The following is a 112714-nucleotide window of genomic DNA, read 5'->3' on the forward strand; positions in this document are numbered from 1 at the left end:
TAACTGGCAGGCCAGTTTTTAGTACTGCAACTACAGCAACTACAACTACGGGGTTTCAAATGGTGACAGCACTTATAAACACTTGATGTCTCTTTTAATTAACACGGTCACACCTGCATTTGGTGTTGTTTTGGCCATTCTTGATTGGGGCTTTAAATAAATCAAGATGATGATGACCCTCAGAGCTTCCACAGTTTGCTTTGGGTTGGAGTAAAACCCTGGACTGTTTTAAGGTCCCTAAAGACCAGCTTTATGCGTAATATAAGGGTTGCAATATAAACCCATTCTAACCTTTAAGAGTATTTTTGTTGGAAAATAAACATGAGATTCTGAAATCAACTGTGGTTTTATTGTGATTGTTGAGTTATAAAACAGGAGGAATGTCTCACGTTCCTCTGCTTTGTGGGTATTTCTTTTATCATTCTTGGTAATCTGCTACATTGCTAGCTTTGAAAAATAAAACAATAAAAAGTCCTTGTGTTTTAAAATGTGTCATAATAATAATAATAATAATAATAATAATAAACAGCAGAATAAATAGGCCTGTAATTTTGAACAAGAGAAAAAAGAGAAACTCTATGACATCTGGCTCTATTTGAATGTATACTGATCCCTGATCAGCCATAACATTAGTACCAGCAGACAGGTGAAGTGGAAAACACTGATTATCTCAAGTGAAGTCAAGAGGCTTTTATTGTCATTCCCTATGAGTATAAGTACACAGTGAAGCGAAATGACATTCCTCCGGGACTATGGTGTAGACGTAAAATTAGACAAATACAATAAATACGATCAATACAACAGACATTAGACAGACAGTAAACAAACAGGACAGTGTTGTGCCAACACAGCACTACTGTATGTGAGGTATGCAATGTGCTATGACAAAGTTATACACAGTCAGCTTATACATGAACACAGCAGTTACTGAGGTCTATCTTCATCCATACTGGCATCTGTCAAAGGGGGGATATGTTACACAGCAAATGAATAGTCAGTTCTTGAAGGTGATGAAAGTGTTAAAAGCAGGGAAAATGGGCACGAATAAGGATCTGAGCCACTTTAACAAGAGCCGCATTGTGATGGCTAGACAACTGGGTCAGAACATCTCCAAAACATCAGGCTGGTCTTTTGTTTTGTTTTTTACCAAAAGTGGTTCAAGAAAGGACATCCAGCAAACCAGCGACAGGGTCATGGGCACCTAAGGCTAATTGGTATGATCCATGGAGACCTCACCTCAAAATTTACTGGACTTAAAGGATCTGCTGTTAGTGTCTCAGTGTGAGAGGTCTTGTGGAGTCCATGCCTTGAATGGTCAGATCTGTTGTGGACCTACTTAATATTAGGCAGGTGGTACTAATGCAATGGTTGATCTGTGTGTGTAGAACCCTTTTAAAAACTGATTCACTGGGGTTACAAGCTTACAGTGTCTCTGATCCCCACAGTGAAAAAGATCCCAACACTGATTTTTGGACGCTGCTGGTACCCCAGTTGAGTGTGGTATTTTACACCCCCCTTGTGGACAAATACAAGATGTACAAAGCATTGGTACATTGTCATACCAGGTCTCTGATTACGAATTCAATGCATTAAAAATCCATTATGGTTATGACTTATTTAAGAGGAAGATCCTATTTTAGAAGCATTGAAATCTGCTGGACATGGCTGAACATCCCACATTAATGTACCCTGTTGTACAGTTCTTTTGTTTACAGTCGTAGGGAGGTTGGGGAGCTTCATAAATGCCAAACAAAAGCCATTACAGTTTGACTTTCATAACATTTTTCAGAATCTGACAAAAGATAATTGGAGGATGGCCTTTAAAGAGCTGCATTTGAAACAACAAGCCCTGCAGTGATAAATGTCAGCTATAAATGACCTTTAAGTGATAAATTAAAGGCCCATATCAGTGAAAACAGTCAGTCTTGTGCACAGCTTGTTTTCTGCAGTTTATCTGTCCCCTTGGGAAAATCTCCACTGTGTAACAACCATGTCAAGATGGGAAATGCAAGCATAATTAGATAAAGATAAAGGAGCTTACAGAACAGAGGAGCGCTTAAAAGCCTGAATTATGCATCAGGCAAAATTGAGAATGGAGGCAAAAAGTCATTAGATTGTAATATCAAATTAATAACTGAGACGTGATGAATGTTGTCTAGAATGCACATTGAAGTGTATTCCATTTTCTAGTATATTTTGACAGCTGTGAAGGTATTCAAGAGGATTATCCTGGTGGTAGAGGAGGCAGATGGGTCCATACCCCCCAAGAGAGGTGATGTTCTGTCATCCATCTGGATCAGGCCAATGGCAGACGGTGGATGGCATAGCCCCTCTCCTCAATTTTCTTTACTTAACCAATCAGGGAACTACAACTCACAGGTCCCAGACTCTACGCTCCTTCCCAAACCTGTCTAGTTCAAAATAATCCTGGCGAAAGCTGTATGGCAGTTTGCTAATCCTGTCAGTGGGGTAGTATGGTCACCTGCTGCAGCCAGAAAGCCCCTCAACGTCAAACAAAGTATAGTAACAATGACCAAAATATGCTCTTTAAAAATCGTCACAAAAGGCTACTTTGTAGAAACGAATAAATCCATAATTTTCAGTTAAGACTAATGCGCATACAGCCATAACATTAGTACCACCTGAGTAGGTGCCCCTTGTGCCACCACAACAGGTCTTACCATTGAGGCATGGACTCCACAACACCTCTGAAGGTGTCCTGTGGTAGCTGGCACCAAGGCGTTAGCAGCAGAAGTCCTGTAAATTGTGAGCTGGGCCCTCCATGAATCACATCAATAAGCCTTAGGTGTCCATGACCTTCAAGAACTGACTGTTTACTTGTTGCCTAATATATCCACCACTTGACAAAAGCCACTGTAGATGAAGAAAAAGTATGTTTTTTGCATCAGCATATGTAACTATTTGTAGAAACCCATTCTAATCAGAGAATTTGGCTGATTTATGGTGCACACATTGCTTACAGAGGTTATCAATTGTGCGCACACACACACACACACACACACACACACACACACACACACACAGCTTGTATAATCTCCATAGAAATCAGGGAATAGAATGCAGCTGCATATGAACTTAAGGCCACTGCACCCAATGCTAAACATGGACTTGAGGGGTGTAATGGTGAGGCATTCAACCCAAGGAAAACTGTCCAAGCATGGTGGTGGTAGCATCATCCTCTGGGGCTGCTTCGCTGCCAGTGAAACTGCTACACCGCACAAAGTGGATGAAATAATGAAGAAGGAGGACCACCTTATTCAGCACAACCTCAAACCATCAGTGTAAATGACACTTGCCCTAAATACACATCAAGTGTCAAGTGGTTTTGAGACATTGTGGGCCAGTGCTGTTTGGGACAAAAGTATTGGGACACACCTGCTAAACACTGAATTCGGGTGCACTAAATCACTAAAGCACCAAGCCATGCAGTCTGCCTTTACAAATGTTTGAAATCAGAATGGGTTGTTCTGAAAAGTTACTGTAATAGGATGCCACTATTGCAGACCATGTAAGGTTACAGAGCAGGGTCAGGGCCGAGAGCTGAGGAGCACAGTGCATAAATGACAAGCTTGGTGCTTGCAGAGCTCTAAACCTGCTGTTAGAGCTGCAAACGGGGACCAACTCCATAGTAATGCCTATGGATTTAGAATGGAATCTCATTCAAGCTCCTGCAGGTGTGATTGTGTAGCTGTCAATGTCAATACATACCCATTTATAAAATGTTAAACCGAATCAACTTGAAGTCGCCATATGAATGAATTAATCAAGTGTGTCAGCCCCAGTTTGACGTCTGTCAATAAGCCAATAATTCTGTTTTTACACTGTTTACCCCAGCTGTGAATGTACTACTAAGTCAGTAACACAGTCCTCTTGTCTTCTCTTATTAGCCTTAATATATAGTGCCCATTCCCCAGACATGAAGTAAGCCTAGATTTGGGCTAAACTCCAGAGCCAGTGCTGAATCACCACTGTAAATCTTTCAGTCTTGGCTAAAGGTGCAAAAGGTTTTGTCACCGTACAGCGAAATGTGTCCTCCGCATTTAACCCATCTGGTAGTGAACACACACTCACACACACGTGTTAGGGGCAGTGAGTACACACACACACCCAGAGCGGTGGGCAGCCAACTCCAGTGCCCGGGGAGCAGAGAGGGTAAAGGGCCTTGCTCAAGGGCCCAACAGTGGCAGCTTGCCGAGCCCGGGAATCGAACCCACAACCCTGTTATCAATATCCCGGCGCTCTAACCGCTGAGCCACCACTGCCCCTATGGTCAGGTCTTGGAGAGTGGTCAGGTCAGGTCCTGGAGAGTCTGATGATTTCCCTCCTCTCATACAACTACTTGACCCGAAATGAATCAAGGAATTTATTGACTATTGGTGTGTCTGAATGACAAAATCCCCATACTTCCCATGACACCAGTCCTTCAGGACCATCGCCTGGGACCTCTGCTCTCTGCCTGCCTGATGCCTGAGACACCTTTTCTGACCATTTTCAGAGAGTTAGGCCTAAGGCAAAAATGGTCCACCAGAAGAAACCACTATTTCTTTTTTTTTTTTACCACTATTTTACCAGCATCAGCATAAAACCACAAAACATCAGCAGACACTCACACACAGGTTCACTGCTGGCTTTGGACTACTCTGAATTGCTCTATATGCAGCTAGCTACCTTAACCACTTAACTATCCAGCAATTTGGGACGTCAACAGATATGTGTCACCATTCAGAGACCAAAATCTGTGCAGCAATCTCTTTCTCGATCCAGCTACAGATCCAGGACTCGCTGTATTTGCATGCCAGGGACCCTGGAACCGTCCCAAATGCATTCATTAAAACACTGCGCACTAATTAGTATTCCACATCTTTTCAAATGCACTTAAATACGCGCTAAATATCGTTTGAGTCCGACTTTGCGAGCTAGCTGGTTAACATTTCGTGACCAGCGTCTTTCGTGACTGCCTGGAAAGGGGCAGCTGGTTTGCATTAACGCATGGTAGCCAGCTAGCTGGCACCACATATTAAAAGCTGGAGCGCCATAGCTGCCATAAGGTAAACAAGCTTGTTGGAAAATGGCTGCAATTCAATTTCATTTAGCCAGCCACCCTGCTGCTGCCTCCACGCCCTCGGTCATATATGAGCTAGCTAGCTAGCTACGTTTTTATTGCATCTCATGATTGTGTTGAAATACCACCAACCTATGGTATAAGGGCAACGTGTTGGTGTCAATTGCGTTGCTTGAGTGGTGTAGCTACATTTGTGTGCGAGTTCAATAATAAACAACAACACATTAATCGGGTTGCTTCGATTAAACGTGCTAGCTAGATAGCTATAGCTAGCAGATAGCTACTAGCGCCAGCTAGCAAGCAAGCAAGCAAGCTCACTCTGATGAGGACTGATTGGAGTGGATGTGGCGGTGATAGGGATGGGAAGAGAGGCAGAAATACTGGGGGAGAGAAAAACAACAACAACACAGCAACTATTTGTCCTATTCGGCTCCATACAGCTGCATTAGTTCCTGTTTAGTGGTGCTGCTGCAACCGCTGCTCTGAAAGGGGGAGTTAACCATTGAAAACTTAACTACTGCTATGCGAATCCTATCCTAACCCAGCCAGCTATAGCTATTTATCCAGGGATCTCTAAAGCTGCCCAGAATACCGTAGCTAGCTACAGCTGCTAGTGTTTGCTACGCAGTTGCATTTTTTTTGTTGTTGTTAAACTAGCCACTAGTCAACAGTTTATCAAATAAACAAGCAAACTCGAGTAGCTGCAGCGCTAGCAGCTGTCCTCCTGCTCGAAGACTGGGATTTGGTCGCAGCGTTTTGGACAAACCATGCCTGGAGGGAGTGCGAACAGGATGAACTCGATATGATTAATTTCGTTAGCCATCTTGTGCGCTAGCTAATACGTTAGATACATTAGCTATCAAGTCAGCAAACGTTACGGCCACCCTTCGAGCCACTTCCCTCTCCCCCATCAACAACGAACTGGTAGCTATATCTGCTACCCAGCTTAGAGCAGCCAAAGCTTTATGAAATGAAACCAACACGGGCGATTTGTGTCTGCAGGACTGTTCTGAAGATGTACGAGGACGCGAGGATCGCCCTGTAAGGTATCTAGCTATAGCAGGCTAAGTTGGAGCCAACTGTTGTTGTTGTTGTTGTTTTTTTTTTATTATATATATCCAGATTAACCTTTAACTTTAACTTGCCTTACTAATTTAAAGTCGTTTAACTTCGCAACGATACTCGTTGATACTCGACATGTCAAGCTGAAGCTCCCGAGAAGAGCTCGGGAGCTTCCTATTTAGCTATGCTATTTAACCTGAGCAACCTGGTCAACTGGACTCGCTTGTCAAAGTTGAAAATATACAAAGTGGCCGTGTGAAGAGTCTCTATTCTTGTTGGGGACGAGCTAAAGACATGGCTTAATAAGAAAAAGATGCACAAATCCTGTGCCCTTGGTGTGTGTGCGTGTGAGTTTAGGATCACTCGTTAGCTGCTGGCTGGCTGACTGGCTGGCTGGCTAGCGCTAGCGAGCTAACTAGCTAGCATAGCTACATTCCCCGAGTGCTAGTAGCGCTACGTGAAGCTCTCGGTGTTTTTTTTTTGTAGTCGAAGTTGACTAGTTTTAATGACCGTAAAGATCAGTTTGTGTCTGATCTGGCTGGAGTGTGCTTCACTTCCCTACGGATGGGTCAATCTAGCTAGCTTAGCTAGTAGCTAGCTAGCATCTATGCTAGCTAACGAATACACAGCGATGTCGCTAGCTCTAGCTAGCAAGCAAGCAAGCAAGCAAGCTGGAGGTGTCTTGTGTTGACAGTTGGAAAAGTTCAACAACTGTGGTGTTTGAGTATTACAGCTCTGCCGTTGTGGGGTTTACATCCTTTGCATTGGCCTGGCTGTGTATCGTGGTTGTTTGCTGTGCCGACAGCCCGTGTTTGGAGGAGTTTGCTAGCAGTGTAGTGACCCACATATCGGAATTAGCTCGCTAACGTTAACGATAGATATCTGCTAGATGTCTAACGTTATTAGCTATAGCTGGCTGCGTGCTTGCACTTTTGCTAATTGTCGAAACTGCACGAAAGGTGCAGCACACGTGAGTAGTAATCAAAAGCATCAAATTCGGAAGTAAATTAAGCTGTACTTTTAAAGGAAAATGGATCAGCAGTTTCCTAACGTTGGTATTTTTAGGGCTGGCACGTTCAGGTCCGGGAAGTACAAATCCGGTCCAGGATTTTGTTCCAACTGCCTGCGCAGCTCTGCGCTGCAGAGCTGCGCAGGCAGTTGGAACAAAATCCTGGACCGGATTTGTACTTCCCGGACCTGAACGTGCCGCCACTGGATATTTTGCTGGTAATTAACCTAACGTTGACAGCTGGCATTAACGTGTGGTCTCCATGCTATCCTAAATAACCTTCTCTTATACTATTACACCAACATCTCCTCGACATAAGAGTTTGCTGTAGTTTATGGGTCCTAAAGATTGTCGTTAGAGCTGATATGCATTGTAAACTTGTTAAAGCTGTTTTCATTTTTTGGTTAAAGAAAACTCACTTTTAAGGCATTAATAGATAAAACATAGGGTGTTTTATCAATAGATTCAGTTATTGGGATTTTCCTTGTGCAGTGACTGTCCTGGTTTCATGCCACCATTGCAGACTGCACTGCTGGTTTACTTTTATATGTGTGTGTGTGTATATATATATATATATATATATATATATATATATATATATATAGCTAACTTTTTAATTGTTTAATGCATTGCAATACACTCATTGCCCAGCCAGGCTCAAGGATCTCATTGCTATTTCTTTTTTTTTGATGTATATGTTTATGCATTGCTGCTGGGACACTCAAAAAGCTCCAGATCCCCCTTTGGAGCATTTCTGATGGTCCATTTATTATGATTTTGACTGTGTAAGGAACTACTGGCAGATTCACATGACGCCAAAAGTAAAATGTGGCAAAAATGGAGATGCAAGGTTTACTACCAGTAAAAAACGGTTTCAAATGTCTAGACAGTGCAGTTTCCCTCACACCAACGGCTTCTTGTCATGAGAGGAAACAGACATGTAAATCAAGGGATATGAAGCCAACAGTGCTTATCCTTACAAGCTATAATGACGGCAAACTCCAGTGTGCTTCCTTTGTGGTTTTATTTTTTCTCGCAGAAAATATATCCTAAAGCTTGTGGCGTAACGGTGTGCACCTGAGCTCTTGATATTATTAGTATTGTTATATTGGTGGTGGTAGTACTGGCAGCATTATTGTTAAAACCATGTATTATTCTATTTTTATACATTTACACATACATAATACATTAAATAAATAATTTAAAGACATCTAAATACCACTGGATTAATTAGCTAATTACATTTAGGAAGCAGTAATGACTGGCTGGAATCAGCTGTGTGCTCCAACGTCCACTAAGCCCTGCATTACTAAAAAGACAATGCACTTTTTTATTTTGTTATAAAGAAAATAAAAAATGCAACGTATTTAAAAGCCACACACGACAATATCTACTTTTAAACATTATTTGATTTTTTTTTTTTACCAGCAACGTTTACAAAATATAGACGCGGAACTGCCGAGCACCGCACTTGTTTCAGCCCGAAGCCGTTATGCATGTCGCAGGAAGCGGGCCGCTCGGAAGTTGTGTTTTCTTTGTGTATCTCCGTTTACGTGTGTTTTATATGAAATTAGCGGCGGTATGTGCGAATCATGTACGCGTTAAAAAGACCACAGTGATTTGCTGCAGCCGGTAAGCACCGTCTCAGGCTGTGCACGGTGGAGTACTGCTGCTGTTTGCTGGCCTTTTGTGCGCGGAGAGTTGGCTAAGCCCGGTCGGGCAGCTAGCGCGCTAACGTTAGCCGCAGTAATCTCGGATAGATCAGAGCCAGTTTAGGAGCAAACACACAAACCCACTAAGCCTTTGTTTACCGTGTTTACCGGAGATGTGCAGTCGCCCTTCTACACCAAGAGAATGAGCTGAGGGTGTGTGAATGCCTTTCCATGGTTTGTATTGTTGTCCTTTTGACTTTAACTCTTATTTTGGAGTAATTCTGTGTGCGGTTCTTCAGTGTGGAGGGGCTTGAACTTCCAGGGCAGCAAAAGCAGCAGGGTTTACACCTTTCTGTAGTCACTGAGCTGCTATATATTGCTGTTTTTTAAGGCTTTGGTAGAGTCTTGCAGGGGGTACTTTTGTAAAGCAGAAAGTTGTTTTTCTAATGAAGAGTTTACTGGGAACCTTTGTAGGTCGTTAGCAGACTGGCTAGCGACGTGGTGTGGTTAAAAATAGCGGTTGCCTCCAACTCTGTCACTTTTCCTAAATACACACATCACACTGTCATAAGATGCATGAATCAAAGGATCCATATTTTACTCTCTCTGTCTTCAGATCTCCTATAGCGAGATCATCTTCAGGAGAAGGAATGGACGAGCAGAAGTCAAACTGCGAAGAAAATGATTCAGAAACGGCAGGTGAGTGAGCAGTTCAGTGTTGTCTTGTGTTATTTACAGTCCCTTAGAGTAATGAAGAGATTGTCGTCCCCCCCTGTTTGCACGGGATTGCTTTTTACAGTTGGGCAATGTCATTTTACTACAGAACGTCTTAATCTACTTTTAATGGCAGTACTCTTAATGAATGTCTTGCACAAAATAAGAAATATCAGTAGAAACGACATAGATGGGAGTAATTCCTTGAGCTACACATCACTGTAAACCTCACCCCCCAAAATAATCAATGTAATGGTTCAGAACCTTTTTTCTAGAAGTATAAGAGACTAAACTCTCACTACAGCAACCAGAAGTATTTTGGGAAATCCCGTATGATACTTGAGGCTTTCTACATTTGCCACAGGCTTACACAACCTGCTTAGTTTGTGTCGTATGTTGTGGCTGTTTCAGTGCTTCCATACTGGGTTGTTTACCAACATGGGAATGGGAATTCACATTTGGTTAATATAACTTGACAGTGTTTACAGGTCGTTTTATAATATGTAATAGGCACTGGAATCTTTACTGGCGGGTTTTCTATGAAAATGATACACTGTGTGAGTTCAATTAAGAACCTGTGTCAGCAATGAGTGCACCTTAAAGTAGCCAAATGGATGGTGGGGTCTGGATATTTTTGGATATGAAGTGTGTCTATAGTGGCTTGCATACGTTGTTTGTGTGTTATCTTTTGTTAAATTTTACATTGTGCAGACTGTCAGATATGATTTTTACACTGCAACATATCAATGGTCTGTGTCGCAGTCATGTCTTGCACATGTTCATTAACCAATATTAGACATGTGCTTTACAGCTGATGATGGTGCCTCTTCAAAAGAGACTGTTCCTCCTCCAGGGGACTCGAATACCCCTAATGCTGCAGAGGACATCTCAGGCACTACTGTGGACACTTCCAGTGCACCAGCGTAAAGCCTTTCATTCAAATGCATGCTGAAACATTTTCTTTTGCATGTATTTCATCTTTGTAAAAGATGCTAACCATTGATTTATTTTGGGAATTTAGGGAGATTGTCAGGGCCTGTGCGCTCTGTAACTGTGTGGAGAGAAGTCTTCACGGACAGCGGGAGCTCAGGTGTTTCGGACCCTCTTCCCACCGTCCCCATCCAGAGGCCTCTACCTCCTCGCTGCCACCACCTGGAAATGATGACCTGTCTTCCATTGGCTTCTCTGAATCCACCAGTCTTGCGATTCTCTTTGACGACATGGGTATGTCCAAAAGCGATATATTCTTGAATTGAGTTTTAAGACAAAATGTGATTGCTTGTGAAACATGATCTCTGTTAATAATATAATATGATATATTGATACCATTTGATACAGGGAGATGCTGGGTTCACCACTGGTGTGCGGTATGGTCAGAAGGGGTGCAACAGGGCGAGGGTGAGGACCTGATAAATGTGGATGAGGCAGTCATCTCAGGGATACAGCAGGTATGTTAAACAGGCTGTTGGATCGAAAATGAAGATTTCAAATCATAAAATGTGAACCCTCTCCTAAGCCCTTTTTTCTGCTTTCCAGCTGTGCGATTATTGTAAAAGGATGGGTGCAACCATCAGGTGCCGTGCCAAGGGCTGCTCACGGTTCTACCACTTCCCTTGCTCGGCTGCGAGTGGATCGTTCCAGTCCATGAAGCAGTTGGCTCTCCTTTGTCCTGTGCACATAGACAAGGCAGAAGAGATAGGTAAGGAGCACTGCCAAAAAAAAAAAAAGAGATCTCACCACATTGGAAGATGTGTTTGTGTTATTTAAAATAACTGGGGGTGGGTTTGTGTTGTCCCACAGCTGGAGAGGAGGCACGCTGTGTGGTGTGTGACTCTGCAGGGGAGCTCTTAGGGTTGTTGTACTGTACAGGTTGTGGGCAACACTACCATGATGCCTGCCTGGAGATCAGTGCCACACCACTCCAGCGCTCTGGCTGGCAATGTCCAGAGTGCAAGGTGTGCCAAACCTGCAGGTAGGTTGAAGAGAGCCCATGAAAATTCAAACTTGATGATTTATACATTTGGATGACCTGTCTGTTTGGCTTGGCCTGTTATCTGTTTGAAAATATGTGTTTCGATTTCTAGGCAACCAGGGGAGGACTCTAAAATGCTGGTCTGTGACGCATGTGACAAGGGCTATCACACCTTTTGTCTGCAGCCAGCTATAGACTCTGTACCCCCTGACTCTTGGAAGTGCAGAGTAAGTTTTAGTTAGATGTAATCTTTCCATCCCTACAAAATAAGAAGGCATGTTGCAAGCAGTCAATGATAAAATATTTTTTGAAAGTGAAATTGTTCCATGACCAGTAAAAATGTAAACAATTATTTTTTTGTTAAAAAGCATGAATTTTTATTTTTAAAAGAGCAGCAGATATATACAAACATGGCCCTGGGATTAAATAGTCTACTTGCACATGGCTGATCAGTTTGCATATAGCGGAGTGAGCTGTCATTTAGCTGCAATCAAAAAAATAAATAGTTTGTAAATTGTGACTACTGGGATTTATCTCTCTCTCTCGCTCTCGCTCTCTCTCTCTCTCAAGCGGTGTCGTGTCTGTACTGACTGTGGGTCTCGAGGACTTACACTGCCAGACTCTGAGCAGTGGTTTGAGAGCTATTCAGTGTGCGAGAGCTGTCAGCGGCAGCGAACATCTGTGTGTGGGGTTTGCAGTAAAGTCACAGAGTCCATGGTCCCATTACAACGACGCTGCACTGTCTGCCACAGGTGAGTTTGTACCCTCCCTCACTTGGTAATGTTTTATTTATTCTTTGTTTGAATTCATATTAAGTAGTATTGATTCCATGCTTTTGTATGACTTTATACTCAGATAGAGCCTTAATTCTTTCTCCCTTGTATTGCTTTTAGTCTTCCATCTGTTCTCCAGAGGCATTTATTAAATTGGTCACAAAACTTATGTTTTCTTCTTGCAAGCTATTCTGTTTTAAACTTAACTTAAATTGAGTTCTCACACAAACCCAAAGTGCCTTTTCTTTTAAATTCCATTAAGTTAATAAAACATTATTGTAACTTACCAGTGGAATGACACATCTCACCACAGACCACTCAGTAGACTGGAGGATTTTAGTGCTTTTATTTATTTTATTTTTTTATAAATATTCTGCACTGTTCATCCCAATGTTAAAGGTAATATCCTGTTTCCTTCCCTGCCCAAGTTTACAGCACTGCGTAGTGAAATACAAAACAGGAAAAACGCAGCTCTTTTAAAGCAGTCCCACTGCTTTATTGCTAGAGGAAATAACTTTTGCGTCTGTTATCATAACACACAATGAATGGGTAGCATCGGTTTTGAGAGGACTGATACAAATGGACCTCAATATACATGATATTCGGACACCTACATATTACACCTACAGGAGCTTTAATGAGCTTCCATTCTAAATCCTTTGGCATTAATAATGGGTTGCAACTTTTGCTCCCCAGGGTTCTGGGAAGAATTTCTAAAAGATTGGAGTGTGTCTTTGGGATGTTTTGCCCATTCGTCCCGAAGAGCATTTCCGAGGTCAGACGCTGATGTTTGACGAGAGGGGCCTAGCTCGTAGTTTCCGTTCTAGTTCACCCCAAAAGTGTTTGATGGGGTTGAGGTCAGGGTTCTGACTCGACCTACCATGCCTTTACGAACCTTGCTTTGTTCACTTGGACATAGTAATGTGGAACAGAAAATGGTTTCCCCAATTGTTTTCACAAAGTTGGAAGCATACAGTTGTCCAAAATGTCTGAGTATGCTGAAGCATTAAGATTTCCCTTCCCTGGAACTTAAGGGCCCAAGCCAACCCCTGTAAACAAACAAACAAAAAAAGCCATAGCATTAATACTTTCTCCACCAAACATTACTGTTGGCCCAGGACAGTCAGGCAGGTAATAGTTCTTCTGGTATTTGCCAAACCCAGACTTGTACGCTGTGCTTGATGTAAGGCTTGCATGCAACTGCTCCTCCATTGAAACCCATGCCCAACCATGCTGTTCCAGACCTTGCTGGCATTAACATCAACACAAAAACAATGTGCTTAGACTTTACATGGTCTGCCACTTTGCCTGAGTTGCTATGGTTCCTAAATGCTTCTACTTTTCAATAATACCGCTTTCAGCTGATGGTGGAATATCTAGGCGGGACAAAATTTCACCACTTGACTTGATGCAATGGGGGTATCCTGTTACCATGTACCATATAACATGAAATTCAGTGAGCTCTTTAGAACCACCAGTTCTTTCACATTTTTTATAAAGGCAGACTGGATGGCTGGGTGCTTGATTTTATACAGTTGTGGCAATGGGACTTGGATTTAGTCATTAGTCATTTTTTTGTCTGTCTCCACAGATGGGTACACAGTGAGTGTTCCATGCTCTCTGAGCTTTCAGAAGAGAAATGCATCTGCAAGATCTGCAGAGAAACCGCTACTGATGTCACAGGGACCGAAATGTCATCCACGCAAGTGGATGAGAAGACCGACCTGGAGGAGCCCATGGACTTGGGTATGTTGTTCTTTCTGTTCACCATTTTTGGATTTGCTGTTGTGTTAATGCTGCTCTGTGTTAATGTTGTAAATTCCTGTGTTCTGGATTAGGAACAGAAGCTGAAGTTGAGGCAGGAGAGGCAGCAGAAGTAGATGAAAGCATTATGGAAGAGGGGCAGCAGCAAGAGGTCTGTTTGGACTCTACCGGTCTACAACTGGATAGTGAAGTCTCTACAGAGCAGCAGGCCCCTGCAGCTGAGGTTGCAGGTAATCTCAAAGACCAAAGCACAGCTTGTACCTTACATGAGATGTGCTCTTTGTGTCTACTTTGAAAAGTGCTAAACAACGACTTCGAAAGTGCTTCTTTTTTGCAGAAGTAGTCTGAATGGAAAATTAAAATCTTATTTTATAGGTGCTGAAGATGGAGCGATCGACGGTTGTAATGGATCTATTGCTGATGGGGCTGTTGGTATAGACAAAAAAGCTAAGGGCCCTCAGGAATCTCCGCAGGGCCTTGATGACCCTGTCACCGACACTATGTTGGAAGCCGAACCTCATGTAGCAGAGACCCGTGTAGAAGGTCATGTACAGTCTCAAGAGGAAGCCAGTCATCAGGCAGAGAAGGAGTTGAGCTGTACTGTGGATGTTACTGTAATAAAGCCCTCTTCAGTTTCCCCCTCCCCTTCTCCTATTTCTACCCCGACTGCTTCAGAGGAGGTGGACAATGTTGCAATGGACACAGAGAAGGCAGAGCCAGACGTGCTGAATGAGGAGGCATGTCACAGGACTTCTTCCCCTGCTCCTCAGGTGGAACTGCCCTTTGCCTCAGACACAGATGACAGAGGAGGTCAGTCTGAGGAAGAGGAGGAGGATGAGGAAGAGCATGGTGGAGAGGAGCTGTTGGAGGATTCTCTCTCTAAAGAAAACAGTCAAGCAGAAGGTGATCAGAAGCTTGAAGGCGAGGCGCTAGAAGCGAGTATCAAGTCAGAACTGTTCATCGACGAGACGTCCAACATAAGCCATGGTGACGAGAGTAGTAGTGGCTTCCTAGGCTCGCCAGCAGAGGCCGACTCCCAGATGCTTTCCGCAGACCTTAGTGTCATGCCAGCTTGCAGGCTGCGCTCTGATTCCTTGCTCACTGAGACTGATGACTCCTTACCCTTTGACCCCCTCAAGTCTGACGGAGAGAAGCTCAAGCGGAGGGGATCTCCAGGTCGCTCTAGAGTGAAGCATGTAGGTTTATTGAATTACGTTGTTCTCATATATCTACATAAAAACACTGGGGGATTATGATTACTTTATTGCTGGCTTTAATTTTTTGTGTCAGGGAAGAGGTGGTGGTGGCTTCCCAGGAAGGCGGCGGCCACGAGGTGGAGGCAGTGGTAGAGGTCGAGGGCGATCACGTCTCAAAGCCATGGCTTCTTGCATTGATGCGTTCTTGGTAAGTTTCACTCATTTTTTTGTTGTTTTTACTGCAATATATGTGTAAATGTTTGTGGACAACCCTTCTAAAGAATTCATTCAGCTATTTTAAGTTCACCCATTGCTGACACAGATGTGCAAATGCGTGCACACACAGCTTTACAAGTCCCCGTAGTGAAGTATTGCAAAAGCACACTCTGCAGCAGATAAATGTAAAGCTGTTGGCACCTTGCTTAATGCCAGGTGTGGGCTAGAGGGGTATAAAGCCCCCAGCATTGAGCTGTGGAGCAGTAAAACTGTGTTCTGTGGAATTATTGTGCTCCATCCAGTAAATTAGGGATGAGGGGGGTTGTGATCATCCAACATTCTGGCTCCACTGACTGTCTTGTCGCTGAATGCAATCAAATGCTCCAAAAACTAGTAGAAAGCCTTCTTCAGTGGACAGTAGCGAGAGTTACTCTAAAAGCAGGATACACTCTTGATTTCGGAAGAAACAATGACTGAGCAGGTGTCCTAAAACTACTGTCTATATAGTTTTTTTTCTCTGCTATTCTGGGATAGCTTTTAGTGAAACGGTGATGTGAGGATTTGACTGCATTCAGTCACAAGTGCATTAGTAAGATCGGGTTTTACATGTCTAACCCCAAAACATTTTGTAATTTTACAGCAAACCATGACAACAGACACTGGAATAAACAACGAGGACAATGAGGAAGCCGATGACACGATGCAGAATACGGTGGTGCTCTTCTCAAACACTGATAAATTTGTTTTGCTGCAGGTAAAAAAAAAAGTTTTTTTTTTTTTTTTTCTTCATCTTTTGATTTTGGTATATTGTCATACTTTGCCAGAATTAAATGTTTGATCTTTTTCATGCTTCCTAGGATATGTGTGTAGTGTGTGGCAGTTTTGGACGAGGTGTAGAGGGCCAGCTGTTGGCTTGTGCACAGTGTGCTCAATGTTATCATCCATACTGCGTGAACAGCAAGGTAAGCTTAGCCATTGCATTTGACTGCAGTTTACACTGAGACATTAAATCTGTTCTGTTTGTGGAGTTGTTCCTTATTTTTCATTTATATTTTTTTTCTGTAAAGATCACGAAGATGATGTTGAGGAAAGGATGGCGTTGTCTTGAGTGTATCGTGTGTGAGGTATGTGGGAAGGCCTCTGATCCTTCCCGATTGCTGCTGTGTGACGACTGTGATGTGAGCTATCACACCTACTGCTTGGATCCACCCTTACACACTGTACCCAAGGGAGGATGGAAGTGCAAATGGTATTTCACATCTTCCTTGATTGATTCACCCTGATCTTAGAAGCTACACTTCTCATTTATTTTTATTTGTGCACACATCTTGTCTGTTTCCGTATATATTGAGTGTTTTCTAGGGTGAGTTATTTTAGGCAGCATTCACACTATAACAGCAAGTGCGCATTGTGTCAGTGCCCAAGATTTTGAATACCTCTTAGCTGAATATTTTAAAGAATTTTTCAAGAAAGCATGAAAAACCAAAGTAAAGCTACACATTATTGATATTCTACAGCAGCAGGTTGCAAAAATATGCATACTGTTTTTGGCTGTGCATTTGAGCTCCATGCGGTGCACTGTGGATGCTTTAAGAGAACGATGTGGTAACAAGAGTCTTCTGTCTCTTGTAGGTGTGTGTGCTGCATGCACTGTGGGGCCAGCTCACCAGGGTTTCACTGCGAGTGGCAGAATAACTACAACCACTGTGGTCCCTGTGCCAGTCTGGTCACATGCCCTGTGTGTCGTGAGAACTTCATGGAAGAAGAGTTGCTCCTGCAGTGCCAGCACTGTGACCGGTGAGTTCAACTGCATAGCAGTTACACATTTGGACTCTCGTTTTAATAGATTACACTGTTTTGATCAAATTGAAGCTGTGCATCAGGACTGTGGAACTTCTGCTTTTGTGATGCAGATGGGTCCATGCTGTGTGTGAAAGTCTCTATACTGAAGACGAAGTGGAACAAGCATCTGATGAAGGTTTTGCCTGTACGGCTTGCACTCCATTTGTTCCCAGACCTGTTGGTAAGTGTATTGAACATAATCAAACAAGTATGTCCCTTCTGCTCCTGTTTATTCTTACCACCCACTTCTTGTTCTGTGTTGTCTGTCTAAATTTTTTCCTTCTCTTTTTCCAGTGGAATCTCCAATGATGTCAGTCTTCAAAATAAAAGAGCCTGGTACATTTTTTACAACGTTCTCCAAAATGTAATTTACCATATAAAACCATGTAATTGTAATGTAACTATTTATGAGCAACATTCTGATTTTATTTCTCCAGAGCCACAGTTCTACCGCCTAGAAGGTGTCTGGCTGACTGAGACGGGCATGTCTTTACTTCGAAGCATTTCTATGTCTCCATTGCATAAGCGAAGACAGCGCCGCTCTCGACCGGGAATGCTTTGTATTGAAGGAGCCCCTGATGGCTTGGAGCTCAAAGACGGCGAGGTTGAAGGAGAGGAAGGGAAAGGTCAGTGGTGTGAAAGTATACATTCTCATGAGTGAGAATTGCATGCAGGTACAGAAAGGGAGAAAGAACATTTGACCCACTACCGGTGACATGACTGGCTCTTGATTGATTTAATTACGGTTCAGTGATTGCATTCGATTACCTTTTCAAGCATCAGTGTTAATGTCATTTAATTAGCATTAAAAAAGCAGATACCTTAGCAGCGTTTAGTAGCCCATCATTGTCTGAAAAAAAAAATCCATTTTAATATTTATTTAAAATGTAAACACCAGTCAGTTTTCTATTTTTCTTGAACAAATCTCTACCAATACCAGTAATGAGATTCTTATTGTATAGATGTATCCCTGCAAATAAGTCACTTGCTGTATGTACACTATATGTCCTGATTTGACTAGTCCCTGTAGAGATGTACTGCTAATAGAATATCTCTGCAACCGATAAACATGAACCTATTGGCAGCATGCCCAATGCCAGGTGTGGGCTGGAAGGGTATAAAGCCCCCCAGCATTGAGCTGTTTAATGAGGGGCTCCATCCAGTACTTTAGGGGGATGAGTTGGGGAGTTGATGAGGTGGGGTGCTGGTCATCAAACATCCTAACCTCCTGATCCTTACAGCAGTGCTTCAAAATCTAGTAGAAAGCCTTCTTCCCTGGACAGTAGAGACAGTTACTCCAACAAAAGCTGGATTAACTCTTTAATTTTCGAACAAATTAGTCGGTGTCCTAAGACTTTTGTGCATAGTGTTTCTGCAAATGCATATACTCATTTGACTCAGGGTATTTCCTATGTTTTTTGAATGTTCTTTTTCTTGCAAATTAATCTGTTTTTATATCCTCAGGTTCTGAGTCAATGGAGTGTGACTCCAAACTGGAAGCTCCTGGAAGCCCAGATCGAGATGGAGGAATGGACAAAGACCCTGGGGCAGATGGAGCAGCAGAGGGCATGGCTGACTGTGAGGCTCTTAAAGGAGGAGCAGAGGAGACTGATGATGGAAAGAAGAGAAAGCGAAAACCATACAGACCAGGTAACTAGCCTCTTTCTGATTGTCACTTGGTTTACTTGTAGTATTTTTTTTTAGTTTGCACAGAAAAACAGGAGGACCTTTGTTCTGTTGTAGGAATTGGCGGGTTCATGGTCCGGCAGAGAAAATGTCACACACGGATGAGAAAGAGTTTAAACCTGCCTGGGTCTAGTGAAGGTGTGTCAGACGGACATACAACCGAGACAAAACTTGAGGAAGGCAAGTGAAATCAGAACCTGGCTGCTAATTGTAGGGGTATGTTCAGTCTGAACTGTAGTTAAACATGTTTTTTTGGTCTCCCCCCACAAGGCCCTCATCCTGACATGGATCCACCTGATATGAAGGCAGCAGAGGGAGAGGGTGAGCAAGCAAAAAAGCGGAGGGGGAGAAAGAAGAGCAAGTTGGAGGACATGTTTCCTGCATACCTACAGGAAGCTTTCTTTGGAAAAACGTTGCTTGACTTGAGTAAAAGGGCTGTTCTTGCCCCTTCGACACAGAGACCTTCTCAGGGCCTTCTCAGACCTCCTTTAACTGCTCCTGGGGCTCGACCTGCAGCTCCAGAATCGGGTTTGTTAAGGCTCTGTAATAATAATCAGTATTTTAAAGGTAATCTATTAAACTGTTCATTACCTCATCTTTATCTTTGATTTGTCACTCTGTTGTAGAGGTTGGAGACAGAGTGCCTGGAGTCTCGCTGCAGCTTAAGCAAGAGACTGATTGCCCAAAGCCACAAGGAGATATAAAACGTGGGTCTTTCAATTGTATAAGGTGCTCAATATGTGAAAACTTTTGACTTTTAGGGTTTATTGGAAGAAACTTCTTAAAATTTGCTGTGTTATGTTTCAGTGGCCTCTGGAGAAGTTGAGCAGCCAAAAGATCAGAATCAAGGTGATGTCACAGGCTCTGGCACACAGAAGAAAGAAGGTAACGTCTATTTATTTATTTGTTTATTATTTTCTTAAAGGTGCTGTTAAGCTGTAACTTTTTTTCCTCATAAAATATGGATGTGTTTTCCCCCAGGTCTTCCACAAGGGACAGAAAGTCAGGACTCTGAGCAGTTTTTCCAGAAGGTGCTTGGACCTTCAGAGGGTAGTTCTCTAAGTGGGACAGTTCAGGCTAGTCAAATCGGGAGTCAAGGGGAGTCAAATCGCGGTTTGCACCAAAGAAGCCTTCCAGGTATGACCATGCTGTATGCACACTTGCTAACTTTTATTTAACGCTAGTTCAGTTTTTATCCAGTTTAACCTGACCGTGGTGACATTTCCTTTACAGGTGCATCCTTGCCTGGCTCATTGCCCTCAGCTAATTTGATGGAGTCCTTTCCAGGACTTTCCCAGTCCCCATTTTTTGACCTGCGGTAAGACCTGGAAAACTGCAAACCGTTGATCAGATTTCTTAATTTGTCATTTTTATGTAACAGGTTTTTTTTTTTCCCCCTTCTGTTTACTTAGTGACCGAGGTGGCCTATTCAGTCCAGAGCAGGATGATGAAAGCCCTTGGGCAACACCATCTACCCCAGCCACTCCCTCCACTCCCCCAACTCCTACTGAACAGGAAGGTGATGGTCTCTCGTACAATCAGCGGAGTTTGCAGCGATGGGAGAAAGATGAGGAGCTTGGAAACCTATCCACAATTTCACCTGTGCTCTATGCTAATATTAATTTTCCCAACCTCAAGCAAGACTACCCAGGTTAGTAAAAAAAACAAACATTTTTTTAACAAAAAGATGTGATTGTAAGTAATTAAAAACAGTTTAAGCTGTTTTATTGAAAATGACTAATTTGGCAGACTAATTTATTTATTTGATAGATTGGGCTAGTCGCTGCAAGCAGATAATGAAAATCTGGAGGAAAGTATCAGCTGCTGATAAGGTTCCCTTTCTGGTAAGAGCTACACACATTGTTTTTACATATTGTTAAACAAATGTTTATAGTTATCTGATTCCTGTTTTTGTATTTATTTTTTTTTTTAATCCAGCAAAAGGCCAAAGATAATAGGGCAGCTCAGAGGATCAGCAAGGCACAGAAGGTATAAGTGTGCTTGTGTGTGTGCTTGTGTGTGTGTGTGTATATGAAATGAAATTATTGATGGCCAGTCTTTTTTCTTTACCAAATTCTTTTCTTCTCCACAGCAGGCAGAGAGTCAGGTGTTAAAGCCAGTTAAAACCGAGCCAGTTCGGGTAAAAGGAGAACGCCCCAGTTTGCACCTTCAAATTCCCCCACCCTCTGGATCTTTATCCACTCCCTCTCAGCCTAGTTCTGCTGAGAGTCCCTTTCCCTTTACTCCAGATACGGCATCATCAGCCTTTTTCCCAGATGGATCTGTGAAGGTTTCGGGCTCATCAAATGTTCAGAATGACCCCTTTTCCAAACCTCCATCTCAGTCCCCACAAGCGCAGTCACAGCCATCCACTCTGTACTCTCAGCCTTCTTCCAGCCCCCTGCAGGTCTCCTCAGGTTACCCCTTACCTGGCCCACAGGGCCCTCCTCAGGGACGGCCAGCCAGTCTTGGCTCCATTGATATGCAGACTGGGACACCTCGCAAGGCTCAGCATGTAGACCCATTCTTTAAACAGCAAGTCCTTCCATCCCAGCCCCAGCAGACATCTCAGGATCCTGCCAGCCTACCTGAGAGTCCTCGACCCAGAGGTAGTGGGATGGGAGACTCTCCTTTGTTCTCCCCACCCCACATGACTCACCATGGAGACCCATTTCGTGGCCAACAGGGAACTGGCCGACAAGAATATGCTTCATCTCCATCTCCCTCTGCTGCAGCCTCCTCACCAGCTGGAATGGGGCAAAACAGGACAGATATGAGTGCCCAGTCTCCGCGTGCCTCTATTGGCCGACTTGAGCTTGGCACTGGTTCTCCCGCAGGGATGCTTGACCCTGGAGATGGCTTGTTCAAAGCTCCTATGACACCACGCATGCATCAAGGGGATACTATTCCACATCCTGCTGGTGCCTCTCCCAGTCATCTTCCTGAGAACTATCGGCAATCTCCCTCTACGTTTTCTGATCCCTGTGGCCAGGCTCCTCTCACACCCCGGCCACAGTCAGCAGACGGTTCTTCTCCTTTGCCCCAGAGACTGCCTCTACCCCAACAAGAATGTTACTCAAAAGTGGCCTCTAGCCCTCAGTCACAAGGTAGTTCTCAGTCCCCTCTCACTCCAGGAGCACTCTCTAATGATGGACACTCTGTGCAGTCACCAGCTACCCCACGCTTTCAGTCCCCAGATCCTTATTCCCGGCCACCTTCGCGGCCCCAGTCCAGAGACCCTTTTACCTCACAGCACAAACCTTCTCGCCCGTCCTCTGCGGCCACAGAGGTTTCTTTTAGAGGCTCACCTCACCCTAGCCAGCAGCCTCCTTGTTCACCCTCTATAGGAGATCCACTCACTGGAAAACCTCCTGGACCTCCTGCTTTTAGTCGTAGCCCTAGCATGGGTACCCTTCAAATTGGCCAGCAACAGGCAATGGTCCAACAGCAAGTGGTAACTCCTCAACAAGCTCAGGTTCAACTCCAGCATCCACCATCCCAGCCACAAGCCATGGCTGGAGATTTAAATTCTAGAATAGTGTTACCATCTGTGAATCAAGATACAAGTGTTTCTGCGAGACCACCAGATGCACCACATCTACCAGGCATGCCAAGTGCTCAAGAACTTCCTGATCTATCTGCTGGCCAGGATCAAGCTCTCATTGGCCTTAGCCCATCAGAGCTTGAAAAACACAGACAGGTATAGGAACATCTCATATTGGTACGGAGTTGTTGGTGGCGTTTAACCAAGTTGGATAATCAGTATTTGGTTTCTTTTTTCATTGCAGAAACAAAGACTTAGAGAATTTTTGATCCGACAGAAAATGCAGAGGAACTCTAGAGAGAAGGAGGCAACTGCAGCCAGTAATAATGCTCCCAACTGGCAAGAAGGAGAAGTGTCCGTCTACCATCAAGACAAAACCCAGCGAGCACCACCTCCTTACCCACAGGTATTTTTAAAATGTTGCACAGGATGTAACTATACTTATACTTTTCAGTTTTTATTGTTGTACTGTGCCTTACTTTGTGATTTTGGGATGTGTTGCTGGTCTTTTAGTTGTTTACTGATTGTCCTGTCATGTTACATAGGATAGAGCAGCTATTGCTCAAGTACCTATCACTGGCAAGCTTCCTCTACCTATGGGAGCAGTGGATGAGAAACTGTGCCGGCCTCCTCCTCCTGGAACACCTGGTATAATGGATCCTAATGTAGTAAGGTAATTCGTGTTATCCCTTGACTATTGCATGTGCGTTCAGTGGTTATTTAAAAGCGCTAAACGATTAAAAATCAGTTGAAGCATAATTAATAACTGAGTGTATATATTTTTCCTTTAGGCAACCTGGCCCTACTATTCCTCAGGGGATGTATCGCCCACCTTTTCATACGCAGTGGCAAGGTCAGACAGCTGGTCCACGAAGGTTCCCCCAACCATCCATGTTGGAAATTGGGCCCAGGCACCACCTCAATGCTCCTATAAACAACCCACTTACAATGCAAGGGGTGCAAGGCATGCCTAATCCCCTTGTAGTGGCACAAGGTGCTGTAACAGAGACGATGCAACCCTGTGTGTCTGGCCCTCCACCACAGTTTATAGAATTAAAACATAATGCTAGACCACTGGCACCTCAGTTTTTGCCAAGGGCACCCCAGCCCCGCCCCCGTTTTTTTGTACCACAGCAGGAAGTAGCTGCTCCATTTGTGCCACCTTCTCTTGATTCACAGACGGAAGGTGGACAAGATCCCAGACTTGGGTTGCCACAACCTGGTATAGGCATGTTAATGCCTCAGCAAAGTAATGTTCCTCAACCTCAGTCCCAGCTACAGCCCCAGCAGATACCAGCTACACCATCAAATGCATCTAATTCCTCCCACACAACCACTCAGCAACAGGGTCCTCGGGCCAATACTGTAGGAGGGCAACAATCTGCAGAAGTAAGTGTTGACTTACCGGAGCCTGACCTTGAGGACCCTTTTGCTGCCAAAGACTTGGGAGATGCAGGAGCAGAAGCTGGGGTAGAGGATGAAGATGACCTTGCACTTGACTTGGATCCTGATAAAGGGGATGATGACTTGGGAAACCTTGATAACCTTGAAACAAATGACCCCCATTTGGATGATCTGCTTAATAGTGATGAATTTGACTTGCTTGCCTACACTGACCCCGAACTAGATCAGGGTGACCCTAAGGATGTATTTTCTGACCAGTTGCGACTTGTTGAAGCAGAAGGCGAAGGTTCGGGGCCTTCTGTCACTGCGAACATTAAGGTAGAAGAGAAACCTAAAATTAGTTTAATTGCCAAGGACTCACTTGTAGCTTCCACACAGTCATCTTCAAAAACTGAAGGCACCACATCTTCCAGTGTTTCTCATCCTCCTCTTAAGACGGAGTCTTCAGAAATAAGTGGACTTTCTTCTGTAAAACTAGAAGAGAAAGGCTTGGTTGAGCAACAGCAGTCAGCACAAACTGTGATTAAAGATGAGATGCGAGAAGCTGTCTCCTTGCTTCTTAGTGCAACGCCATCCAAGGCCTCAGCTCAGACAGAGAACTCACCTGCCTCACTGAACACTGTCCGCTTAGGAGGCGTGCCATTTCCTCTTCCTTCTCAAGCTGATCCTCTGTCATTCCCACCATCTACAACACATCCCGACCTGGGTGAGGATCCCCTCTGTCTGCCAGATGGTGGAGGCCAACACTCCCCTGCAGTTGATCTTGACAAAGTGGAGAGCACCTTGGAGGCAAGTGAACTGCCTTTATTGATTCAGGATCTCCTGGAACATGAAAAGAAAGAGCTTCAGAAACAGCAGCAGCAGCAGCAGCAGTTGAATGCTCTACAGGGAGGCTGTGGCAGTCATCTTCATAATCTTCAGAATCCACAACAACCTCCTGGTGGGGCGAACCAGGTTTTGATGCCCCATCATCGTCCACCTCCTCAGGGTCTTGTGGGTCAGCCTGGAATGGGGCCAAGGCCACCTCACATACTGTCACAACAGCAGAGGTTACTTGGTGCTGCAATGCCTCCACCTCCTCATGTAACAATGGGGCAGCCACAAGCTATAATGCGAGGTGGACAGCCAAGCAGCATTCACCCTGGTCTTAATCCACAGCAGCAAGCGCCACCACCTCAACACCTTGCAAAACAACAAACTCTCCCTAGCAACTTTTTTCCTGATAAAGGTATGTGTCTTAAAAGGTATGTGCACATTATACACAGGTTAAACCTTCTCTTTCTCATGTTCACGTCTTGCTTTATGTTCTTGCTTTATTTCCAGATCTGGATAAGTTTATGACCGATGACATCATGGACCCTATTGCCAAGGCAAAAATGGTGGCCCTAAAAGGCATAAAAAGGGTGTTGACTCAAGACCCAATGGGTGTGACTCCTGGAATTAACAGGTACATTTTCATAATTGTGCAAATAACTATGTTGCTGTTTTCAAGCACATCACTTTTTGAGACATTCATTTATTTATTTGAAATCTTTTTAGGCAACAAGTATCTCTCTTGGCTCAGAGGCTGGCCTCAGCCCCAGGAAGTGCAGACCCTCAGGCTCACCTCGGACCTGGATCATCTAAGGTCGGTGGCTTTTTCTTTTGATTCAGTGTTCAGTACTCTTAGTTTAAACAATTATGAAAACCTTTGAAACAATTTAATTTTTGTTTTCAGGATGGGGAAAGCAGCGACCAGGCTCAGGCACGACCTAATCCTCCTCAGTTTGTCCAAGGCATCATCAGTATGTTCTATTTCTATTGATTATTATGATTTTATTTGAGATAAGCATCTATTTATTTCTATATATTCAGGTGGCACATTTTATTTATTTATTTATTTTGATAACCATCATGCGTTCTCTCTGCACAATAGATGATGCTGAGCAGCACCAATATGAGGAATGGCTTGTCCACACCCAGCAGTTATTACAGATGCAGCTGAAGTTCTTGGAGGAGCAGATAGGAGCACATCGGAAGTCCCGCAAAGCGCTGTGTGCTAAGCAACGCACTGCTAAGAAAGCAGGGCGTGAATTTGCAGAAGCAGATGCTGAAAAGCTCAAACTGGTCACTGAAGAGCAAAGTAAGATCCAGAAACAGTTAGATCAGGTGAGAAAATATGCTATCTTCATACCAGTACATGCATAGTGTGTTTTTTTTTTTTTATTATTTTTTTTTATTTTATTTTATTTATTTATTTATTTTTATGTATCAGTCTTACAGGGTTTTTTTTCTCATTTATTTTTATCAACCAGGTACGTAAGCAGCAAAAGGAACATACCAATCTGATTGCCGAATACAGAAGTAAGCAGCAGCAGCATCAGCAAGGGTCCTCAATGTTAGCACCTGGTACTTCCAACCAAGGGCAACACATGCTTTCTAAGATACCTGGACAGATGATGATGGCCCAACAAGGGGGGCCTATGATCGGACCAGGGGGGTCAGTACCTGGAGGCATTCCTTCAGGTGGTATGCCTGTTAGAATGCCTCAAGTGCACCAGTTTCCTGGTGCCCAGCCTCCTCATCCTGGGGCACTTGGTGCTGTACCACCAGGCCCAACTGGTGGATTTTTTCCACAAGGTACTGGGGCACAAGTACCAGACCCAAGACTTCTTCAAGGACGACAGATGCAACAAAGGATGCAGATGGTTCAGAAACTGCAGCAGCAGCAGCAGTTTATGATTGGTCAGCAGCCCATGCCGCATCAGAGCCAGCAACCTGGTGTTATGAGTCAGCAAGCTGGGCCTATGGGTGGTCAGACGCCCCAAACGTTGATGAGCAATACATTAATGGGACAACAGCAGCCAAATCTACAGCCTGGATTAATATCCAACCAGCAACATCAGCAGGGCCTCATGCAGGTTTCGCAGGGCATGATGGGGAATCATTCAGTTGGACAGACCCAGCCGAATCTCATGGCTCAGCCAATGGCTCAGAATCAAAATGTGATAGCAGGCCAGCAAGTCATGCCTGGAAATCAAGCTGTGCAGCAGCTTCAAAGACCTTTGTTGGGTCAGCAGGGGCCTGGTGGACCACATGTTATTAGAGGCCCACAAACCCAACTTACACCTCAGCAGCAGAGCATTTTGGCACAGCGTATGCTTATTTCTCAGCAACAGCAAAATGCTGCAAAGAACCTTGCTCAGCTCCAACAGCAGCAATTACCGCAACAGAGACAACCCACACAAGTAGGTCCGCCAGATCCACAAAGGGCTCTGGGAACTTCTCCTTCGGCCAGCGTTCAAGGAAATGTTGAGAATTTGCAGCAGGTTGTTCCAGGTCTCTCTCAAGATGTCCAGAACTCTGTCCCTAAAGATGGAGGAATCCTTAGCCCTAAAACCCCACCCCAGCAAGGTGGTGGACCCCAAACACCAATCCAGATGCAGCAACAAGGACCAAGTGGAGATCTGCAGGGAGCAGTTGGGCAGCAACAACAATCAATTGCTTATTTAGCGCAACAGCAAGCAGCACAGCAACAGTCTGGACAAAATCATGGCCCGACACAGCAACATAGCTATGTAAACAGCCAACAGGCTGGAATACAACCTCAAGTGCAACAGCAACAACAGATGCAACTTGCTCTTCAGAGGCAGAATTCCCTTAATACAGAACATGTGAAACAGGAAGGTCAGCAAATGTGTTATGTGGCCCAGCAACAACCAATAGGTCAGAATGTTGGACAAGAATTGCAGGGCATGATGGGACAGCAGACTGGACAGAACCCATCTTTAATGCCTGGAAATCCAAATCAGCAAGAGCTACTGGTCCAACAGCAGAAGCAAGCCATGCTTGAGCAGATGAATAGAAGTCAACAAGTAATGATGAATCCGAGGCCAGGTGTTCCATCAGGGCAAATACGAGCTCCAATCAACATTCAGGCCATCATTGCACAAAATCCTCAGCTTCGTCACTTGACTCCTAATCAACAATTACAGCAGATTCAGGCAATGATTGCTCAGAGACAGGCTCAGCAGCAAGGCCAGATGCTGAGATTGCAAGGGCAAACGCAGGCCCAAATGCGTCCTTTGGGTCCACAAGGGCAGCCTGTTGGCCCAAGATTGCCAGGGCTTGAGGCACAGCAGCAACACCCCTATGCTTTTGCTGGTAAGCAGGGTCCAGTTGGCTCTCCACAGCAACAAGGAGTTCCAAGCCAGTCATCAGTCATGACTCCGCAATATCAAGATACTGGATCATTGCAACAGCACCAGACGCTACCAGGAGCCTCACCTCAGTATACCAGTAATACCCACCAACAGCAGCAGATGATGCAGCAACAACAACAGCAGCAAATGATGAGGGGACAGGTTCCTCTAACACGACCAATGATGGCTCAAATTCGTACGCCACTTGGTCATATGGCAAGGCCAATGTCTCCTCGTCAACTTATGGGTCAGGGTTCGCCTGGCAGCCCCCTCTCTAGTCAGCAAAGACAAATGATGGGTATGCGTCAGACTCCACCGGGCCAACAGCAACCTCATGGTGTGACGGCACTTAGCCCATTTCAGGCCTCTCCGTCTCATGTCGGTTCTCCTGCTGGCTCTGTTCAAGATGCTGGATCAAGTCCAGCATCTTTTAATAAACGTGATTCAGGCACTCCTTCACTGTCATCCCACCTGTCACCTGGGAAAAGTAGTGCTGGGAAAAACAGCCCATTTAGTAGTGTTGGTGCATCAGCTGCTTCACCACTAAGATCTCCAACAGTTAAGACTCCACAAGATTTATCAGGCCTCAAGTCAGAACCTCATGGCCCAGGTGTTGAAACACCAACATATGCTGTTCCTCCTAATGGTCCTTCCCCAAAGCCAGCACAGCACCTGATGCCACAGTTAACTTCTACAACAGTAGGTGATGTGTCCCATTCAACACCAGTGAGTGGTGAAGCAAATCTATGCAAGATCACACTACAAAACATTAAACAGGAACCCCGTGAGGTTCAGTGTGATTCAAGAGATAGTGGAGAGGTCCTCTCTGCTCCTATTAAGCGAGAAATTACTGGTGAGGCAGTCGGTCCAAGTAATTCCGGTGGTTTTGTCAACTCCGTTTCTGGCCCTGGAAATCCACCAGGTGACTCTACAGCACAGACTCCCAGGACTGAGACAGGCCAGCAGCTTTTGCAGAAGCTCCTTCGAACTAAAAACCTTCAGTTAGCATCCCAAAGGCCATCTGATGGTATCCACAATGAAATTAATGGTCATATAAACAGCAAGTTGGCCATGTTGGAGCAGAAACTTCAAGGGACACCACGCAACATGGAGGTAAAAACTTTTCTTTTTCTTACCCTTTTTTTTCCCTTGTAAATGCCAAAGAATATACCTTTTAAAAATCAATATCACCATTTTTTTAGGATCTCCAGTCAATCACCAAGAGGGCGCCTGTAACGAAGGCCAAGCGTACTCCAAAGGCGGGAGAACGTGGACCAAATGCAAGGAAGAAAACTAAAAAAGATGAGGTTGGAAAAACTGAAGCAATAATGAAGCAACTTAAACAAGTAAGAACTGTTAATTTCCTGTTCCTTTTTACCTCTGTAGTAAATTAACACAAACATAATGTACATATACTCAGTTTGATCCTCAGCAATGTATATCCATACTCTTCAGGAGAAGTTATTATTTATATATATATATAATTTATTTATTTTTTTTGTAAATCCTCTGTTTTATCAGCAGGGTCTGTCTCTTCTTCCTTTGATGGAGCCTTCGATAACTGCTAGCCTGGATTTGTTTGCGCCTTTTGGTAGCAGCCCAGCTAATGGCAAGACTCAGTTAAAGGGCTCTTTTGGAAATGCTGTAATCGACAATATTCCAGACTACTATTCTCAACTCCTCACTAAGGTACCCTTAACTCTTTGCCTTGTTAGCAGCCTCAGCCTCCTGGATTTATCTTTTCCATAATTATTTGTCCTAAAAACATACATTTCTCTCAAATTAGAATAACCTCAGCAATCCCCCAACACCACCTTCATCCCTTCCTCCGACTCCACCCCCTTCGGTGCAGCACAAGCTTTTAAATGGAGTGACTGCAGTAGAGGAACTAGCAGCAGGCCAGAAAGAGCGAGAGACCTCAGAGGATACCATGGGTAACAATGTTAATACATTTAAGTGTTTAGGCACCTTAGCTAAGCTAAATTATACATTGACATTTAGTTCTATTCACTTATAGACTCTGTTCCAGAGGAGGTAAAGAGTGTGGACATACTAGCAGCACTTCCCACTCCTCCACATAACCAGAACGAAGATGTGAGGTAAGCTGTGGGGTATAAAAATAAATATTCTATCCATACCTGTGAAATCGCATCTGTGACTAATGTCAGAGTTAACTGTTTAACTAATTGCTTTCAGGATGGAAAGTGATGATGACAGTGATGCTCCAGATAGCATTGTGCCTGCATCATCACCTGAGAGCCAGATGGGAGATGATGCATCACGTTTCCCTCATCTGCTGGAACCCAAAGAAGAGGAGAAAGAAAGGGCCATTTCTCCTGTTATTCCCATCATCCCTTGTTCTGCTATCCCTAGTATGCTTCCCTCTCTCTATGGTGTTACTCCTTTCTTGAAATTAACCTGCTCTTATGTCAATTTTAATAAACTCATTATCTTGTCTTCCATAAATGTACAGCTTTTCCAGAGACTAAACCCTTTGAGGTAGTTGAGGGAAAGGCTGGCTCCTCTTTGAGTTCCTGGGACAAAGCCAAGAGCAATGAAGTATCTGTTACTTTCACCCTCTCGACCGCTGCAGCCAAGGTATATCAACTTCTAACTGCCCAAATCCACTTAACAGATCTATTAACTTCTTGTGTTCGCTGAACCATAATTGTTCTCCCAACAGAATTTGAACTCTGTGATGGTGGCAGTTGCCCAACTACTGCACATGCGAATGCCAGGGTCCTATGAGGTGGCTTTCCCCCAAAGTCCTGGTAGAACAGGTGGTGTTGGGCCTGGGAAAGCACCTGAATCCACCAATCAAGGTAACTGTGGAAGTACAGTATCTCTTAAATGAGATTATCTGAATTTTATTAATTCTTGTGTTCATGTGGTAGTTAGTGAGGCTGAAAAGAGTGGCCTTACTGTTACTATTAACTGTTATCGTTTACAGTAAGGATGCATCAATATAGGAATTGTGGGCTACTGGTGTAGATGCTTGGCTATATATAGATAAATGTAGAGGTTAAAAATAAACATTTATTTGTATAGGCAAATGCAGATAGGGGTTTACAATATGATGTTTTATTGAAATTGTGATACAAGTAAGCATATAGTGGATAATGTAAGTGTTTAAAGAACACTGACCTCCTGCAAAGTGTATTGGTGTGTGTAATTAGATGAAGTACAGCACATTCTGCATACAAATTACTGTATTCAGTCTGGGACAGTATTTGAATACCATTTTTCAGAATCTGTCGCTATTGATGTGTGTTGTCTGCAAGTTGAAATATCGCAATAAATATTGTATATTGTGATTTGTGACCATATCCCCCACCTCTAGTTACATATACAGTCAAACAACCAAGTGTCGCCTAAATGTTGTGCTCTTCTGGAGTGCAATAAAGGGAGCATTTTCAGATACTTGCTTAAGGATTTGGTTACATTTATGATTAACATTTATTGTTATTATTATTTAAAAAACAAAAAACAAAACCAATTATCTGTCAATCCAGATATGGTTCCCATGTCTATATGCATCCCAGTTTACAGAAATAACTGTTTATTAAACAAAGTGCAATTTCAGGGATTGGACTGCCGAGATCAAAATACCAGATCAAATGTCTTTTTAGGCAATACAAACAACTTTTTTTATAGTCATTGACATTTTGTGAACTTGAAAATGGATGAACTACATTCTCCCATTTGTAATGCAGGAGAATTAAGTGTAAAGACTGATCAGTCTGCAAGCCAAGATGAAGAATGGCTCAGGCAGTTTGATGTCACCTTGCCTGGATGTACTCTGAAGAAACAAGTTGATATTTTGTCTCTGATCAAACAGGTTTGTTTTCCGTTCTTATCTTATTCACAAATCACGAGTAATTTTAATTTTGTTTATTTTGTAATAATTGTTTTCCCTTTTTAGGAGTACCCTGAACATGAGGAACAACCTGCCCAGCACTGTTACATGACCAATGTGTCAGACCTTGATGTGCGCCATCTTCCCATTATTCCTGTTGAGGTATCGCCACCCCCTTCACCTTCACCTCCGCCACCACCATCTGCTGCTGGTGAGCCTGAACCTGTCACTCAGTCGGACACTGACCCTCAACCAGAGCCTGAATCTGAGCCTTCTGCTCAACCAAAGTCACCACCCACTACTAGCCCATGCGCTGTTGTTAAGACTGAGCCTTCAGCTGAGATTTCTTTAAAAATGACCACCAACCCTCCAGTCAAGACTGAACCTGAGGAGGTGGCCCTGTTGCCTCCTCCAGCTGCGCCATCTGAGGAAGAAGGTGCTGCTCCTAGCACCTCTGTGCCTCAGGATTCTCCCACAATAGAGATATGTCCTAAGCCCATCAAACAGCGGAGCAGGGCCTTCTCAGAAGATGAAGAGATACGTCCCAAAGTGAAGAAGTGGAAAGGTGTGCGCTGGAAACGCCTTCATCTGGTCATCACCATCCGCAAAGGAAGTTCCAAGAAGGAAAACAGCCGAGAGGTGTCTGAGCTTATGGAGCGCCTGCGCATTACGCTGAGACCAGATAAGTTGCCACGGGACAAGCGCAAGTGCTGTTTCTGCCACGACGAGGGTGACGGCGCCACTGATGGCCCTGCTCGTCTTCTTAACATTGATGTAGACCTGTGGGTGCATCTCAACTGTGCCCTGTGGTCTACTGAAGTCTATGAGACGCAAGGTGGCGCACTCATCAATGTGGAAGTGGCTCTTCGGCGTGGCCTACGCACACGCTGTGCTTGCTGTCAGAAGACTGGTGCCACCAACAGCTGCAACCGGCTGCGATGTCCAAATGTCTACCACTTCGCCTGCGCCATCCGGGCACGCTGCATGTTCTTCAAAGACAAAACGATGCTCTGCACTCAGCACAAGCTGAAGGGCCCCAGCGAGGAAGAGCTCAGCACCTTCGCCGTCTTCCGCAGAGTCTACATTGAACGAGATGAAGTGAAGCAGATTGCCAGCATTTTGCAACGTGGTGACCGCATACACCTGTTCCGGGTTGGTGGGCTCATCTTCCATGCTGTGGGTCAGCTCCTGCCCTCTCAGATGGCTGCCTTCCACTCGCCCACTGCCATCTTTCCTGTGGGTTACGAGGCCACACGTATCTACTGGAGCACACGTGTGCCTAACCGCCGCTGCCGCTATCGCTGTCGCATTAGTGAGCAGGATGGCATGCCCTTGTTTGAAGTTCGCGTGCTGGAGCCTGGACAGGAAGACCTGCACTTCAGAGACTGTAGTCCAGATGGTACGTAGCTTTAATTACACTCTTTTAGCACGTTGGCTTAAGGGACTTGATTAGGGTTGAGAAAATTGCCTGGTGGAAAATAAAATAATGGAACCTTGCGTCACAGTTTAGCATTAGACTGCATCCTTAAGTCCTATGATAATAGTTCGTGTTTGAATCTCGAGCGAAGTCGCTTTGCTGTCAGCATCTGGAGTTCGAGAGCGCACAATTGGCCGTTCTCTCTCCGGTTGCGTAGATGCCGGGTTAATTGGCAGTAACAAATTCCCTTTAATATAAAAAAGACTTTTTAGCTATGCACTGGATAATTATTTTGTTTTTAACTTTCCTCCTGCTTTTTTTATTTTCTATTTTTTTTATTTTCAGGCATCTGGGACAAGATTGTGCAGAAGGTTGCCAAGCTGCGTGAAGATGCAGCCATGCTGAAGCTCTTCGCTGATCATGTAAAGGGAGAGGAGATGTACGGGCTCACTGTCCATGCTGTGATGCGCATTACTGAGTCGGTACGTTGCTTCACACTGTCCTACAGCTGATTTAAAGGTAACTTCAACTTTCCCACTAACGTTTGACAAATCTGTTTTACTGCAGCTTCCAGGAGTGGAGAACTGTCAGAACTACACATTTAGATATGGCCGCCATCCTCTTATGGAGCTTCCTCTTATGATTAATCCCACTGGTTGTGCACGCTCTGAGCCCAAGATTCTCACCCACTGCAAACGGTAAGATTTGTACATGTTGAATGAAAAAGATCAACATAGTAAGAGTTATCGTACTCGTGTGTGGTAACCATATTGCTTGCATACTCTGTTGTTACTCTAGGATGTAGTGTGGTCATTGTTCATACATTTGAAAATAAAACTCTTCTCTGCCTCTCTAGGCCCCATACACTGAACAGCACAAGTATGTCCAAAGCCTACCAGAGCACATTCACAGGGGAGATTAACACCCCCTACAGCAAGCAGTTTGTTCACTCCAAGTCTTCTCAGTACCGTCGACTGAAGACTGAGTGGAAGAACAACGTGTACCTGGCTCGCTCCCGTATCCAGGGGCTGGGCCTGTACGCAGCTAAAGACCTTGAGAAACACACCATGGTTATTGAGTACATTGGTACCATCATTCGCAACGAGGTGGCAAACCGGCGAGAAAAAATCTATGAGGAGCAGGTATGCTAGATACGACAACTTGGTTCTATTTGACTGACTTTAATGATGCTTGGTGTCTCACTTGTTTGGTGACTTGGTGTATTTGTTGCTGTTTTAAATCAGAATCGTGGGATCTACATGTTCCGCATCAATAATGAGCATGTAATAGATGCCACCCTCACTGGCGGCCCTGCCCGGTAAGATGATCAGTGTCCCTTTGGTTCTGTGCTGTTCTTGTCAGTTGGATGCATCGGGTTTTAATTTGTATTTATGGAAAAAAGAGCAGATGCATGGCATGCAGTTCAGTAAAACATGAGTTTACTATAGTGTCTTAGCAGAGCCTGTTGACTATACAGTCTATGTAAAATATTTAAGTTGTATGCAAGTCTGTTAGGTCTGCTTGCCTGTGACATGACTCTTTCCATTATTTGATTAATTGCTTAATTAAGATTTTAGATTTTTAAGTTGTCCACTAAATATTACTCTTTTAAACACCCTTTGGTAGTTAGTGGCCATGCTAAGGGTATGGTCTTGTTTCTGATGTGAATGTGTTCTAAATGATCTTGCAGGAGAGCAAACCTTGTTAAGAAACATTAAAATGAAGCATTTCCATCTTTTCTACTCTTTGGGTCCTGCACAACCCTGCCGTCTCTGCATTTTTCCCTCTTTTATTTTTTATTATTATTAATAATAATAATAATAATAATAATAACAATAATATATATTTATTTAGTTGTCATTTTTGATTGTTGCAGCCCTAAAATCAGCGAATAGCAGGTTTTTAAACTGGCAGCAAGGTTTTATCCTCACTGGGAGCTGTTCAATCCACAGTTAACTGTGACCAGACACAGACCAGTTTAAATACAGATAATAGGAGGCAATAAAATTTAAAAGGCTTACAAGACAAATACAGCACCGAGGACAGTCTCGGATGCAGGCTTGAGTTTTATTGCTGGTGAAATACCGGAAATGCTCACGTTTCACTCTGACATGGACTCACTTACACCGTGTCATTTCCAGCTACGTCAATCATTCCTGTGCACCCAATTGTGTTGCGGAGGTTGTGACGTTTGACAAAGAGGATAAGATCATCATCATTTCCAGCCGCAGAATCCCCAAAGGCGAGGAGGTAAGAAAGTGGCTCATTTTCCTTTCTAAACAAACTTTTGTAGTGATTTGATGTCTGTCTAAACGAGCCCCTCTGTGTCTCTTCTTTTTTTTTTATGATCAAGCTGACCTATGACTATCAGTTTGACTTCGAGGATGATCAGCACAAGATCCCCTGCCATTGTGGAGCCTGGAATTGCCGAAAATGGATGAACTAACGGGGAGAGAGAAAGTGTGAGACACGCCTTTGCGCCCTGGTGCCAGATACGACGATGTCTGCGCCAAAGCCTCGTTTAACCTTATTACCCAGATCATAAGCTGTTCTGAAACAAGAGGAGGGAAAAACGTTTACTCTCCATCAGTGGAAAGAAAAGACTTTGTTATTCACATCAGGAGCCAAAGCTTTGAAGAGAGTAACATTTGAAGCCACAACCTTTTTCTGATGAGCTCGACGGTGTGCTCAAATAGTCTCGTTAAAACTCGCCTCTGCCAAAAGCACCTCCTTCCTACTTCCTCTACTGTTCCCCCTCCAATAAGCTGACTCTGGCTGGAATCAATCCTCTCTACATCTACCAAAACGTCTGATTCTATATCATATCAATACACTTAGGGTAGAACTCAGTGAAAAGTTTGATTAAAGCCATTTAAGTACTCAGAAATGAACTAATAATACACTTTAGCTTTGGACCTATCTTGATTTCTTGTTATCGTTGTTTTGGTTTTTTTTTGTTTGTTTTCTTTAAGTTTTATTCTTTCCTACCACCCTGTCACCCCAGAACAACACTCTCCCATCGTCATCAGTGAAGATTGACAACATGGATATTGGCAAGACAATCCTGGAGTGGCTCAGATCACATCTATGTATCTATGGTGGACAAGATGTAAGATAATATAAAGTTTAAATACTATTTGACCTGTGGCTCAAAAGGCACCAGATGTTTTATTATATTGAGTTTAAAGGTGGGTTCGGTTGACCCAGTCTACCTCATTGAGTTTGTTGGGAAGTGACTGCTTTGTATTAAACTGTTAAGTGCTACTGTGGAAAGGGGAAGGTGGAATGTTGTCATGGCAGTTGCCTTCTCGGTTAAGCAGGGAAAAAAATTAAGCAGCCGGTTTGCTCCTATCTGTTTTTGCTTATTATTTGCAGTAGTGAACCATTGTGACTCATCCATAGACAAAGCTGCAGAGCCTATATACGAGCGTTTCGATATGATCATGCATTACTTCAGAGCAATCAGAAAACCAAATGGGTGGCAGAGTTTAGGAGGCCACCTGGTCTGAATGACTGTAGATCCTCATGTAGCCATTTTTTCCTTCCTGTCTGCCTCCGTGCATCTAGAAATCATGCTTTTTCTCTTCTTTTTCTTCTTTAGTTTACTTTTTTTTTCTTTTTCCATTAATAAGCGCACAACCAAATCCATTCTTTCATCGCTAAGGGCAGTGAATTTTGCAAATAACCGCATACCAGGTTTAATAGTTTAAACCTTTTTGAAGTGAAGCAGAATCATGGTTGCAGATTGAGGTGTTGAGCGAGACGTTTCATGACCCTCTACCGAAATGACGTTTGACGCTTCAGACTCTGAAATCAACGGTAACTTGTGATGCAAGACTACTAATTACGCTTGTCATGTTTTCCATCTTCATTTCATTTAATACCGCATCTTCAGTAGATCTTCGTTTTGAGCTCCTTACTCCAAACTCTTCAGAACTGTTCGTATGCCTCTTCCTCTCTGTAATACTTTAGTGGACTGTTGTAAACTTTACTGTAGTGAACCTTTCTCTGCCTGACCACAGTCGGCGTACGTAATCCCTGCATTGTGGTGTGATAAACTGTTGGCACTGTCTTCTGGAGGCTTGAAGCAATGGCAGAGAAAGACTTTTAAAAGGGCATTTTTTTTCTTCTTTGATATTAAAGTAATTTAAAAACAGTTACAAAAAAATAATAATAATAAAGTTAATCTTCAGAGAAGGGAGCTGAACAAAGTGTCCACAAACCGCATACTACTTTGTTCCTTCCTCCCCAGACGTATGACCTCACAGTAAAAAGAAATGCAAAATGTACAAACTGTATATAATGGGGGGGGTGTGGGGGCAAAAGCTCTTTATCCGACTCCTTTTTAATCAATAAATCAAAATTGTAGAGAAATAAAATTGATGGATTAAAAAAACCACTGGATATCATTTTATCAGAAAGATTAAATGTGTATATATCTATAAATATATGTAAAATGGCAAACGAAGTAATATCTTGATATGTATATGAACCAGAGTGTTTTTTGCATTTACCTGTTTTTTCTATTAGCGTTTTTTTGCTATAAGACCATATACAGTTTAACAGAGATAGTGTGCTGGTTATCTTGTGTTCACCAATGATATGGATGAGTGCTTGAGGTGAATGAGACAACATTTTGAGATTGAGATGACATTTGAGTCATGTTGGAATGTAGTCCTGGTAATATTTCTTCATCGTTTTGGAAAACAGAGCAGTAGAACGGTGCATAGCGTTTGTGTATTTATGTAATATTGTTCACATATATTTCTCCTTTTACTATTATTTATGCTACTGCTTGTGAAATACCTGAAATACTGAAACCTGTCCTTGAATTGGTTACCGTTTAATAAGGAAATTCTCTAAATAGAAATTCTTGAAGGTCCAGAGATGATGCTGTTTTTGTTTTGTTTTTTAATTAGTGTCCTGTTCTCCCCTTTTCCCCCCAGTAGAAGTGAACGTGTTTATATAACTTGTGAAGCGGCGATATAGCCAGTGTGTGCTATGACTTTGATATTCAACAGTATCCCCCTTCTTTACCTGAGAGAGAGAGAGAGAATTGCACTCTGACGTGATTTTACTTAGTATACTTCTCCTGAAGACAGTTTGAGAGTAATAGCAGAATTGGTGAACTTTACCTGTTGTGTGTTTTTTGTCGAGGGAAGTTGATTATAAAACTCACACTCACTGGATTTCTAGCCTAACTTCTATCCTACCTTCTGATCGGTTGGAATATCTTAAATTAAGGTCTCTCTGCATATCCTTTAATTTAATAAAGAATAGATTGCTGATGTTTTGTTTTTCCCTTTTTCTTTTTCTTTTTTTTTTTTTTTAAACCCAACCTACTTTTTAATTAAAAAAGATGCTGCATCTGTACAGCAGAGCTACTTTTAGGAAGAGAAATGATCATTTTTATTGTATGTGGCATGTTTTGTATGGATATAATTTTGAATTGTACATATTTTTTGATGACGCCAGAGGTTGCATCACTTTATATACAGCTGCCCCCTTCCCTTCCCTCTTCCATTTTCTTTGTCTCTGCTTTATTTCTTGTAAAGGAAAATAAAATGCATTTTAAATATAATCCTATTGGTTTTGGTGATGCTGATTTTAATGTTTACGGTCTGAGAACTTGTTTGCAATGTTTTTTGATATTTTTACACAAGCAACCTGAACCTCTCTGCTCTGCTGAAAATAGCTGCACAGGGTATTATTTACTTCATGAAGGGATTATATGATTAGAAACAAGGGAGCTTGTTTATATCATTGGTATGATGTTGGTAAATCTGCATAAACTCATCTACAACTATTGCAGTTTTAAGGTAATATGGGAGGATGTGGACTTATTTTAACTGGATGGCTTCATTTCGACGCCCTCATGATCTGGACTGCACTGTCAGTACTGTCTTAGCCTGGCTGGTTGAATACGTTTACACAGCAGCTACAAGTGAGCCGAATCTCACCAATATTGTCCGACGTCCGGGTCTTCAGTGGTGGGACAGTGGAGTATCAGACCTCATTAATATTTGGGATGATGTCTTTGAGCAAACTAAATTAGAAGGCGAAAAGAAAGTGGCCACAGGAGGACGCTGCTGCAGCGGCAAAGTGACCGCAGACAAAATAACGCCAGAAACGTGCATAAGTATAACCTAAAAAGATTCATTTATATAAATATGGATAGTAAGATAAGTACTGATAGCTCTATACAACGTATCCATCCATCTATCTATCTATAAATATATATATAGCAATAGAGAGAGAGAGAGAGAAATAGATAGCTATATATGCATACATTATATATATATATGCAAATATATCTCTATATGTACAGCTCTGGAAAAACTTTTTTTTATTTTTTTTTATTAAATGTGCATCTCTACGTGTGGCAGCTGTTTTATTCCAGGCATTTCATCAATCAAAGCTGAGTTACCTGAACTTGCAGACTATGAATGGCATGAAGTCCCAACAGCAATGTGAAAGACTAGTGGAGAGCCGGCCCAGACAGGAGAGCTGTGATTGGCAGTCGAGGTTTTTTCACATTAGTGATTTCTGAACGCTCTTAAAGTTCAGATATTAGTACTGTGTTGGTTAAATTCTTTGCATTATAATTAAATTATATTATATTTATAAATTATAAAAATATATAAATTATATATAATTCAAATCATTTCTTTGCAATATTTGAGCAGTTATTTTTGAACAGTTCTCATTTCTGCAAATAAATGCTCTAAATATCAATATTCTTATTTGGAAGTTAGAGAAAATGTTGTCCATGGTTTATGAAATACAGTGCAAGTGTTAATTTCCCTAAACACACTGCCTATAAATAGTACCAGTTCTAATTCTTTTTCCAGATCTATCTATCTATCTAGACATAGAGAGAGATTATATCTCCACACACACCTATAGATATCTACCTCTACATCTCAAGGGAAAGCCTCTGTGAGGCTGTTGAAGATGAAACCGGAACTTCAGGTGAAGCGGGTCTCTCTTGCTCATGTGTGTTTGTACAGAGGCCTGAACTGGTCAGACGGATCTAGTATTAATGCCGGATATAGGTCACATTAAAATTAGGGCCGCATTACCAGCTGTGAGGCCATAGTGAATTATTTACAAGCTTCAAAATGATGCTGTTGCAAGAACAGAGAGGATGAGTACACTGTTAGTTCTGTAATCTTCTATAAATCAACCAAAACACACTAGCCCTGAAAAGTCAGTCACGTTTATAGTTCAGAAAGTCTTTAGGATGAATCTTGAGAACTCTGTCTTTAGTGTCAGGATTTACAAACCCAAGAAAATCAGTGAATTTGTGTTTAACAGTCGGTTTATGGACCACATTGCTCTTGTGTTGCACTGGTGGAGCTAAAATGTGGAGCCCCTCAGGGGGGCTTAAGAACTGGTCTGAGGATCATAGATTTAACTAAAAGAAATATTACATTATCCTCTGCTCTCCTTAGTCTAGCTCTGCATCAGAAGGTTTTTTCAAATTTAATTCAATTTAGTTCAAGAAATTTTTTTTATATATATATATATATATATATATATATATAATTTTATTTTTTTTCCACCATTTTGTATGGTAGTATACAGTGTGATGCAGCCATTGATTTAATCCACCTGTATGAGAATCTTGAGATCAGCTTATTTCCTTGGTACAAGTCTTTAGACTGAGGTAAACGTAAACGTAAACGTTTCAGTATAAGCAACTAAACTGGGATAATGCATTAATAATGAGGTAATGCAGTGCCAGGGTGATCCAGACCAGGAGCTGAAGAAGCAGGACTAAAGAAACAGCCATGGAGATGAAGATAAGAAAACAAATGTATTATTTATGTACAATTTCAATGAATCCCAAAGAGATCTGCGTTTAACATGGTTTGAAATTCAGATTGTTTGAACAGCAGAAAAGTCATTCCAAACATGGGCAATCCCTGGCCATTTGGTCTAAAAGCCAGTGTAGTAGTTCCAGTAGGTGGCCTAACATTGCTGTACCCCTCCCACAGTCTTCCACATTAGATGTGCACAGTATGTTTCTCAAAAAAGCAAATTCCAAGTTCAGAAAAATAAAAACACAGAGTTATAAATAAAAGTGGAGCTGACTAGTGTAACCTCCTCTACTGCCTTTTTCTTAAGTTAGTCAAGACTGAAATCCCAGTGTTGGACACAGAGCACCTTAGCAAGAAGGACGGTCACATTTTGAGCTTTAAGCAACGTTAAATTAGAACTTAAAGTATAAAGTTGCAGTCATCATCCATGTGTTCAGCTAGACTGTACAGCGCAATTTGCAGGACATCCAATATGCCCACATTCATTTGCTGAATAACCGCTATGGATATTTAAGGGTTCATTAATAATATAAAGAGAATTAATAACAGCTCTGCGCAGCACTGGCTTTTATTTAGTATTCTAGAAATTCCTTTGGGACCAAGAGTCGATTTCGGAATTTGGCTATACAAGTGTGCAGGACACTGGTGCACAGAGTTATTTAGGTCAGGATAAATTCGATGGAGTAGATAATGAGGATAAACTCTTGAAAGCTTTGGAAAGATGCCATTCATGCAATCAAATGTTCAGTAGTACCTTTTAGTTGGCTTGAATTAAAACTACAAAATGTATAATGAAAATAGATCATAGAAAGTCGTAGATTATAAAGGCTACATTATAAATAAGCAAATGGAGAGATGCATTATTTTACAGGAACCATTTACAGGATGCTTACTTATATAGGGTGTGTTTACAAACAGCCGCCATCTGCTACTCTCCCTAGTAGAACCGGACCATTACAACATTAGAACTTATATAGAAACCATAGTGCAGTTCATCATTTAAAAAAACCCCACAAAACAAACAGAAAGGAACCGGTACGGTTCTGGATATACTACAGGCTAATTTTACTCCTGGCTACATGGTTTAAAAAAAAATAAAAATAATAATCGGCATGGCAGAAAGAAATCCAAACGCACAGCACATCTGCTTGCTACATCACTCACCATTATCTCAGACTTTGCCTGGCACGGAGTGTGAGACCACTGGTGTACGCTCACAATTCTCAAACTCTCAACTCAACTCGCAAAAGGGGCTCATCTCACAGTGTCCTCAAAGGTTACAACTTACATCAAAACTGAAACTTAAATAAATATATAGGGAGAACAAAAAAAAAAGAAAAGAAAAACAAAGAATTCCAGTAAAACAATTTTGAGCTTAAAAAAAATCCATCAACTAGTTGTAAAGTGTGTTTAGTCAGTCTTAATAAAAGAAGACATTATGAATGTTAATTAGGATTAAACCATGATAACTCATCTTTCTGTCCAACTACATTCACATTTAACTCCTAAAATTCATTCCCTGCATTCAAAAAAGGGACAGCAGTGAGATCACAACCTACTATATGAGCCGACGGAAATCCTCCCAGAATTCTAATGCGTGTACAACCATGCTTATTTGAATAGTCACAAAAACAGCGTAGTCCATTCTGAGGGGCAAGATAGCCAAGTGGTCAAAATAAAAACCCAACAAACCCCCAAAGGCCCCCCACCCGGCAAAAACTTCAAACCTCAGAATTCATCATTTCCTGCCTTAAACAAAAATGTAGGAAGTCTATGGAGTGTGGGTGGGTTGTAGGTGGGCTCTGGAGGTGGATGCTGACCCCACAGGTGAAGTGAGTGCAGGGGGACACAGCTAGACTGGATGTGGGGTTTCAGGTTAGGAGCCGGTGGGAGGAACGAAGGATGGCTGGAGTGGCCGGTTTTCTCAGTAGTTTTGGCTAAAAAGGTGAGGTAGTCCTCGTCACAACTTTAAAAAACATTAAAACTGTGGCTGAAACTGGCAGGTGGCTTTTAGTCAAGTCTCTTTCCTCTCTCGCTCTCTGTTTGTGCGTCTCTGTAGGGGGGGGGCTCTGCAGCCCCCCGCCAGCGCCTCACATTTTTACATCCTCCTCCACGCTCAGCTGAGAGAGAGTCTTCTTAATGCGCAGGGCCGTGAGCCTGGCCGCGCCGTTAGCGTACCAGCACTCGCGCATGATCTTCCCCATCACCCGCAGCGCCTGAACACAAACACAGACACACCAGTTCAAGCATGTTTTTCCCTTTTCAAATGATTGGCTACACGAACACGGTCACAAATACACTATATTTAAACAAAAGTATTGGGACACCAGCTCATTTCACCATTTCTTCCAAAATAATAAGGTATTTTTTAATCTTAAGTGTTTATCTAGCTGTTATTGGAGTAACTGTCTCTACTGTCCAGGGAAGAAGGCTTTCTGCCAGATTTTGGAAGAGCTGTGAGGAGCATTCCAGAGAACACAGGTTCACTGCTCCACAGCTCAGTGCTAGGTGGTTTCATACCCTTCTAAATCCCAATGCAGTGTCAGCAGCGGATAACATGATAAATGTGTGCATGTGGGTCCTTTCAGAGCACAGGTGCGTTCACACTAATGACAGACATATTTGTGGTGGGTTTGGTTACCTCATAGCTTTGCCACCAGTTGGGCACATTGGGCCGCAGTCTCTGGTCACACACCACCTTTCGCATTTCCTCTATGGAGGGGTCAGAGGGCACCAGGTCGTAGTACGGCAGCTGATACTCCTCATGGATGCCTATGGGAATGAAAAAACGAAACAAAATAGTTGAGACCAGGTTTTATTAAACAACTAGCTCGTCAGTCTCACAGGCTGGTACTCCGTGCTTAATAGAGCGATTTCGCTTACCTCCAGCGTTACATCGTCTCGCGATCTCCCAGTAGACCAGTCCTAAAGCGTAGATATCAGCACATTTAAATGAATCAAAATGCTTCATATTGATAGTTTCATCCAGCACCTCTGGGGCCATGTATCTGCAAAATAAAAGCAAGATAAGAAGTGTTCATTTATGTCAATTTACATGAGCCAAACCAACCCTTTCTCATGACAGTAACTGTTACTTATACTTAGAATAATGACCTGACAGAAATAATTGAGATGTTTTTCCCATTTGTTTTTATACATTTGTTATGTATTTATATATAGTCATTATATTTTTTATTCCTTCTTTTCCCAGTTGATTTATTTTATAGTCATCTTTATTCATTTTTCCTTTTTTTTTAAACATCTTAAAAAAGTATTTTTTAAAAAACTTTTTATTACTTTATAGCAAATGTAGTCTTACTTTTTTGACCATTTTAAACAATTGTCTCTTAACGATTGTCTCTTTTTAACCTTTCATGTCTTTAAAGTTGAGAAAAAAAAAAAAAAAATAATCAGTCTAAGTTGTTACCATGCTGGATTTTTGAGGTCGCCTCAACAACATGTAAACACTATAATAGCAATATATGGGTGCAACAATGGAAAAATACCTTTTGGTTCCCACCCTCTGATTAGGGGCGATGTCAATAGTGTCTGTGACGGACTCGTGCCGCACTGCCAGACCCAGGTCAGCTATAGCACAGGTGCCGTTCTTCTTTACCAGGATGTTTTTAGATTTAAGGTCACGATGTGCAATTCCCGGCTTTCCTGTAAACCATTCCAACAAATATGATAATGAGGACTCTGTGTTTCCAAATAACAGTAATTTCAATAAATAACAGGATTAATTTCAGTGTCACACTAATGACAGTTGTGTAAAAGGGACACAGTTGTTAACACTCTGTTTACCCTGGGTGCCGAGAATTTCCATGTGCAGGTGTGCGAGTCCACTGGCGGCCGACAGCGCCAATTTGATCATGCCTTCGATAGTGACGGAGTAGTGGTTCAGATAGTCAAACAAAGAGCCGTGCTCATGATAGTCTGACACTAACCACAGCTGAGTCCATGTGCCATTGTCTGAGAAGTTAAATAAATAAATGAATAAATAAATAACACACGAGCAATTTATTTTTAGCTGGGGCTAATCTTTCCTGATATGATTTAATCCTTGAAAAATATAAGTGTGTTGACACAGCACAATAATTGATTAAAGCGGCAGGTAGCAAGCCGTAGCTCACCTTTATTGTCTGCAGCAATGAAGCCCAGGATGTTCTCGTGCCGGAGCATGATGGTCTGATAGATTTCCGCCTCACGGAACCAGGAACGCTCTTCTCTGGAGGAGAAAATCTTCACAGCCACATCCCCTCCTCTCCATTTCCCCCTCCACACCTCTCCGAAGCGGCCTTTTCCAATAATCTCCTGCAGCACAATGGTCCTGGCCACCGTCCTCTGTACAAACAGTGGCAGACCTGCAGCAAAAAAAAGGAAAGAAAATAGAATATTTAATATAAAAAACATGATCTGTCAGCATCTGCCCACCGGCATCAATTATAAATGTTCCCTTTAGTTTTTTACTCAAAAGTGGAGGGAAAGGTTAACATCACATCAGTTTGCTCTGGACATGTGTAAAATGACTGAAAGAAAGAGACTGACCGGAGCCAGAGCCAGAGGTGGACAGGTCAAAAATAAGGTCTTGCAGGGTCTTGTCCTTGGCCAGGTACAAGTGGTCGCAGGATGGGTCTTCAACATCCAGCCGCTGCCGGTGGTTGTAAGCCCGCTGGTGGTGCTGGAACAGGAACACCCCCACGATCAGCAGCAGACAGACGAGGAACACTGGGCCTGCGATTACTGCTACCAGCTCCACTGGACCCCAGCTACTGCCTGAGCTTGGCCAGTTTGTATCATCCTGTATAAACCCTGCTTCGGACAAAAAAAAAAAAAAAAAAGCATTAGAACTTTCAACAACAGTTGAATAACATGAAATTATTTCAACTGGAGCAGACCGAATTTCCTCAAATGACACATGGTACATGAGGACACATGGTTTCAGTTTTACATACTCTTAAGAAGGAGTGGCCAGAGTATTTCAACATGAAGATTCAAGTGACCAGTGCAACACAATGTCAGTATTGCTCGAGTTCGGTTTACGGAGTCAGGTTATGTGACTCTGGGAAACCCATGAAAAAGTAAGAAAAAAAGAAATAAAAGCTCAAGGTTGAAGGTTAAAGCCCTGGGTTTACTACATGACTTTTAAAGTGGTGGCAGATTCCATAAAAGACTGGGTCTCCCAACTGAGTTTTGCTGATCTTTATGATGAATGGGAAAACGGCACAAACCGAATACGCCCCAAAACACACATGCCTCGCGTTACCTAGGAGACGCACATGCCAAAATGAAAGAAACGTGAAAGCGCCTGGGGTGGGAGGACAGAGTCAGCATGGTCTGTGCAGACACAGCACAGCCTACTACATCCGAATTTCCGTTCCACCTCAAGTAGTGCTGCAGTGTTGGGCATGTACTAGTGCCAAAATGTAGCTGCTGCATCATTTAAGTCAGAATGTAAAAATAAAACAAAAACTCTTTAAAAAAAATATAATAATAAAATAATAATAATAATATTACATAAATAAAAAAAATGATATGCTCCGACTGATCTGAAGCATAACTGAAAGCAGTTAGAAATGACTTAAATACACCATTACGGATTAATGTGTGGTTGCACCACATGACATTTTCTAGTTTCCATATTTTTTCAAATCTTATTAAAAGTTTTAGATTTAAAATTCCTAAAATGATCATTTACTGTGGGGCAGTGGTGGCTCAGCGGTTAGAACGCCGGGCTATCAATAACATCCAATACGTGCATCTTTACCTTTATTTTATTTTCTGATTGAAAATTGGAAGCTTGAGTATCAGATAATACAAATATGATCGTCCTTCTTTCAAAACTACTAAGCTCTGAAACAAGCTATTTTTATCTAAAAGTAAGCTGTTATACTCTGAAACTCTCTACAGGAAGAAACACAGTCAACAATATCACAGTGTGTGTGTTTTATTTCAGGATAGATTTCCGATATAAAAGATATTCAATATGCCAGCTCCACTGCAAACCAGTGAAAAAGAACAAGCTGCAGGCAACAGGCAATAAAGCATAAACTAAAACATGACAAGCAAACCATCTAAACCAGTAACGTTAACTCATACACTCACCAATGGGAACCTGCAGGTTGACACTGTTGCAGTAGTCGGTGTAGCAGCAGTGCGTGTTGACCACTCCCTCAGTGCTCAGGCAGTAGATGGGTTGTCCAGGTGGGATTAGATTGTCTCGAGAGATACAGATTCGGACATGCTGCTCCTCTCCTTTAATGTAGGAGGTGGAGGCCATACAGGCTCCATCCGTCTCACACTCATATCCAGTCTTTTCACAGTTTGTGCAGTTGCACTTCAGAGCTGCAGAGAGAAAGAAGAATCATAAATGTACAGATGCATTACAGGTACAGACTGCAGCTAAAGACCAAGAAGTATTTGTACTGCATTCTATTAAACTGCCAAGTGTCACTTTAACGACTACAGACAATACTGCACTACTGCCTATAAGGAGTTTGTTTAATCACTATACTGTGCCTGTACGGCATCCATGGTGTATATTTTACAACAAAAGTCATAAAATCACAAACAGTGACTGCAGAAAAACAATTCACAAACATGCACACATCCAAAATTCTGGTCCATAAACAACTCAGTCCTTCATTCGTTCAGTCCTTCATTCATATTCATACCCCTCACAGAACTGTGCTTCTCTGCCATGTCCACCAGTGGGCGAGCAAAGCTAATATTGCAAGCCAAGCCATCAGGTAAGAGTCACTCTTAGTTCAAGTCGAGGCCATGAATGCAGCCACCAGTTTACCACCAGGCTGCATAACATGAAATCGAATCCGCCACTGCAGATAAACCCAAACAGACTGTGAAAAGCTGAAACTGCCCTGGGACAGGCCGGGCCGGATCACTGCGGCAGCACTCTGCTCCAGGCACAGCACCCCAGAGCCCTGCACTACCACCATTACTAGCCTGCACGCTAAATACATTAGGATATACAGCAGACCGACCAAACACAGTTAAAAAACAAATAAATAAATAAATACAATTTTAAAATACTGATCAGGGCTGTTTTCCAAACACAGAATTCTAGGCCATTTTCAAAAATGTGTATGTTGCAAGATAAATGTCTTAGGCCTCTTTTAAAATGTGAAAAAGGCAAAATCATAAAATATGAAAATATGTGAATGGCTTGATGAACTGCAAGATAAAAACTTCTGATAATTAAAAAAAAAAAACATTGTTATATAAATATTATTAATATATTTTATTAGATTATTATATTATATAAATATTGCCAATTCTAGGCCATTTTAGTAAGAAAAACCTGGAATGAATAAATAAATTATTATTAATAATAATAAAAAACTTCAAAATGTACATAAATAAATAACTTAAAACAAACAAACAAAAACAGGTGTACGGTATATTGCAATATACAATTTAGGTCACAAACCTTATTATTTAATTAAAATAAGGTAAAAAAAAACACTAAGCAAAATAATTTGCCAGGTACTTTTATAACGCATACATATCAAATACAAACAATAATATAAAAACAAGGTATGTAAAGAAAGAAACAAATAAATAGATGAGTAAACAAATTAAGAAATTGAAGAAAAGTTGTAACAGTTTCATGTATAAAAGCTGAAGCTTGGTGAACTGCATCTTTATTCCACTTCCTCCAGTGATATGGGCGCATAAATATATACACATATAAATAAATATATAAACATATATAAACAAAAACAACTATTCTAAATAACTAACTAAATCATAGCTAAATTTGAGATTACACCAAATCACCACCTAGAATCACCTTAATCAAATCACTGTAAAGCTCATATCTTTATCCAATATGGAAAAAAGCAACCAGTGAAGTTTAAATATGAGAGAGGAGCAGATTTCTGAGCGAGTGTCAGGCTGAAGCATATTAATCCAGGATAAGCCCCACTAGCCTACTTCAAGACTTTAAAAACATGTTGTGCGCTCATCTAGCTTAAGTAACAAGCTGACAGCGTTCATCTTCAAGGGCATGCATTCAGACATGTTCCAGTGTGCTGGCATGCAGGCCAGGTTTTCAAACTATTTTTGAGCTGTCATTGCTGGCATGTATTTTCCAGCCTCCCCCAGCAAGCAAGAGGCCGGAAAGCGGTTGGGATTGGAGGAGGGGGGTTTGTCTCTGGCACACAGAGGCTGCTCAGGCGGGTGGCTGAGGTCATGGCGGGGGGAGAGTAGGGCTGGCTGTCACGCTTCACTCACACCCTAGCCTTATCAGCCCCGCCGCTCAGCCACCAACAATGGCAGCCCACTTAGGACAAATTGCACGGGCTTTAAAATAACAGGACTTGAAAACTGTGATGCATGACGACAACAAGGCCCTGGGATGAAGAAAAAACAAAAAAAAAAAAAGAGTCAGATTTAACTGCAGGAGCTTAAAGGTTCTTTAATGCCAGACCTTTTTTATGTCCTTAAAGAAATGGCCCATTCTAATCCCTGCTTTTCTTTTCGCTTTCTTTTAGCTCTGCCTTTCCACACTCTCTGGCCTGTGCTGTTTGTACAAGCCTTTTATTAGCAGATCCTGTACTCAGCACACATTAGCGTGTACAGGCAGTTTGTATTCCTACCTTTGGAGGGGGAGATACCTTTGGGTAGTACTGCTGTAGCTTGTATCTGTACCCTACACTCTTATAATAATATAAATACAACAATAAAAGGGGTCACAAAGGGTTCTGTGAGCAATGCCACAAATGCCTCTTTGGGTTCCCTAAAGGGCCATGTTTGCCCCCTCAACTACCTACATAAATAAGAGAACCAGTCAAAGGCTTAATATGAAGGTTCTACACCAGTTGAAGGGTCCTTGCTCCAATCTTTACATTAATGGGAGGTTTATGAAGTTTATTAAGGTTGTAAAAGCTTCTTTACACTTTACCATTTTGTACATTAGATGTTTATCAAACAGGAATGAATTTTGGCTCTTCTACAGTTTTTTTTTTCCCCTTTTTCAAATTAAACACTGTTATTGCAAAGTGAGCATTTCCCCTCATTAGCAGCAGCCAAATGCCCACACAGTGTCAAAAAAACAATCATTCACATTCAGTCCCCATAAAGACCTAAATACAAGACCACCCACATACACACATTCACTCTCTCTCCTCTTCGTTTTGCTTCCTTTGGACTCCACAGAGGTTAGATTCACTAAATTGATCTTAGTCACCGCACTTCCTCTGCCTTTCTCACACACATTGCACAACGCATGATACTAAAGTGCCCTGACCGCACCCTCCCATATTAGTGCACGATAGACACTTTTTTTCTTCCTGTTACTATCATTATTGCCTCAACTCATCTGAGACCTTTGCCAGGGTTGTATTTTCACTGGTTAATGCCAATAAAGCCTAACCTGCAGGGAAAACTGGAAAGGACTGACGGAGAAAACAACAGTGAGATGTGAGAATGTGTGCTTAAGTAAATGCTGAATGGCTGTGTTTCTTAAGACACACACACACACACACACACACAAATGCGCTGCCAGTAACTGCCAGTGGAGCGGATCCAACTTAACTGTTCACATGCACAAGGAATTTCCTGCATATTACACAGAGGTGACCAGGCCCAGATAAAGTGGGGAAAAACAACTCTGTGCCATATCCTCCTAATCACTGCCCTAATAGAGCACACACACACACACACACACACACACACACACACACACACACACACACACACACACACACAAGGGGGCAAATTACTGCAAACTGGGCAGTAAAATAACCAGCAAAGAAGCAACAGTGGCAATCCTAATACAACTGAAACGCCTTTTAACTCTTTTCCATAGACGGGATGGGAAGCATTTCATTATGATGTCCCTGAAATCACACAGAAATCATTTCACTACAAAAAGGCCAATGAATTAATTGGATTTTCCCCAAAACTCACTTCTTTATAGCAACATTATAAATCATTTTTACCTTCAAATAATAAATGCTTCATTGCTACATTGACTCATAAATAGGAGAAGCATGACATCTGTATCATTGCTATTCCGGGCTCTGCGTGCTGACTACTGCGACTCTGATGAGGAGTGAGAACTGTCATCAATACACTGTCATGTGTCATCTTTGTGTAAACTCCTGTAATATTGCTCTACTCTACCACAAGAGTCTACATGATTCTTTCAGTGAAGGGTCTGTATCTCTTAGGTTGTCCAGAAATGCATGTGTAAACCATATCCTCTAGAGGGCGCACAAAGTGTGAATTACACTTCCCTACTGTAGGGGGAGCCCAGGAGGAAAAAAATGCCAATTTTTACATAATGCTGCTTTAAGACCCTACACACGCACCCGCACCCACACCCACACCTCCACCCACACCTCCACCCACACCCACCCGGTTTACTGTTTAGATAATAAATACAGTATGTAAACCTGCACTGTCAGGTTTACATAACAGCTAATTTGCAATTCATTGTTTTTGTGAGGTCACATTTGTATCTACCATTTAATCTTCAGACGTTTTGGAGTCTGTCTAGATTTTTTTGTGTGACTCGTTTTTACTGTGCCTCTGTAATTCAGGGGAAGTTGAAAATTGGTCAGGTAAAACAAATTCTAAATCTTATAAGTGGAGATGGATAAAACTATACAGGATTATTAAAAACTGAGAAAATATTTTCTAATATAATCATTAGGCAATACACACCACGTCATTTACAGTGATATGATCCCAGCACTTCTCCTTTCTATTAAACAGACTTTCTTACACACTCTGCATGTACATACACAAACTCAATAACTCAACAGGCAGCTGAAGCTGATGACAGACACCCCATTATGAAGATGCTAAACACACCCTTCAGCTCAAGCATGTTGCCGTGTGGTGAACGCACTGGTGGAGGCTGTTCCCGGAGGTTAACCATGGTAAATGATGGTGTGCTCTGCTGTGCTGTGTGTATGTGGCCTGTGGGACACCAGCTGTGTGAGCTGTGGTCGACTCTACTTGTTGTGTTCCTCAAAAACACCATCACATACAATGGAGCTGTATCTCTCTGCCATAACTGCAGCCATTCAAAACACAGCCTTAAACAAGAAACAGATAATAGCATTTCCGTAAGCTATGTTGTAAACAGGGCCGCAGAGGGCATTACAACACTGCAGTTTCCTGCCCACCGCACATTGCTCAGCGATGTCATTCATCATTTGACGACATTAAATAACAGGCAGAGCCGATTACTGAAACAGCAAGCTACTGAAATACTGTAAGAACTCCGGGGCTCAGATTGCTTGGTCTAAACCTTCCTAAACAAACAGCGGCCAAAAAACACAAAAGCAAAAGGTCAATCTTCTTTACCTTCTTTACCTGACCCCGCTCTGTAACTTTATGTGGTCTGACACTTCCTGTCCAAATTGCTGTGGTTCCTACACGTTTCCACTTTTGGAAGATCTAAGAGGGAAGAAATTTCAATAACTGCAGCGGCGCCTCCCATCACAGTTCCTAACACCTAATTTTAGTGACTCAGAGGTGTGTCCCAATACTTTTGCCCATATAGTGTATCTAGCTGTCAGTACAGAATCTCCGCTACAAATGAACAACTTTACAGCAGAACTTCTAATGTGAGTCGATGTAAAATGTCATTTTGGAGCATTTCTATTAGTCCATTCATCATGAGATTTTGACCCAGCAGATATTAAATTCACATTATGTCAAAAAGTGTTTTTACAAGACTGCAATGATTTATGTTAAACTCTAACTAATGAGCAAACATATTAGTCCAGGCTAACACGCTATCCACAAGCTAACATGCAAGTCATGATACACTGCAATACACTCTTCTAATGAACGCTTTCAGCTCCCTTAAGTTGCCCCCACTGCTGACATAGATGTGCAAACACACACACACACACACACACACACACACACCTTATTTAGTCCCTCTAGAGAAGTACTGGCAATAGAATAGGACTCTTTGTTGGCACTAATGGCAGCTGTGGGCTATAGGGGTGTAAAGCCCTCCAGCACTGACCTATGGAGCAGTGGAACGGAGTTCTCTGGGATTTTGGGATTGGGATTGAATAGAGTTTTGGAGGAAATGGGCTGGTGCTAAAACATTTTGGCCACATTGAGGTTGCTGTCGCAGAAGGCAATCTAATCTTCACAGCAATGCTCCAAGATCTAGCAGAAAGCCTTCTTCCCTGGACAGTAGAGACAGTTACTCCAACAGAAGCAGAATTAACTCCTTTTTAAAATCCCCTTGATTTTGGAAGAAACAATGTATGGCGCAGGTGTCCCAAAACTTTTGTCCATGTTGTGTTGTGTACTTAATAAAAAAAAAAAAAAACGATTTCACTGTCTAAGGGCAGCGTGAAACTTGTATAGCAAACACAACAACTTTTCAACTCGGAGGTGGGAAGGTGTGTGCTCATCTCAGACACACACACACACACACACACACACACACACACACACACACACACACACACACACAGCAGTGTCGTGAGGTCAAGCTCACTTGTTACACCGCTGTTACACTCTGCCCGTCCACCCACCTCTCCCTGAACCTGAATGCCCTTCTCAGGAAGTACTGCCTATAGAATAGGACACTCTGGAGCAGATAAACATGAACCTATTGGTATAAAGCCCTCCAGCATTGAGTTGTGAAGCAGTGGAACCGTGTTCTCCGGAATGATTGTGCTCCATCCAAAACTTTAAGGACAAGTTGGGGGTGGGGGATCTTTCAACATCTGTAGGGGAGTTACCCCAACAAATGTAGCATAAACGCTTTTTAATACCCTCAATTTTAATAAATGAGCAGGTGTCTCAAAACTTTTGTCCATACAGTGTACATCTTAAGGTCTTTTGTAATGTTGAACCATTAAATGAACTGAAACATTAAACAAAATTATATTAGCATTAGCATAGTAGCATTTTTTGCTGTATTTAATTAAATTCTGAATTTTAAACTCTGATTCACTCACTCTGAGTATCGCGTTAAACATTCAATTGCCTTGACAAAATCGTTCATGTTTCGCAACGAAGCTCCTAAACCCACCATTCTGAAAGAAGTGAGTGTTGAACCAGGGTTAATTTCTCAAAGGGTTGAGCGTAATCTGTAAATGCACAATAGCAGTTTGTATGAAGTTGTCCGACTGAAAGTACCTGATGTGGTATCTGAGTGTGCATGGCTCCAAACGCAGCATGAAGGAGCGTGCATGGTCTGGGCTAAGTGAACTCTGCTCTCGTATGCACATAATTGGTGGCCTTACACTGGCCCTTTGTGTGGAGATTAGGCAGACATGAGGAGGGATTGGGCTGGCTGTGTCTGAACAAAGAGCACGGCCAGGGTGTGTGGGGGTGTAGTGGGGACTGTTTGGAGGGACTGGACGCCCTCATCCCCCACCCCCGTCAACCCTGGCCATTTTGGAGCCGAGTTGGGGGAGGCAGGAGCCGATATGGAACAGGACTGGGGGCAGGGTGGGCTACTGCACCCCCAGCTGTGAGTGGGTTTTTTGGCCGAGGGACCAGCTGTGACAGTCGTTAAAGCCCAGTCTAGACTTCGACTTAACTCGTACGAAAGGGGGAATTCAGTAAAGGCCGGGCCCAAAAACTCACTGGCAGTGTGAAGTTCCTATCATTCCAGTCTTGTTGAGACAGGAAGTGGCAGCCGTGTAAGGAAAGGGGGGGAATAAAACTACATTGCCGTTAAGAGCGAGTCGGGCTGATCCGGAGCAGGCTCATCAGAGTGGGGTTTAGCGTGATGATGAAACCGCAAGTGGATCTGGCATAAACAGCTGCATATTACTGGTATGGTGACTAAAGGCAGCACGGGCCAAATATTTCCCAACCTCCTCAGAGCTCCTTCAACAAGCCAGTAGCAAAATAGGGGTGCTAACAAGGACCAAGACCTTCTTAAAGGAATACGCCAGTGTTTTTTAACCTAACCTCTATCTGTAGGATATGGCAGATTAGCACAAACAACAACTTCTGACACGCGAGTTAAAAGAGGCTAATGGGCAGTTGCCTCAACCATAGGGGAATTCAATGGACAAATATCCATCTAACCAACAGCTTTTTCATCCTTTTTTTACGGTCCTGCCCACATATCCCAGCAGTTTTGAAAATGGTCCCCATTCACAAGAGAACAGACTGAAAATGGAGGTTTTTGAAAATGCTATCCAGGCTGGAGATTTTGGGGAACTTTGGCTTCGTTCACATTACAGGCCTTATAAAAACAATTCTTAAATTAAAATGTTTTTGCTCAGATCAGATTTGACCATCCTGTTAGTTTACATTCAATAATGTAAGCAACATGCAGCTGTCTGCAATGTGAACAAAGCCCTCCCTGAAAGACACTAATGCAAATAATATGTTTTTGCAAGTCACCTCTGTTGTTTTGCCGCACTGTTGGCTAATGACAGCACTGAACACATTGAAAAAAGACACATGAAATCCGACCTGGCCATGTCTCATGCCCACAACTCAGATATGTATCCAATATATGACCACATATTAAAGTCAATCAAATGTGATCGACCACACAGTCATCAAAGAAGCAAGAAAATAAACAACTTTGCTTTAGGTTTTGGGTAATGTGAACGAACGTGGCCTTAGTTTTCAGTGTTCTTACATGGATGAGAATAACTCTGCCGTTACCGGGTTTCCTTTTTTCATGTGACCAAAACATCCTGCGCTCAAATTTATAAATAACGCATTCTTCTCTGCAGTTTTAACTAGTTGTTAAGTAATAAGATTGACCCAACAGACCCTGTTGGTCCATCATAGAACCACCAGGTTCGGTTTTCATAGGCCTTAAAACAGAACCTGGTGGAACTTCACAAGATAAGCTAAATAGAACATCGGCTATAAATTCTAATGCAGACCCTATTGTGAATTTTTGAGTTAAACAAAAAACCTAGGGTTGAATAGGTTAAGGATGACTGCTGTTTGAGGCACACTGTATTTAGGTCTGTTTTGGCCATTACACAACATCTTACGGAATTTGGCGATGTTGTTGCATTCCTGTCAACGAAGGGAATCTCAGAAACGCTGCTAGAGATGGAAAAAAAAGTTGGCCACAGTATAGAAAAACAAAGAAACCAAAGCAACCAAAAACATAATTTATGATCTAAAAACATGAGGGGCGAGGGAAATGGTTTTGATGTCAGCTTCCTATACAGAGGAGCTAGTGAGAAAACGCTGCTAACCAGTACAGATGCTAGTCTTCCATGGGAGATCTTTTTTCCCCTCAGTGGATGACGTGCCAATGTTCGTTGGTTTATCCTAAAAATATACTCACTGAACCTGGCTAACATCAGCTAGAGTCGTAAACATCTACTCTAGCTATCTTTATTAGAGGTGTTGAGCACCTAGTGACACCACTCAATAACTGTGCTTAACAAGCAGCAGACTGTTAGGATCGGGATTGAAAAGAACGAGAGCGACGTTAGCTAGACGCTCCCTCCTGATTTTTTTTTAGGGTTGAAAAAACACTGGAGTGTTCCTTCAAGTAAAAGTCTGGTGTGCAAACAAAGCTCCTGCAAAAGCGGTTTAGGGCTAAAACGTGCGCTCGGTCTCTCCAAGTGGTCTTGCTTGCTTTTCCTTGTGGACGTTATCACGCTCCATCTCCTCAGTATAATTAAGGTCCATCATCCTCCTCTGTGTCGTAGAGAGCAGGATGCCAGGGGCCGGAGGGAGCAAGCGGACTGTGAGAGTGCCGTTACCCAAGATGCAAAGGGGCTGAAACGAGATCCATAGAGCCCCCAGACAGGGAGCTGATTAAGACATGCCGACGCCACCAGACGGAGCGAGCATGCACACACACACACACACAACTCCTACACACAAACATACACAAACACACACTCTCCCAGACGCACACTCCCTATTTCTCACACACACACACACACACACACACACACACACACACACACACACACACACACACACACACACAATCAATGCGGGGGAAGGAGGGGCATCTTTTCTGCTCTCTCATGGTCAAATTACTTGTCTGGTCCAAAAGCAGAAATCTCTTTCTCCCTTCAGAAACATGAGTCGTTGTCCATCTAATACCTTTCTGCCCAGTCCTTCGGAGGGCCATGGCCTTAAACCCCCTTAACCCAATACAGTTAGATTTACATACCACCTCCAAATATAGATACACAGCTAATGTAACACAGGGCAGAACTACTGTGCCACAGGATTAACAGGCCTCTGAACAGACCGGGAAATATAATGATACCATATTTCTGTTGTGATTATTATTTCACAATAATCCCAATATCCTCCGAAAATGTTCATCACCAGTATAAACAAAAGCAAAAGTAACTATATAAACTGCACAGTAACAACAGCAAACATGAATCACATACACTATATGGACAAAAGTATTGGGACACTTGCTTGTTGATTGTTTCTTCTGAAATCAAGGGTATAAAATAAGAGTATATCCTTCTCTACTGTCTCTACCGTATAGGGAAGGCTTTCCACTTGATTTTGGAGCATTACTGTAAGGATTTGATTGCATTCAGGGACAAGAGCATTAGGGAGGTCAGGATGTTGGATTGATCACCACTCCACCTCGTCCCCAAATCACCAAAAAGTACTGGATCACCCTCCAATTTCAGAGAACACAGTTTTGCTGCTCCTCAGCTCAATGCTGGGGGCTTTATACCTTTTCAGCCCACACCTGGCATTAGGAAGCATGGTGCCAATAGGTTCATGTTTATCTGCTCCAGAGCGTCCTATTCTATTGGCAGTACTTCCCTACACGGACTAGACAAACTGTGTAACCTAAAATTTTTGAATGTATTCATTAGAAAGAGGGGGGGGGGTGTCCACAAACATTTGGACATACTGAGTATTTACAATTCAGCAGTATAGAAACAGAAAGTAGAAGGTCCCAAATCATCTCACTTCACTTAAAACTGTGATGGAAAGGTTTGTCACCGATTGAAAGGCTCGTCACGCTCTCCAATCAGGAATTGTTCCTCGTGCTCAAGGAACCCTTTGTAGCATCTTTCTTTCTTTCTGCATTTCCTACTGCAGCTGCCTCAGTAACTACTGTACTGCTAAGGTTAACAAATTACTGTGGCAAACATTTAGCACATCAGCAGAAGCTACATTTTAAATTCGAGTCCCATGTGGATCCGCGCTCTGCTGGCCTCTGTGTTTTCAGGCAAACAGCGTAATTTGACAGGGTTTGGCAGGGCTGCTGCCCCCCCGCTCGAGAGTGCATGAGAGATGCTTATAATATTAGGACGTACTAAGACAAAACAGTCAGGCTATTATGTCATTAGGGCAAATTAATGATAAAAGGGCCCTGTAAATAAACAAGCCACAACATGGAGACTTTCCAAACAAGAGGAGTGAGTCAGGTCAAGCAAAGGCTAGCCTGTCTGAAAGTGCAATTAGGCGCTCTGCCTGATGGCCACTCAGGTCATTAGCAAGGTCATTAGAGATGGAAGGACAGATCGGAGACCGCTGTGACCGTGAACTCAACCCCCCTCCCCCAACAGCGTAACAGACAGGCACACACTAATGCTGAGTGATATATCATCTATACTGGTATTGGTGTCAAACAAGCTCTGGTAGTACTGATGGATAAAGGAAGCAGTTTGGATTTAGCTCAAACTCCTGGTATTTTTGGCCGAAACTGGCAGTTAAACGCAGCACCATAAATCATGTGTTAATGGTCACAGCAATATTAGCCCTTGGAACACTGATACTGTTAAGACTGCACTGATCGAGAAATTGTGGGCCAATTGTAGGCCAGAAACCATCAGGGCAAGACTAAACTGTACACCTAGAACTAAGACTAGGGCTTCTTAATTTCTGTATGTGCTTTGGACAGATGAATCTGGAGTCACGCCCTTGAAAAACTTTTGAAGGCTTTTTCAGATGGGAGACTCCATACTTTGACATAACCTACTGAAAGAGCTATGCTATATGGACAAACGTATTGGGACACCTGCTAATTCATTCTTTCTTCTGAAATCAAAAGGTATAAAAATACCTTTATAAATATAAATAGGATTGCAGTGGTCAGGATGTTGGATTGATCACCAAACCCAACCCAAAAGCATGGTGCCAATTGGTTTCATATTTGCTGAATCATTTATTAGAAGGGGTGTCCACAAACATTTGGACATATAGTGTACCCGTGAGTCCTGTGAGGACATTTTAGCATTGTTTAGAGGGTTCTTGGGTTCTGCCCTTGGGCAGAACTTACTAGGTCGGCCTGGCGCGGTCATGTTGGCAGTCATTTTAAATGTTCTCAAAGTAAATTTAGCGGACAGTGGACACCTGGTTTTTAATTGCTATGAGATTTTTTTTTTAATCCCTCCCGAAACTCATCTTCATCTACAGCCTACTTTCTGAAGGCCTCAGAAAGCGCTTTGGATCTGGCCATGGTGATCTTCACCATTCACTTTAACAATCAAGAGCAAACCAAGTTAAAAGTCTGAGGTTTAATGAAGACAGGCTTCTCCAGAATCCTCTCTAATCATGTTCTAATCACCTGCAGCTGATTCTGATTTTATATGTGAAGTAGAGATGAATGTGGGGGTGTTAGATTTTTTTTATTACAAGAAAACTGCATTTCTAATAATTACATTTTACAAATGATTTTAAAGGACATGTCTTCAGCTGGACGTGTTTAACAGTGTGCTCTACCAGCCCCTATAACGTCACACGGTGCTTAAACTCTGGCGATGACCACTTGCAATGGAATTTTAAAGATTCTGTGGCCATCCTTCCACAGCAGTTACCACAGTCCATGAACAATCAACGTGTTTTCCATCAGTTTAGACCCAAACTAAATATTAGCAGGTTGTCTTGGTTGCCAACAACGATCGTTTACAATCAATACATCCGTCTAGCACCGAGTAGCAGCACTGAGAAATCATGAGGACATTAATACCATCTGATACCCTGATACATGGGAAACACTAGGATACTGAACCCTTATTAATATCAGCCAGAACGAACCTCAACATCTTCCTGTGTTCTTAGTTCCTGAACAAGCACAGGCATGCAGAATATACTGCAGCTTAATGCGCTCCCACATTTCATTCCCCAAACTGCACTTTCACATTACAGCTGCGGAGCTTTGGTGCTGAAGCTCAGTCACTTGTCTTTACCTTGATGCCTTAATTACGCTATAAATTCAAGGCTCGTGTGGCAGCCTTCTGATGTACTTCACAGCCCACGGCCATCTCATAAAACACACAGTTTAACATCCCAATCAGGAATACTGCAGTGATCACAGTGCCAGTCTAACAGTCAGACGCTCACGACAGACATTCACAAACGTTTTCCCCCTTCCAGGCGCTCTTGTTTCTAGAGGAAGCGAGAACTATAGAGATGGCACAGATAGCATTCCAGAGATCAGCTGATATCAGCAGAAAATGTGGGATCAGATATCGCAGGGAAAAAAGAATGAATCTGATCTGACTCTGTAACAAACCTAGCGATAAATAGCCACACACTCTCACTGCAGTGTGATATTAGCTGTGTGTTTCTTCCTGTAGGGCATGGGAGGGAGGGAGGGAGGGAGGGAGTGAGTGAGTGAGTGAGTGAGTGTACTAGTGGACACAACACTTTTAGATATTAAAAGAATTAAAATGGTTTTAAAATTTAAGGTGGAATCGGGTCAATATAAGCCGTACACAGGATCAGGAAAAAAAAAAAAAAAAGAGAGACACATGGTAAGGGGGAAAGAGAGACAGAAAAAGACAGAAAGACAAAAAGAAATTGAGAGAGAGAGAGAGAGAAAGAGAGAGAGACACACACACACACACAGGATGAGAGACAGGGAGAGACAGGGAGAGAGAGAGAGAGAGAGAGAGAGAGAGAGAGAGAGAGAGAGAGAGAGAGACATAAAGGATGAGATACAGGGAGAGAGACACAAAGGATGAGAGACAGGGAGAGAGAGGGAGAGAGAGATAGAGAGACAGAAAGGATAAGAGACACAGAGAGAGAGAGAGAGAGAGAGAGAGAGAGAGAGAGAGAGAGAGAGACACAGAAAGGGAGAGAGACACAAAGACAAAGAAATTGAGTGAGAGTGAGAGAAAGACAAAAGCAAAAAGAGCAAGACAGAGAGAGAGAGACACACACACAAGTGGAAAGGGAGCGAGACAAAGAGAGAGAAAGAAATGAAGAGTGAGCGAGCAAAGGAGAGAGAGAGAGACACAAAAACAAAGAGAGACACACAGAATGAGCAAGAGACAGCGAGAGACAGCGAGAGACAGCAAGAGCGAGCGAGAGAGAGAGAGACGCTCCCTGCCTCGAGGCTGTTTGTCTTTGCCTGGCTCGCTGTTCTTGTCTCACATTGGTGCCGTTTTCTCACACACTGCCGTGAGAAGCGTCACACGGCCATGTCAAGCCTCCAGCCCTCATGACAGGCCGGTTTCGGGCCCATCAGCCTGATTATGCTGTAATCGCGTCAGCGCGGCCGCTGAGAAAAAGAGAAAGGCATTCCAGGCCAGTCCAGCTCCGTGCACGCGGCCTGCGCGCTCGCTCAGTAGCCTCAGCTTCTTCAGTTACAGCAGGGGGACGCTGTCGCTCCAGGCACATTCACCCCTCAGCCAGGACAAAAAACACAGCAGCTGTGCAAACCCCTTCACTGTGGCATCCAGAGCTGAGCGTTACTGATACAAGTCTACAGCACAGTCTTCTCTCAAATTGATTGTCCCATTTCATTTTGTGTGACCCGGACATTGATGTCTTTTTGAATTCTTGTTGCATTTGATCAGTACAGTTTCGCATAATTTAGTATCGACACCATGGCCACGCTCCTCAAAATGCCTTATTACTGTTGGCTCTAAAGGCCTAAAGTGGTCGTCAGTTGTAGCAAATACAGCTACACTGCGGTCATCGGTGATGTAGCCACTGAGACCAAGTACTTTTCAAATGTAAACAGTAAGGGAAGTTATATTAAGTAGTTATAATGAACACTATTTTACACAATAACACTACATATGATTTATGTATTTTCAGATGAAACTACAGATCTTGATCTTTATGGTTGTCATGTCTTCTTCCTTAACAGCAATGTGTTTCATTTCTCCGAACAAGATGAAACGCTCCTCCTTCAACTTCATCCAAAACTATGAAATTTCGAGACTGTTGGACAAGGCTGATTTATCTTTATCAGATCACGCAAAAAATTAAGTTCCTGGCCCACCCCCACCCCCCATTTCATATTTGAAATTTATTAAGCATAAAATCGAAAGTAGTTTTTCAGCATCAGATTCAAAAACGAAAAGAATAAATTGCTTTCATTTTTTGTTTCACCCCCCATTTAATTTTTTTGCATCATATTCAAAAAGGAAAAAAAGCACCTCACAAAACACTTAACTGAATATCCCAGTTTCACAGCACAATATATTGCCCAGCACTACGGACAGTGTTTATGCCCCAATATAGAGGTGCTCATTCACCAACTCCCTTACATGGTTACAGGTGGGCCTGTGGCCTCTGCCTTTTCCTTTACAGCTTGTACACTATATGTCCAAATGTTTGTGGACACCGCTTCTAATGAATGCATTCAGCTACTTTAAGTTTCACCCATTGCTGATACAGATGTGCAAATACACACACACACACACACACACACACCTGTCTAGTGCCTGTATAGAAGTACTGCCAAAAGAATAATACTTTCTAGGGCAGATAAACATGAGCCTACTGGAATCAGAATGGGGACTAGAGATATATGAATTTTTGAGCTTTTGAAGGAGTTGGAAATATGGTGGTGACCATCCAACACCCTGACCTCACTAATGAAACCAAATTCTCACAGCAATGCTCCAAACTCTAGCAGAAAGCCTTCTTCCCTCCAACAAAAGCAAGATAAACTCTTTAATGCCCCTGATTTTGGAAGAAACAATAAATGTCCTAAAACTTTTGTCCATATAGTCTATCAGAGCATGTGACATACTGTTAAGCATGATGGCTTTGTGTCAAGTGAGGAATTAGAATTTCTTGGAAATCAGATGAATCATCCATTAAAAAAACAATAAGAAAAAGAGAACAATTCTTAACAAAAGCTGAGAGTGACAGGAACTGACTTAGCAACCGGGGAACGAGAACAGAAAGGGCAAAATAAATAAATAAATAAATAAATAAATAATAATAATGGCTTAAAAACTCAGCTCCTCAACCACTCTGGCTGTGAGCATTCAGAAATCCTCAATCAAACGTGATCTTCAGGGAGAACGCATCCCTGATCTTCCAAGAGCAACAAAGCACGAGATCAGGCCATGCTGCCCTACCATACGTCAGCCATGTTTATGTATGCAGTGAATGTAATCAACATTAGCTGGGCTATACAAAAGGGAGGCAGACTCCTTTGACAGGCCGCTGAATGGGACTCATTGCCTACATTTCCATCACAAAAGGCCAGACTTCAACTCTGACTTCTGTCTGGGTTCGCAGAGTGAACACTCTGCAACCGCCTCCCTCTGCGAGTGCATAGACTCGCTGTTTTAAGTGCTACAAAACTCAGCCTGTTTACAGACATAAGCAGCAGTGTTTTCCTCCTCAGCAAGCAAAACACTGAGCGTGCTGCTGCAATACGCTCAGAAGAACTGATGCACATCACAGAAAAACCAGGAACATTTGTGTCCTCGTGAATTTTAGTGGGAAAGAACGTCCAAGGTTAAGCTACAAGGGCAGCTTTCTATTCACTGGAGGCCAAAATATGCAGCGCCATACTGGACCCACTACCATGAAGCCACGGGCATGAATGTTTTATACCCCTTCAGGACAGGGATAGGAATATGATGATGCACATGTTAGCATGAGGGCAACTTAAGCCTGGAGCCATTAACACGCTCCTGTGTGCTGTTGCTTGTATTGTAAACACACACGCAGACAGTAGGGCTGAGCATGTAGGCTATGTTGAACTGATGAGAACATGCCATTCTGCAGAGGCCTCTCAAACGCCATTGAACTCTGTGGCCTTATTTTATACATAGTACATTTTTATCATGGATGAGGACTAAACTAGTTTCTAAGCTCCTGGGTGGGGCATTAAGACTTGCTGCTTCATATAGCTGAGCAAGGTATAAGCAGTAAAAGCATGGTGTGTGTGTTGCTACTTCGATTAAAGGGCCCACAGTACTGAAACAGAAGGGCTCACCATAGCTTAGATCACTCACTAGCCCGTTTTGAAGGAAATATATTTTTGCGAGGTCATAAAAACCCAACACTTCCATACACCTACCTACCCAGCCTAGGGAGGTTTAGCCCCGCCCACTCACACTGAAGTTATAAGGAGCATGAAATACAGGGCAACCAATCAGAACAGAGGTTGTTTACATGGTTCAGCCAATGAGAAAATACCTATAAATATAAATATATAAAAATAAATAAATAAATAAATAATATATATATATATATATACACACACATACATACATATATATATATATATATAAACCTTTGCTAAAAATGTGATGGGATGATACCAACCACTATTACAAAATGTCCAATTAAAAAAATTAAATTAAAATTAAATAGCCACCCATTTTCACACATTCACAGCACAGAGGTACATGCAGGGTGTGGCAAAATCCCCACACATTTTTGGTCCATCACAATTTTAGTGTCATCAATAAACATAAAATTTTTTTAGAAAATACAACAGTTCTAGATTCACAATTAGATCAATTTCCCCACAATGCACATTTTAAATGAAACCATTATTATTTATTCATTTATTTACATCTCAGTGCTGTTACTGAAATATGGGACACCCCTAGTAGCTATATTGTGAAACAGTGGTGACCAACCCACATGGAGATCAACCTTCCTCCAGGTCTCCCCTCCAACCCAGACCCAACAAACCTCATTCAGCTGATCAAGCCAATAATAATAATAATAATAATAATAATAATAATAATAATTAGGATCGATCAGGATTGTGAATGTAGCTAGACCTCCAGGAGCATGGCTGGGGACCACTGGAGTAGAAGGAACATAAATACAGCTGAGATGAACAGACTGTCTGTTCACTGTAGAACCCAAACCACAAAAACACACATGCACCTTATATTTAGTCTAATAGTCTAATAGCTAAAGTGGGTTCACTCTGTGGTCTGGACAAGGTGGCCATCACAGATATGCATTAGACCTTCTACCATGGACTGTTCTAGATAAGCACAGGCATGGAGAGGGTTCTGCAGCTGAATGACATAAGGAAAAACAGCCTTCTAGGATGTCCAGTATTTACTCCGGGTTTTGTTATGAAGTGCTGTGGCCACAGTGACCACAGAAACCAAAAGCGAGCCTGGCACATTCCCACCATACACACATCTAACCGGAAACGTTGGTCGAAAAAAATTAGGGCAAATGAAAACGACGTAAAACGAAGGCATTAAAGTTTCAAAATACCCTAACGTTAGCAAGCAGGCTTAGCGCCGTGACGGCCAGCCTCGCACAGTAGCCTCGCCGCCTTCCAGCGTTCACACTATTCAATAAATAAACAGCGAGTCGGCTCCTCGCCTAATTCCTCCGTTCCACCTTAAACGGCGCGCAGCCTCGCTCTGGCCAGACGGGCGCCTGAATGCAACAGCCGAAGCGGTTTTAAGGTGGACCGGAAAATTCGACACAGAAGCCGCTCCGACCGCGTAAATACACACGGAGAGAGAGCGTGTGTGGATGAGCGGCGGCCAAACGTGCTACTCACCATCGCCCAGTGCGATTAATCCTGCCAGGACAAGCAACGTTGAGACGCTTCGTGCCAAAGACATGACTGCGAGATTCCCATTGCTTCGCATTAATGCATTTGTGGTGAGATGTTGACAAGCGAGCACAACTGAACGGGAGCACACGCCATAGTCCGACAGCCAGTTAAAGGGGTGTGTGTATGAGTGTGCGGTGTTAAAGGGGAAGGGCTCCACGCCTCGGCTCCTTTGTTGTGGCCACATCTCACTAAGCACTCACTAGCGAGGGGGTATTAAAGTGGGATTAGTGAGCCCTCCCTTTACATTACACCGAGGGTAAGTAGAGACTAGTCACACACACACACACACACACACACACACACACACACACACACACACACACACACACACACACACACACACACACACACTCTCAGTTCCATGCACTTAAGCACAGTGTTTATTGTACTTTCCGAGATTTGAAAAAAATAAGCTTTTAATTTCCAAGTATCCTCAATTGATTCATCTTAAATCTTCACATTTAAAGAGTTAATCATTTTGGGTTTTGGATGCCTTGCCTGCACGGCCCTCTTCTCTAGATAGGGTTAAGGTCAGGCCTCTGCCTTGGCCATTTCGTTTATTTACTCTTGGGCACTGGGTCAGTATCTTGTATAACCCGTCGTCTCTTTAGCTTAAGGTCATGAACTACTGCCCGTACAATCTCCTGTAAAATATTGTGATACACCTTTGAATTCATGATCAATGATGGCAAGACGTCCAGGGCCGCAGAGGCAGCAAAGAAGCACAAAACCATGATGCACCCTCCACCATGCTTTACAGTTCAGATAAGGGTTGATTAGTAATCAATGCAGAATTCACAGGGACAGGTAATTGTGTTTATTGTACTTTCTGAGATTTAAAAAAAATATGCTTTTAATTTCCAAGTATCCTCAATTGATTCATCTTAAATCTTCACATTTAGGGGTTAATCTTTTTTTTTTTTTTTTTTTTGGTTCTGTTGGTCACCTACACCTATCAGCCCCAAGTTCTTATGCTGATAGATATAAGGTCAATCCAAGACCATCCAGCAGGTCCTTTAGCTCCCTTCGGCTGTGAAGTGGATCTGCCGTAGATCTGACTTGGATCCAGTGCATCCCACAAGTAACCAGTACATGTGTACCCATTCATCCATTATATACATAAACTGACATGATGAAAATTGGACTCATCAGACCTGGCAACCATCCTTAGCTGATCCAAGGTCCAGTTCAGATGCTTGAGTGCCCATTATAGGCACTTTTTAATGGTGGACAGGGGTTAGCATGGGCACTCTGACTGGTCTGCAGCTTTGCAGCAGGACTGTGTGTTGTGAGCTATTCTTCCTGTAACCATCATTAAATATTTCTACAACTTGTGCCACCGTAGCACTTCTGTCAGTTTTGCTCAGATTAGATAGCCTTAGTTGTAGCCATTTTTTTTAATTTATCCCTTCTCAGACCGCTGCCAATAGTTACTCACCGCAGCTGACCACGGACACCCCACAAATCCTGCTGTTACATTGAGCATTATTTAAGTCACAATTATCTAACTAAACTAATTACACAAACAGTTGTACTGTTCATTCTTTTATTGAACATGTTGAGCAAACCTCCACAGTGCAGGCTAGAAAAAGTAAGTGAACCTTTGAATATATGTAGATTTCCTTTAGCAGAAATCACCTCCGCTAAATGTTTCCTGTAGCTGAAAATAAGATTTAGGCACTGTAGAAGGAAATTCTGGATGCCTTGCCTGCACAGCCCTCTTCTCTAGATAGGGTTAAGGTCAGGCCTCTGACTTGGCTATTAAGTTTATTTACTCGTGGGCACTGGGTCAGTATCTTGTATAAACCATCATCTCTTTAGCTGGAGGTCATGAACTACTCCCCATACAATGTCCTGAGAAATGTTGTGATATATCTTTAAATTCATGATCAATGATGGCAAGACATCCAGGCCCGCCGAGGCAGCAAAGAAGCCCCAAACCATGATGCTCCCTCCACCATGCTTTACAGTTTAGATAAGGTTTGATTAGTAATCAATGCAGAATTCACAAGTAAAGGTAATTGTAAGTGGTTCACTAACCATAAAATAACTGCTTGAACTGTTTTGAGCTTCCATTGATATAATCATTGAGAAACCTACTTTGGCAAAGCAGTTAGATATTTATGGTAGTAGTGGTGGTAGAAGTGCATTAGATTACTAGAGGTAAGTGCAGATGTACATTTATAAGTGCTTAACCTGCCTCTCTGTGAACGTGGAGGTTTTCTACAGCTATTGAACTCTAGTCGATAGTTCATCTCCACTCCAGAGCAGGCTTCTGAGAAGTCTTTTCCTTCTGGCAATTTCTTGCATGGAGTTTGTCAGAGAATAAAAGCCCCAGACAAAGCACTGGAGAGGGTAGGAGCAAAATTGCCTGTGATGTGGTGCAGTGGATGATGCTTTGTCAGTTTATCCTCTTCTGTCCACTGCCAGGGGCCACTATCTATGGCTCTGGCGCCAGTGTTGTCTTAGTGAGAAAAACCCTTTTGTGCGAAGCATGAGACTGAAATGAGCTTAGAGAGCCCCTGCGAGCAGTCTGGAGAGCAGGCAGGACACCCAGAGAGGGCCATAAGCTTGTCAATGGGAGGAAGAAAGCTAGATCTCCGGCCCTCAGTAGCAAAAGATTAATTACAACATATGGCAGCGAGAAAGAAGTCATTATTTTCCCTTGTTTTCTTCCTCTGCAGTCGAATGCTTTGCACTGAGGAGAGAAAAATGTTTAAAGTTAAAGGTATTTTGTGCGTATCTATATAGCTGTTCATTGCTCAGGATGTTTGCAATCTCTAGATAGCGAGTTAGAAGGAGAACCTCGTGATTTTCATTTGGAGCAATAAAAGAGGCATTTGATACTGTTCCTCATATCCTTTCGTTAGCCACATGATGCTAGTGAACCCTCCACTCTGGAGATAGATCCTCTGCTACTCTTGGTGAGCACAAAAACCTCAAACAGAATCTATAATCTAATTTTACTAAGATTCCTTTCAAGTTGCTTTCAAAGCGAAGGGTTATACACGGCCCGGCTATTGGCCTCTTGGTCTTGGGCCATTGTTATCATTAGACTCCTTGCTTTCTCCTGACTCCAAAGTAATCTAGTCCCTGCATTGTCTCTAAAGTGGGGTCATATCTTGCTATTATCAGCTTGTCAGTTATCTGCATGTTCATATCTGAAATAGGAAAAGGCTATTTTCAATCCAGATGTCATAATACAGAGCAGTAGGCCGGCACAATGCAATCAAGAGTGTATTAAATGAGTCTGGTCCAGCATGACAGAGTATAGATACTCTACACAGCCCCATACAAACCACCCCCCCCACCACATACACACACACACACACACACACACACACACACACACACACACACACACACACACACACACTGTTAAAAATATACACGCACCCCCCTCCTCACTCCATCTGACCCACCAGACAGACTGGGCTTTCGTCGGAGAATTATCTTCCCCAAAGTCTGCACAAGCACCGCCACAGACAGATGGATATACTGAGAACAGACACATGCGAGCACAGATATAGATAAAGCTGCAGACAGAAATCAATGCCCATCCCCTTACTGACTCATACAGTGGTCCTCTTTCACCATCAATGGGAACTGGACACTTGACTAATGGAACTGATTGGGAGACTTCGCTAATGGGACTTTCTTTTTTTCCAGAGGTCTCTATTCGGACTGTTTCAAATGGGCAGATTCCCAGTGTTCGTGCACGCTCACTTAAGGTACAATGATTTCAACTGCCCTTTTGCCTCATTCAAGGCTCTCTTACTTGCTATAGTCTGTGGAAGCTACTGTGTTAGTCATTGAAACTGGCCATTTGAATGCATTCTGTCCATTCTTCTCAAAATAGGAGAATAGGGGAGTGGTTTATTATACGACCACACCCACATTTAAATACCAAACCAGCCAGTCTGGTTTATAATTGGAGAATCAAAACATGCGTAACTTATAAAATCATGAAAATCAAATCAGCAAAATCGCATTAATCTCCCTGTGTCCGGTGGTGCTCCAGGTGTCCTCACATCTCCCAAAAATATATTCATATAAACACATAGTAATGCTAAATTGCCCCTAGGTATAAGTGTGGTACCCTGCGGTGGTACTGGCTCCCCGTCCTGGGGTATTCCCGCTTTATGCCCAGTGATTCCAGGCAGGCTCCGGAAGCTACCGCGACCCTGACCAGGAAAAAGCACATAAAAAATATGGATAGATGGAAAATCGTATTGAACTAGAAAACCTGTGTATCATCACATCCCTTCTGCTCACACCTAACTGACTAGTGTTGCTGATTCTGAACCCAAAGGTACAGTAAGCTACTGGAACTGTGTGTGAAAAGGAGAGTCTTGTGGCCTTGTGTATATGTGTCAGTACTTGCGGGCAGAGATTTATACTACAAATCCCCTCATTTGGCATTGACATTTCCATGAATAAGAGATGTGAGACAGAGTAAATATAGGTCTGACTGAAACCCTATCAGGGAGGATGCATTCAGCATTGTATCTATGAATACTACAGCACTGAGGTGTGTCTTGGTTACCCCCTTGGGATATCAGGTCCTTCAGTGCCTTTCCTATTGTTTTGAACAATAACGTGAAGCACCGACACTGCGTGTACAATGCAGGAACAAATGGATCGGATTAAAATGTAATGCATTCCTGGTCACCAGAATAAGTCTGCTCAGACATTATTATATTTAAAAAGAGGGGAGCTGCTGAGACCCTTTGAGGTAATAATAATAAAACATTGAGGCCTGTGATGCCCCCTAGTGTTTGAAAGCAGCTTCCACACTTGTGCACTAGGGACCACTTCACCAGGCAGTGGTTCATAACTCTGCATGTATTATTATACACACCCACTTCAGTTGAAAAAAGGGCTGTAAACAAGCTGACCAATTGGATCAGGTGTGCAGGGATACAGGGCAGGGTAAAGCAGGGTTCTGGATCCTGGTCTGGGAATCACTGTTTTTGGGTTACTTGCCTACCAATAGGCCTGAGTGTCACTCACAATATTTCAGTACTGAATACACTACAGTTCCTAAACGGTTGATACTTTCTTTACAATTACAAACCAAAAGTGGGTGTGGCTTAAGCCATTAATGAGTTTAGGACCAATCTAGAAACTGTGATGTCGCTATGTGTGACAATGTGTACATATGTTTATATTGTCGCTATCAAGCAAAATTGTGAGAAGAAGGTGAAGACCTTCAACAAGCTATTTCCATATTCCAAACCACTTTGGAGCATTTCTATAGATCCAATCATCATAACATTTTGACACAATATAAAGAATATGCCAGATTCACATCATGTCAAAAAGTGAAAAACTGCAAAAATGGAGATACAAGGGTTGCATGACAGCCATGATAAGGAATGTAAATTGGATGGCCAGTAGCTTTCAACACAAGCCAATTTACTGGGTAATGAAAACAAAAATGCTATTTAATACTCTGTATTACTGAAGTAATATCATCAGGAAAGCACTGAACTTTAATATTCATCCCTAATGACCAAGGCTAATTCTTCATTAAATGTCCATTTCTGGGTTACGGAAAACCAAATGAACAATAATTACTAACAGCATTTCAACAGTATGCAACATTTTTTCAGTAGGATCAAAACCAGAGTTCATTTACTGATTCATTTTTACTCCCCAATTTAGTCATTTCCAGTTCCCACTTATGATGCTACCAGTGCTGGGAGGTTGGAGGCCAGCATATGCTACCTCTGAGTCACATAAAGGATCGCTTCGGACTGCCACTAACTCAACGTCATTGGACAGCTCGACGTGCTTGTGTGCATGTAGGAGGATTCCAGCTGCCTTCTGTTTCATCAGCTAACAGACGCCCACACTGGCTAACATCAAGATGAGTGAATGGGGGAGTGTGGTGGGCCATCCTACCTGCTAGACAGAGCGAGGCCAATTGTGTTCTCTGTGACTTCTGGCCATGGATGGCTGTGGCATTACCGGAAATCTCAGAATGGTAGGGCCAACACTTGACGGCAAGACGGCAGCACCACTCAGGAGCCCGTATTGATTCTAATGCCATGCGAGCCATATAAGCAGCACCAGATACATGCAAAAACATTACTAGCCACACAGTTCAACAAATTAAGGAAAAATACATAAACAAAATAAATGTTCTGTAATTTTATTTCTCATTTAAATACCATAATTTGAAGTGAGCGTAATATTTCTGTTCTGTGCAAGAGCCAATAGTAAATATTTATGAATAAACAACATAAGATATACTATATAAAAAAATATTTTGCAACATAGTATCAAGCAATAACATACTATCCTAGGTTCTCAGTTCTTATTAATATTGAATGTTTTATCAAGGCAGCGCTTACTGGTGGATATATGTTTAGAATGTGGTATTTCCAAAGGCTTTCAGCAAAACTAGACAATGATAAAATGCACATGTAAAACATGGCGTGGAAAAAACTGTGAGAATATGTAGAGGGAGACCTATTCTAAGACATTAAGCGTAGGAGGAAAACTTCATGTCATGAAGTCATGAAGGAATTTCAGGAAACTCCTCCATTGGGAAGTCAAGTATGGCTCATATCCTGACAAACACTGACAGAAAAACACTCCGAATTTGCTCGACCCAAGAGTGCTTTCAGTTGGCTCATGGCTGGCTTTCACTTAATAATTGAGTCACCATGCTGAAAAATGCAGTAAATCCTTCAACAGCGGTAGAACAGCAATCCAGGGAAGAACCACAGCTGTGGGCTTCGGTCAGTCCGGCAAACATGTGGCCTCCTCGACTGAAGCGCATGGCATGAACATAGGATAGAGGCTATTCTTCAAAAGGCACATAAAGCGAATCGAGTCCCGGAACCCCAACCGTTTGAAACATGGTGCTTGGGTCCATCTTAAGGTGCTTTGTATTCAAAACTGAGCTTTAGACGTCCAGTTTGAGTTTATCTGTGCTGCTGTCCTGGTCCTGGTCCAGCTTTGCCAAGGTCTTGCGCACACGTAGGGCAGTGAGGCGGGCTGAGGGGCTCTGGAACCAGCACTCCTTCATAATTTTAGCAATGGTAGACAGGATCTGGGCACAAGACATTAATGGAACAATGAGACACATTTGTCAGGAGTTTATTGGCTTGACATGAAATTTGGTTATGCGGAGAATGGGGATGACTTAATGGAGGATTGTGTTCCTCTGCTCTGTTTGAATATGAGAGTACCACACTGCATAGCACTGGTTACAGTTTGTGGTAAAACAAGCACAGCAACAATATGAAGTTTTTCAGAAATTTTCATGAAGAGTTTTCATGTAATCAAGATGTGGATGATGGTTCTTGATCTAAACAGAGCTGCCAGAATGGGTTATAACTATGCCATGCTAGGCTTTAAATGGGCACTAACTTTAAATAAACATTGGGAAAGCTGCCAGATGTCCAGAATATGCAAAACAGACTGGCCATTGACCTTGGTGCATCGGTTTCCTTTCAGCTTTGGCTAAACAACATATAGCATACGCCTAAAATTCTGTAGGGCCCCCTTGTGACCATACGAGGCATGAACTCCACAAGACCTCTGAGACCTGTGGTATCTGGCACCAAGGCATTAGCAGCAGATTCTTGAAGCCTTAATGAGCCTTAGGTGCCCATGATCCTGTCGTCGGCTTACTGGTTGTCCTTTCTCAGACCACTCTCAGACCACCTTTGGTAGGTACTGACCACTGCATACCAGAATAAAAAACTCAACAAGACCTGCCTGATGCCCTGACCCAGTTGTCTAGCCATCACAATTTTGGCCCTTGTCAAAGTGTCTCTTACGCTTGCCCAGTTTTCCTGTTTCTAAAACATCACCTTTAAAAACTGTTCACCTGCTGCCTTATATATCCCACCCCTTGACAGATACCACTGTAGATGAAGATAATCAATGTTCCTCTTTTCACCTGTCAGTGGTGTTAATATTATGGCTAATCGATGCAGGTTTAGCTTCGTCTATCTTGCCAGATTTAACACACTGTAATGCAAACTGTCATTTTCTAATGATGAAACGGTAAAAGGTGATAAAACCACCTTGTAATATTATGAGCAGATCATAGAGCGTTAAAGCAATGTATTAGACAGGTGTCTTTGAAAAAAGTTTGAGGAGCCTGAATTCATTCAAATGATGTCCTTATCAAGTAAAATAAATAAATAAATACACAGTAAAAACAAACAAATAAATAACCTAAATCTCATGCTGTACCTGTATGGGTGAAACAGTGAGTCTTATATGCACATTCGGAAAACAGTGCACTTGTTTTGGGAAAGGCAGATGAACCAACGCCCCTTGTAGTTTGACCCTATACTACTACTAGTACTACATTTTATAGAAAATCAGCAGTTAATCTACTCAGCACAATCCACATTCCTATCCATCTTACTATGTCTCTTACTATATTACTTGTCCATACCTATTGTTGGGCTTTGATTCCTAGTTTTTCACCACTGTGCTTTTATGTTATTGTATGTTAGACCAAGAACAAGTTTATTTATAGAATGCTTTTAACAGTAGATGTCAGAAAGCAGCTTTACAGAGATCCAGATCTGAGTGAGCAAGTCAACGGCAGCTGGGGCAGGGAAAAACCTAGGTGCCTATGACTCAAAAGGGGAACAAATTCTCCTCTGGTGAACACCAGATAGCAAAAGACATAACAGTAAGAGCATGACATGATGACTAAATAATGTACTATTAGTATTATACTGTTCTTCAGTTTGGTCTCGAACTGCTTACCGGATGAGAGTGCAGTCGGTTGTGAAGGCAAGGCCTGTACTGGTCCACACACACCACTTTCTTCATCTCCTCAAAACTGGGGTCAGAGGGAACCACGTCAAAGAAGGGCAGCCGATACTCCTCCACGATTCCTGCAGAGTATTTAGCAGTGTGTTAAATCACTCATTTAGTCACCTGCAATCAGTCTTACCCTGACAAAAGGCCAAACATGCGCCGAGACTGAAAGTCTGCTCAGACCATATCTAGAAAACAACATTTTTTTAGGGAGTTTGGAACAACTAATAATTCCGTGGGAGGCAGGCTGGACAATTTCCAGAAAGCTTATGCTCATGTGGCAGCTGACATTTTGGTGGAAAAGAGCGGAGAGTAGAGTTTGGTATCAGTAAGTGGGAGTGAGGCTATAATTGCATATCGGGTCTTGTATGACAGTGGAAGAACGAAGGACATGTTTTTCACTAGTTTGGCAACAAATCCACTTTAAATAATTAAAAAAGCTCCAAGATTACAGGGGTACATATTGTATTTCAGCAGAATCATTCATTGAGCCTGGTTCGGAGCGCGTTTTTGCATTTGCATGTGTGTGCGTTTGAAAGACAGAGAGATACAAAGCATCTGGACTGTATGAGGGAAAGTGCTGACACTAGATAAGACTGTTTATAATTGCTAGACTGCTAATCGTGGGTGGATAGTGGAGACAGACACAGACAGAGAAAAAAGAGAGGGCGGCCTGGCAAGACTGCAAGACAAGGGAACGCTGTGGAGTGATGTGAAAAATATGGTAGATATTTCCTTTACACTTATCAGAAGTATACGATGTACGCTCTTGTTACAAGGGAACAAAGGATGTTATTCATAAGCTCATGCAAATGGATTCACTAGATTCTGCATTAAGACACTATTGGTCTGATATTTATCCTTTGAGCGCTGACTAGGCAGGCTGGGGATTTTAGCTTGGTACTACCATAGTAAGTTTTTCCCCTCTTCTGTATAGTTGCCAATTGTATAGGTTTATGAGGAGGATTTTAAAAGAAGATATAAGTTTTATATAACAAAAGCAGTTTTATACCAAGTTCGTATGAATAGTGTACTTTTATATATAATGTATAAACCTCATTCCTCCAAAATAGCAACTACAGGAGAGGGGAAAAACCTTAATTTTCTGTTTTTCTGTTCCACACACACCACTTTCCTCATCTCCTCAATACTGGGGTAAAAATGTTTTCTTGGAAGTCAAGATTTTATTAAATAATTTTGCAGTATTTCTATTGGTCCGTTCATTATGAAATTCACACACAGTGTAAAGACTTGGAAACTTCCAGATTCACATTACATGATTTATCTAATTCAATTCTTAAAGTTGCCATATCTGTGATGTCATCACAATTCTGGTCACTACTGTTAAGTGTATGGTAAGATATAGCTGGGAGCTATAGCTAGTGCTGGGCGATATGGTAAAGATATTATATCGCAATATTTAAAGACATTTTCACGATACATAATATTTATCACAATACATGTGATGGTAGACAAAATGCTTTAGTAGGGACAAATTCTTAAAGACTGCTATTCAAATACTTTCCCAGATGAAGTACAGTGATTTTTATTCAAAATCTGCTGCACTTCATCTAATTACACTGTTTGCAATAAAACATGCAGTTTATCAGTGTACTTTAAGCACTGACAATATCCTCAATATGCTCAGAAAAGCACATTGTGTATCATGATAAAAATGTATCCCAATACGATAACATATGGTCATATTGCCCAACCCCCCGCTATATATCCTACATCTGTCACAAACTCAACAATCTATTTGTGTTCCTCAACCAATATATACAATGCTTTGTCTGATCCAAGCTGAGTCATGATGACAGATGACAGATTATGACACAATAAAACTGTCACAGATGAACAGGACTAAAAAAGGTGCAAAAGGGCGAACATTTACTGAGACTAAAGGTGTGTTCAGTCTGGCACTTGGTGCCCATTCTTGGGTTGTTGCAGGACATAGCTCACACTTGTGAATCTAGTTTTGGACTTAAATACATTTTCAATGGAGTCTCAGAAAAGACTTGAGCCTTAAAACACAGTCCACTACTGACCGTTTACGATGGTGCGACGAGTGATCTCCCATAAAACAAGGCCCAGAGCCCAGATATCAGTCTGCTTGTAGGATTCAAAGACGTCCACGCGTATGCTTTCATCCAAAACCTCTGGGGCCATGTAGCGTTTAGTACCCACTCTTGGGTTGTTCCCTACATCCAAGTAGTCATTGGACTGAGAATGAATGACTGCCAGACCTACAGAAACAAAAGGAATATGCCATCGCTGGGAAGTTCATATACTTTGCATTCAATATCAGATATATAACTAAACAGATACATTACATTGACAAAAGTACTGGGACACCCGCCCATTGTTTCTTCCAAAATCAAGAGTATTAAAAAGAGTTTGTCGACCTATAAATATGAGACTAGTGACTGTGTATTGTCAATGCAAACCCCTACAGCATAAAGTGAAGCTATTCCAAGAAATAGAAAATCTCAGCTCAGCTGGAGAGATTTCCACTCTGTGTCTCTCCAACTGAGCTCTCGCTATGCTATTTGAACCCTTCACTCACCCAGGTCAGCGATGCAGCACTGGCCGTTCCTCTTCACCAGAATGTTGCGGCTCTTAAGGTCGCGGTGGGCGATGGCAGGCTTGCCTTGCGTGCTCAGGATCTCCGTGTGCAGGTGCACCAGACCACTGGCCACTGACAGGCACATGCGCAGACACCCCTCAGGGTCCAAGGTGCTGTACTGTAGGAAGTCGTAGAGGGAGCCCAACTCATGGAAATGTGTGACAAGCCAGAGCTGCGTGCTGGAGTTCTTGGATGTCATGTCCGAGGCAATGAACCCTGCAGGTAAACAGGAAGAGAGTCTAGATTTCCCTAGGAGAGATTTCCCAAGTACTGGTGATATTGTGTGTTTAGTTCCAATCCTAATCTTATACTCCTGATCCAGTTAATCAAGAGACACTCAAGAGACTCTCCAGGGTGGTAGGTGTAGGACTTGGATATTTCTTATCTAATCTTTTTGATTGAAGGAAAAGGAAAAATATGGACCGTCTTGAAAAATATTTTATATATATATATATATATATATATATATATATATATATATATATATATATACACACACACAAGATATTCAGGGTATCTGATGTTAACAAGTATTGTATCTTCTTTATTCTTCTTCTTAACTTCCTTTCTAATAAGAAATCTCCAAGATAAGTTTCCGAGATCAGAAACGCTGTTGTTATGCAACAGCATTTAATATAACACAGTGCATAACAGCAACAACACTGAATGTAGCTCAGATTCATTTATTTACATGGGGTATGTTTTTGGTATGCTATTAGGACTTTTACATTCATGACACACATTCATGTGTGCTAATAGCTTCCCCTTGTGGAAATTCTTCATCCTGCTGAGTTAGTAAGTGAGTAAGTGAGTGAGTAATAGGTTCCGTAAGATGCTTCACATCTAAAAAAGGAAAGGAGATGTGCAGATCCATCAAGAACTGTTGAAGGCAAAGCAACCAAGGTAACAGAGTCTCACCTAAGATGTTCTCATGGCGTAGTTGGACAGTGTTGTAGATCTCTGTCTCTCTAAACCAAGACTGTTCGTCTCGAGATGAGAAGATTTTCACAGCCACGCTCTCCCCCATCCATGTGCCTCTCCACACCTCTCCATATCGGCCCTTACCTGCCCCAAAATGACACACAGGATGACATTAACAAAGCCTACACCCATAAAAGGTCATCTTCCAGGGTTCTTTAATTATCGCAAGGGTTTTATATACACACCCACACACACCCACACACACACACACACCCCAAGACCTCTGAAAGTGTCCTGTGGTATTTGTGAGGTGAGGTCTACATGGATCTCATCAGTGAGCACTGTGGCCGGTTCAACGTTTGTCCTTTCTTGTCCATGTTTTTGGTAGGTCATTTCTGGTAGGTATTTTTTCTGCTTTTAACACATTGCCTTCAAGAACTGACTTTTTACTTGATGGCTAATATATACACCCTTGACAGGTGCCACTGTAGATAAAGACCTGTTTTTGGTACTATATTAAGAAGAACGGCTACCGAAACCCTTTACCTTTCACAGTGATTGTCAGAACAGAAACAATGTGTCTTACTCACCAACACACTCAACTAAGGAGATCTGTCGAGCCATGGTCCGCTGCACGAGGTAAGGCAGCCCAGTCCCACTGCCCGATGTACAAAACTCATCAAAGATGTCCTACAGCCGAACAAAACAAAATACTTCTAATGTAATTGTAAAATTATCAAAGCCTATCAAATCGAATTAACTAATCATCAAATGATCAAAATGTGTTGTCCCTGTACATTTTAGCAGTACATTTGTATATTCTGCTCCTAAACACCCACTTTAGCTCAGGAGGAGCTTTTGTATTACCTAAATAGCTAGCACAGGTGTGTCTGATCAGTGTTACAACACACCAATGCTCAGTGTTACTCCAGTACCAGGACTGAGAACCTCCGAAGTACCAGAAGTTTCAGTAAACACTATATGGACAAAAGTATTGAGACACTTGCTCATTCATTGTTTCTTACAAATTCAAGGGTATTAAAGATAGTTTATCCTGTTTTTGTTAAACTGTGTCCACTGTCCAGGCAATGGCTTCTACTACATTTTGGAGCTTTGCTGTGAGGATATGATTGCATTCTGCAAACAGAGCATTAGAGAGGTCAGGGTGTTGGATGATCTCCATCTCACCTCAACCCAAACTCCCCAACTCATTCCAAAAGTATTGGATGGAGCACTATCCATCATTCCAGAGAACACAGTTCCACTGCTCCACAGCTCCGTGCTGAGAGGCTTTATACCCCTCTAGCCCACATTTGGCATTGTGCATGTTTATCTGCATCAGTGAGTCCAATTCTATTCTATGCACATCTGTGTCAACAATGGGTGCAACTTACAGTAGCTAAATGCATTCATTAGAAGGGGTGTCCACAAACATTTGAATAACTAGTGTAAACTGTAATGCTGAAAAAAGTTATGCAACAGAATATTATTATTGTCATTACACAAAGTTGTCTCTTCTTAGTAACTTCTTAGTAACAGAATTCTGACTATGTAAAGTAGCTCATACCCCATAGGTGGGATCACCCCCGCTGGGCATTTTGAGCATAGAGGGCTCATGCTCCTGTAGATGTTGGTGTGGTCGTCGAGAGCGCAGCCACAGCACCAGTCCACACACTGTTATAGACAACACCAGCAGCACAAACAGGGGCACGGCCACCAGCATGATCACACTCTCTGGCACATATGGTTCTACTGGTGTGCAAACACAAACAGACACACACACACACACACACACACACACACACACACACACACACATAGGAGAGATCTGATCAGGATATTAGGATGCATTGCAGCACATGGCTCAGTTTTGTCTTGGTTCTTGGCTGTGTCTGAAACCTAATAAATGCTGCCTACTCAGGTAATGTTTGGAGGCAGGAAGTTACCAGGTCATGCCTGAATTGAATGTTTGTATAAAACGCTAAGGTACCCTTATCTTGCCAATTTGTAAAGGCAGCGTGAATGTTTCCTTACGTATCCCATGATCCTCTGGGTTAGCGAGAGAAAAAGCAATGTGGCAGAAGCAAGCAGCACTGTACAAATCTCTCTTTCAGGACTATTTTCCCATAATATATTATTTTTAATTTTTTATGTCTTGTATGTCTTATGAACAATGCTTTTATTTAATTTTAATTAGCTACGCCACCAGACTACTGACAGTAGTTATCGATATCCTGGCAACATCATGACATATTGCTGTCTTCGAAGTGCGTCTCAAACGTAATTTAGTTGTAGGTACCTTCATCGCTATGCAGCTTTCTAAGGTACTGAGTCCTATGAGACAGCATTGGAAGCAAGGCATTGAGGCAGCTGCCTCTGTTTTGGTCCCACCATTGCTTTGAGGATTGTATTGCGTTCGGCAAACAGAGCATTACTGAGGTCCGGATATTGGATGATCTCCACCTCACCTCATCCCCAACTCATTCCAAAAGTACTGGGTGGAGCACCAACCATCATTCCAGAGAACATAGTTCTTGCACTGCTCCACAGCTCCATGCTGGGAAGCTTTATACCTCTCTAGCCCATGCCTGGCATTAGGCAGCACGCTACCAATAGCATGTTTCATGTTTACCTGCTCCAGAGAGTCCTATTCTATTGGCAGTACTTCTCTATGTGGACTCGAGAAGCTGTGTATGTGCATTTGCACAACTGTGTCAGCAATGGGTGCAACCTGGTTGTGTTCTGATTCCTCTGGGTTTGCTCTGTTCCTTGTCTTGCATTGTTGTATGTTCAACGGGTTCAGTGTTAACAGTACTGCTAAATATAGCTAGATATCCCAAGGACTAACAACTTAGATGTTGGTTGCTCTTCCACACTTAGGGTGCTGGAAATGACTCAAGGACACGTTATCCTAAGCTTTATCAACTGAATATCAAAATTTTGCTAGCATGGGTAACCCAAGGATTGATTAATATCTTAGACGTTGGTCTAACTATAACTATTTTTTTTTCTGTGTTTATATGAAGCACTTTGAATTGCCATTATGTATGACAGTGTCAAACTTGCTGTGCCTTAAACTTTTTATCTGTCTGCATTGCTGTTCTTTTGACTGGATATGGACTCAACCACTCCTCTTAGTTCTATAAGCTCAGTTTTAAACTCTATTAAAAGGACTAATAATGTGAACTTGCATCTGTATTCTGCATCCTCACCTCCATTACTACATAAACATGTGTAATGATATTGCTATCTGGAAGTAACTGTTTAGAAAATGATCAGTATTGGACATTTAGTATTGGATATTTAGATTTGAACAATATTTGAAATTGCTATTTGACATTTTTATTTATTGATACCTGATACTTACTGGACTCCCAAAGGGCAGAATAGTTAAATGACGGTGAACTACTGTGCTAAATGTGTGTATTTTATTCATTTAAACACACACATTTTTAACCCTACAGAAATGAAAGCTATATGTTCCATCTGTAATGCTGATACAGGTAGATAATAGATAACCTCTACATATTGGTGCATCCTCATTTATAAATAAATAAGTCTTTCTGCCTGTATGAATGTAGACATGTGTATTAACAGTATGGCAATTTCAGGAAAGTCCAAGCTTCTTAGTGGGTACCACTAGGGGGCAGCACTATCCCCTTTTGTTTCTGCAGTACTACAGTATGTGAGTCACAAAGCAGTCCATATTAGTTCTTTCCAATATGAATAAGAATAGAGGAATAACTATGGACCAACTGGGGAACATTGAGGAACCCCCCCAGACAGCAAACCACAGGCATTGACGAATCAAACATCCAAATGCAAAATACAGCAATGGACAGTGAGAATCAGATGTCTGCCATCAGGACCAGTTCCACTGCAGTAGCGGCTCCATAAAACATAAATATCAAAATCAATCCAAATTAATGCCATCTATTAACAAAAGCTTTCAGAAAAGGTTCCCCATCTCCCTTGTACATAGCCATGCTCACTTTCCGTGCACAAGTTTGAACCCCACTCCAAACTGCACAACTTAGAAGTTCTTGTCTCCACTGGTAGAACTTTTCATTTGGGTTTTTTTATGGATATTTATGGATATTTCTCCATTACATATGATGAGCATATTTTTAGCGAATTTGTCCCTGGATATAGTTACTGACCTTTCTTGTCATCACCTGGTGCTGTTAAGTTGAAGTTGCAGTAATTGGAGTTGCAGCACTCGGCGTACAGGCCGGTGATACGAGGCACATAGCACTGCTCACGCTGTTCCTTGTCAAAGCAGCCTTTCACTTTCTGTCCATGGACCAGTGTGAAGAAGCACATATCCCCGTTACAGGTGCCATCTTCACACGTGTGTGTATTCTCACACACACACCACAACTTGTCGTCCATGCTTTGGGCTGAGAAGAAAGAAAGAGAGAGAGACTCATTAAAAAAAGGTCTCTATTATCAGGACATTGTGAGTTTATATCCTGAGGGGTCCAGGGGGTGGAATTGGATGTAGTGAAACTGAATAAACATGCAGATGTTTTGCAGATGGTCTGTTCTAATAAACCCAGAAATGCAATGAAAACGTAAACCTGGTATATTAGTTACTACACAACATAAAAAGACCTTTCTTTAAACGATACAAATCAAATGTACAAATTTTAAATCTAGGCATAGTTCATCTTCACTAAAATCAGTCACTGATGCAAATTTAAAATACCATAGTAGCTGAAACTTATATATATAAGTTAATATACACAAGTATATATTTGCTGGTTGGCTGGGTCTGCTCCCACAAATTCAGGTAGTATATTACCCAAGTAACCAAGTAAACCCAAGTAAACGTATATTTGTATGTATTACAATAAAAAAAACGGGTTCTAGGTATATTAGTTACTACATGACTTAAAATAACCCTAGCAACGTAGATCCAAACCAACTATACAAATTTAAACCAAACCAGAGCTCACCTTCACCAAATCAAGTAGCCCATGCAATTTTAAAATACAAGAGCGATACAGTTTATATCTAGATTTAATGTCTCTTGTTTTATTAGTTTTACAAATGTAATATAAATAAACTGCACACGAAAATGTAGTAAATGTAGTAAATGTAGCTGTAGTAAATATAAAATTAGTAAATGTAGCTGACAAAAAAAAGCCTGGGCAGAGGCCAGGGTGCTAAGGGTTAAGTGAGTTTGTTAAAAGGTGCTCTGTCAAGCACAGCAGGCCCAGCTACAGCAGGAAGATACACACTTCCTTTGCTCTATTGTTTAACTACAGAGGGAGCAAATCTCTACATCTGCATGATTCGTCATCACTGAAGCTCCAAACAAGGCAAAAACAACAGAAAAGAATGCACTTAAACAAGAACCTACATACACTGTATATACGTCTGAAATCAAATAGCATATAACCACTTTCCTCTGAATCTGCAGGTTTGAACTGCTTTGCCAATATTTACCCACTTTCATATTTACATGTTCTAACACTGAAAAACAGTGTTTGCTTTATGCATGCTGCCTCACCTTTGAGAACTGTGTTGATTCTTGAATAGATCAAAGCAAGCAGCACTGAGAGCATTGCAGCACGGTCCATCTCTGCAAGTCAGACAAAAGAACAAGAGAGGAACATTAAAGGCCTGCAAACATTTCAGTTTAGTCACATCCTTTAAAATCAGCCCCCTCACCATCCGCCGACATCTTCCCCCTTCATTTACTGTCGTCCTCTCATCCTGCCCACCTGTGATTTAAAGCGCTCGTACAGCCATGTGAACTGGACTTGAGGTCCCTAAATGGGCATTGAAGGAACAGTAGCCCCTGTCCCCACAGCAGAGGAAGTTGTGATCTGGAAAAGCAGGCAGTGTGGGTCCAGCCAGTCTGCCTGCGCTCTAATTGCTGCAGTCAGAGTGGGTGGGAGAGTGCTTTGGAGCGGGCCGCTGTGCCGCTCTCCTCTGCCGACACACTGGCTGCTCGGGACGCAGAGTAAATATTGATGGCTATGCTTCCTGCCATTGAGAGGCCGCACCCGGCTGGCCGGGCAGAGACAGGGGGTCGCTCATTCCTAAAGGTCTGCGAAGCTGCTGGACACGCAAACAACATGGCTGCATGACGGTGTTTGTTTCGTGCAAGCGGGAAAAGTGCTGCCCTGGGGTTTTTTAGACTGCTGTTAGCATTCCAAGGATGCAGAAAGTGCGCTGAGAGTAGGCCTGGCACGATAAGTACGCTATTGAGTAATCGTACAATATACTGACATGACAGCAACGATTTTTACTGACTTCGTTATAGCCCACTGTGTTTAATAACAGTGCTTTAGTTTTATATATGTAATATAATATAATATTCCAATGATAGTTTTTAAATGTTCTTAATAATTAAAAGTTCATTGCTCATTGAAAGGGTGTAATTGCATTTTTATGCTATCAAATTATCATTATATAATATATTACATAAAATGGTTGTAAAACAACAACGTCAGTTCTTTCTGGTACAGTATATTATCAACAAAAAGTTATTGTGACAAGCCTAATTGCAATCAATAAAAATCCATACAATTTATGGTAAAATACCGGCAGCTTTGGCTATAACATATTACAATAAGCTTTTTCTGAGCAAAAAAAAAAAATCACTGTAAAACCCCCATTCTATTAACAGTACAAAATGTGGTCATCAGACCTTTACCTTGATAAATCCCCTTCAATGCTGAAATGATATATTGTGCAGTCCTAAGTCCTACTGTTACAGTAAAAAGAAATTTGTACTGCTGATTTGATGGTTAAGGTTGGATTTTGATTCCATATTTTAAGTATAGGAACGTTGTGCACTAAATATAACTAACTGAAATTGAGTACAGCGATAATGACACTGATATTAAAGCTAATAATAATAATAATAATAATAACAATAATAATAATGAGAATAATACAGGGCTTTTCAGGAAACCATAAGCACTTGGTCAGTACATAGATCATCATAGACAAACAAGAAACACATGGGCAGTACTAGACATAGGCAATATCTGGTGGAATAGCTGCTGAGGCCTGAGGAAGATTACAATGTAAAAAGATTTGCATTCGTTCAACTCAACTCTATTTCAAAGTATTTCTTTGAGATCAATATTTGAGAAGAAAATGTTTGGATTTTCCCAGATTTTCACACTTGAAGGAAACATTATCTGTTGGCACTGTTATATCAGCTTACAGACAACCTGCTGGGTGACAGAGGTGAAGTGGGGCCATACTACCCACACCGAGGCGAGAACGAGATAGATCAAACCAGCAATTGTCTGCTGAAAGGGCTCATGCTTAGATGGATGCACCACTTTGGAGCAAATTTCAAGCAAATATTACTTTTGAACACTAAACTCAGAAACACGTCTTAATTTTAGAAAGAACGTTTTACTTATTTTGTAAGTGATCCCTAAACTCCAAAGGCAAATGGTTCCAGACAAACCTATTACAACTCAAAGAAACATTTTGATGCTTAAATAAAGTTTGTGATGGAGGAAAACCTTTAATAGACCTTTTTAAAAATGGTTTAATATGGCACTAAAAAGCATTCAACTATTATTAATAGTCATTTTTTAGAACCCTTTTTTAAAAAGATGCACACATTAGAACCGAGTAAACTGAACACATCAGTTTTGCACGGTTTCTACTTAGCATTAGGTGTCAAATAACCCTTTTAGAACTATACAGAACCTCATTTTGCTCTGTGCTTAAGTAACTGGATTCTCAGGTGTACATTATTTTCAAGGGTTTAGTGTTTTAGTGACATATAAAAGCAAAGGGGTTCCATCATAGCGACAAAACAGGCAAAATAACACATAAGTATTCAAATGGTTCTTTGACTTGTAATAATTTTATACAGAACAATGTCCTTTACTAAAGAAACCTTGAAGAATCTCTTTTTAAGAGTGTATGACTAAAATATATACATTTACCACAACTTTGTTTTTCAGTTTATTTCCTTTTCCAATACATGCTGATGTTATACAGTTCATTTAAGTGGAAACAATGTACACATATGAGTCAGGGTATTTTCTTCCTGAATGAACTTGCGTATGTACGTGATATCCATTGCATTATTATGTCAAACAGACCTGCAGCAAGTCACAATATGAAGTACAGCTCACTATTGCATACAAACGGTCGACTGAAACATCAGGAAGCATTTTTGTGGAGCTCCAGGACTGTAATTCCATAAGTATACTGTTTACTCCTCTGATGTAATGGAAAAATGGAGTCATGTGTTCTGTTTTGCAATACACGTGGTAATAAGAGCCAGAGCAGTTTGAGCTGCTTTCTGTTACACGCATATAACTAGACTCAGCAAAAAGCATACCCTAGTTTATATAGAAAGTGCTGTGCCTACATACGTTCAAAGCTTTGCTGTATTTTTACTGATCCATTGTTTCGAATTTATACACACTTCAAAAGCAACACACTTATTCCTCCAAGTGGAGAAACATAATGAGTGACAAAGGCAAAACCTCTATGAAACTAAGCGCAGATGTATCCAGGCAGATGTATCCAGGCAGATGTACTGCATGATCAAAGTAAGAGAGTAATATCACACAATGCTCTGTACATATGGTATGTAAAGGACATGCAGGCCCTGTTAACATTGATTTTACATGAAGAAAGTGAGGGTTCATTGTTGGGGCGTAAATGACAGAAGCTTCAATCACAAAGACTGCTCACTTGACCAGTGTTTGGGGTATGGACATTGTGGTCAGAAGTGCATATTCAATGGCTGTAATGTTTGTGTATCGGTGGGATATGTAAAGAAAACAGAAGAGCAACAAATTCAGTAGAGAACTGCTTGTAGAATTGTTCACCAGGCAAGTCAAATTTTCAAAATCTCTGTTTAACTGGAAAAGACTTTCAGGAAGATTTAGCAGACTTTGGAGTAGTGGTGCACTGTTCTACTGTGCGGCGACACCCACGCAAATATGACATTCATGCAAGAGTCATCAGAAGAAAACCTTCCTGCTTCCTCATCACAGGCCTGAAGAACTTTGGAAATAAGTCCTATACGTAGACTGACGAGGTTGAAATTCTGCAAGTAAACAATGCACCATCTGTCAAAAACATGGCTTCTACAGCAGTTTACAAAGCAGTTACAAATGGTTATAAGCAGTTTACAAATGGGTCACTGCATGGTTTGGTAAGGATGTAAATTATATGCTGTGGCCATCACAGTCACAAGCTCTCATATCTCTATCAGAGATTTAGGGTGATGCGTTAGACAGCACTTCTACTTAACTTACTAAGAAACTGTCTAAGCTGGTAGTCTGTACACGGACACTAGTTATAGTTAAGGGTCAAACCAAAGGATGCAAATCCAAATGGTTGTCCCCTTCTAAGGAACCCATTGCTGATAAAAAGCCTCCTAGCGTTGAGCAGTGGAACTGTGTTCTCTGGAATAATGGGTGGTGCTCCAGCCAATACTTCTAGGATGAGTTGGCGAGTTTGGGATGAGGTGAGTGAGATGACTATCCAACATTTATACCTCACTAACACTCTTGTTACTGAAGGCAATCAAATCCTCACAGCAATGCTCTAAAATTTAGTAGATATATTTCTCTGACAGTAGAGACAGTTACTCCAACAAAAACTCATTCATGGCTTTCTGAAGAAGCCATGAATGAGCAGGTGTCCCAATAATTTTGTCCATATTGTCCATTAAAATGTAACCTTACATCAGCAAACAAATATAACAATGTAGAGGAAATGTTGCTGTACATTTCTTGAATAGCAGAGCCTGTTTACAATGGTGACCCTACAAGCTGCTGCAGCTGTTCTAGCTAACCTTTCCAAGTTCATAGGAATATTACTTGGTAACACGTGTGCTGGCTTGCTGTAATTGTTTGTTTTGTCTTTGTATCCTTTCTGCTGCTGCTGTTCCGTGTTAAATATAGGACTGTGCTTCCTGTAGAACTAAACTTTGTTCCTTGCTCAAACACCTGGCTGAGATGAATGAAAATTAAGCTTGACTTGACATGACTTGTTTTCACCTGCCTTATATTGTTTATATTGTTCCCCTTGTGCTGCCAAAATGGCTCTGACCTGTCGAGGCATGGTATCTGGCACCAAGACTTTAGCAGAAGATCGTTCAAATCCTGTAAGATGTGAGGTGGGGCCTTGATGGATTGCATCAATGAGCCTTGGGCACTCATGACCCTGTCCCCGGTTTACCAGTTGTCCTGCCTTGAACCACTTTTGGTAGGTACTGACCTCTGCATACGGGGAACACCCAACAAGACCTGCCTGATGTTTAAGATAGGTTCTGACCCAGTCTATTAGTCGTCACAATTTGGCCAATGTAACACATCGGCTTCAAGAAATGAACATCTTTGTAACATGACAAATGTTATTTCATTAATCTGTCAGCGGATGTAATGTAATGTCCAATCTGTGTATATTCATAAGTACAAGAAGATTGGAGATGTGGGACATCTTTTGAATCTGTCTAAACTAAAAGCCAGCAAAGAAAGATAACTAAACATTAACAAGCTTTGGTGCCATGGTTGGCTGCAGAGCCCACAGCACAAAGCCTATCATTAATGTAAAAATATGTTTGGTCAGTAAGGTTCCTTTAGATAGGCGAACTCTCAATCAAAAGACAAAAACAGCAGATCATATCTAAAGAACTTTGAGATAATGCAATCACAGGGTCAACTTCCTCTCCATTTACTATGAATTATATCTCTCCAAAACCATGGTTCCAGTCTTGGTTCCAGCACTCATTATTTCTCTGCAGTTGGCTGGAAGCGACTCAGCATATTTAGAAGTCAGATATAATACATCCATTATGGGAATCTAATATGGGAATCGTAGGCATGTTGATACCTCATTTCCAACGATGTTGATACAAAACATTTATGAAATGTATTAGCTGAGAGTAAGTAAATGAGAGTAAAAACATGTATTTTCTATAGGATTACATATCAGTAAAAACATTTATCTCCAGTACTGCCGTTTTTCCATTTTTTACATAATAAAAATCTGGCAGTTCTTCTTTACATTGGGTCAGAATTTCATGATAATTTCATGAATAGACTACTAAATGCTCTGAAATGACATGGAAATTGATTTTTTTTCATTGAGTTTTTTCCTTTTCCTGTAAAGTTGATATTTTGGAGAAACATGGTTTTTACGTGACAGTGACAATGTGCAGTAAAATTTATATAATGTACCAACTGTAGTGCAGAGGCCCTGCATCACCTAACCATTCTGCCACTGCAGAATACAATTAATTGCTGGGACAAAATATCTGTCATCTGCTTATCTGTCAGCTGCTTATCTGTGAACCAGATTTCGAAACCACAGTTGAATTCAGAGGTTAACTGACTGACTGTATTTGTTTTAAGTGCTACAACATCTGATGTAATTTATGCTATTGATCATGAACTTTTTCATGAACTTTTTGGCTTTAGTGGCAAAAAGGTATGTTTGGAGAGAAAAAAAGGGCAGTGTTTCATGAAAAGAACACCTCTCCAACTGTTATGCATTGGGACTAGATCAATCATGCTTTGGGATTGTGTTGCAGCCAGTGCCACTGAGAGCATTTCACCGGCAGAAAGAAGAATGGATTCAAATAAATACCAACAAATTTTGGAAGCAAACATCACACATCCTGTTAAAAGTCTGCGGATGGCTTTTATAGCAGGATAATGACCCAAGGTACCTCAAACTGAAGCTACTGAAGGTTCTTGCATCTGTAAATCCCTAGTTTTTTTTTTACATTGTTGTGCAATAATATCCAAAAAACTAAAAGGTTGTGCTAAACATATTTTCCAAGAGGAATAATTATAGTGTATATTATTACTTTTGTAAATCTAATGTAATGACAGTGTTACTTGACTGACGTATCAAAATAAAAAGAGCTAGTGGCTCAATATTTTACCCATGTGCTACCATAGGCCTACGGGGGCGTGACAAATGTGCTGCCTATAGGATGAGCAAAGCATGGCAATGACAAAACTGTCAGCTTATGACTATAATGCAAAGCACAAACTACAATGCTTTATAAATGACAAGTCAGCTCCTGAATTGCAATTATACAATTAAAAATCTCTGACAAAGAAGCCAGATTTTCAGCCAGCCATGCAATGTATTGCCTTGTGTGTCAGTAATGGGTAATTTGTGGGCCCTGTGGGCTCCATTTATGATGGAAAACAACTCCACCCGTTTGGAATTACACTATTCTCTATGGAGACACTAGTTCTTACTTCTGAGTTAAATCTCAGAGTGCTCTGTCTGATCTCAAATCAGATTGTGTTCTCTAATCTCATTAATCACAAGTTGAAGTTGAAGTTGATGATACACAATTCCTGTTTTGATGTCCCTCTTTGTCACCATTCTTACCCGCAGCAGTCACCAGACCCTTGGAAAGTAATGATGCTTTCGCTTATTGACCTTCCTCTTTTCTGGGACTGTGCTATTTGAGTGCGATTGCGATCATCGTCTGACATGTCGTCTGACATGTTCTGTTGGTATAATAGGAAATCTGATGCGTGTAACACATTTCTATTATTACTATATTCAATAATGATAAATCAGAAGAATGAATATTTTGCCAGCCGAGCTGCGTATCTGTGGCTCCATCTTGCAGTTCACTCAATGCAATGTTTTGACTTCAGTTAGGATGGACTGGTATGCCTGATTGTATTCACAAGCACCAGCGTTGCCTGCATAGAACAGATGTTTAGGAGATATATCCACATGTTTGTTGGATGCCAGTTCCATCTGTATTTGTGAACAAGCACATACATGTCTGAATAACCACTGATTTAATATTATTTCAAATGCTATAGTGTAACCTGGCCTGCACCTTTTTGTCTGTTCTGTATTCAGTAAATCTCTTGAAATATTTAAAGTCTTGTGTGAAAGTGTGAACGTATGTGATGAATATGATCAGTGGTAAAAAAACAACAACAAAAAGACAACCAATCTCACCTGTAGGATGTGTAAAACTGTGGGAATGCAAATGGAACTTATGTGATTATTTTATCCAGGCCCGATCTCTACAAATGTAGTCCACCCCTTAACACTCCAGGGCTTATTTCACACTAAGATGTATTGCTCAGTAACTACAGGGACTTCTGTACAAACTAGTGGGGCTATTCTTTGGTAATAAACGTTTGTTATAACACTTTCTGCCCACTGGCGTTAAAGGAGTGTTCATAAAAAAGCAGTAGATCAGAAAGACATGTTCAGATTCTGAAGTTTGCTTTTTTACTTTTCCAGTGAAGCTTCAAGGTCGATATAATAGAAGTCTATGTCACCAGACATATTTACATATTCTCCCATTTCTTGTCATCTAATTAGCCTCGTACCTCCAATGCAAACTTCAGACAACAAATGAAATGTGTCAAAATAAAGTTTGAATAAATTTACATAAACTCATAACATACTAATTAAACCTCACCTGTCCCTCTAAGCTGATGTGCACTCTTTGTATCTCTGCTAATCACATTTGCAGAAGCAGCAGTGTACAGATTAGCCTAAAATGACCCTCCAGCACATCAGTGAAAATACCTGACCTAGGCAGAATTAAAGGGAGCTGACAGAAATCGACTCCAGTTCAAAACACTCTTTGGGGGCTGAATTAAGGTCCTGCAGAAGAGTAGTGGACCTTCCGAGCAGTTCAACAGACATAGTGGACCTAGTGGAAGCAAATCTAGTAAGCATCAGTGTAGGAACTGGACTGGACTGAAGTTTGTTAGGTACCATTAGAGTCCATTTAGTGTACAACAAAAAAAAAAGTTCTGGAAGTTGCTCAGAACTTGGGTATTACTTTATTATTATTATTATGATAATTTTTTGAGGTGCTACTTTTGGATTTCTGCTCAATGTGAATCATTATTTTGTACTGGAATATGTGGCATATATGATTCACAAGTGGGCAAAAGCAGTGCAGTCCATGAGCTAGACCACACAGCTAAAGGAAGTGACAAAATGACAACAATTGCTCACAGTTTTCCACAGAAATATTCTAATTCCTCAGAAAAGCTTTAAGAAGTTGTACTTACTGTAAAACTAACCAGCTCTAACCAGTACACTCGGCATGACATAGTGGAACTTGGTGGAACTTGTGGACCTTGTGGAAGCACATCCAGCACATCCACTGGACTGAAGTTTGTTAGGCGCCATTCTTCTTCAGTTCTGGAAGCTTCTTAGTATTTAGGTATTATTCTTTTTTTTAAATGCTACTTTTGGATTTCTGCTCAATGTGAATCATTATTTTGTACTGGAATATGTGGCATATATGATTCATAAGTGGGCGACAGCAGTGCAGTCCATGTGCTAGACCACACAGCTACTTAAAGGAAGTGACAAAATGACAACAATTCCTCACAGAAAGAGGCTTGATTTCCACAGAAATATTCTAATTCCTCAGAAAAGCTTTAAGAAGTTGTACTTACTGTAAAACTAACCAACTTTAACCAGTACACTCCACATGAGAAAAAGCTTATATTGTGTATTTTACACAATATTATTCATTCTTCATCTTTTCTACTTCACTGACTACTGTACAGCCTGTGTGGGGATTTACCTGCTTTTTCCTCCGGCTCAGTCCTCCACTCCTCCTCCTTCTTTATCAATCAATAAGCAACAAGATGTTCCTCCGTCATGAAATCGTGCCTTCAGGCCACATACTGTCACTGAAAAGCTTGTGAGAGAATAAAACGTTTCTGCCACCGCTGCAAGCAAGCAAGCAAGCAAGCAAGCAGCAGCTAAAGGAGCCCACCGTCAGCAGAGCTTCTAAAATCCAGATGTTCAAAACACGCTACCACATCCTTTACAGCTTCAGGCGCGAGCTTACGCTACTAAGTTCTCCACGCGCTGACTTTCCCTGAGTTCACAACCGGCTACAGCTGCACTTCTTCAGCCAAACATCAGGAAAGCGGACGCAGACGAGAGCCAAATAAACTCGACGACAGGCAGGGCTAATCTTCAGCCAAATCTTGAGGTGATAAAGCGAAAAGTCGAAGCTCAGGGCTCCGGAGCATTACTGGACGGCTTCCGCTTCGAAATAAACATTTGTCCGGCGACTCCTTCCTCAGACTTCATCTCGATAAAGTACAGCCCAGAACCTCGTCGTGTTCCTGATTTAAGGCTTAGATTACAGATTTGAAATATACAGCTGTGTCCCACCCCTCATTGTCTGGCGCTGGAATGCTCTCTCTCTCATTGCTGTTTTCCTGTCTCTGACAAACCTTTCATTTTCCCTCTCGTTTTTTCCCCTCAGCGAACAGTTTGTTCAACGAGGGTCCTCATGTTCCTCCTGAGCATCTTACCAGTCATCATGGCTCGTGAAGCGGTCTTCTTAGTCAAAGATGCCACATCTGGACGTGTTTATTTATGCATTTATTATTTTAGAGCTAAAATGGAGCATTGCATGGAGGTTTTTGCATGGCAGTCACGATGCACTGCACAGCACACTCGTAAAGAGGGGTTCTTCAGTGGTTCTCTGACAGAACCATTTCAGTGAATGATTAAGTAGTTCTTTACCTGGTTATGTGGTTCTTTTCTATAGTGAAAAACATCGGAGAGATAATTCTTTATACAACCTTTCATCGAAAGTGTTCCTCTGTGACTGTAAATGTGTCTGAGAACCAATTTTTTATTATATAGCTAGAACCGTTTTGAAGTGAATGTGTCTATAGAGCCCCCAGAAATGAGTCCCCTATTACTATCAAAGAACCTTTTTAGTACTATATAGAACCTATTATTATTATACGTATAATATTGCCTACAGAGAAAAGTCAACTGTGAACTGTTCTTGAAGAGTTCTTGAAATGTCTCTGCACAGAGAACCACTGAAGAACCTCTTTTTAGACTATGCTGTGGAGTAAATTGTGACTGCCGCAAAATCTCCAAAATGGCAACTATACATTAGAAGGGAAAAAATCCTTCTTAACTTTTAATGGAAGTCAATGCAAAAAGAGTTTATTTCAAGTAATTTTGGAGCATTTCTATTGGACGTTTATCTGTCTGCCACATGAGAATGCAAAAACGGTCCTTAAAGGTTTGCATGAGCATGCCACCCCAGCAGGGAAGTCAGATTCATTAAGAAGCAGTGTAACAGCCAAAACAGACGTAAAAACAGAGCACGTTTTCTAGTTTTTTTTTTTTGCTGTGGCAACGCTGCTGTCTCTGAATTGACCACATACGAAGGAGTTGGGTTTTGTAGTGTTTTTAACCCAAATCCAAATGTGAGTGCAGTATGTTCTTTTTTCTAGTAATGAGTAAAGAGTTATTCCGCATTCAGTAGTTAGTCAGCAACAACCAAGCTCAAGTTAACATTGGGATTTCAGTATTTTCAGAAAGCCATATTTTTCAAAATTGTTCTTTTTGAACCACCTCTGTTTCAGTGACTTAAGTGGCTGCGCTGGTGTGGACGGGAGGCCAAAACGCAGAGAAAAAGCTGTGTCCAGGTACATGTGGACAGAACCTCAGTTTTAGTCGTGTCTTTGTGCTTCTGCTTGTCACAACTCTTACTTCAGAGTTTTAGTGTTTAGGCCAAATATGAATCAAAATGTGACAAATTAACATCTAACACACTTTAGTTTCTATGCTTACTAATGCTGAATGTTCCAGGTATTTTTCTCACCTACTTTTGTATGTGTGTTTTTTTTTTTTTTTACTTTTACTGCCTGAGTCATTAATTAACAGTAGTAATACGATGATGAGTTAAAGCTACTGTACTGAACTGTGGTTAGAATGAATCACTATGTTACAGCGTTCTGAGAGCTACTGAAAATTCGCCAGTGTCTGAAGCATACAAGGGTCTTAATAGCACATTTTCCGAGTATATATTAACCTACTGTTTTGTGGTTTTAAAAGGGCAGACAAACATTCTGAGCTGGAGACAGGCTGGATTGGAAGCTAATGCCCTGAGGGAGCAAAGGCTGAGAAGCAGCTTCCCAAACAGCCTCTTATGGACGAAGGCCCAGGCAAACACAAGGATCAGGGTGAGCTGTTGATGACACATAGCTCAGGCTCATTTTAGGGGAACAGACTGCATTGTTAATTCAATTCAGTTGAATACTTTGACAGGAGTAATGCTAGAAGTGAGTAGTAGTAGATGGGCTACTGCATGTTAGGCCATGCCAACTATTCTCTGGTGGAGATACATAGGGTTGAACTGCACTCTTATTTCACCTCATCAAGAGAAATTGGGTAAAAAAATGAAACATGTTAAAGCAGGAGTTATTTTCCCAGTGGGATGCCCCTCCTTTCCCAGGCTTTGTAATCTGTGCACTTGGCCTGTGTGTTCAGGCCCAGCTGGAACTGCTCAGATCTGTGGGATGAGGAGAGGAAGAATGATTATTTGATCAGTATTTATTTTTTTTTTTACTTTTCCCACGAGTGCGTGTGATGCTGAGGTTCATTTTTTTAGCATCCAAGGTCTTTCAACATCACTAGTAGACGCTATCTCATTTCCTTGTGGCCGGCACAGACTGCTTTCTTTTTATTGGAGATCTGTTTCTACTCCATTCACTTGCTGTCTTGTAGAGATGACAAGGGGTCACAAGTACCTGAATGCATGTTTAAAATTTTTGTAAACTACCTAAACTATCCTGGATTTAACAAGCCAACTAAGGATCAGTATGGCATGTGTGTGTACCGTGCACTATGCCAATACTGAGTAACAGCCTCTCTTCTATAAAATGTTGAAAACATTCCTATGAGACTAGAGGTTATTGCATCACGTAACTTTCAGGAACACTTTAATACTGTGAATGTCTGGGATTCAGATCTGGTGACTGGGAAGACCATGGTGCATCATCATGCTGGAAGTAGCCATTAGAAGATGGGTAAACTGTGGGCATGAAGGGATGCACATGGTCAACAGCAATAAATTGACGATGATTGATTGGTATTAACCATGCCCCAAAATGTGCCAAGCAAACATTCCCCACACCATTACCTCACCACCTGAGTGAGGATCTGTATAGATGTTCCTAATAAAGTGCTCAGTGAGTGTAGATTGGAATGGCATAGTAAATAAACAGACCAGCTCAAAAGCCTGGACATCTGTGCAGTGCAGTTTTACTGCTGCTGTAGTCTTTTACACTGTTTATTCAAGCCATACATGGACATCTATAGCTTGTAGCTCATGATAAGGTTCCACGCCGCCATGTGCACCGCGTGTGACCTTGTGCAACCTGCAGAACCGCTGTGTTAGATTTCGTTGGACATTCCAATAGAAATTATGTGTCTGACATATCTGATTCAAACTCAGGCAAAGCTACTGTAAAATCTGTAGCACTAATGAACTTTGTGGGGAAGCAGAGTAAAGACTTTTAACACCACTAACCGGATACACACTGAGAGGACATCACTCAGCCCAGTACAGGACAAAAGGTGATGGATCTATCCTTATATAACAATGGGGACACATTGGGTATGGCCACACATGTAAAGTGACGTCACTCTGGTGTGTAAAATGTAGAAATTGAGAAGTTTAGGCTGTTTACAACTGAGATTACATTTATTTTTAAAACAGAAAGAGTGAAGTATAGAAAAAAGTGCCATTTGGTATCAGTACCGTATTCCAGGCACACTCTTAAAAATAAAGGTGCTTCAAATAGTTCTTTGAGTGATACCACAGAAGAACCATTCTTGGTTCCATAAAGAACCATGTTTGTCATAGACATGGAACCAAAAGCATTGCTCAAAGAACCTTTTTGTAAGCACCTTTATTTTTTGGATTATTGGTTTAAATGTGAACAATACCCAACCCTACTCAGGATAGCGATCTAAGGATCTGAGCATCTAAAAGATGCACCCAAACTATTCAAACCCACTACTGTGGTTTGTTACGGAATTGGATCTGATTCATTCTTTTTTCTAACCCCAGTGTTTTCTGCTATTATCGACCTGATACTGATACCCATCCCTGACATTACGCCATCTTTATTAATGATTTCCAATTCATGGTTACGCTTCTAATTACTTTTTTATGCTACAGTTCATCTTGTGTCATGGCTAAGAGTAAGTTACATAAGCTTGACACAACCAATGGATTAGCGACCACTGACTCCCTCTACTTTTACCCTTACTGTTTCTATTATAGTCTCTCTTTAACAAGCTCATGGCTGCTTTACCAACCAATGGATATCATGGAAGCTTTTAATGTGAGTCTCTGAATAAGGAAGAACGTTTCTAATCTTCTAATTGATTTTCTTTATTATTTTTCTCATTAAAATCTACACACACACACACATAAACACACATGCATACTTTCACACATACTTTACACACCTACACACATTTGGCTTGGCTTTGTTTCGAGGTTAGGAAAATACAACATGAGCCCATGAGCCCTTGTTTGCATTCTGATGTTATGGATGCATTATATTGACATTTGCATGGACTGTTGGATAAAGTTCATCCAGTGCTCTTCATAACATGGCAACAAATAAGCAGTTTGGTCCCCGAGACAATAAAACGGGCCAAGATCATGGTTATAATCCATTTTTTTCAGAATAAAAAAAGAGTCCTGTGCGAGGAGGAGACACCAATTCTACATGAAGTGATGCTGTAGTTCCTGAGACCATTGTAGTTCCTCTGCATTCATCTGTGCCACAAAGCACAAAGCCATCATCTGATGGACGTTACTTCACTTCTTCTAGTCAAAATGACATATTAATCCCAAAAGAATTTGTGTAACTTCTTTACATCACAGCCTTGGTACCATGAGCATATGACACCAGAGCATATTTTACTTTTGAAAATCAATAATGCAAGATTAGCATGGCCTCTGATAGGACTGCTAGAGGGCTTTTGGAGGCTGAGGGCGTTTTCACACCTATGGTGGGTTTGCTCTGGTCCGAATCAGTTAGTGAATGTTAACTTGGAGTGTTTTCCTTTTGGTTTGATTTGGCAGGAGCAAGACATTGAATACAGATGAAGGTCCTGTGTTCTGGACTAGTGCAGATTTCTGGAGCTTTAACATGGAGCAACGGCAGAGGTGGCATTTGTTTATAGCCGTAGTGACAAACCACAAACAAACTGGTCCAGAGTTAGTTAGTCAAGTTGTCAAAAGTGTCAAATGCCCTTAGATCATTTAAAGTACATAATGTAAATAAACATCAAATAAACATGTAAATAAATATCCAAGATCTAAATCCAACATCCAAGAAGAACCAAGATGTCCAAGCTGCTTCTTGCTGTACGTATTTAAAATAATCTTTTTGATATAGTTTTGACCATAACGTCATCCAAGCAACCTTATTGCAGGGCAAAAGGAAGTTGCCAGTTACGTTTAAACAAACTTCTCCCTGTGCCTTTAGCTGCTGCCAATTCCTCAAGCTGCTACCTGTCCCTTCAGATGCTGCCAGTCCCTTTAGCTGCTGCCAGTCTCATCCGTTTCTGCCAGTCCCTTTAACTGCTGCCAGTTTCATCCGTTGCTGCCTATCTCTTTAGCTGGTGCTTGTACCTTCAGCTGCTGGTAGTCCTTTTAGCTGATTCCAGTCCCATCAGCTGCTGCCTGTTTCTTTAGCTAATGCCTGTCCCTTTAGCTACTAACTGTCCCTTTAGCCGCTAACTGTCCTTATAGATGCTGCCAGTCACATCAGCTTCTGCCTGTGTCTTTAGCTGCTACTGCCCCTGTTAGCTGCTACCTGTCCCTTTAGCTGCTGCCAGTCCTTTTAGCTAATGCAATTCCCATCAGCTGCTGCCTGTGTCTTTAGCTGCTACTGCCCCTGTTAGCTGCTACTGCCCCTGTTAGTTGCTACTGCCCCTGTTAGCTGCTACCTGTCCCTTTAGCTGCTACCAGTCTATTTAGCTGATGCAAGTCCCATCAGCTGCTGCCTGTCCCTTTAGCTGCTTCCAGTTCCTTCAGCAGCTGCCAGTCCCTTTAGCTGCAGGCAGTGTCTGTAGCATGCTTTCTGTCACCTTTGGCTGCCATTCATTTTTTAACTGCTGCTTTTTTGGACCCGAAATGCTTGTAGGTTTGTTTGCACATGTCCATTGTCCAGTGGCAGTCTGTTCACTTTTTTCCCTTCTTTTTAGACTCTTTGTCTGCCTTCTCCTTCTCTGCCTTCTCCTTCTCCAGCCGTTTCTTCTCCCTTTTCTTCTCTTCTTTGGCCTCCTTGTACTTCCAAACCGGTGGCTCCAGATAACCTTTAGTCATCTTCTTCTTCTTCTCCTTCTTGGGTGTGGCCTCGGTGGACTTGGTGACTTTAATTTGAGGGACACATCCTGAGGGGAAGACGCTGTTTCTGCGTGCTATGCTGCGCGGGACGAACCTGCGTACGCCGTTCGAGGCTATGGAGAGCATGCTGCCCCTTCGCTCTGTGTCTGAGCAACAGGAGGCCAGCGACACTGAGGCGGTCGAACTGATTGAAGTGGAGGCTGAAGAAATGGAGCCGTTGCTATGGCGCACTGCTCGTTCCGCCAGCTCTTTGCCTGGGTTTTGCTCCAACAGGTCAGGCACGGCCAGGCGTCTCTTGCCAATCTCCGGTGGACTGGTGGGACAAAGCGGCCGGCAGCCAGTGACTACCAGGGGGCTATGTATGCTGGTGGTGATGCGCACCATGTGGTCCAGGACACCGTTCTCTTGGGGGTCTTGCGGGAAGTTGAAAGTAAAGGTGGATTTCAGCCGATGGGCAACCCTTTGCCCTGCACTTTTCGTGGACGTGGCCTTGGCTACCAGCTCCTTCAGTTCTGGCCACTCTGGGACAAAGCTTTCACAGAACTGCTCTGCGCAGGGCCGGCTGGCCAGCTGCCTGAGTCTGCTGAAAGTCTCAAAGTGTCCTGTCTTTAGTGCCCATTCCTTCACGTCCTTCCCCCGTGTTGCATCCACTGCAGTCCAGTCAGCACCTGAGAAAAAGCGAGATAGGAATAAAGGTCACAGTCACAATATTAATCAAACAATCTTCCTATTATGCAAAGCTAAGCTATGCATATACCTTTGATAACTGTAGTAGAGAACAATAAACTAGGAAATCAAACAAAACATGCATTTAAACGGGTGACCTGTTTTGTATTGACGAAAAACCAATAGAAGAATTTAACATTTGCATTATCGTATGTGTGTATCTACACCAATCAACCATAACATTATTACCACCTGCCTAATATTGACTATATAAAATGGCTATATGTGTGCTGTGTGCACTATGAACCCTGGGCCCCATCACCACCACGGTAAAGAAATCAGAGTTGGTAAGTTTCTTTAGACTGCACCATTTCACACCAAATTACTCTAATTACTAATTTGTCAACTTCTCAATGATTAAGTAATGGGGAATTCCCTATTATGTGATTAAATTTAGTCAAAATATGGGAACCCAGTCCCCAGGAAGAACCACTGCTCTAGCAGAATCACTGCTCGGGAGAACCACTGCTCTAGCAGAACCACTGCTCTAACAGAACCACTGCTATAGCAGAATCACTGCTCTAGCAGAACCACTGCTCTCGGGGAAAACCACTGCTATAGCAGAATCACTGCTCTAGCAGAACCACTGCTCTCGGGGAAAACCACTGCTATAGCAGAATCACTGCTCTCGGGGAAAACCACTGCTATAGCAGAATCACTGCTCGGGGAAATCACTGCTATAGCAGAATCACTGCTCGGGGAAAACCACTGCTCGGGGAAAACCACTGCTATAGCAGAATCACTGCTTGGGGAGAACCACTGCTCTGGGTGAGTCACTGCTATAGCAGAATCACTGCTCGCGGAGAATCACTGCTCCAGCAGAATCACTGCTTTAGCAGAATCACTGCTCGAGGAGAACTGCTCTGGGAGAATCACTGCTTTAGCAGAATCACTGCTCGAGGAGAACTGCTCTGGGAGAATCACTGCTTTAGCAGAATCACTGCTCGAGGAGAACTGCTCTGGGAGAATCACTGCTCTAGCAGAATCACTGCTTGGGGAGAACCACTGCTCTATGGTGTTTTAAAATGTATTATAATACATTAGAAAAAACAACATTGTTGCCCCCTCATGTGGCCACTAAAGGAACAGTTTTCAACAAAAAGTTCTGAAGGAACAGGTTTTCACACTAAGTTGTGGGCCATTGACAGTTTTGTAATATTGGTATTTTCGTCCTGGTTTATGGAGTGTGTTGTAATGTATTACTACTTTTTGTCAGATTAGTTTACAGTGGCATGTAAATGCCTGGACACTCCTGGTCAGAACATCTGTTACTGAAAATAGTTAAGCGAGTTGAAGATAAACTGATCTCCAAAAGGCATAAAGTTAAACATCAAACATTCCTTTCACCAATATAAGAGCACAGTGCAGAGGTTTGGGTACCCCAAGAGATGTGAGCTCTCAGATAACCAAAATCTCAGAACTCTCAAAAGAGCAGTGCAGTATGACGGCCCAAGTATAACTAGAAGCCTCACAGAACTAGAAGACTTTTGTAAGAAAGATAAAAATCATCCAAACAAGAACAAAGTACAAGCTGTGATACTTGCCAAAGGGAACTGACCAAGCAGGCTGCCCACGTGTTTGCTTTTCCTTTTTTGTTATTTTGTAAAAGGTAGAAATAAAAAAGTTATGTTGCTTATAATTTTGTAAAAAATGGAAATCAGAAAATCAAGTCATCCATTACTTTCTTTGCACTGTATCAGATCAATTGACCAGGGGTGCTCACACTTGTTCATGTCATTGTGTGTTTTCTCCAGTGTGAAGCAAACAACCTTGTTTGTTCCTTCTCAGAGGTGTTAGGTGTGACGTAGAGGCTTTTAATTCATGATTACTGAAGTGAAGTAATTGATCACAGGATTAACTGTTCAGCTGCTGTTGGTCAGTCCTAGTGTTTTCCTCTTAGAATTAAACAGGCTGTGTTTTTAAGACTGATGCGGTATATGTAAAGGGCCTCTGGTCTGACCAGCTGTGCTGTATTGTGCCTGGTTCAAAAAGCAGTGTGTTCTGTGTCTGACAGGCCCAAAATGATATTACAAACTTCTATTACCAGAGAATTGCCCCTGTAGTTATTAATACACCTTAGTGGGTATTAAGCCATGAAGTGTTAAGGGATTAAAAGGCACATTAAATTCTTAATAACTTGCACTTAAACGTCTGTAGACTGGTCTACATGTGCAGCCAAATTCCATACATAGACAGTATGGACTGAGGAATGAACTGTATATTTTTTGAAGCTTACATAGCTATCACTTAAGTTTTTTTTTTTAAAGCAGCATTATGGGAGAATTGATATTTCTTGCTCTTGGGATCTTTCTATAGATGGGAAGTGGAATTAGAGTGCTTACATATACATTTCTGGACAAGCTGAGAGATACAGAACCAGCACCTGGAGTGGAAGAAGCGTGCGTCCAACTCTGGACACCGTAGAGTAATATTACAGGATTTACATGAATATGCAGTTTCCACCAGTGTTGTCCTGCCCACTTGTCCAAAGATACATTGCATTGCAGTTAGCAAGGTTCCAGACCCAGAGTAGCAATGACAGAGCCATTATTGATTTCGAAATAATGCTACATAATGTTGCTTTAGTAGTCTGATGTAATATTAAAAGACATGAGCTTTAAAAAAACTAAACCAAGGAAATTATTTCAAGGGAACCAAGGGAATTATTTTTCTCCTCTTGTGCTTCTTGGGTTTAGTTGGCCAGAAATAGATCAATGTAACTAAACTGACCTCTGCTGCCTTTGCTGCACTAGCAATAAGTACGACTGGAAAGTCTCCAGAGGGACTTTAAATAAGTCCTGATAAGTCCACGCAGGCCTAATCCAGTGCTCTGTGAGACGGCACTTAGATTAGCTGTGGGATCAGGAAACAAAATGTCCTCAGATTTGACTTTTTAAACCTGCCTGTGCTTGCCTCATGCTATAGTAACATACCATGGGAAGGCGCGTTTGGGTCCAGTCTTGTGTGGGTCAGGCGGAAAATAATCACGTGTTATTTTCTGTTTTTTCTGTGTTCAAGTGTTTTCTAATTTTACAGCATATGGAAGCCTTTCAAATACAAGAAATTACTCAGAACTGAAAGTCTGTTGGTTTATAAGCAGGCCTCTGACTGGGAGGTTCTGTATTCTTTCTTCTACATTTTGTGTACATTATACATTACATGGCCAAGCATTTGTGACACCTGCTCATCCTGTCCCTCCCAAAATCAAGGACACAGTCCTCTCTCCTCACATTTACAGCATTACAGCACAGGAGTTAGAAATCTTGCCCAATAACTTTTACTGGTGTAGTGAGGTGTGTTTGCCCAGCAAGGGAATTTAACCCTACTCTGCCAGGACAAGACAGTGGTGTTACCCACTAGGAGCTCCATCACTCCAGAGAATGGCTCCGTACCCCTCTAGCTAATGCTGGGCATTGTGCATGGTGGCCTTAGGTTCATGTACAACTGCTCCAGAACATTTTGTTCTATCGGCACTGCTTCTCTATTACACATTACATTATTACACAAACTGTGTGTACACAACTAGCCGTTTATGTCAGTAATGGGTGCACCATAAAGTAACTCTAATCTGCTTAAAACCATATAGACAAGCCACAAAAGCCTTTGGAGCAGCATTATGTCTGGAAATATTGGATAATGTGACTAGGTTAAAGATAATCTCACTTGCCAGGATACATTGTAATCCTTGAAATGCACACAATACAAACAATGCATAACAGCAGTTCAGTACCTGCCATGATCAGTGAAGCCACGCAGTCATTGTTACCCTGTATGGCTGCTTTAATGAGAGCAGTGAAGCCACGGTTGTCCCGGAGCTCAGTTTCCACGCCCGAGAAGAAGTTGAGGATGTAATTTAGGATATTCACAAACCCTGTGGTGAGACAGGACAATGGTATTCAGTTTTAGGAAGGTTTTTTATTTATTAGATCCCAAAACATTCAAACAAAAAAATGTTCCTAATGTTCCTACCAGCCTGTGCTGCAATCATGAGTGCCGTGTTGCCGTCGTTGTCTTGGTGATTGATGTCCAGATATGGACACCTGTTCAGCCCATACACAATATCTACAAATCCTTTGGAAACGGCCAACATCAAGCCATTCTGTGAAAGAGCAGAGTAAAACACAGCAGTGTTATGATTTCAGGCCTTGTGAGGGTCCCGGGAGGTCTTTATTGGGCCTTTTACACTACTAGAATACCAATTTAGCTGAAGGTGTGGTCCATTAAGTCACAATGCCTACCCTGCCGTTGATGTCCAACTCCATGACTTCGTCCCTTGTGACGCCCCTCTCAAGCACTCTTCGGAGTGCTGAGGCCTGGTTCTTGAAGCAGGCTTGGTACAGGGTGTTGGCCGACCCCTCTTCATTGTCCTCCCGCTCGTAATCGGGAAGGACAGAGTCATCTGAAAGCAAACTCCCAGAGTCCGAGTCATGTCCAGAAGCATACAACTCTGAGGCATCCTCATCTGGACCGGCGCCCAGAATGGGGTCCTCCTGCACAATGACTTTGGCCTCAGCCATCTGGCTCCTGTGAGCCAGAGATCATACACCATGTAGATGTTCCATCACTGCTTGTATTAGGGCTGCTGCCTGCCTGGGCTTCTGCAATGATAAGGTTTGAGTGGTCAGTCATTCTGCACTGTTTAACATGTTACTGCAGCTATACATTTTATGCATGTATGGGATATCCTGTGATGTCTATTCCAAAAAATTTTGAGAAGGGTTGGGTTTAATGCAACTTGGGGCTCTCTAAGACACAACTTAAAAGTTTAAACTCAGCCAATGGCCTTTGCTTTACTGAGCTTTGCAGACTCTGAGCAACTGAGTGAAACTGGCGTATACTAAAATAGAATGAAGAGCCTCAACTTCGAGCGTGAGGTGAGTGTAGTAAAGATTGACGGGTGGTAATCTGCTGAAGCTGCATTGTGCAACGTGCCACAGTGTGGCTATAATGGGCTCAGAGTCAGTAAATGTCTATACAGGAAGGTGGCCCACGGTTTGCTGAATATGGGTGTGAACTGATGAGTATATGAAACAGCTTTCTGCAGAAGTCAAGGTTTGTAGGTATAGAGTCTGATGAAGTTGTTGATACATCAGCCCATTAATGTCTTTCAACTTGCCTGATCAATGAAATGCCATAGAACATGCTCTGATTGGTCAAAAGTAATGGCATTTTAAAACCTTAAACCTTATGTTAAACCTCAGAGGTACAGCTCCAGTCAAAAGTTTGAACACTCCTGGTTGAATGTTTGCTGCTCATCATTTTAAAAACATTTGATTCAAATGCTAGAGTAACCAGATTTTGGTTTTCGGACTCTGGGGACCCATGGGTATCCACCGTAATTAGAATGTCATGGCTACGACCGTGGCAGTGTATATGTGTGAGGGTGGAAATAACTCATAAACCATGTAACTACAGTTAATGTACATTACTTAATCCACATTTACTCATTTAGCAAGACCAATAAATAGCCTTAATAGCCTATATGACCAAAGCATCTCCTTTCAGTTCAACGTACAACTTAGGCCTACTTGAAACCCCCCAGACACGATGTCCTAACTATGGTGGATGGTAGATGTCTGAGTGTCCCATGTGTCCACTTTTTTGAAAATAAACACACTAGCATTTGGATCAAATGTTTTTAAGATGATGATCAGTACACATTCAACATGGTGTGTCCAAACCTTTGACTGGTACTGTACATCTAACCGTAGCCTTTGTGTCATTTTTATGCTCAAATCAAATTAGGAAAACTTGATCTACAAAGCTGTAGGCCTTCTCACCTGTAGGCCTATTTCCCCCTAACAAACGAGAGGCAGACTGATGTAGGGGGAAAAGAAAAGATCTGAATGTCAAACAAACACCAATCACTGTAACAGTTAAGCATGTGAAGGATTTAAGCACTGGCAGAGCTGGGCTACACCTTGAGGTAAAGCTTCTAAAGGCCAGAGACAGGTCATGTGGTGCTAATAGCACATGAGGTGAAGTCAAACTGGAGCGTTTGTTACTTCACTGCTTCCCTGATGCTTACGAACCAAACAGAACTGACTCAGCAAAGCTAGGAGCAACCTCAAACCTGGAGCAGGAATGCCTCCACATCAGTTAGGTCATTCTCCAGAAAGTAGATGATCTGTGCTCCTAAACAGTTTCTACATTTTTTGAGAACATCAGGCTTGTTAAGTATAGGTTGGTAACAGGGATGACGTCCAGGTAATAGGGTTTAGGTTCACAGCTTACGTCAGCCGTTAGACCACATGATACCTATGTAGGTCTATGTTATTCTTACATTATCAAGAGCTGTTTATCACTTACATTAAGATAACAGTTTAACAATTGATACGTAAGGGTGACTAAATGCCAAAATGCTAAAATGACATATTTACTGAGAGAAGTTGACCAGCATCATCTTCTGGACAAAATAATTGGGACACCTGCTCATTTGTTTCTTTCGAAATTTTTCAAATTCTTTTGTTGGAGTAACTGTCTCTACTTTCAAGTGCTTTCTACTAGCTTTTGAAGCACTGCTGTGTCCCAACCCTTCCAAAAAGTATTGGATGGAGCACCAACATCATTCCAGAGAACACAGTTCCACTGCACCACAGCTCAATCCTGGGGGGTTTATACCCCTCTAGCTCAGGCCTGGGATTAGGCATGGTGCCGGCTATTGGCAATACTTCTCTACAGGGACAAGACATGCTGTATGTGTGCATTTGCACATCTGTGTCAGCAATGGCTGCAACTTAAAGTGGCAGACTGTATTCATGAGAAGGGGTGTTCACAAACATTTGGACTTTTTTTTTTTAATTTAACCAATTGACAAGAGCTCTATTATAACTATAACATCTGCCTCTTTGCCGACATCCACCTTGAATGAAGCCTTGAAGTGAAGCAGATTTAATGATTTAGCCTTTTACAGTAATTGCATTACTTTAGACAAATCAGACGGATGTCTAATGCCATTAAAAGGCCTTTATATCCTACAACAGTATGACCCTGAAAGTGTTGGTTGCTCACTGAAACAGTGCACACATTGTTAAGTACTTCTTCCAAGTAGCTTCTTGCCTGCAGAAAACCGCCATTGCTCGGTCAGTGTTTGCTCATTTGTCCGTACAAGACAAAATAGCTATTATGCTTCAAGGACTGGCTATATTTAGCTTATATTCGCTGCTAACATACTGTAACCATTGCAGGCCAACGGAGGGGCACTGCACAAGGCAGGGAGGGAGAGAGGATGGGAAAATATTCTGTTTCAGCTACACAAACAATCTGTTCTCAGAGAGCTAGATCTGCCTCGGCTCTCCCGGGCTCCTCTACACAACAGCAACAACAAGCCTGTTCAACTGGCAGCCTAAACAGTAAGCACTGCTCTACCAAATTTTAGGCAAGTCTTTTGGGGTGCTTGGAAGACACAGTTTTGTCTTTTCTGCCATTAACCTTTGGTGCACAGTTAGTTTAAGGGTATTTTAGGATCATTAATTTAATGTACAGCAGACATTGAACTGAATATATCCCAGCAAAAGCACATAACACACATTACCTTAAATTACACCTTACACAGATTGCTATGGTTCTTCAAGGTTGGGTTTCCTGCCAACCTTCCCTATATTGAATCTTCTCAAACAAATAAAACTTCTCCCACCCGCCCTGGTGCCTCACCATGAAGGTTTGCTGGGTTCTTCTCCTCCGTTGGTACACTCCCTCACAGCATCCCTTCTGTGTTGTCTTGAGTGACCTCCTGGTGTAGAGTCTTGCTCTAGACTGTCTTTTCCCACATGGGGAATCTGAGAGAAGTTGCTGCCTGCCCCCTTGTCCTTATGCTCTGCTTGGCCGCTTAGGTAGCCACCCGACGGCTGCGGAACCCGTCCAAATCTTTACATAGACGCTGCCTCAAGTCAGGCAACATGCTCCCGCTCATCCCGATTACAGGAGATTTGGGGATTAGACAGCAGAAAGAGCAACAGGCTTCCTCTCTGCAGATAGTGAGAGCTGGAGGGCCCCTCTCTTGTGTTTTTGACATCATGTCGTCTGGTCTCTGGTCTTCTTATTTCCTCTATCTTTACTATTTTCACTTCGTCTTTCCCGCCTCCTTTTGTTTTCCAGAGTACTGCGAATAATGCTAAAAGTTGACCCCTATGACTTGGACACACATGGTAATTGAATCTGCCTTAGAGAGGCTAGTGCACCCCCAACCTATCCCCGGTGGGCCAAGAGAAAAAACAGCAAGGTTTCTGTGAAAATTCCTGTTAACATGACTCAAACAAACTGCTGCTACACTCATAGCACAATTTGACTTATGAACATATACTTACTGGATGCTATTTATACAGTTATAAACCAGTTACAATAATAAACTAAAAAAAGAAAGGCAGTATGTGAGGAAGGAAAATGCATTAGTCAGTCAAATGGTACTGATCACACTGCCCCCTGCTGCTTTTACACTGACATAGTGCTACACATGGCCCTGTGCCTGTTTAAGTTTTGGCCTGAGTGCAAGGCACCCTCAACTTACCGGCCTGCAAATAGCTGAGTAACAGAATATGATGAGGCCTTATCCACTCAAATGTGGCTTAAGGTCATCAGTCAAGGCTCCACCCTCTGTGGCATGACACAGCCTCTTAGTCATTGGCACAAAGCTGGTCACCACCTGTTACCAAGGTAAACATGACTGTGACTAGTGTCACTCATATTACACTAGGATGTATGCCAAAAGCTCAGTATATCTGCACTGTAATGTCAAATAGTATATCTTAATTTACAACTATCACTGTGCTTAAATGCAATATTACCTTTAATGCATTTTTCTCTAGGCAGTACTTACCTTAGGGCACCTGCTAGGTTACTAAAGTGGCACCTTTAGTGACTTTTAGTCACCTTTCAGTGCAGTTTGTATCACAGCTGAGGCCAGTAGCTTTATAAAGCCCAGCATGGGTAGCAGTTGAATACCTGCATACATCATGACCACAGTAAATTGACCCAGTGGGTAAACTTGAGTCACGATAAATCTAACAGGCTTAGAAGTGTTCCTATGGTGATGATAGCTGACCTCTAAATACTGCTTTTCTCCACTGGTACTGTAAGATTACAGTCTGAAAATGTTGGGTTATGTGCTGGGGGCGGGGGCCTGCTTAAAAGATTTACAATGTGAAAAGCTTAATTTCTTTGGCTTTGCTTTAAATAAAAGAGCTTGATTGTTAACAATATGAATTCACAGTTTTAAGGTAAAGGTGCACATATTTATCACTGTACAGCGAAATGTGTCCTCCGCATTTAACCCATCTGTGGTAGTGAACACACACACACGTGAACTAGGGGCAGTGAGTACACACACACCCAGAGCAGTGGGCAGCCAACTCTAGCGCCTGGGGAGCAGAGAGGGTAAAGGGCCTTGCTCAAGGGCCCAACAGCGGCAGCTTGCCAAGCCCGGGAATCGAACCCACATGGGAATCAGTCCCATATGTAATGGGACTGCAGAAACCACCTAATTACACTCCAGCAGCTCCTGGGCTCCACCTACAGTCGGGAAGTGTAATTTGCACTTTGAGCCACCATTTAAAGGACATCCTGTACAGAGCATTTGTTGACAAGCTCCACATTGTCCCATGTTGTCCTGCCCGTTTCATTAAAGTTACATAGGGCATTAGAAGCATGCCGAGTAGCAATAATACACAGGCACTGTTCTCCCTATTACAGTCAGTGGAGCATCAACATAATCCTCCAGCTGCTATTTTAAAGTTAAAATGCCACGTAATGTTGCTTTAAAGCTAAAAACATAAAAATAAAGACAATACAGCACGATTTTTATCTATGTGTAATTTTCAACTTCAAGAAACGTTTGCATGGCTGGGTGATTATCTTACTTAGGATTATAGCCAATGGAAAATGAAGTTAATGTTCTTGTGTGGGGTACATAAACACACCTTTGTTTAGCTAGCTTGGCTGCTGATACACAAAATGTTAGACAGCTCAGTATAGCTGCTGTTGACTAACTGACACTGTGTTTGGACACGTAGCTGGCCAGCGACATTTCGATAAGTTGGCTTGCAGGCTAAACGCCACAGCACAGACTGTGGGTTAGCTAACTGAGGCTCAAATCACACATGTTTGGAGGATAAACCCTCATATCTGAGAGCACAAAGTCTAATCAATGGTCTTAGGAGGGGGTTTCTACTGTATTCATGTACATTCGGGTGTTGGGGGTTTAGGTTGTGGCGTATTTGCACTCATTTGCTAGCTAAGGGAAGTACAGCTTGATCAGTGGACAGTGTGATGGCACACAGTTGAGTTGATAGGAGGTGTGTGAGTGCCAAAAAGGGGCCATGCAAACCTAGGAGATGATGAGTGGAGGGAGGTGAGCTGAGCTGGCCGGATGAGTGTGATCAGCAGGCCGGAAGAGAGAAAGAGGGGATTAGGGACACTCATACTGTTTTCTTCCTCTGTTGACCTGATGTAAAAGAGAAATGCAGCAGTCCAGAGTCTCAGGAAATGACCCAGAGAAAGAGGAAGCTTGGCTGACCTGGAGAGAGGAACTCTTGCAAAGTAAAGAGGCCCTGTCAAGGGTAGATACTGTATATATGCTTTAAAAAAAAAACAAAAGCTGAAAGTAGGAGGTAACAGGTCACAGCCTGTTGTTGGGAAATGTGAAACATTTATAGTCAGGAGCATTGCTAGGCCACTTTTAGGGAGGCTTTAGACAGTTTAAGGGGATCTCCTCCTGCTGCTCTAATGCAGCACTGCCTCAGCTGCTGAGAGAGAGAGAGAGAGAGAGAGAGAGAGAGAGAGAGAGAGAGAGACTGGGCCGGCAGTTGGCAGCTATTGAAGTTGTGACAGGATGTTGTTGGAATTGTGCTGGAATAACACATTTAAGACCTGCAACCTGTCTAAGACAGAAGAGAGAGTACTGCTTGACGTCATTACTGTTGGTTGATCTGTCTGTTGGAAGCAGTTGAAGAGCATTTAAATAATATAAAAGCAGATAGATCTACTGTGAACCAGCTTCACCAAAAAGAACCATAGATACAGGTATTTTGGGTCTGTTTTCTATTTATTCTGGGACGTATGCCCCCTTGAAAAGCATACCCCCCATTAATACATGTATATGTCTTTTCTATCTCATTCCTGAATCATCATCTGCAAAATATTACAGCAACCTGACAATAAGATAATTCTCAAGATTCACCCTGAAGACTTTTGCAGTTTTTGTACCGCAGGGTGTTTTCATCATAAGTGTATAAGTCACTGACTTCATTCCTATACCAATTTATTCTCCCTTTTGGTTACTGCCACATGGCAATGTTTGGTGGCATGCAAATAATTGACTTTGAGAGCTAGCCAGGCTAAAGTAATGTCCACACGATTAACTTCCCAAATAATAGCAGATCGATTTTTATTTAATTGTTTTTTTGCAAATTTTCTCAGATTAATACAAAAAGTCATTTACAATTTTAATGATATTGGCTGTGTTACTTTCTAGTAAAAAGTTTATTTACCATGTTTACCATGGTTGCCTCTTTCACAAACTAAAATAGTCTTATGTCACAGATTGTGGAGCTTGGAGGCGAACAAATGCACATTATTTAACACAAAACCAAACAAAGCAAAACAGGATCAAAAGAAACCCAAGCTGGAAAAAAAAACAAACACTGGGAAACTAACAAAAGGACCAAACAAGGACCACGGACATTAAGACCAGACAATAACACTGGAACAAAGGGACTACTTATACAAAGACCAACAAGCAACACCTGAGATTAACAAGAGGGTGGGGCTACAGAAGAAGGCACAGGTGGGAACACTAATGACAAGGTGGGACTAGGCTAGAGACAAGACACAGACATACACAGAGCCATGTGCTGATGTGCAGGGCAAAATGGTCACAGACCAGGAAGGGAAACAATGCAGATATTTTAATGCATTTTTTTGGTAAAAAAAAAAAACCTTTTCAAACAACATTTGTTCAACAACATTCGCATAATAAAATATTTGCGACTATTACAACTAATTCTGCATTCACGTGCTAGTTGGAAAGTCCTATTTGGAATCAGAAGCATCTCATCATTAAGTGCTTTGTTGTCGGAGCGGCACAGTCGTGGAAAACTGCACTGGTAAATTAAAAGTACCCTCCAATACTGATTCTGACTTCTCCCCCCCTCTCTGACTTGTAAAGGCTGAAGGTCACCTCAACTGAGGCTACCTTTCCCCTAAATATTACAACTTGAGAGGGTATTTATGCTCAACTTCCAAGGTAGGTGGGACATATCGATGGGGAGCACAACTCAACAGAACACTCCCTCAGTTTGTAGAGTTAACCTACTTACTATGGGGAAAGCTGTAACGTTGCACTCACTCTGTCTCACATCACTCACTCGACTGAACTGTTCATGGCAGGAACTGGAACACGAGTTTAGCTTTCAGGCCTAGCAGGGGTGTGTAGGTTCCTTTACGAAGGGTCTGGATATCTGGATTTAGGGAAGCAGTATCAGTTGATCATCCCAGACATTTACAGTTTACTGTCATGTTACACCGGAGATAATAGTAAGTATTGTGCTCCATGCCAGTGTC

At 42.0% G+C, this 112714-nt stretch overlaps 4 protein-coding genes across 10 annotated transcripts; 1 reads left to right on the forward strand and 3 right to left on the reverse strand.

Moving 5' to 3' along the window:
• The first annotated feature begins 5389 nt into the window (after positions 1 to 5389).
• Positions 5390 to 38952, forward strand: kmt2d (lysine (K)-specific methyltransferase 2D). Of its 2 annotated transcripts, none has more exons than XM_072656374.1 (54): positions 5390 to 6129; positions 9423 to 9505; positions 10332 to 10443; positions 10542 to 10744; positions 10859 to 10968; positions 11057 to 11219; positions 11321 to 11492; positions 11605 to 11719; positions 12063 to 12244; positions 13857 to 14011; positions 14104 to 14259; positions 14405 to 15225; positions 15320 to 15433; positions 16082 to 16195; positions 16299 to 16403; positions 16509 to 16690; positions 17074 to 17238; positions 17355 to 17464; positions 17578 to 17619; positions 17721 to 17909; positions 18748 to 18933; positions 19027 to 19149; positions 19240 to 19497; positions 19596 to 19676; positions 19777 to 19854; positions 19951 to 20106; positions 20203 to 20287; positions 20382 to 20620; positions 20740 to 20813; positions 20908 to 20958; positions 21062 to 22669; positions 22758 to 22919; positions 23059 to 23186; positions 23305 to 25145; positions 25241 to 25364; positions 25457 to 25544; positions 25635 to 25701; positions 25833 to 26065; positions 26212 to 29211; positions 29301 to 29444; positions 29620 to 29787; positions 29885 to 30032; positions 30116 to 30197; positions 30295 to 30470; positions 30572 to 30696; positions 30782 to 30920; positions 31812 to 31936; positions 32021 to 33353; positions 33717 to 33853; positions 33939 to 34069; positions 34228 to 34513; positions 34616 to 34689; positions 35513 to 35621; positions 35725 to 38952. In XM_072656374.1, the coding sequence occupies exons 2-54, from the start codon at positions 9457 to 9459 to the stop codon at positions 35815 to 35817; spliced, it is 15111 nt and encodes a 5036-aa protein (XP_072512475.1). In that variant the 5' UTR covers positions 5390 to 6129; positions 9423 to 9456; the 3' UTR covers positions 35818 to 38952. The 2 variants fall into 2 exon arrangements, with proteins under 2 accessions (XP_072512475.1, XP_072512476.1); XM_072656375.1 differs by having other exon boundaries at positions 29623 to 29787.
• A 2219-nt stretch (positions 38953 to 41171) lies between these two features.
• acvr1ba (activin A receptor type 1Ba) lies at positions 41172 to 66029 on the reverse strand. 2 transcript variants are annotated; one of them, XM_072697043.1, is made up of 9 exons: positions 65871 to 66029; positions 47300 to 47539; positions 45743 to 46006; positions 45328 to 45558; positions 44999 to 45166; positions 44701 to 44857; positions 44078 to 44202; positions 43836 to 43966; positions 41172 to 43410 (listed from the first exon to the last, which is right to left on the reverse strand). In XM_072697043.1, exons 1-9 carry the CDS (start codon positions 65959 to 65961, stop codon positions 43285 to 43287), a joined length of 1533 nt encoding a protein of 510 aa, XP_072553144.1. In that variant the 5' UTR covers positions 65962 to 66029; the 3' UTR covers positions 41172 to 43284. The 2 variants fall into 2 exon arrangements, with proteins under 2 accessions (XP_072553144.1, XP_072553143.1); XM_072697042.1 differs by having other exon boundaries at positions 45743 to 46009.
• A 6039-nt stretch (positions 66030 to 72068) lies between these two features.
• On the reverse strand, positions 72069 to 93349 carry acvrl1 (activin A receptor like type 1). 4 transcript variants are annotated; one of them, XM_072697047.1, is made up of 10 exons: positions 92822 to 93349; positions 83789 to 83860; positions 82434 to 82673; positions 79841 to 80025; positions 78864 to 78963; positions 78271 to 78417; positions 77293 to 77568; positions 76775 to 76972; positions 74673 to 74803; positions 72069 to 72990 (listed from the first exon to the last, which is right to left on the reverse strand). In XM_072697047.1, the coding sequence occupies exons 2-10, from the start codon at positions 83856 to 83858 to the stop codon at positions 72844 to 72846; spliced, it is 1494 nt and encodes a 497-aa protein (XP_072553148.1). In that variant the 5' UTR covers positions 83859 to 83860; positions 92822 to 93349; the 3' UTR covers positions 72069 to 72843. The 4 variants fall into 4 exon arrangements, with proteins under 4 accessions (XP_072553148.1, XP_072553146.1, XP_072553145.1 ...); XM_072697045.1 differs by lacking the exon at positions 92822 to 93349 and adding an exon at positions 83950 to 84613 and having other exon boundaries at positions 79841 to 80022; XM_072697044.1 differs by lacking the exon at positions 92822 to 93349 and adding an exon at positions 83950 to 84613.
• Positions 93350 to 97478: 4129 nt separating this feature from the next.
• On the reverse strand, positions 97479 to 104676 carry ankrd33aa (ankyrin repeat domain 33Aa). Of its 2 annotated transcripts, XR_011981776.1 has the most exons (5): positions 104398 to 104676; positions 104129 to 104258; positions 103890 to 104030; positions 98977 to 100101; positions 98871 to 98900 (listed from the first exon to the last, which is right to left on the reverse strand). XR_011981776.1 is itself a non-coding variant. In XM_072696990.1 (4 exons), the coding sequence occupies exons 1-4, from the start codon at positions 104674 to 104676 to the stop codon at positions 99269 to 99271; spliced, it is 1383 nt and encodes a 460-aa protein (XP_072553091.1). In that variant the 3' UTR covers positions 97479 to 99268. The 2 variants fall into 2 exon arrangements, 1 of the variants encoding a protein (XP_072553091.1); XM_072696990.1 differs by having other exon boundaries at positions 97479 to 100101.
• Between the last annotated feature and the right edge of the window lie 8038 nt (positions 104677 to 112714).

This window comes from Salminus brasiliensis, chromosome 14 (genome assembly GCF_030463535.1).
Source record: "Salminus brasiliensis chromosome 14, fSalBra1.hap2, whole genome shotgun sequence".
NCBI lineage: Eukaryota > Metazoa > Chordata > Actinopteri > Characiformes > Bryconidae > Salminus > Salminus brasiliensis.

Excerpts from the sequence above, each read along its gene's own strand:
- kmt2d (XM_072656374.1), top strand. The coding sequence starts at position 9,457 with ATGGACGAGCAGAAGTCAAACTGCGAAGAAAATGATTCAGAAACGGCA. Across the intron at positions 20,107-20,202 it reads GCACCAAAGAAGCCTTCCAG|GTGCATCCTTGCCTGGCTCA; the intron begins GTATGACCATGC and ends TTTCCTTTACAG. Across the intron at positions 30,198-30,294 it reads AACCAGAACGAAGATGTGAG|GATGGAAAGTGATGATGACA; the intron begins GTAAGCTGTGGG and ends AATTGCTTTCAG.
- ankrd33aa (XM_072696990.1), bottom strand. The coding sequence starts at position 104,676 with ATGGCTGAGGCCAAAGTCATTGTGCAGGAGGACCCCATTCTGGGCGCC. Across the intron at positions 104,031-104,128 it reads CATGATTGCAGCACAGGCTG|GGTTTGTGAATATCCTAAAT; the intron begins GTAGGAACATTA and ends GTCTCACCACAG. Across the intron at positions 100,102-103,889 it reads GGCTTCACTGATCATGGCAG|GTGCTGACTGGACTGCAGTG; the intron begins GTACTGAACTGC and ends GCTTTTTCTCAG.
- acvr1ba (XM_072697042.1), bottom strand. The coding sequence starts at position 65,961 with ATGCGAAGCAATGGGAATCTCGCAGTCATGTCTTTGGCACGAAGCGTC. Across the intron at positions 45,559-45,742 it reads CACCTCTGGCTCTGGCTCCG|GTCTGCCACTGTTTGTACAG; the intron begins GTCAGTCTCTTT and ends TTTTTGCTGCAG. Across the intron at positions 45,167-45,327 it reads CATTGCTGCAGACAATAAAG|ACAATGGCACATGGACTCAG; the intron begins GTGAGCTACGGC and ends TTAACTTCTCAG.
- acvrl1 (XM_072697044.1), bottom strand. Across the intron at positions 80,026-82,433 it reads ACCAGGTGATGACAAGAAAG|TAGAACCATATGTGCCAGAG; the intron begins GTCAGTAACTAT and ends TTTGCACACCAG. Across the intron at positions 77,569-78,270 it reads ACGCCATGAGAACATCTTAG|GGTTCATTGCCTCGGACATG; the intron begins GTGAGACTCTGT and ends GTTTACCTGCAG.